At 42.8% G+C, this 121,896-nt stretch overlaps 1 protein-coding gene and 1 long non-coding RNA gene across 11 annotated transcripts; one reads left to right on the forward strand and one right to left on the reverse strand.

The window, feature by feature from the left end:
- Positions 1–33,003: 33,003 nt before the first annotated feature.
- LOC116975860 lies at positions 33,004–44,372 on the reverse strand. The gene is made up of 3 exons (XR_004412797.1): positions 44,213–44,372; positions 34,904–35,034; positions 33,004–33,831 (listed from the first exon to the last, which is right to left on the reverse strand). It is a non-coding gene; the product is annotated as an uncharacterized LOC116975860 (long non-coding RNA).
- On the forward strand, positions 43,251–114,462 carry xpo1 (exportin 1). Of its 10 annotated transcripts, none has more exons than XM_033025140.1 (26): positions 43,251–43,943; positions 46,080–46,211; positions 56,500–56,601; positions 57,580–57,643; positions 58,943–59,015; positions 69,826–69,887; positions 69,975–70,019; positions 76,358–76,539; positions 76,620–76,668; positions 76,760–76,879; positions 76,964–77,092; positions 79,281–79,439; positions 80,344–80,541; positions 81,350–81,488; positions 89,077–89,258; positions 91,364–91,520; positions 92,330–92,493; positions 94,385–94,519; positions 97,410–97,593; positions 99,944–100,050; positions 104,141–104,335; positions 106,828–106,996; positions 107,083–107,217; positions 110,514–110,673; positions 110,753–110,849; positions 113,369–114,455. In XM_033025140.1, exons 7-26 carry the CDS (start codon positions 70,005–70,007, stop codon positions 113,513–113,515), a joined length of 2,823 nt encoding a protein of 940 aa, XP_032881031.1. In that variant the 5' UTR covers positions 43,251–43,943; positions 46,080–46,211; positions 56,500–56,601; positions 57,580–57,643; positions 58,943–59,015; positions 69,826–69,887; positions 69,975–70,004; the 3' UTR covers positions 113,516–114,455. The 10 variants fall into 10 exon arrangements, with proteins under 10 accessions (XP_032881031.1, XP_032881025.1, XP_032881027.1 ...); XM_033025134.1 differs by lacking the exon at positions 57,580–57,643 and adding an exon at positions 45,275–45,383 and having other exon boundaries at positions 43,282–43,943; positions 46,056–46,211; positions 113,369–114,462; XM_033025136.1 differs by lacking the exon at positions 57,580–57,643 and adding an exon at positions 45,275–45,383 and having other exon boundaries at positions 43,282–43,943; positions 113,369–114,462.
- The last annotated feature ends 7,434 nt before the right edge of the window (positions 114,463–121,896 follow it).

A 121,896-nucleotide genomic window follows, 5' to 3' on the forward strand; every position in this document is an offset into this window, starting at 1 on the left:
ATGGGACGGACCTTACCAGGTTCTCATGATGACTCAACTGCTGTTAAGGTAGAAGGAAGGAATGCGTGGGTCCATCTTCACCATTGTAAGAGTATTAGTGGCAGTTAACTTGTTTTCGTCATGGAATTTCTTAGGTATAGGAACATCATACCCATCGAGTGTCAAGAGTACATTAAGCTAACATGATGGACAAAGAGGATTCATGCCCATGCAAACTTGGGAGTTGGAGACTCGTCAGTCAGAAATTGTGAAACTATGCCCATGAAAACTCGGGAAGTTACTTAGAGTTCTGATAAATTAAATCGCCATCATTGTTAAATTGTATAACAGGAACCGTTGTCATCTTACTTTGTGTGTTATCATATATGATAAAAGAGGGGAATGATAATATCAGGCATTTTGGGTGCTTGACAAAATGGAGGATTTCTGCTTCTGTAAAACCTGCTTGTCATCTTTTGCAAAAGCTGCAAAGACCATGAGGATCATGGCTCCAGAGTGTCTGTAGCCTGGTTGAATGGCCTTTAATTGTTAATATGTATGAGATTTTGCAGAAGGAGCTAGGTCCTGATGCAAATGCATGCTTGTGATTTGTTGGGAAATGATGGGTTATAATAATGTTGCAGACTATGTTGCATGGTCTTCGGGCCTTTACTTGTGATTGGTCAAGGAGAGGGGCCTTACCCAAACTGTTTACTTTACCTGGTGTAATGTTTCCTTATTTAGCAGAATTGTTTCCCACAAAGTGCTTTTTATCAAAACTATGTTATGTGATGTTTTGTGATTGGGTTAGGTAACTGTCATTCAATGTATTTTGTAATCCTTATTGATAAGTGGCTTGTAGGGGTCCATAAGCCCCCTCCCCCCCCCCCCTCCCCCATGTATTTTCGCGCCAAGCGTCCGTAAAGGTATAAAAGAGGGCAGAGATCTGGAACAGCGCATTGGAGTGTGCTAATCTTCTGGAGTTGTTCTATTCACATGAGGCTGATGGGCTTGAATGAATAGAGACAAGGAATGGACCCGCGGTATTGGACTAGGTATTGTATTGGTGTTGTATAACAAAGAAAGTTGGATTCCAGTGTTTCGTATTCGGTGTTTGACTGAACCAGACTAGGGGTGTAAGATTAGGACCGGAATTACAGTTTGAATAGTTAAATTACAGTTGGCTATATTGCAATAATTCTGAAAACTAGTTTCTAAATTTGTACAAAATTTGTTGATAGTGATATTGCTTCAAAAGCAAATTACGTTCAGGACTTTTCTATTTTCCTAGTGCAAATCATCCTTCAAATTTGTTTTTGGTTTATTATTGACATGTTTACCAAGATAAAGTTAAAAGCTTTTGTTTACCTGCTATCCAGTCAGAGAAAAGACTACATGATTACAATCATGCCGGCCACAATACACAGATAGAGGATAACGGGTGCAATTAGTGTCTCTTGAAACAATTGAACAACATGCATTAAATATACAATTAAGTTATTCTGTGTTGCATAAAAATGAACAGTACTTCCAAATGGTGCCTGAGAAATAAGAACAAATATTGCCCTCTCATGGTAGAATAAGAACATAAGCAAAAGAAGACATAAAGTGCTGAAGTAACTCATCATGTCAGGCGGCATCTCTGGAGAACATGGATAGGTGACGTTTCGGGTGAGGATCCTTCTCCTGACCCGAAACATCACCTATCAATCAGTCTGAAGAAGAGTCCCGACCTGAAACATCACCTATCCATTTTCTCTGGAGTCACTGCAGCACGTTTTGTCTTTTTTTTGTAAACCAGCATCTGAAGGTCCTTATTTTTACATTAACAAAAGGTTCAGGTATAGGCCATTTGGCTCAGTGCCTTCTTCTTCTTCTCTTCTTGCGAATGAAACATAAATAAACCAAAGGAATAGTTTGCAAAGGAATGCACCATGCACTCAAATCATGGCTGGACTTTTACAGCAGTACCACCTTATTGCAGTAACCCAGTGTCCATTAATTCTCTTGATGTCAAATAATCCATCAATCTCTGTTTTAAATCTACTCAGCAACTATTCCCATGATTCTTTTATGTAATGAAATTCCAAAGATATACTATTCATTGTGTGAAGAAATCTCTTCCCATCTTTGCCCTGAATGGTTAATCCCTGGTTCTTTTTTTTTTTTTTTTTTTTAATATATTTTTTTATTAAAGATAATCAATTACAATGCTTCAAACAACTTTATATCAAATTAATTCAATTTGCATCAAGTAAAACACTAGTAATACTTATCTACTATTTTTTTAGAAATAATGATAGAGAAAGAATAGAACAGTTATAAATCATTAAGAGAGTGATTAAATAATAATTTGATTATATATAAGAAAGAAAAGAGAAACGAAAAAAAAATAAAAAAATTTGAGTAACCACAATATGTATTATTAATAACACTACTACAAGTGATAGTATCAATAAAGACATATATGTTAATTCCAAAAATGAATCCCTGGTTCTTGACATCTCATGCAAGAGTTACAGCAGCAAGTCCTCATCTATCGAACCCCTTAAAAATGTTGCATGTTTGAATGAGATCCATGTGTGCTTAATCTTTCTTCATATAATAAATCCACCATTCCAGGACTTCGTCATGGTATGTGACAAGTGTATCCATTTTTCAGAAGGAAGACCACATGTGTACACTGTGTTTCAAATGAAGTTTCAATAGGATGGTAAATCATTGGCACATGATATCTCTGGGCTTGTGTTCAAGTCTTTTTGCAATAAAGGCCAACAATACTTGTAATGTATTCATACATATTCATGTGTATGTTAATGAGTTGGTGTTCCATCTAAGCAGGGAATGCTGGGTAATAAATCTCTCTCTTGATCCAGGCAAACAGTGTGTAATTCCTGTTCTTCTTTCTGCCGTCCAGAATATAACAAAATTGACGACGAGGACGGGATAGAGTTTGTGAACTCATCTTTTAAATACATGGCAGGACTGTTTTGCAACATGCAACATTTTAACAGCAAATACGGAGTTGTGTCGCAGTTGTTTGTGAGCTGGACACGGTAGGCTGCAGATCCTTCTATGCATGGAACTGTAGTTTAAAACAGCAGCTGTACAAATCGTCGAGAGTTTGTCAGGCTATCTCTATGTTGCGTCTATGTGGCAAGATGGCGTCCTTGGGATTGTATAGGATTTTAGACTTTTTTTGTCGAGTTCCTCAAGCTGTATAGCCTTTGTACAGCTAAGTTTTACGTAAATTGCTACACCAGAACAGATAGGAAATCTGGGCTTTTGAGCGGACTTAAAAAAAAAGAGAACAACACGATGGCGGTGTCCACAGGCTACATCGGAAACCTTGGCACTTTCGACAAGAGTAGAGAGCCGTTCAGCTCCTATATGGAGAGAGCGAACATGTTTTTCACGGCAAACAATATAATGGAGATTAGTGGTGAAGGAGAGGTAGTGACTGAAACAAATAAGGCCGTTTGCGAACGCATGAAAGCGATTCTGCTCACGGAGATCGGTCCTGAAGTGTACGGCACACTCGTGAATCTCCTTGCACCCATAAAGGCAAAAGACATGCCATTCAATGACATTAAGAAGAAGTTGGAGGAGCACTTCAACCCAAAGCCTCTGGAAATTGCAGAAAGCTATAAGTTCTGAACTAGAAGCCAGAAGCAGAATGGGACAATCAATGAGTACATTGTTGCCTTGACAAACGTAATTTTGCACTGTAACTTTCTCGGGCGCGCACTACGCAGCAGATTTGTTTGTGATCTAGTGAATGAACGAATTCAGTCCAAACTCATGAACACTCCCGATCTTACATTCGAGAAAGCATGCAAGATTGCTACCACAATGGGGATGGCATCAAAGAATGCTCGCGAGTTTCATCCACCACAGACTGCAGTGGCCGTTTACAGTCACAAGGCAGTGCCTATGGCCAAACCTAGAGGCGCTAAACCAAAACCACAGTATGGCAGGGAGACAGTTGTTATTGTTGCAACGTAAATCACTCCCAATTTTGTCAGTTCAAAATGGCCAAGTGCTATAACTGCCATAAGAAAGGCCATATCGCCTCAGCATGTCAGGCCAAGCTTAAAACAGGAAACCGACAACCTGTGGAAAACAAGCAACAACGCCAGAAAGGAGTTCATAACTTGGAGATGAACCCAGATGGAAATGAATTTGGGTTGTGCACCATTTATGCAACCAACATCGATAGGCCTACAACCAGCCAAGGCAAGGACTTTCGAACTAAACTATTGATTAATGAACAGTTAATCGATATGTATATTGACACGGCAGCAGATTGTTTGGTCATGAGCAGAGACCTGTACGAAACAAACTTCCCACAGACACCATTGTTTGAGAGTAAGGTCAAGCTGAGAACCTACTCGGGCGAAGTTTTGGAGAAATGCGGACAAATTAACTGTAAAGTTCAGCATAATGGTCAGTCAGTAACACTGCCCATCATAGTGGCCAGCTACAGAAATAAACCAACCCTCCTTGGAAAGGGTTGGCTGAGTAGAATAGAGTTAGACTAGAAGAACATTTTCCGCGTCGATTTGTCAAAATCACGTCTTGAAAACGTCATAAGCAAACATGCAGAAATATTTGCCGACAGTTACACGAGAATAACAGGGTACTCTGCACACATTTGACTTAAGCAAGATGTGAGATCTGTGTATTGTCGACCAAGACCTGTACCATATCCACTAAAGCAACAAGTGGAGGAAGAACTCGACAGGAGTACTCGTGAAGACAGACCAGAGTAACTGGGCCACACCAATTGTGGCCGTACCCAATGCCGACAAAACTGTTCGACTATGTGGTGATTACAAAGTCACAATCATCCTCCACTAGCCCATTCGACACCCCACCCCCCTTTAAACTGAATAAGGGGGGTGGGGTGTCGAATGGGCTAGTGGAGGATGGAGTTAAAGCGAAAGGGTTTCTTAAATGTGTGAGCGTAGAGACAGAGGGGTGTAAAATGAGGGTAGAAGCAATAGGTAGCAAGGTGAAAAGTAAAAGTGGCAGGCCGGAAAATCCAGGGCAAAAATCAAAAAGGGCCACTTTTCAACAAAATTGTATAAGGGGTAAGAGTGTTGTAAAAACAAGCCTGAAGGCTTTGTGTCTCAATGCAAGGAGCATTCGTAATAAGGTGGATGAGTTGAATGTGCAGATAGCTATTAATGACTATGATATAGTTGGGATCACGGAGACATGGCTCCAGGGTGACCAAGGCTGGGAGCTGAACATCCAGGGATATTCAATATTCAGGAGGGATAGAGAGAAAAGAAAAGGAGGTGGGGTAGCGTTGCTGATTAGAGAGGAGATTAACGCAATGGAAAGGAAGGACATTAGTTTGCAGGATGTGGAATCGGTATGGGTAGAGCTGCGAAACACTAAGGGGCAGAAAACGCTGGTGGGTGTTGTGTACAGGCCACCTAACAGTAGTAGTGAAGTTGGAGATGGTATCAAACAGGAAATTAGAAATGCGTGCGACAAAGGCAAAACCGTTATAATGGGTGACTTCAATCTACATATAGATTGGGTGAATCAAATTGGCAGGGGTGCTGAGGAAGAGGATTTTTTGGAATGTATGCGTGATAGTTATCTAAATCAACATGTAGAGGAACCAACGAGAGAGCAGGCTATTTTAGACTGGGTATTGAGTAATGAGGAAGGGTTAGTTAGCAGTCTTGTTGTACGTGCCCCCTTGGGCAAGAGTGACCATAATATGGTTGAGTTCTTCATTAGGATGGAGAGTGACATTGTTAATTCAGAAACAATGGTTCTGAACTTAAAGAAAGGTAACTTTGAGGGTATGAGACGTGAATTGGCCAAGATTGACTGGCAATTAATTCTAAAAGGGTTGACGGTGGATATGCAATGGAAGACATTTAAAGACTGCATGGATGAACTACAAAAATTGTTCATCCCAGTTTGGCAAAAGAATAAATCAGGGAAGGTAGTGCATCCGTGGATAACAAGGGAAATCAGGGATAGTATCAAAGCGAAGGATGATGCGTACAAATTAGCCAGAAAAAGCAGCATACCGGAGGACTGGGAGAAATTCAGAGACCAGCAGAGGAGGACAAAGGGCTTAATTAGGAAAGGAAAAATAGATTATGAAAGAAAACTGGCAGGGAACATGAAAACTGACTGCAAAAGTTTTTATAGATATGTGAAAAGAAAGAGATTAGTTAAAACAAATGTAGGTCCCTTGCAGTCAGAAACAGGTGAGTTGATCATGGGGAACAAGGATATGGCGGACCAATTGAATAACTACTTTGGTTCCGTCTTCACTAAGGAAGACATAAATAATCTGCCGGAAATAGCAGGGGACCGCGGGTCAAAGGAGTTGGAGGAATTGAGTGAAATCCAGGTTAGCCGGGAAGTGGTGTTGGGTAAATTAAATGGATTAAAGGCCGATAAATCCCCAGGGCCAGATAGGCTGCATCCCAGAGTACTTAAGGAAGTAGCTCCAGAAATAGTGGATGCATTAGTAATAATCTTTCAAAACTCTTTAGATTCTGGAGTAGTTCCTGAGGATTGGCGGGTAGCAAACGTAACCCCACTTTTTAAGAAGGGAGGGAGAGAGAAAACGGGGAATTACAGACCAGTTAGTCTAACATCGGTAGTGGGGAAACTGCTAGAGTCAGTTATTAAAGATGGGATAGCAGCACATTTGGAAAGTGGTGAAATCATTGGACAAAGTCAGCATGGATCTATGAAAGGTAAATCATGTCTGACGAATCTTATAGAATTTTTCGAGGATGTAACTAGTAGCGTGGATAGGGGAGAACCAGTGGATGTGGTGTATCTGGACTTCCAGAAGGCTTTCGACAAGGTCCCACATAAGAGATTAGCTTACAAACTTAAAGCACACGGCATTGGGGGTTCAGTATTGATGTGGATAGAGAACTGGCTGGCAAACAGGAAGCAAAGAGTAGGAGTAAACGGGTCCTTTTCACAATGGCAGGCAGTGACTAGTGGGGTACCGCAAGGCTCAGTGCTGGGACCCCAGCTATTTACAATATATATTAATGATCTGGATGAGGGAATTGAAGGCAATATCTCCAAGTTTGCGGATGACACTAAACTGGGGGACAGTGTTAGCTGTGAGGAGGATGCTAGGAGACTGCAAGGTGACTTGGATAGGCTGGGTGAGTGGGCAAATGTTTGGCAGATGCAGTATAATGTGGATAAATGTGAGGTTATCCATTTTGGTGGCAAAAACAGAAAAGCAGACTATTATCTAAATGGTGGCCGACTAGGAAAAGGGGAGATGCAGCGAGACCTGGGTGTCATGGTACACCAGTCATTGAAAGTGGGCATGCAGGTGCAGCAGGCAGTGAAGAAAGCGAATGGTATGTTAGCTTTCATAGCAAAAGGATTTGAGTATAGGAGCAGGGAGGTTCTACTGCAGTTGTACAGGGTCTTGGTGAGACCACATCTGGAGTATTGCGTACAGTTTTGGTCTCCAAATCTGAGGAAGGACATTATTGCCATAGAGGGAGTGCAGAGAAGGTCCACCAGACTGATTCCTGGGATGTCAGGACTGTCTTATGAAGAAAGACTGGATAGACTTGGTTTATACTCTCTAGAATTTAGGAGATTGAGAGGGGATCTTATAGAAACTTACAAAATTCTTAAGGGGTTGGACAGGCTAGATGCAGGAAGATTGCTCCCGATGTTGGGGAAGTCCAGGACAAGGGGTCACAGCTTAAGGATAAGGGGGAAATCCTTTAAAACCGAGATGAGAAGAACTTTTTTCACACAGAGAGTGGTGAATCTCTGGAACTCCCTGCCACAGAGGGTAGTCGAGGCCAGTTCATTGGCTATATTTAAGAGGGAGTTAGATGTGGCCCTTGTGGCTAAGGGGATCAGAGGGTATGGAGAGAAGGCAGGTACGGGATACTGAGTTGGATGATCAGCCATGATCATATTGAATGGCGGTGCAGGCTCGAAGGGCCGAATGGCCTACTCCTGCACCTAATTTCTATGTTTCTATGTTTCTATGTAATCAATCAAGCTGTTGACGACGAACAATATCCGTTACCAACCTCGCAACATCTTAGCGGAGCAAGAGTCTTCACTAAACTGGATTTGTCTCACGCTTACGCCCAACCCAATGTTGACAAGGAAAGTCAGCGGTACTTGACTGTCAACAGACATAAGGGCTTGTATTTATAAACAAAGCTGCCCTATGGTGTGAAATCCTCCCAGAAAATCTTCCAGCCTGTCATGGACAAAATGTTACAAGGCATTCCGCACTGTATGTGCAACCAGGATGACCTACTGATATTCACAGAGGGCACGGTAGAACATCTGGAAATCCTCAAGCAAGTTCTCACACGACTGAACTGCCACAGTCAAACTGCGACAAAGTAAATGTGCATTTGCACAGTCAGAGGTGGTCTACCTTGGACTCAAAGTAGGTGCCAACGGACTTCGCCCTGTGAAGGCGAAAGTGGAAGCAATAGTGAATGCTCCAAAACCCAACAATGTGTCAGAGCTACGATCATTCCTTGGGATGGTGCAGTTCTATGCACGATTCCTTCCAGATTTAGCAACTGTGCTAAAGCCACTACATCATCTGCTACAAAAAGATGTGAAATGGATGTGGGGAAAGGAACAGCAACGTGCATATGACGTCTGCAAGGAAAACTTGACAAGTGACAAAGTCCTTGTTCACTACGACACAATACGCAAGATGAAACTTGCTTGTGATACTTCAAGTTCTGGTGTAGGTGCAGTGATCTCCCATGACGGACAGGAAAAGCCTATTGCTATTGCATCCCGCACCCTATCACCGAGTGAGCGCAATTATGCACATATAGAAAAGGAAGCACTCAGCATTGTGTTCGGAATCAAGAAATTTCATCAGTTTCTTCTCGGCAGACCATTCACCCTAGTGACTGATCACAAGCCACTACTAGTGATACTTGGTCCCAAGTCAGCTATACCTTCCACAGCAGCATCAAGGATGCAGCGCTGGGCAATTCTGCTGTCCCAGTATGACTACAAGGTTGAGTACCTGTAGGGGGCGCTCCTCTGTGTGCAGCCATGTCAGCAGCGCGTCAGTTTTTCCAGATTTTTTTTTTTTTTTAGTATGTTTTAAAGTCTGTATTTAATGTTTCTTCATGTGTTTTGTGTGGGGGGTGGTGTGGGGGGGTAAGGGGGAAACCGCTTTGGTCGCCTCCTCCATGGAGAGGCGACTTTTTCCAGGTCGCCTCCCCCGTGGCCTAACATCAAGGATCGACGCGGCCTTTCCCGGAGACGCGCCCGGGGCTTCAGCGGCGGGCGCAGCGTGGACTCTTGGCGTGGAGCGGGCGACCCTCGCTGGGGCTCGCTGGAGGGGAGCGCTCCGTTTCGCTGGCCCGGGGCAGCCGGCAGCCTGATGTCGCAGCCTGAAGCCGCGGTCTGCAGAGCTCCAGCTGGTGCAGCGTCTACAGCCCGGGATCTCACGTTGGGGACCCGGGGGAAGAAGAAGCCATCACTGCCGGCCCGCGGCCAACTTCTACCGCGGGTGCGGCATGGACTTATCATCACCCCTGGAGGGGAGCTTCGACCGCCGGCCCTGCAGTCTACGGTGCTTCTGGCTGCGGCGGGGACATTAAATCTCGACCGCCGGCCTGCGGCCTACAACAATCTAAAGCCGCGGTCTCCGGTGAGGAAGAGCCGATCCTGGACTGACTGGACTCTGGTCCTGTACACGGGGGGGAAATGGAGGAGGACTGGCCAAATTTTTGTGCCTTCCACCACAGTGATGAATGCTGTGGTGGATGTTTGTGTTAGTTTTATTGTGTGTTCTTTATTATTGTACTGCTGCTGACAACCCAAATTTCCACCAACCCTGGTTGTGTGGCAAATAAATTATATCTATCTATCTATCTACAGAAGCTCCAAGTGTAACGCAGTTGCAGATGCATTGTCCCAGTTGCCCCGTGGCAACTCTGACGTGGGAAGTGAGAACTCAATCTCCACACTGCAAGTTGTAGATGAAGACTTTCCAGTGACTGCAACATTTGAAATCAATAGTGGATTGAACTCAGTTCTGAACTCGGAGCTGAAGCCTTTCCATAATCGATGCCATGAATTATCATGTGAGCAGGGATGCCTTAAGTGGGGTTACGGAGTGGTTGTACCAGAGTCTTTAAGAAACAAAATTATGAATTAACTTCATGCCGAACATCCTGGCATAGTAAGCATGAAGTCAATTGCCAGAAGTTTTATGTATTGGCCTGGTATTGACAGTGTCATCGAGTCACTGGTGAGCAAATGTAGTGTCTGCCAAAATTGCCAGAGTAAACCACCAAAAACACCACTGCAACCCTGGTCATGACCAAGTAGACCTTTTCTGAGAGTTCATGGAGATTTTTGTGAAAAGGGTAATGATCACTTTCTGGTACCAGTAGATAGTCAGAGGAGGAGGAGCCATCTTGGGGAATGGCTGCTAACCAGCAGCCGTCTGTTTAATTCACTTTTTTTTTGTAGTTTTAGTGAGTCCTGTGTTTTGTTTGTGGGAGAGATAGACTTTTTAATGTGGGGGGTAGGGGGTAACAATATTTCTAGGTCCCTACCTGGTCGGTGAGGCAGCTTTTTCTCAGGGCTGCCCCGTTGACCCGTCCTCGTGGACTACCAGCGGGCGTGGAGCGCCGTTTCCTGGCGGTGACCGCCCAGCACCTCGGCTTCGGTGGCGGCACAGCGCTGGAGCGCTATCGCGGAGCGGGCGATGCTTTGCCTGGGTCGCCGCGCTGGATCGACGCTCTGGTGAGCTGTGACCGCCGAGTTCAACACCTCCAGGCTGCGGGTCTGCGGAGCGGAGCGGGCGGCGCCGACTTTAACATCGGGAGCCTGGGAGTTCCAAACCGGCGCGGCCTTGTCGGCTTCGGAAGCTGCGGTCCCCAGTTAGGAAGCGGCCGTTCCAGGTGGCCCAGCCGCTGAAAGGACTCTCCCGACGCTGGGGCAACAGCACCCGGCCAGAACGGCCAGGAACATCGAGCCTCCGTAGAGGCAATAGCGGAGGCCTCAATAGGCCTGACTTTGGGAGAACTGGGGATGGTGACTGGACATTGTGCCTTCCCCCACAGTGGTATCCATTGTGGGGGGATGATTTTTTGTGTGTAAGTGAATATGTTAGTTTGTGTCCAAGATGGCTGTCGGAAGGGAGAGTGTACGCTGGCGCGGTTTAGCTGCCGCTGCTCTCTCTTCACATTGTGTTTTTGATTTTTTGTCTTTGGAGCGAATTCTGTCTTTAATTTGTGTATTGGTGATGTCCTTATTATTTATTTTACTCCGACTATATGTTTTTTCTCTCTTGTTAATTTCTGTAAGGTGTCCTTGAGACTTTGAAAGACGCCCGCAAATAAAATTTATTATTATTATTATTATTATTATTATTATTATAGTCATTCCAAATGGATTGAGGTGAAGCATATGGGGTCAAGCACTACTCTTGAGTGTACCATAGATGAGTTGAGATCAATTTTTGCTTGATATTTCTGAACTTGTTTCTGATAATGGCCCTCAGTTTCATTCAGAACGGCTCAAAGAGTTCATGCAACGGAATGGTGTAAAACACACACTTGTTCCCCCATACCATCCAGCCTCCAACGGGGTGGAAATGTCTGTTAGAGTTGTCAAAGATCCTCTCAAGAAACAGGTTTGCAGGGTAGTTCAAAGCTCAGCATCGTTTGGCTAGTTTCTTGCTGAAGTACAGAACCACACAACACCCAACAACAGGTTACTCACCTGATTCAGTTGATGAAGAATTTAGACTAAGAATACACCTAAGTCTAGTTCAACCCAATTTGGCCTTGAGAGTTGAGCAAAAACGGTTGTCCAAAACACCATTTTGACTCCCACAAAAAGGAGAGGAACTTCAAGCCAGATGAGCAAGTTCGTGTTCTCAGTCCTCCCAATAAGTCCAGTCGAGACAAATGGGATGTTGGGGAAATAGTGGAAGTGTGTGGAACGAAAAGATACTTAGTTGAAGTAGGAGATGGATCAAAAGTGTTCATGTTGATCAAATGATTCCAGCCAAAGATGAACCAAAAACTGAGCATGGAGTCCTAATCCCTGAGTTTTTATTTGAGAGTGAGTTGGAAGAGACCACTGTGATTGAAACACAAAGTTCAGTTAGTACAGACAAAGAAACAGAATCCTCTGGTCAAAGTCATGGTACTGAAACAGAGCCAAACAAACCTACAGTTGGGTCAACACCTAAACCTGTTACTGTTAGACGATCAGGCAGGATCCGTAAACCAGCAGTCAAGTTAGGGTTGTAAGTTAAATAACTCACTGCACAAGTAAAATAAAAATTAGTATTAGTAGTATAGTATAGTAGTATATCTTTATTGTCATTTTCCTGAGTACTCACATACCCAGAGGAAACAAATAAACGTTGCTCAACCAGTGTCCATTTAGTGTGCAGTAAAAAATAATTAGAAATAAAAATACATATATCATGAACAAATTAAACACTCTACTCTCTACTAAACATCAACAGGCGTTCCGATCGGCAGCGGCACGACAGTGGCTCTGCTGCAGTGTGTCCAGGTTGGTGGTTGGTGCGCGATACTTTGGCAGGGGGCAAAGTCCGTTTATCAGTCTTATAGCCTGCGGGAAGAAGCTGAGGAGCATCCTGCTGGTTTTGCAGCTAATGCTCCTGTACCTCTTCCCAGATGGCAGAATGGAGAATATGTGATGCGATGGGTGGTAGGGGTCTTTGATGATGGAGATGGCTCTGCTGATACATCTCTTCCTGTATATGTCCAGCAGGAAAGGGAGTGGAGCACCAATAATCCTGCTGGCGGTCTTCACAATCCTGTCTAGTTGGTGCCATTCGTACGCCTTGCAGCTCCCGAACCAGGAAGTGATGCCGTAGGTTAATGTGCTCTCGATTGTCCCCTATAAAAAGTTCGTAGGTGTGTAGTGGGGAAACCTACTTTCCGTAGTCTTCGGAGAGGGTGTAGTCGCTGCTGGGCTCTCTTGACCAGTGCTGTGGTGTTGGTCGTGGACGTCAGGTCATCTGACAGGTGGAGTCCTAGGAACTTCACGCTTCTGACCCTTTCCACATCAGCTCCATCGATGTGCAGAGATGTATGGTGTTGTTTTCCCGCCCTCCTGAAGTCAACTACCATCTCCTTAGTTTTTCCCACGTTGAGAATGAGGTTGTGGGATTTGCACCATCCTGTGAGCAGCTCCACCTCCATCCTGTACGCCGACTCATCATTGTCACTGATGAGACCCACCACTGTTGTGTTATCAGCGAACTTGTTGATGAAGTTGTTGTTGAGTCTAGCAGTACAGTTGCTAAAATGTGTAGATATGTAAAATAAATATATTATGTTTATCAATTAAGATTTCATAAATACTGGTTTAAATCAAGTATCACAACAACAAAATTGTAACAGTGTACTTAGATTTAATACTTTAAAAAAGAAGAGCACTGTAATGTATTCATACATATTCATGTGTATGTAAATGAGTTTGTGTTCAATATAAGCAGGGAATGCTGGGTAATAAATCTCTCTCTCGTGATCCAGGCAACCAGTGTGTAAGTCTCTTCATTCTGCCGTCCGGAATATAACAATACTGTTTGCCTTTTTAATTGTTTTGACCTTCCGTATGAACTTACCATGGTTTATTTCCCCGAGAAGCCCACGTGCTTATGAAAACAACACCGGTTATTTTAATATATATATTAAAACTCTGCCAACAAATGGAGTCAAACAAAGTTGTCAGAATCAGAAATAAGCCTGATGATTTGAAGCAAAAAGGGATCATGAGATTGCTTAAGAGAGCAAAAATAGACAGTGAAACTTCCATGTAACAGAAAAAAGGACTGTAAAAGTTTCAAGTATGCAAAAAGAAAAAGATTAAGGCAAACAAATATGTCCATTATGGTGTAAAATGTGCATATGTATTACGGGGACCAGAGCAATTAAACACATTTTTTGGTGTGGTTTAGTTTAGAGATACAGCACGGAAACAGGTCCTTCGACACACCAAGTCAGCACCAACCAGTGATCCCCACACATTAACACTACCCTATACAAACACTAGGGACAATTTTACATTTATTCTAAGCTAATTAACCTACAAACCTGTACGTCTTTGGAGTGTGGGAGGAAACCGAAGATCCCAGAGTAAAACCCATGGGAGAACGTACAAACTCCGTACAGATAGCACCTGTCGTCAGGATCGAACCCGGGTCTCTGGCGATGTAAGCGCTGTGAGGCAGCAACTCTACCGCTGCAAAACCATGATTGTCTTCAGAAAAGTTTGTAAAATTTGAGGAAACCAAGTCAAATGAAAAGTAGCAATTTTAGATCATTAATATTAACTTTGAAACAAGTGATCGAGAAATTAATGGGACTGAAAGCTGCGGTCCTCAGGCCTTGAGTTTTTTTTTAAAGTAATGTTCAAGCCTTTTCCAGTGATCTAATACTATCTATTTTTTGCTGATAGCCACAACTGGACCACTTTAAAAAAAGTATTACTTGTAGTCCATGTATTAAGAATTTAAAAGTTAGCCATTGCTGGTTTAATATTATTAAGGTAGCATCCAATCTATGAAAGCAAACTCAAACTTCCTGCTTTATTCAAATTTACGATGGTTTCAGTTTGAAAGTGATTACATAATTGAAATATGGTCACTGTTCCCTAAAGCGTTTGCATCCGCACTTAACTCGTTCTCATTACACAATATTAGATCCAAATTGTGTAGGAATGAACTGCAGATGCTGGATTTTTGAATATGCTTTATCTCAAAAGATGTAGTACCATAGAGTCTACCTTTATGGTGCTCTGCCTTTCTGTGGATGAAGAAGGGTCTGAAGATGGGTCTCGACCCAAAACGTCACCCATTCGTTCTCACCAGAGATGCTGCCTGTCCTGCTAAGTTACTCCAGCATTTTGTGTCTATATTAGATCCAAATTGGTTCTTTTCCTCGTTGATTCTTTAACATACTGATTTTAGAATGAATTAATTCTCCACATAATTGTTGCTAATTTAGTTTGCTAATGTAATTTTTACATGTAGACTAAAGTCCCACATAATAATCGTATGCCTCTTGTTTTATATATATATGCTTTTAATTTCATGATTTATGCTATATCTCACATTACCATCATGGCTTGGTGCCCATATAAAACTTACAATTTCTTTGAACCTTGTTATTTCTTAGCTCCACCCAAATAATTGTAGTTCTTGTTTTTTTCTGAGCTGTCTTCCGATAGGTTTTATTTTGTATTTATAAAGTAATGCTTATGCGCATCAGCATTTAATTTTTTTTAATGTAGGCTAATCAATACACTGCATTTTTACTTCACTTAGCCTGCCCTCAAAGGTGAGTTATCATAACATAAGGATGTAGTGCAGCTGGTAGAACCGCTACATCACAGTTCCAGCAACCTGTATTTAATCCTTACCTCGGGTCCTAACGATATAGTTGCATGATCTTTATACGTCCACGTGGATTTCCTCTGGGGATTTGGGTTACCTCCCACATCCAAAAGATGTGCAAACTGGTAGTTAACTGGCCAATCTAAATTGCACCTGGCTTGTAGTAAAGTGGTAGAATTTGGTGAAAGTAGAGGAGAGTGTGGGGAGATTAATGTAAATGGGGGCTTGATTGTCACTGTGTACTCAGTGGGGGAAAGGGCGGTTTCCATGCTGAATGACTCATCTAAAAGTGAGATTTTCAACTTTATTCTGTTTTGCCAGTTCAGATAAATACTGGTTACACTGTAGCTCGAGCCTAATTACATGACTGCTCCATTTTCCTAGATACTCATATCTGTCAAAATTATTTTGGTGATGAAAGCTTCAATGGCCTTAGTAAATATCCCTCTATACTTCATTCCTTTAGCAAGAATTAAAACTCTTTGGTTCCAAGTTCAAAAAATGGTCATCTGGAATAATCCGGTTACTTGAGACAAAAATTCAAAAATAGGTCATTTTGAAGTTACTCAAAGTCAGAATTTCAATTTCTGTTCCAAATTAAAAGAACTGGAATGTTCCACCTCTTATTTGCATTTCCTGGAAATCTACAATCTAATATATCGTACTGCTCATTACACAACTTGTCACATGATGGTTATCAGCCACAAACTGAAACTAAGGTGCAGAGTCCATGCATTGAGGGCTAGGCCTGTTGCAACCTGGGATCAGTTCTAGTCGATTAATGAACAATTCTTTAAACATAATAATGAAATTCTAAAATTTGAGAACATAAAAACATACATTGCTAATTTGTATTTCGATTAAAATGCAATACTTACTGTGCCCAGTCATTGTGTAATAGTTGCTGAAGGCCTCCTTGAATAAATACAACATCCTCACCAACTCCTGGGAAAATGTGGCAGAATTAATATTTTATAAGGTTGTACCATAACTCCCTGCTCTTATATTGTACACCCTGACAAATAAAGGTATCAGGTATCCCACATGCCTTCTTCACCCCCTTATCTACCTGTGCTGCTATATTTCTGGGATTATCGGATTTGTACATTAAGAACCCCACCAATTACTGTGCATGTCCTATCCTTATTAGTTCTCACAAAATGTATCACGTGGCGGGGAAATTATTTGGAAAATTCTTAGGGTTTGGATTTATTCATATTTGGAAAAGCTTGGACATATTCTGAATTGTCAGCTTTGTGCAGGAGAAGTCATGTTTAATGAACCTGACTGGGGTTTTTGAGAAGGAGGTGGAAGGAGATTAATAGCAAAATATCCAATAAGGTCCTTCATGGTAGGCTGGTACAGAAGATGAAGGTACATGGGATCCTGATGACTTGATATACTGGATTCAAAAGTGGCTTGGCCATTGAACCACTCAGGTAGAGGTGGAGGTGAATGATTCTGTCTAGAGGTTTGTGTTCAGCGGTGTTCAACAGCGATCAATACAGGGACCTCTGCTGTTTGTGATACATACAAAATTATATGGCTGAAAATGTCAGTAGGCTATTGAGAAAGTTTGCGGACAACAAAAATATTGGCAAAGTTGTGATTGGTGAAAAGGTGTCAAAGGAGGCACCAAGATATGTGCTAGTTGGAAATACAGGCAGAGAAATGGCAGTGAAGATTGAACCAGAAAACGTAAAGCATTGCACTTTAGGAGATCAAATATAAGAGGAAAGTATAAATGGTAGCACCCTTTGGAACATCTGTGGAAGAAGTTTGAACAGAGGAAGTTTGGGGTGGAAGTGCATTGCTCCCTGTAAATGGAAACCCAAGTGGTTAGGATGCTAAGGAAGGCATAAGGCCTTCATCAATCGGGATCTTGAGTCTAAAAGTAAGGAGGTTGTGTTACAACTATATGAAACTTTCATTATGCCACATTTGGTGTATTGCATGCATTTCTGGTCACTGTATCACAGGAAGGATGTGCAGTATTTTTAAAGTCCAGAAGTGGTTTACCAATATGTTTTCTGGGTTGGAGACGAAGAGCTGTGAAGAGAGGTGGGACAAAGTTAGGTTTATCTCAATTTCAACAGAAGCTAAGGTGCAACCGGATAGAAGTATGAGAGGCATAGATCGGGAATATGGTTAGCCTTTTTCATCAGATTTGAAATGTCAAATACCAGAGGGTATAGCAGAGGTGAGAGGGAGAAAGTTCATAGTAGATTTATGTTTTTTCATACATGAATGGAAGATCTTGCCAGGGGAGGTGGTGGAAGCAGATACAATAGCAATCCTTAAGAGGTATTTAGACAGTCACATTGACATGCAAGGAATGGAGGCATATAAATCATGTGCACGTAGATGGGATTGGTTTATTTTGGTATCATAGGCCGAGGGGCCTCTTCTTGTGCTGTGCTCCACCATGTCTTTGTTTGAATCAATACAATTTAATTGATGCATACCAAGTGATGCATCTTTGCTCTGCACCCATTTGATTAATTTGCAGATTTATTGTGAAAAGAGAACAAGAGTGAATTATAAGTATTTTTTTAATTAAGATCTTGTCAAATTGTGTTATCTACAGTCTAGAATTATACTATTTAGCCCAAATGGTTAATGCTATGTTCCTTCCAAATGTCTAGTACAAATAACATTATTAACACATTATTTTATTCTTTTCATCTTCATCTTCTTATCAAGTTTTCCTTAAATTTATTGTGATTTCCAATACTTTGATAACGCATCTAAACGTTTCCCTAAAGTAGAACAAAGTACAAATGAACCAGTGTGACTTCCAAAATTGGACTATTTGTTTTTTTCTCTCTCAGGAGAACCTCTGTTCCACAAAAATAAAGTAATATGATTTTTATGGCATTCCAGATTAAGGGCTTACTCTTTAACTGGTTAGCACATGCCCACATGTCCCTCACTTACGCAATCAGGATCTTAACATTGTTGTTATAACACTGATTTGCAAGGGTTTCAGATCTGCAACTTGTTTCATACAGGTACTTCTGCTGACCCTGCATAAAACCTTTTTACAATGTTAACAACTAATGTCAGTGTTAGTAGTGCAGAAAATTTAGAGTCATAGTCACAGAGTGGGGAAACAGCCCCTTCAGCCCAACTTGCCCATACCAACCAACATGCCCATCTACACTAATCCCATCTGCCTGTGTTTGGCCACATCCTCCTAAACCCATCCTATTCAATAGACAATAGGTGCAGGAGTAGGCCATTCGGCCCTTCGAGCCTGCACCGCATTTAATGAGATCATGGCTGATCTTCCACAATCAGTATCCCGTTCCTGCCTTCTCCCCATATCCCCTGAGCCCTATCTAGCTCTCTCTTGAAAGTATCCAGAGAACCGGCCTTCACCGCCCTCTGAGGCAGAGAATTCCACAGACTCACAACTCTCTGTGAGAAAAAGTGTTTCCTCGTCTCCGTTCTAAATAGCTTACCCATTACTCTGAAACTGTGGCCCCTGGTTCTGGACTCCCCCAATAATGGGAACATGTTTCCTGCCTCTAGCGTGTCCAAACCCTTAATAATCTTATATGTTTCAATAAGATAGAAACATAGAAAATAGGTCCAGGAGTAGGCCATTCGGCCCTTCGAGCCTGCACCGCCATTCAATATGATCATGGCTGATCATCCAACTCAGTATCCTGTACCTGCCTTCTCTCCATACCCCCTGATCCCTTTAGCCACAAGGGCCACATCTAACTCCCTCTTAAATATAGCCAATGAACTGGCCTCAACTACCTTCTGCGGCAGGGAATTCCAGAGATTCACCACTCTCTGTGTGAAAAAAGCTTTCCTCATCTCGGTCCTAAAAGATTTCCCCCTTATCCTTAAACTGTGATCCCTTGTTCTGGACTTCCCCAACATCGGGAACAATCTTCCTACATCTAGCCTGTCCAACCCCTTAAGAATTTTGTACGTTTCTATAAGATCCCCCCTCAATCTTCTAAATTCTAGCGAGTACAAACCGAGTCTATCCAGTCTTTCTTCATATGAAAGTCCTGACATCCCAGGAATCAGTCTGGTGAACCTTCTCTGTACTACCTCTATGGCAAGAATGTCTTTCCTCAGATTAGGAGACCAAAACTGTACGCAATACTCCAGGTGTGGTCTCACCAAGACCCTGTACAACTGCAGTAGAACCTCCCTGCTCCTATACTCAAATCCTTTTGCTATGAATGCTAACATACCATTCGCCTTCTTCACTGCCTGCCGCACCTGCATGCCTACTTTTAATGACTGGTGTACCATGACACCCAGGTCTCGTTGCATCTCCCCCTTTCCTAATCGGCCACCATTCAGATAATAATCTACTTTCCTGTTTTTGCCACCAAAGTGGATAACCTCACATTTATCCACATTATACTGCATCTGCCATGCATTTGCCCACTCACCCAGCCTATCCAAGTCACCTTGCAGCCTCCTAGCATCCTCCTCACAGCTAACACTGCCCCCCAGCTTCGTGTCATCCGCAAACTTGGAGATGTTGCATTCAATTCCCTCGTCCAAATCATTAATATATATCGTAAATAGCTGGGGTCCCAGAACTGAGCCTTGCGGTACCCCACTAGTCACTGCCTGCCATTGTGAAAAGGACCCGTTTACTCCTACTCTTTGCTTCCTGTCTGCCAGCCAGTTCTCTATCCACATCAATACTGAACCCCCAATACCGTGTGCTTTAAGTTTGTATACTAATCTCTTATGTGGGACCTTGTCGAAAGCCTTCTGAAAGTCCAGATATAACACATCCACTGGTTCTCCCTTATCCACTCTACTAGTTACATCCTCGAAAAATTCTATGAGATTCGTCAGACATGATTTACCTTTCACAAATCCATGCTGACTTTGTCCAATGATTTCACCACTTTCCAAATGTGCTGCTATCCCATCTTTAATTACTGATTCTAGCAGTTTCCCCACTACCGACGTTAGACTAACTGGTCTGTAATTCCCCGTTTTCTCTCTCCCTCCCTTTTTAAAAAGTGGTGTTACATTAGCTACCCTCCAATCCTCAGGAACTACTCCAGAATCTAAAGAGTTTTGAAAAATTATCACTAATGCATCCGCAATTTCTGGGGCTACTTCCTTAAGTACTCTGGGATGCAGCCTATCTGGCCCTGGGGATTTATCGGCCTTTAATCCATTCAATTTACCTAACACCACTTCCCGGCTAACCTGGATTTCACTCAGTTCCTCCATCGCATTTGACCCCCGGTCCCCTGCTATTTCCAGCAGATTATTTATGTCTTCCTTAGTGAAGACAGAACCAAAGTAGTTATTCAATTGGTCTGCTATGTCTTTGTTCCCCATGATCAATTCACCCGTTTCTGACTGCAAGGGACCTACATTTGTTTTAACTAATCTTTTTCTCTTCACATATCTATAAAAGCTTTTGCAGTCAGTTTTTATGTTCCCTGCCAGTTTTCTTTCATAATCTATTTTCCCTTTCCTAATTAAGCCCTTTGTCCTCCTCTGCTGGTCTCTGAATTTCTCCCAGTCCTCTGGTAGGCTGCTTTTTCTTGCTAATTTGTACGCTTCATCTTTTGTTTTGATACTATCCCTGATTTCCCTTGTTATCCACGGATGCACTACCTTCCCTGATTTATTTTTTTGCCAAACTGGGATGAACAATTGTTGTAGTTCATCCATGCAGTCTTTAAATGCCTTCCATTGCATATCCACCGTCAACCCATTAAGAATCAATCGCCAGTCTATCTTGGCCAATTCACGTCTCATACCCTCAAAGTTACCTTTCTTTAAGTTCAGGACCCTTGTTTCTGAATTAACGATGTCACTCTCCATCCTAATGAAGAACTCAACCATATTATGGTCACTCTTGCCCAAGGGGCCACGCACAACAAGACTGCTAACTAACCCTTCCTCATTACTCGATACCCAGTCTCTCGTTGGTTCCTCTACATGTTGGTTTAGAAAACTATCCCGCATACATTCCAAGAAATCCTCTTCCTCAGCACCCTTGCCAATTTGATTCACCCAATCTATATGTAGATTGAAGTCACCCATTATAACTGTTTTACCTTTGTTGCACGCATTTCTAATTTCCTGTTTGATGCCACCCCCAACTCCACTACTACTGTTAGGTGGCCTGTACACAACTCCCACTAGCGTTTTCTGCCCCTTAGTGTTTCGCAGCTCTACCCATATCGATTCCACATCCTCAAAGCTAATGTCCTTCCTTTCTATTGCGTTAATCTGCTCTCTAACCAGCAACGCTACCACACCTCCTTTCCCTTTCTGTCTATCCCTCCTGAATATTGAATATCCCTGGATGTTCAGCTCCCAGCCTTGGTCACCCTAGTAATAAATACTTTATTGATCCCCTCAGGGAAATTCACCCTGGAGCCATGTCTCCGTGATCCCAACTATATCATAGTCATTAATAGCTATCTGCACATTCAACTCATCCACCTTATTACGAATGCTCCTTGCATTGAGACACAAAGCCTTCAGGCTTGTTTTTACAACACTCTTACCCCTTATACTATTATGCTGAAAGATAGCCTCTCATCCTTCTAAACTCCAGAGTATACAAGCCCAGCCGCTCCATTCTCTCAGCATATGACAGCCCCGCCATCCCGGGAATTAACCTTGTAAACCTACACTGCATTCTCTCAATAGCAAGAATGTCCTTCATAAAATTAGGGGACCAAAACTGCACACAATACTCCAGGTGTGGTCTCACCAGGGCCCTATACAACTGCAGAGGACCTCCTTGCTCCTATATTCAACTCTTGTTATAAAGGCCAACATGCCATTCTTCACCGCCTGCTGTACCTGCATGCTTACTTCCATTGACTGATGAAAAAGGACCCCCAGATCCCGTTGTATTTCCCCCTTTCCCAACTTGACACCATTTAGATAGTAATCTGCCTTCCTGTTTTTGCTACCAAAGTGGATAACCTCACATTTATCCACATTAAACTGCATCTGCCATGCATCTGCCCACTCACCCAACCTGTCCAAGTCACCCTGCATTCTCATAGCATCCTCCACACAGTTCACACTGCCACCCAGCTTTGTGTCATCTGCAAATTTGCTAATGTTACTTTGAATCCCTTCATCTAAATTATTGATGTATATTGTAAAGAGCTGCAGTCCTAGCACCGAGCCTTGCGGGTACCCCACTAGTAACTGCCTGCCATTCTGAAAGGGACCAGTTAATCCCTACTCTTTGTTTCCTGTCTGCCAACCCATTTTCTATCCATGTCAGCACTCTACCCCCAATACCATGTGCCCTAATTTTGCCCACTAATCTCCTATGTGGGACCTTATCAAATGCTTTCTGAAAGTCCAGGTGCACTACATCCACTGGCTCTCCCTTGTCCATTTTCCTAGTTACATCCTCAAAAAATTCCAGAAGATTAGTCAAGCATGATTTTCCCTTCGTAAATCCATGCTGACTTGCAATGTGCCGCTATTTCATCAAAATGTGCGGCTATTTCATCTTTTATAATTGACTCCAGCATCTTCCCCACCACTGATGTCAGGCTAACTGATCTATAACTCCGTTTTCTCTCTCCCGCCTTTCTTAAAAAGTGGGATAACATTAGCTATCCTCCAATCCACAGGAACTGATCCTGAATCTATAAATCATTGGAAAATTATCACCAATGCATCCACGATTTCTAGAGCCACTTCCTTAAGTACCCTGGGATGCAGACCATCAGGCCTTGGGAATTTATCAGCCTTCAGTCCCATCAGTCTACCCAACACCATTTCCTGCCTAATGTGGCTGTCCTTCAGTTCCTCCGTCACCCCAGATCCTTTGGCCACGAGTATATCAGGAAGATTGTTTGTGTCCTCCTTAGTGAAGACGGATCCAAAGTACCTGTTCAACTCATCTGCCATTTCCTTGTTCCCCATAATAAATTCACCTTTTTCAGTCTTCAAAGGTCCAACTTTGGTCTTAACTAATTTTTTCCTCTTCACATACCTAATGAAGCTTTTACTACCCTGTTTTATATTCTTGGCTAACTTACTTTCGTACCTCATCTTTTCTCTCCGTATTGCCTTTTTAGTTCTCTTCTGTTGCTCTTTAAACATTACCCAATCCTCTCGCTTCCCGCTCATCTTTGCTACGTTGTACTTCTCTCTTATTTTTATACTGTCCCTGACATCTCTTGTCAGCCACGGTCGCCCCTTACTCCCCTTGGAATCTTTCTTCCTCTTTGGAATGAACTGATCCTGCACCTTCTGTATTATTCCCAGAAATACCTGCCATTGTTGTTCCACTGTCATCCCTGCTAAGGTATTTGTCCAGTTAACTTTGGCCAGCTCCTCCCTCATGGCTCCATAGTCCCCTTTATTCAACTGTAACACCGACACCTCCGATTTACCCTTCTCCCTCTCCAGTTGTAGATTAAACTTGACCATATTATGATCACTACCTCCTAATGGCTCCTTAACCTCAAGTTCCTTTATCAAATCCAGTTCATTACATAACACTAATACCAGAACTGCCTTCTCCCTGATAGGCTCCAATACAAGCTGCTCTAAGAATCCATCACGGAGGCACTCCACAAACGCCCTTTATTGGGATCCTGTCCCAACCTGATTTTCCCAGTAGACCTGCATGTTGAAATCTCCCATAACAACCGTTCATGTATTCATGTACCTGTCCAAATCTTTTTTAAACATTGAGATAGTATCTGCTTCAACAACCTCCTCTCGCAGCTCGTTTCAACACCAACCACCATTTGTGTAAAAAAAAAAGTTCCCCCTTAGGTTCCTATTAAATCTTCCCCCCCCCCCCCCCCACCCACCTCACCGAAACCTGTATCCTGTTTTTTGTTTCCCCCTACGCTGGGTAAAAGACTTAGTGCATTTGCCCTATCTATTCCTCTCATGATCTTATACACTTCTACATGATCACCCCTCATCCTCCTGTGCTCAAAGGTATAAAGTCCTAGCCTGCTCATCTCTCCCTATAGCTCAGGTCCTCGTGTCTTGACAACATCTTCATGAATCTTCTCTGCACCCTTTCCAGTTTAGCACATCGTTCCTATAACATAGTGACCAAAACTGAACACAATACTCCAAATGTGGCCTCACTAGTGTCTTGTACAATTGTAACACAATTGTAATCCCAACTTCCATACTCAATACTCTGACCGATGAAGACTAATGCACCGAAAGCCTTCTTGACTACCCTATCTATATGTGACGCCACTTTCAAGGAACTATGTAACATAGAAACATAGAAACATAGAAACATAGAAAGTAGGTGCGAGAGTAGACCACCAGGTCCGTCGAGCCCGCACCGCCATTCGCTCATGGCTGAACACTAAACAGACACACTTACCCACAAACAGTAGACACAAGACACAGAACACAAGACACTACCCTCCCCTTTATACCGCTATCACCCCTCTCCACCCCAAAAACCTCGTGATCTCCTGGGAGAGGCAAAAAACCGGATAAAAACCCAGGTCCAATTCGGGAAAAAAATCCGGGAAATTCCTCTCCGACCCCAATCCAGGCGATCGACACTTGTCCAGGAGATCACTCAGGTCTTACTATACTAACCATACCTAGGTCCATATCCCTGCCCTCTCCCCATAGCCCCTTATCCCCTTGGCAGCTAAAAAACCATCTATTTTAGTCTTAAATATATTTAAAGTTTCTGCTTCCACTGCTCCCTGGGGCAGTGAATTCCATAAATTAACCACCCTCTGGGTGAAGAAGTTCTTCCTCATCTCCGTTTTAAAAGAGCCCCCCCTTATTCTGCAACTATGTCCCCTAGTTCTAGTTTCCCCGATCATTGGGAACATCCTCGGTGCATCCACCCGATCAAGGCCCCTCACGATCTTATATGTTTCAATGAGATCGCCTCTCATTCTTCTAAACTCCAAAGAGTAGAGTTCCAGCCTACTTAACCTTTCCTCATATGTCAATCCCCTCATTGCAGGAATTAATCTTGTAAACCTTCGCTGCACTGCCTCCAGGGCTAGTACATCCTTTCTTAAGTATGGACCCCAGAACTGTACACAGTATTCCAAATGTGGTCTCACTAATACTGTGTACAGCTGCAGCAAGACCTCCGTGTTTTTATACTCAATCCCCCTAGCAATAAAGGCCAAAACTCCATTGGCCTTCCTGATTGCTTGCTGCACCTGCATACTAACTTTTAGTGATTCATGTACTAATACCCCTAGATCCCTTTGCGTTGCATTACAACGCAGCTCCTCCTCATTTAGAAAATAACTTGCCCTATCATTTTTTTTCCCAAAGTGAATGACTTCACATTTATTAGTATTAAACTTCATCTGCCAAGTTGTTGCCCACTCACCTAGCTTATCTATATCCTTTTGCAGACTCTTCCTATCCTCCTCATCCCCTACTTTTCCTCCCATTTTTGTATCGTCCGCAAATTTTGATATATTACACTTGGTTCCCTCCTCCAAATCATTTATATAAATTGTGAACAACTGGGGTCCCAGCACCGACCCTTGCGGAACCCCGCTAGTTACCGGTTGCCATCCCGAGTATGAACCATTTATCCCCACTCTCTGCTTCCTATTTGTTAGCCAATCCTCTACCCATGCTAATATATTACCCCCAATCCCATAATTTTTTATTTTTAGCAATAGTCTCTTATGTGGCACCTTGTCAAAAGCCTTTTGGAAGTCCAAGTATACCACATCCACCGGTTCCCCTTTATCCACCCGGGTTGTTACTTCCTCAAAGAATTCGAGCAGATTCGTTAAACAGGACTTCCCCTTCACAAAACCATGCTGGTTCTGTCCGATGAAGTCATGTTTATCCAAGTGCCCCGTTAGTGTTTCTTTAATAATTGTCTCTAACATTTTACCCACCACCGATGTTAGACTAACCGGTCTATAGTTACCCGCCTTCTGTTTACTTCCTTTTTTAAATATAGGTGTTACATTGGCCATTTTCCAATCCACTGGGACCGTTCCTGCCTCCAGGGAGTTTTGGAAAATTATCACCAATGCATCCACAATCCCCACCGCTATCTCCCTCAAGACCCTTGGATGTAATCCATCAGGCCCAGGGGATTTATCCTCCTTCAGTCTCATTAATTTCCCTAATACCACCTCCTTGGTGATCTTAATAGTATTTAGCTCCTCCATTCCTACCGCCCCCTGTTTATCCAGCGTTGGAATATTTTTTGTGTCTTCTATAGTGAAGACTGATACAAAATACTCGTTTAATGCCTTTGCCATTTCCATGTTCCCCACCAACAACTCTCCAGTCTCACCCTCCAATGGACCAACGTTCACCTTAGCCACCCTTTTTCTTTTTATATAGCTATAAAAACTCTTACTATTAGTTTTTATGTTGTTTGCTAATTTCCTTTCATAGTCTATTTTCCCCGTCTTAATTAATCTCTTAGTTATTTTTTGCTGACCTTTAAATGCTTCCCAATCCTCTACCCTCCCACTATCTCTGGCTACCTTATATGCCCTTGCCTTCAGCCGAATACTATCCTTTATAGTTTTACTGAGCCATGGCTGACTGTTCTTACCCTTACCCCTTTTTTTCTTCATAGGAATAAATTTTTCTTGAAGGTTATACAATAGACCCTTAAACGTACACCACTGCTCATGTACCGTCTTATTCTTGAGTCTGCTATCCCAGTCAACTTTGATCAGCTCATTCCTCATACCTTCATAATCCCCCTTATTTAGACTAAGCACCCTAGCCTGAGTTTCAACCTGCTCCCCTTCTATTTGAATATGGAATTCGACCATATTGTGGTCACTTGTTCCCAACGAGTCCCTAACTATGACATTTTTAATTAATCCTGCTTCATTACACAGGACCAGATCCAAGATTGCCTCCCCCCTTGTCGGTTCTGTGACATGCTGTTCTAGGAACCCGTCTCTAATACATTCTATAAACTCTTCCTCTAGTCTACCCTGCCCAGTTTGGTTTGCCCAATTAATATGAAAATTGAAGTCCCCCATGATTACAGCAGTTCCCTTTTTACATGCGTCAACTATTTGCCGATTTATGTTCTGACTAACAGCGTCACAGCTATTTGGAGGTCTATAAATTACACCCACTAGTGTTTTTTTTTCCCTTGTTATTCTCTATCTGTACCCAAGCTGTTTCACTATCCTGATCCTTCAACGCAATATCCTTCCTCTCTATTGCCGTTATTCCCTCCCTTATTAAAAGGGCCACCCCTCCTCCCTTTCTTTCCTGTCTATCTTTCCTAATTGTCGAGTACCCCTCTATATTTAACTCCCAGTCCTGATCCCCTTGCAGCCATGTCTCCGTAATGGCCACAATATCATAACTATATATACTTAATTGCACCGTTAATTCATTTATCTTATTACGAATACTCCGTGCATTTAGATAAAGCACTTTCAGATGATTTTTACTACCCTTCCTTTCCGTTTTTGCCCCTTTTACATCTAGAGCTTTATCTTCACACATTCTGTCTCCTGTCACTTTTTGACTTTCCGCTTCCCCACTGATACCCTGCTCTATTTCCTCTACCCCTGCCGTTATTACCCCCCTTGATACCTCCCCCCCGCTACTTAGTTTAAAGACCTCTCTACTGCCCTAGTTATATGATTTGCCAGGACCCCAGTCCCAGCACCGTTCAGGTGAAGTCCGTCCTTACAGAACAGATCCCCCCTGTCCCAGTACTGGTGCCAGTGGCCCAAGAAACCAAACCCATTATTCCCACACCAGTCTTTGAGCCACGCATTCAGCTTTTTAATTTTACGTACCCTCGCCGATTTGGCCCGTGGCTCAGGTAGCAATCCGGAGATCAGTACCCTCGAGGTTCTGCTTTTTAATTTATTCCCTAACTGCTCAAACTCCTTCAGCAGATCCTCCTTCCTCGTCCTTCCTATGTCATTGGTCCCCACATGGACCACGACCACTGGATCCTCCCCCTCCCACTGCAAATTTCTCTCCAGCATCGCAGAGATATCCTTAACCCTAGCACCGGGTAGGCAACACAGCCTTCGGGACATGTTCTGCTGGCCGCAGAGAACCCTATCTACCCCCCTAATAATACTATCCCCTATCACTACGGCATTTCTTCTAACTCCCCCCTCTTGAATGGCCTCCTGATCCACGGTGCTGCAGCCAGGTTGCTCATCCCTCCCACAGCCCCTGATCCCGTCCTTACATTGAGTAAGAGCCTCGGTCATGCTTGTCAGGGACAAGGGCTGTGGCTCCTGCCACATCTCCTCTTGGTTCCCCCTACCTGCCTCGCTTATGGCCACACCTTCCTTTCCTTGCTCACTGCCTACTGAATTAGTTAAACTGGTCGGTGTGACCATCCCCTGGCACAAAACATCCAGGTAATACTCCCCCTCCCTGATGTACCGCAGCGTATGAAGTTGGGTCTCCAGCTCATCAATGCGGAGCTGGAGTTCCTCTAGCCTCAAACACTTACTGCAGCTGTAGGGATCTTCTACTTCAATGGTGTCGACAAATTCCCACATCTCGCAGTATTGGCACATCTCCTGACCGCCCATCTTATATAAGTAATTAACTGGTCCTATTTAAGAATCCCCTACTGTATTGATACACCCTTTATTTATATAATCCTACCTCCTATAAATGGGAAAGTACTCACCCCAGCCGTAAATTACCTACTGGTTTGGCTGTCTAGTGGTAATTCCGTCCGCTCTTCCTGTCTGGTCCACTGCTCCCTTGCAGTGCGTGGCAAACCTCTTTGCCTCTGTTAGTCTCTCGAGCCGCGGCTCGTCCGTCCTCCCTCGGCGACAGCACCTGTGGCACCGCGGTCGTGACTCCCTTCCGTTCCTGCAGAGCCTTCCTGTCCTGGGCGGAGTCTGCAGCTAACTGTGTGCTCACGTCCGGTAGGTCAGCCTCGTGTACGTGCACTCCTATATCCCTCTGCTCTACAACACTCCCCAGAGCCCTGCCATTTATCGTGAAGGTCCTGCCCTGGTTAGACTTCCCATAATGCAACACCACGTGCTTTTCTGTATTAAACTCCAGTAACCATTTCTCAGCCCACCTTCCCAACCAATCAAGATTCTGTTGCAATTTTTGTCAGCCATCTTCATTATCTGCAATACCACCCTCAAATCATGGATATAGATGACAAACACCAATGGGCCCAGCACTGAACCCTGAGGCATAACACTCGTCACAGGTCTCCAATCCATGAAACAACCTTCCATCACCACCCTCTACTTCCCTCCATGAAGCCAATTTTCTATCCACTCAGCTAGTTCCTTGGATCCTAGGCAATCTAACCTTCTAAAGCAGCCTACCATATGGAACCATGTCAAATGCCTTGCTAAAATACATACATACAATGTCTACAGTCTGCCTTATCAATCTTTTTGCTTACATCTTCCAAAAACTCAGTTAGGTTTGTGAGACACGATCACCCACGGACAAAACCTTGCTGACTGTCCCTAATCAGAACTTGTCTACAAAAATGCATGTACCTTTCAGAATTCTCTCCTGTAACTTTCCAACCACTGATGTTGGACTCAAGTTCCCAGGCTATTCCCTCCAGCTCTTCTTAAATAGAGGCACAACATTTTTGCCACCCTCCAGTCTTCTGGCACCTTGCCCGTATATAATGAATCTCAGCCAGGGCACCTGCAATTAATTTCTTCACTAGTTTCCCACAATGTCTTTGGATATATCTGATCAGGCCCGGGAGATTTGTCTACCTTCATACATGTTAGGACGTTCAACACCACCTCGACCGTAATATTGACTCTGCCCTCAAGACATTTCCATTCATTGCCCCAATTTCCCGTCTACATGTCTTTCTCCTTGGTAAAATCAGATGAGAAATCCTCATTGAGGATCTTTCCCACCTGTGGCTCAACACAGAGCTGATTACTGAGGGGTCTTCTTTTGAGTATCCTTAATATTATTGCCAAAGCCATCTCCTGCCCCCTTTTTTGCCCTCCTGATTTCCTAATGTAGCATGCGCCCCAGTTCCCGGAATTCCTCCAGGAAAACATTTGATCACAACTTCCTCTTCCTGCCCCATGCTTCCTTTTTATCCTTGAGTTTTATTCTCAATTTCTCTCATCATCCAAGCTTCCTTCACTCTAATAGGAACATGTATGTTAAACTCTTGTCAGCGCACTTTTAAAAACATCCCATTTTCCGGACATTCCTTTTCCTTCAAACAACCTGCTCCAATCAATTTGAGCGAGTTACTATATATATAATACCTTCAAAGTTGCCATTGCCCCAGTTTAGAATTTTAACTCATGGGCCTGCCCCGTCTTTATCCATAACTCTCTTAAACCTAATAGAACAGTGGTCGCTGGTCCCAAAAGGCTCATCCACGAACACTTCACCCACTTGCCCCTCCCAATTTCCTATGACTAGATTAAGCGTTTCCCTCTCCAGTGTAGGACTCTCTCCATATTGCCAGAGGACACCTTTCTGAACATATTTGATCAATTCTGCCTCATCTAAACTTGTTGCACCATGACAGTCCCAGTCAATAATGGGAAACATAAAATTCTATACCACAACCTTATTCGTCATTCAGCTGCCTGCAATCTCCTGACATATTTGCTCTTCTAATCCTGATGCCTATTGTAGTACACCCCCAACAAGGTGATCATCCTGTTCTTATTTCTCAGCTCCGCACATATAGCCTCACTGCACAAACCATCAGTAATGTCATCTCTGACCACTGCCATATTCTTAGGCCCCCTTCAGTCATGGCTGACCATGGGTGTCTCCAGGGTGCTAACGTGGGGAGACTGGTGCACAGACAGCGATCCCATGGTCCTTGACGGATCTGGGTCAGGATCTAGTGGCCTGGAGTCCAAGACGACCAGAGACCCTTTTCTGCTGCAGCCTTCATCCGCCTTCCCAGCTGTTGTGACGCTCCACAAAGGTCAGCCATCATCCTCCGCCTGTTCCACCGTTGAGGTCTTGGTTAGATTGCTCTTTGTCAGAGACCTCCCCCTCAACCTTACCACCATGGGTGGCCCTACCAGGAGTATAACTTCAGACGGCATCGCTCTCAGGATCTCAGGTCCACACAAGCTTCTCCACCACGACAAGGTGACAATCCACGGAGAAGCCACTGCCATAACATCAATAAAGCACCACCCCTTCTCTTTTACCCCGTCTCTCCTGTAGCATCCGTACCCTGGAAAATTAAGCTGCCAATCCTGTCCCTCGCTTAACCAGGTTTCCGTAATGGCTGCAATGTCCCAAGCACCCATATCTATCCATGCGAGTTAATCTGCCTTATCAATCCAGTCTCTCGCATTAAAATAAGTGCAATTCAAACCTACAGTCCTTTCTCGTTCTCTGTCATGCTCGCGCCGATTCTGTCCCACTGAATTTTCTTTCATCACCAATAAATAACGATTTCCAACCTCTCATCTGCCTCGGTCTTGCATGAGATCCCACTCCCCTGCCAATGTAATTTAAAACGTGTAGCACTAGCAGACCTGCCTGCCAGGATATGGAGCCCCTCTAGTTCAGAAGCAAACCATCCCACTTGTACAGGTCGCTTCTGCCACAGAGAGATCCCAATGGTTCAAAAATCTGAACCCCTGTCCCATGTACCAATTCCTCAGCTCCACATTCATCTGCCCTATCTTCCTGTTACTATCCTCACTAGCATGTGGGACTGGAAATAAACCAGAGATCACTACCCTGGAGGTCCTGCTTTTTAGCCTTTTACCTAACTCCTTATGCTAATTTTGCCATACCTCATTCATTCTCCTGCCAGTGTAATTTATGCCAACATGCACAACAACTTCTGGTTCCCCCCCCCCCCCCCCCCCTTGAGAATGTCATGCAGCTTTTCTTAGACATCCTGGAACCTGGCACCAGGATGGCAACACACTATCCTGGAGCATCAACTGCCGCCACAGAATCTCCTATCTGTGCCCCTAACTAAAGAGTCACCTACCAACCACCAGGGCTCTGCCTGACATTACCCTTCCCTGCTGTGCCTCAGAGCCAGGATCGGTGCCATGGTCCTGCCTGGTACTGCTGCTCAATCCTGATGTGTCAAATCCCTCCCCCCCCCCCCTCCCCCCCCCTCCCCCCCCCAGACAGCATCCAAAAGGGTGCACCTGTTTGAAAGGGGATGACCACAAGGGGGTTAAACTGCACTCCCTGTCTATTTCCCTTCCTCGTCGTCACCCACCTTCTCTCTTCCAGGACCTTGGGGATCCCTACCTCCCTATAAATCTTATCCAAGGAGCTCTTATTCTCCCAGATGGTCCTGACGTCTTCCGGCTGCAGCTCCAGTTCCTTAACACTGTCTTTACGGAGCCGCACCTGGACACAATGTGTAGTACAGGTGTAGTCATCAGAGACACCAGCAGTTTCCCTGACTTCCCACATTCTGCTGGAGGAGCATTGTACCAATTTACCTGCCATCATCACTGCGTCTGAACCAAGAGGAAAAAAATCACAGTTCGCACACAAGAGCAGGCTCTACCATATCCTCCCATCCGCCTCTGTATTGGCCTCCTTGCCTCAGCCTTCTCGCCAAAGACTCCTGATCCAAAGGCACACACTTGCCCTCCACACAGCAATTTACCTCAACGGGGCCTCTCTCCGAACAGGGCCGCTCCCAATTTTGAATGGTGCACAGTAAGCATATTGGCAAATATAAAGTGTTAGATTTATAAATCAAGGATTAACAAGTAAGTACACTCATGAACTTTGATATTTTTTTGATTTCACAAGATTTTGGGGGCAGAATTGATAGCAATAAAGGAAATGAAACATTTAATCTATTTACTATAACTGATAGGAGAAAAAAAAATCAAATCTCAAATCCTCTGAAAGATGGCATACTTTTTCCTCATAGTAAATCATACTGAATCACTTAGCAATCATATAGAACCATTTGAAGCAAAGTTAACATTTTTGAGTCAAAATAACTAATTGGGATCAAATAAATTAATCATAAGTAACTTTTTATTCTGAGCTATGAAAATCCTATGTTTTGGTCTTTTGGTCTAATGTAAAATCAAATCCAACATCATTTTTTTTCAATTGATTTTTAAGAAGGGTTGGAAAACGTAGTGAATGGGGGGAGGGTGGCGTAAGAATGAGAAAGGGGAAATCAAAATAGGAGAAAGAAGCGTCAGAGTGAGAGAAGGGAGAAGTGAGTGAGAGAAAATGAGGGAAGATGAGAGGTTGGAACAGAGATAAGGGAAGGGAACATATGAACATAAAACAGAAACTATGGTGGTCCATTCAGCCCCTCATGCTTGCACTGCAATTCAATAAAATCACAGCACAATCCCCAAACTACTTGACTTCTTTTACATCAAAGAATATATTTCTTAATGACTGAGCCTCTTCAGCCTTACGTTTAGAATATTCCAAAGATTTGCCAGCCTCTGGGTGAAGACATTTCTTCTCATCTCTGTTGTAAGTGTCCAAATGATTGTAACCCTTGTTCAAGACACCTGTGGCAGTAAGTGTAAGGGATGGGTAACAGAGGAAAATGGGAAATTGGGTGAGAAAATAGAGAGACTGAAGCATTATTGGGCTGGATTTGGAAGGAGAAAAAAGGAAGGGATCTTCAAAAAGCAGGTTTACCAAACATTCAGTAATTATCTATGTAAATCAGAAACAATTGACACCTGTACAGAAATTAAAGAAATTGTAAATTAATGTTTCCTTATTTGTATTTATATGAATTATTCCATTGATCCTTCACTTCTTATAATCTGTCACATTTTACTTCTCAGTGTAATGGACATTATCTTGTTTGCCCCAGAACTTTATAGATTGAATCAATGAAATATAATATTCCAATAACAGGTGATGTGGTTTTATGAACTAGGTTTTCCTCTTCTTTTCCCATAACCTATGTCTCAGATGAAATGCTAGAGCTGGAAACTGACCAAAATATGAAGTACAAAGTCAAGCTCTCTAACCGGCAATCTAATGCTTTTCTTTTGTTGTGTTCTTTCTCGATTAAACAGTTGAATTCAGTTACAAAGCAACTATGTGACTTTTACTATTTAATTTAAAAGGAACATAAAAAAAATTATGAAATGAACTTTGTAAAATGTTTAACCCACGAGCTTACATTCTGAAGAAGCATCGTGGGGAAAAAAGGCTAACCTTAAAGGTCATGATAGGAAAGGCAATAACTAGATTTAGGAAGTGTTTAGATTGTAAGGTACAGCGAGCTGGCGAATAAAGGTAAACATAAGATGTTGTAAACCAGGCTGAGGACAATAAAACTGATCATGGTATAAAATAAATCACTTTTTGCACCCATTTGTCAGAAAAATTGGAGAGTGGTTTTCTAAATAACAGGGAATAGGTTATAGTACCTGTAGGGAAAAGAAAACAAGGATGAAAGACTACAAGGAAATGCTGGTCACTAAAATCCGCGTGTAACCGTTGTGTCACAGAGTATATAAAGGTTGTAAGTGCTGTGGGTCAGTGAAGCACTTTGGGTTCTCTCAGAGTGTTTCCCAATATATATTGTTGGGCCTTGAATAAACTGACGTTTGAAAAACTCACCATTGCTCTCAGAAATGTTCTTTGTGTGATGGCCCGATCTGAGCTGTAATTAAGAGAGCGACTGGGTCTCACGTGAAAGCCAGATGCAGTCAACAAGTTGTTGTCAGGTGATCAAGTTGTAAGTTGCAGTACTATAAGAACAAATTGGAGGCAAAATAAAGTGTAGTGACATTTGTGTGTAGGAAGAAACTGCAGATGCTGGTTTACACTGAAGATAGACACAAAATGCTGGAGTAACTCAGCGGGTCAGTCAACATCTCTGGAGAGAAGGAATAGATGATGTTTCAGGTCGAAACCCTTCAGCCTGTGTGTCAGTCGGAGACTAGGGATATGGAAGGGTAAGATATGAGAATTACAGATAAAGCAGACAATGATAAGGACAAGTAGAATGGATCATTGTTTGCTGAGGGGAAGGTGACAAGAATGCATACAATCAGAATAACATAGAACTAATGAGAATAGGTGATTGATGGTCAAAGGGTCTGATTTCAGGCTGTACCTATAAAATCACTACCTTTCATCTTTTCCAATGAATGCCTTTGTCCAATCATATGGCAATCAATTCCCCCCCCCCCCCCCCCCCCCCCTCACATGTAACCACCTATCATTTGCAAGACTTTGTCCCGGATCCACTTCTCTTCTAGCTTTCACCCAACTACAATCAACCTGAAGAAGGATTCCGACCTGAAATGTCTCCATGCTCACGAGAGATGCTGCCTGACCCTCTGAGTTACTCCAGCACCGTGTGCATTTTTTTGAAAACTTTTATCTGCAGTTCCATATTTCCATTTAAGTTATTAACTGGTAGGTTGCGATACTGTTTTTAAAGCAAGATAAATGTTCTTAAATAAATCAACCTACAGATATATAAACAGTTAAGTTTGGCATTACAATAACGTTATCTGGAACATATTTGTCTATTTTGCTCCCAGACGTACACATTTTGTTATATTCTTTAAAATAAACAAAGTGCACTTGTTAAGGAAAAATAAATGTAAACTTTTGTGTGTAAACTTTTCCCTATTTATTGCAATATTTCACTAATTTGTTATGTTCAAACCTCTGGCCATTTAATTAATATGGCATATACAGTGCCCTCCATAATGTTTGGGACAAAGACCCATCATTTATTTATTTGCCTCTGTACTCCACAATTTGAAATTTGTAATAGAAAAAATCACATGTGGTTAAAGTGCACATTGTCAGATTTTATTAAAGGCCATTTTTATACATTTTGGTTTCACCATGTAGAAATTACAGCTGTGTTTATACATAGTCCCCCCCATTTCAGGGCACCATAATGTTTGGGACAAATGGCTTCACAGGTGTTTGTAATTGCTCAGGTGTGTTTAATTGCCTCCTTAATGCAGGTATAAGAGAGCTCTCAGCACCTAGTCTTTCCTCCAGTCTTTCCATCACCTTTGGAAACTTTTATTGCTGTTTATCAACATGAGGACCAACACGAGTTGTGCCAATGAAAGTCAAAGACACCATTATGAGACTGAGAAACAAGAATAAAACTGTTAAGCGATATCAGCCTAACCTTAGGTTTACCAAAATCAACTGTTTGTAACATCATTAAGAAGAAAGAGAGCACTGGTGCGCATACTAATCGCAAAGGGACTGGCAGGCCAAGGAAGACCTCAACAGATGATGACAGAATTCTCTCTATAATAAAGAAAAATCCCCAAACACCTGTCCGACAGTTCAGAAACACTCTTCAGGTGTGGATTTGTCAATGACCATTGTCCGCAGAAGACTTCATGAACAGAAATAAAGAGGCTCCACTGCAAGATGCAAACCACTGGTTTGCCGCCAAAATTGGATGGCCAGGTTACAGTTTGCCAAGAAGTACTTAAAAGAGCATCCACAGTTCTGGAAAAATGTCTTGTGGACAAATGAGATGAAGATTAACTTATATCAGAGTGATGGCAAGAGCAAATAATGGAGGAAGGAAGGAAGTGCATAAAAAATCCAAAGCATACCACCTCATCTGTGAAACACGGTGGTGGGGGTATTATGGCCTGGGCATGTATGGCTGCTGAAGGTACTGTCTCACTTATCTTCATTGATGATATAACTGTTGATGGTAGTAGCATAATGAATCCTGAAATGTATAGACACATCCTAGCTGCTCAAGTTCAAACAAATGCCTCAAAACTTATTGGCCGACGGTTCATTCTACAAGACAATGATCCCAAACATACTGCTAAAGCAACAAAGACGTTTTTCAAAGCTAAAAAATGGTCAATTCTTGAGTGGCCAAGTTCAATCACCCGATCTGAACCCAGTTGAGCAGGAGTCAAGAGTGTTTTATTGTCATGTGTCACAGATAGAACAATGAAATTCTTACTTGCTGCAGCACAACAGAATATGTAATCATAATAAATAAAGTAATGAAAACTCAGTGAAAAAAAGAACATACAATAACAGTGCAATAATAATAATAATGTCTATTGTACTTCAGAGCTTATGTGGTTGTAGTGTTTAATAGGCTGATGGCTGTAGGGAAGAAGCTGTTCCTGAACCTGGACGTTACTTTTCTCAGGCTCCTGTACCTTCTTCCCAATGGCAGTGGTGAGATGAGTGTGTGGCCAGGATGGTGTGGGTCTTTGATGATGTTGCTGGCGTTTTGAGGCAGCGACTACGATAAATCCCTTCGAAGGTGGGGAGGTCAGAGCCGGTGATTGCCTGGGCAGTGTTTACAATTTTTTGCAATCTTTTCCGCTCCTCGACGTTCAAGTTGCCGAACCAGGCCACGATGCAACCAGTCAGTATGCTCTCTTCTGTGTACCTATAGAAGTTCAAGAGAATCTTCTTTGACATGCCAAATCTCCATAATCTTCTCAGGAAGTAGAGGCGTTGATGTGCTTTATTTATAATTGCATCAGTGTGCTGGGTCCAGGAAAGATCATCGGAAATATACACACCTAAGGAATTTGAAGTTTTTGACTCTCTCCACCATCGTCCCACTGATATAAACAGGATTGTGTGTCCTCAGCCTTCCTCTTCCAAAGTCCATAATCAGTTCTTTGGTTTTGCTGATATTGAGAGCCAGGTTGTTGTGCTGGCAACATTTGGTCAGTCGGTCGATCTCACTTCTATTCTCTGACTCATCACCCTCTGTAAGCTGAAGAGAAAACTGAAGGGGACTTGCCCCCAAAACAAGCATAAGCTAAAGATGGCTGCAATACATACTGGGAAGAGCATCACCAGAGCAGACACCCAGCCACTGGCGATGTCCATGAATCGCAGACTTCAAGCAGTCATTGTATGCAAAGGATATGCAACAAAATACTAAACGTGACTACTTTCATTTACATGACATTGCTGTGCCCCTAACATTATGGAGCCCTGAAATGGGGGAACTATGTATAGGTATGTTACAAAACTTACCTTCTGCGGCACTGCAGTTCTGTCACTGGCCGTGTGCTCGACTTTGGCACCTTTGAGGGGAGGGGGGGGGGGGGGGGGCGGGATTAAAATGCTGTTTTCTCCTGCCTGTCCGAGATATATTTTCTCAGGCTGCTACCTAATGCTGAAAATTTGTTCCGACTGCCGTTCTCGGAATTTTTTTTTTAAACCGCGGGACAATTTCAGCACAGGAGTAAAATAAAAAGCGACTTCTAACGCCGTCAACGGAACGGATCTCACGTACGGGACAAAGCAAGGTAAGTCGTTTATTTTACACATAAACTTGCTTCTTGGGATGACTATAATCAAAATTTCACGTTCCGAAAATGTGATTTGGGCCCCATACGAACCGGCAGTGTTTTCCTGCCGACATGGGGTTTCCCATATGCGAGATGCGATCTCACTGGCCCTCCACTCCACTCTGGACCACTTGGACAACAAAAACTCATATGTCAGGCTGTTATTCATCGATTACAGCTCGGCATTTAACACAATCATCCCCTCCAAGCTGGTTACCAAACTCGCAGAACTGGGTCTCTGCGCATCCCTCTGCAATTGGATCCTCGACTTCCTCATTCACAGACCACAGTCTGTTCGTATTGGTGGAAATGTGTCAGCCTCAATAACAATCAGCACGGGAGCACCTCAAGGCTGCGTTCTCAGCCCCCTGCTGTACTCACTCTATACTCATGACTGCGTAGCCAGTCACAGTGCGAACTCCATCATCAAGTTCGCTGACGACACCACTGTTGTGGGACGTATCATTGATGGGGATGAGTCAGAGTATAGAAGAGAGATCGAGCAACTGTCCATATGGTGCCAGCGCAATAACCTGGCCCTCAACACCAGCAAAACCAAGGAACTGATTGTGGACTTTGGAAGGAGTAGGAGGGGGACCCACAGCCCCATTTATATCAACGGGTCGATGGTTGAAAGGGTCAAGAGCTTCAAATTCCTGGGCATGCACATCTCTGAAGATCTTTCCTGGTCCGAGAACACTAATGCAATTATCAAGAAAGCTCATCAGCGCCTCTTCTTCCTGAGAAGATTACGGAGAGTCGGTTTGTCAAGGAAGATTCTCTAACTTCTACAGATGCACAGTAGAGAGCATGCTGACCGGTTGCATCGTGGCTTGGTTCGGCAATTTGAGCGCCCTGGAGAGGAAAAGACTACAAAAAGTAGTAAACACTGCCCAGTCCATCATCGGCTCTGACCTTCATTCCATCGAGGGGATTTATCGCAGTCGCTGCCTCAAAAAGGCTGGCAGTATCGTCAAAGACCCACACCATCCTGGCCACACACTCATCTCCCTGCTACCTTCAGGTAGAAGGTACAGGAGCCTGAAGACTGCAACAACCAGGTTCAGGAATAGCTACTTCCCCACAGCCATCAGGCTATTAAACCTGGCTCGGACAAAACTCTGATCATTAATAACCCATTATCTGTTATTTGCACTTTATCAGTCTATTTATTCATATGTGTATATATTGATACAATGGTATATGGACACACTGATACAATACAATACAATACAATTCAATTTATTGTCATTTGGACCCCTTGAGGTCCAAACGAAATGCCGTTTCTGCAACCATACATTACAAACAAATAGACCCAAGACACAACATAATTTACATAAACATCCATCACATTGCTGTGATGGAAGGCCAAAAAAACTTTTCTCTCCACTGCACTCCCCCCCCCCCCCCCCCCCCCCCCCCCCCCCCGATGTCAGAGTCAAAGTCAAAGCCCCCGGCGGGCGATGGCGAATTGTCCCGTGGCCATTAAAGCCACGCCGGGTGATGCAAGGTCGCGCACCGGGTCTTGTTGTTAGAGCCCCCGGCGCGCGCTCGCAGAGACCCGCAGCCATTCCAAGCCGCGCGGGGCGGTGCTGTAAGGCCCCGCTCCAGGAGCTCTTCAACCCCGCAACTCGGGCGGGAGAAGTCGCCGTTGCGTGAGCCCTGAAAAGCGGACTCCCTCCAGGGACCCGCGGGCTCCCGGTGCCGCCCGCCAAACCCGCAGTTACAGACACCGAATCTCCGGGGGTCGGGTCGCAGCAGCGTCCACCACAGCTCCACCCGCTCTGGACTCGGCCAGCTCCGCGACGGTGAGGTGAATAGTCGGCACCACAGCCCCCGGTCTTCCTGTTGGAGGCCGCTCCTCGTTGCAGCCCCAACGACAACGGAGACCCGACAAAGAAAAGGTCGGGTCTCCCGTGCAGGGAGAGATTTAGAAGTTACCCCCTCCCCCCCACACCACCCCACACACATACCCCAACAAAAAATAACAAAAACTACATAAAAACATAGACATAAAATAATAAAAACGCAGACGGACTGCAGAGGCCGCTGCTGACGAGAGTCGCGCTGCAAAACATCTGTTTTGTAGTAAATGCCTACTATGTTCTGTGTGCTGAAGCAAAGCAAGAATTTCATTGTCCTATACAGGGACGCGTGACAATAAACTCACTTGAACTTGAACTTGAACTAAATTCACCGCAAACCGCAACGTTCCAATCGATCGTGTTCCACAAAAACCCACTCGCAAGATGATTAAAATGACCATTAATTTACGGGAATTAAACACTAAATTCCTTCTATTTGGCCTATAAATTCATGACAATTAGATTTAAAAATCATGTTATATTGTGAATTCTTGTGTGAATGTTATTTGGACACTTGGGCTCTTTAAAAATGTTAATCTTTCTTAAGAAATGGATAGATGTTTAGATCTAGTAATTGAATTTTGTAATTAGCTACAATTAGGTAACTAACTAATTATATGCTTTAATTTCAGGTCATCCAAGTAAGATTGTTTCATATTTGTTTCAGGATGCTTCAATCTATAATAACTGAAAATGTATTTCAATTCTCTTAATTTTTAAGAAAGTTATGGGCTTTTGACTGTCCTCGATCACAGCTTTTGAGTTGTCAATGGAAAAGCAATAGGGAACAAGATGCTAATTTCCGAGTATGAAAATGGCCATAACTTTGTTAATACTGAAGATATGAAAGTGAATTAGGTGTCAAATTAAACTTCTTTTTATGCTTTATCTGATGGGATAAATTGCAGACTTGATTTTTTTAATCTCAAAATGTTGTAACATGTATAAACATTGCTGTAATTTCTACATGGTGAAACCAAAATGTATAAAAATGGCCTTTAATAAAATCTGACAATGTGCAGTTTAACCCCATGTAATTTTTTTCTATTACAAATCTCAAATTGTGGAGTACAGGTGCAAATAAATAAATGATGGGTCTTTGTCCCAAATATTATGGAGGGCACTGTATGTTGACATCTCTATTTAGTACAGAAAATGAGTTGTACTTTGCCCAGGGAGGGGGGTAGAGAGAGAGGAGGGATGAGGCGCTCTGCCCATTCAATCTGCACATGGGTGGGGGCAAGAAGGATGTTGGGGGAGGATGGAGGTGGGGTGTTAGGAATGAAGGTGGGGTTAGGGGGGAGAATGGGTGGAGAGAAGGATGGAGGTGGGGGGAGAAGGGGTGGTGAGAAGGATGGAGGTGGGGGGAGAAGGGGTGGTGAGAAGGATGGAGGTGAGGGGAGAAGGGGTGGTGAGAAGGATGGAGGTGGGGGAGAGAAGGGGGTGGTGAGAAGGATGGATGTGGGGAGAGAAGAGGTGGGGGAGAGAAGGGGGTGGTGAGAAGGATGGAGGTGGGGAGAGAAGAGGTGGGGGAGAGAAGGGGGTGGTGAGAAGGATGGAGGTGGTGAGAAGGATGGTGGTGGGGGAGAGAAGGGGTGGTGAGAAGGATGGTGGTGGGGGAGAAGGGGTGGTGAGAAGGATGGAGGTGGGGGAGAGAAGGGGATGGTGAGAAGGATGGAGATGAGGGGGAGAAGGATGGAGGTGGGGGGGAGAAGGATGGAGGTGGGGGAGAGAAGAGGGTGGTGAGAAGGATGGAGGTGGGGGAGAGAAGGGGATGGTGAGAAGGATGGAGGGAGATGGAGGAGGTGGGGGAGAAGGTGGTGAGAGGATGGAGGTGGGGGGATGGAGGTGGGGGAGAGAAGAGGGTGGTGATAAGGATGGAGGTGGGGGAGAGAAGGGGATGGTGAGAAGGATGGAGATGGGGGAGAAGGATGGAGGTGGGGTAGAGAAGAGGGTGGTGAGAAGGATGGAGGTGGGGGAGAGATGGGGTGGTGAGAAGGATGGAGGTGGGGGAAAAAAAGAGGGTGGTGAGAAGGATGGAGGTGGGGGAGAGAAGGGGGTGGTGAGAAGGATGGAGGTGGGGGAGAGAAGGGGGTGGTGAGAAGGATGGAGGTGGGGGAGAGAAGAGGTGGTGAGAAAGATGGAGGTGGGGGAAGAAGGGGTGGTGAGAAGGATGGAGGTGGGGGGGGAGAAGGGTGGAGATGGGGGGAAGGATGGAGGTGGGGGAAGAGAAGGATGGAGGTGGGGAGAGAAGAGGGTGGTGAGAAGGATGGAGGTGGGGGAGAGAAGGGGGTGGAGGTGGGGGAGAGAAGGGGGTGGAGGTGGGGGAGAGAAGGGGGTGGAGGTGGGGGAGAGAAGAGGTGGTGAGAAGGATGGAGGTGGGGGAGAGAAGAGGGTGGTGAGAAGGATGGAGGTGGGGGGGGGGAGGATGGAGGTGGGGGGAGAGAAGAGGGTGGTGAGAAGGATGGAGGTGGGTAGGGGGAGAAGGATGGAGATGGGGGAAGGATGGAGGTGGGGGAGAGAAGGGGGTGGTGAGAAGGATGGAGGTGGGAGGGAGAAGAGTAAAGAGGGTTGGAGAAAGGTGGAAGAAGGAGGGGACAGAGGAGGAGGTAGGGTGTGGGCAACCTGGCGCAGCCAGTCTGGATGGGACACGACGTGAGGACAGACACAAAATGCTGGAGTGACTCAATGGGCAATGTTTCGAGTCGAGACCCTTCTTCAGACTGAACGTAACGTGGGTCAACGTGCCCGACGTAACGTGACGTGAGGTGACGCGGGGGGGCGGCGGCGGCGGCGGGCGGGCGGGCCGGGCCTGCGAGGCTGACGCCCTATCGGCAGAAAACTAAACCGAGATGGAATCTCCCAGTCTGAACCGGTCACAACCGGTTACTAGCTGTGCCGGAGAAGGTTTGGAGGTTGTTAGTCCAACACAGCCCGCTACCGAAACGGCCGCGGAGAATGAATCGGAGGAGATAAAAAAAAATCCTTCTGAGGAAAATAAATACCAGCAAATGTCACTGCGGTTGATGCCAGCGTTTGCCAGCTGGTTGTAACTATTAACGCGCGCAGTTTATAACACAGTTTGCAGCGGCGGCGGCAGAGGAGAGTGAGTGTTCTAAATCGCGACCGACTGAGAGCAAGTACTGTCTTTGTTGTTTTTAAACTGGAGTCTGGACTAAATCGAAGGCGAGGAAGGGAAGAGTCGACCTTGCGTGCGTGTATTTTTTTAAATTCCCGCCATTTGCTTCCCTCCCCCCCTTCCCCCCCCCTCTCCCCATCGCCACCACCACCACCCCTCTTGCCCCCCTCCCCATCCCCACCACCATCGGTCCACCAAACTCCTGCGCGCAAGTGGTAAGATCCAGTGAGAGGGAGGCATCGCTCGGCCGGGTGCGTGGTGGAGCTCGTTCATTTACAAGTGGAGGAGGCCTGCGGTGTGTTTAACCGAAATACCGTTTTGGGGTGAGTGTCCATAAGTTGTCGGATATATGTCTATATATGCGCGACGGGTGCAGCGGCGCCGAGGCCTGGCTGAGGCCAGGCGCTGCTTTGAGCGGGAGGGAGGGAGGGAGGGAAGACTGACTGCCGGGGAGGGAGGGAGGGGCGGTCGGACGGACGGTCTGCACGGCCCTCGTCCGCCGCACGGAGCCGCTGTGTGTGTATGTGAGGGGGGCGGACAGGAGGAGCAACAAGAACAACAACAACAAGATCGGGGCGGGCGGCCGACCTACCGCTTCTCCCCTCCCGAGCCCTCGCTCGTGTGGATATTTAAATCCCGTGCCGCCTCGCCGTGTCTGCCCCGCCTGGCGTGGAACATTCCAGAAACAACGGCCGGGGCTGACGGCGACATCGCTCCACCGAGACTCGTGATGACCTGCCCTGACTTGTCTTGGTCCCGTCCCCCCCACACACCCAAGTCAATGGATGGCACTCGTGCTTCACAAACAACCCCCAGCCAATATTATTTTTGTGTGTGTCAACTTTTTAATAAATTGCAAACATTACGCATAGTTAACTTTCTAATTGGCTCTGCTCGAAGGATGGCACACCGTTGAGTTTTGTTGTCAGGGTAAAAGCAAGACCAGTAGAGAACTTGGTGAATGGATATGTGGAAACTTTTATTAGTAGGTCTGTGAGGTTTTTTTTTTAATGTCAATGTTAATATTTTTAACAATAGCCACGCAGTGAAACTGGCGGGACTGCAGCACGTGTGCAGGCATTTTTAAACTGATATTTGTTACTCACAGCGGTAACTTGCATTTCAGTTCTGCAAATGTTGCAGTTGACATACCAGGAAACAATTTGGTTCCGAGTTGATACACAAACAAGCTATAGGAAGGATTGAAATGTTGCGACAACAAAAAAACTAAATGCAGGAAATCTGGAATAAAAACAGTCTTGAAACGCGACTATTCAGGCAGCATGGATGGAATGAGAAATTATCAATGTTTTGGGTCTGTGACCCTTTGCCGCTTCTCTCGCCACAAATATTGACACTGATTTTGTTTTTTTACCAACACTTTGTTGAAATATAACAATTGTACTGAGTAATCCCCAGCTTTCTAATGTATTGATTGGTATGTTCACATTTTGTGGATGCAAGTGATGGTTTGGTATCTCAGATTGTTTAATCTGCAACAATAAAGGAATTTCATTGTAAATTTCCCCCTTCCCATTCTGAGTGCAGATCATTTTACAGCCCATTTAGTTGCTATAAATTGTAATATTTTTGTATTGACTCAATTTTGTGCATTACAATTTAAATTGTGTACATTTGCCAACGTGTTTTCCAGTTTACTACTTCCCTGAAGATGTTGACTCGTACTGGGGGTACTGTTCCATATCGTTGGGCATCCTCTGGTATCTTGCCTAAGTGGTTGCTGTTCAGTACCAACCTAGACAGTGAGTGTTGGCAGGCGATTTCACTGTGGTGTATCACATCTGAGCCCAGTCCTGTCATTGTCTGACATCCAGAGTGTTTTTTGTAGTAAGAGTTGCAGCATAGTGACAGGAGTCGGTATCTTGTTCCTCCATATTTTTGTCAATATACTGAAGATTCAGCTTAGCGTAAAGTCAGGGTATCATGTCAGATGTAGCTGGAACCATCAGATGGTCTTTCATGGATTTCATAACTTGGCAATTTCCAGATTTTAAATAGTTTTTCTAGTTTGATCACAAGTGAATTCTAATTTACTCATTAAAAAGATAAGCAGATATTCTAAAATACCTAAGCAGGGAGGAGGCAAATTGTGACTTGAGCTTTGTTGCATGTTACATCTAATCTCCTGTGTTCTGAAGTACTCCGAAAGAAAATTATTTTGCTCATCTCATAACAGTGCAATTATCTGTCCTATCAGATTTGCATCTAAAATAGCGGTAAATTTAAACACGAATTTTGTATGTTAATGCAGAGTGAGTCTGCAGTGATGCAACTGACAAGGCAATGATGACAGGTACTACTTTGATTTGGAGGTTGATAATGTTGTCAACTTGACTACTTGGATTTATGCAATGACTGGCTCCCGTGTACTTAACTGAAAGTTCTAACTTTATCTTTCTTTTTAATTTATTTAGGAATTACATCGTTTTTTCTTGCAGTGATCTATGCCAGCCATAATGACTATTTTAGCGGACCACGCAGCTCGCCAGCTGCTGGACTTCACTCAGAAGCTTGATATAAACCTTTTGGACAATGTGGTAAATTGTCTGTATCATGGAGAAGGGGCACAGGTAACAATCAAATTTAAATACAGAATAATACAATATCACTTTAAATGGATTGCACTTGTTCATAGTGAGTTGCGCAAGTGTGTGTGGATTGCTGAATTATGAGAATATTTACGAGAAAGCAATGGTTTTTCTCTTAAAACGGAGACGTTTGAAACTGCACAAATAATTATTGGTTAATATCAGCATTGGAATGATATTGGAAATTTATGGTAGAGAGAGAGAGCCCATTTGACGATCATGTACTAATTAGCATATCCATACCTCTTGTTTATCCTCGTGTCTTTTTCTCTTTGCATTGTCTAGGTTCTTGTAATCCTATGTATCTCACTTACATTACCTATGAGTTTCCATTGTTTCTAAAATAAAAATCAAGCCTAATGCCTTGTTCCTAAATTACATTCTTTCTTTGGTAACACCATTGTCAATACGAAATTCATCATTGAGAACATAATTCAGTCTGTTTACAGATGGTTATGGATAATATTGATTCTTGGGTGAAAATGCAAAATGGGGGAAGGCTGTTTGAAAAAGTATTAGGCAGGAACTGGCGAAAGCAAATTTAAATTTAAATTTCACTTGAGAACCCTTTAAAAGATTATACACTCAATTTGATGAATTAGAGTACAGGTCCAAAGGGTTCCTGTGATGGTGAATTATACGGGTGGCAAAGGTCGGGTATCTTGGACGACAAAATATCGTAGGTTTAGTCAAAAACAAAGTTCCCAAAGCAACAGAATCACTTCCCATCTAGTCCCATGGCTGTCTGATTTAGTTCTTAGTTTCCCAGTGTTTACTAAATGCACAATGGTGTATTTAGTTCTCAAAATTATATCCCCATTCATCACAACTGGCTAACTCTCCTTCTAAGCTTCATTTGCTGAGAGAATGACTGTCATATGCTGAGAGAATGGAGTGGCTAGGCTTATACACTCTGGAGTTTAGAAGGATGAGAGGAGATCTTATTGAAACATATAAGATTGTTAAGGGTTTGGACACGCTAGAAGCAGGAAACATGTTCCCGATGTTGGGGGAGTCCTGAATTGGGCTACAGTTTAAGAATAAGGGGTAAGCCATTTAGAACGGAGACAAGGAAACACTTTTTCTCTCAGAGAGTTGTGAGTCTGTGGAATTCTCTGCCTCAGGCACGTTCTCTGGATGCTTTCAAGAGAGCTAGATATGGCTCTTAAAGATGCAGGAACGGGCTACTGATTGGGGATGATCTGCCATGATCACATTGAATGCTCGAAGGGCCGGATGGCCTACTCCTGCACCTATTGTCTATTAAGCCCATGAGCTGCAATCAATGACAGCCACAAAACTGCATTGCTACTGTCATTGGGTTGCTTTTACTTGAATGATGATATACCTCTGGTCTCTAGTCGTCCTCCTTATTTATGCATTAGAACTTTCAGCATCTACAACATTATATATCTGAAAGGACTTCTGCTTATTTGGCAAGCCCAATGCTGGTGTGCTAATTATGGCTTTCATTAAATCGTTGTAAGCTTTGTCTTGTCCTGGACCCCATTCCATTGGTTCAAGATCTGCACTCTCAATTCGCACTAGCTTCTGAATTGGCTCAACCATCTCAGAATAGAAAAACACAGTGCTGGAGTAACTCAGTGGGTCAGGCAGCATCTGTAGAAGACGTGTATAGGAGATGTTTCCCATCCGGACCACTCTTCTGATTAATTATAAAAGGGAGCAAAAATGATTGGGATGGGACAAGCCAGAAGAAAGTATATGGGTTGGGTGGGAAAAATTGTGCAACTCTTTCCCCCCCCACTCTGACGTGGGGTAGACTGACTCTCCTCTCTCCCCCCTCCCCAATCTTTGCACATCCCCAATCCTTTCCACTCATCACTTTAATTTAATTTGTTTTGTGACTTGGCAGATTAATTTCTCTCCTGGGATAAATAAAGTTGTATCATAGAAAATAGGTGCAGGAGAAGGCCATTCGGCCCTTCGAGCCAGCACTGCCATTCAATATGATCATGGCTGATCATCCAAAATCAGTATCTGCGTTCTCCCCGTATCCCTTGATTCTGTTAGCCCGAAGAGCTATATCTGACTCTTGAATATATCCAATGAATTGGCCTCCACTGCCTTCTGTGGCAGATAATTCCACAGATTCACAACTCCCTGGGTGAAAACGTTTTTCTTCATCTCAGTCCTAAATGGCTTGCCCTTTATTCTTAAACTGAACCCTGGTTCCCAACACTGGGAGCATTTTTCCTGCATCTAGCCTGTCCAATTCCCTAAGAATTTTATGTGTAAGCATTCCCCTCGTCCTTCTCAATTCCAGTGAATATAAGCTCAGTCGATTCATTCTTTCATCATATGTCAATCCTGCCATCCCGGGAATTAGCCTGATGAACCTATACTGCACTCCTTCAATGGCAAGAACGTCCTTCCTCAAATAAGGAGACCAAAACTGCACACAATACTCCAGGTGTGGTCTCACCAGGGCCCTGTGCAACTGCAGTAGGGCCTCCTTGCTCCTTTACTCAAATCCTGTTGATATGAAGGTCAACATGCCATTTGTTTTCTTCATTTATCCACATACCCAACCTATCCAAGTCACCCTGCAGCCTTCTAGCATACTCGCAGCTCACACTGCCACCCAGCTTTGTGTCATCTGCAAACTTGGAGATGTTATATTTAATTCCTATGTCTAAATCGTTAATATATATTGTAAATAACTGGGATCCCAGCACTGATCCTTGCGGCACCCCTTTAGTCACTGCCTGCCATTCTCAAAAGGACCCGTTAATTCTTTCTCTTTGCTTCCTGTTTGCCAACCAGTTCTCTATCCTTGTAAATACCCTGCCCCCAATACCATGTGCTCTAATTTTGCACACTAATCTTTTGTGTGGAACATTGTCAAATCATATCATAAATGTGTATACATCCAGGTGGAGCACAAGGAAGGGGAGGTGGGGGATGGAATGTTAACTAAAATTGGAGCATTCGGTGTCCATGCTGTTGAATTTTAAGCTATCCAAGTAGAATATGAGGTGCTGTTCCACCAATGCCTGTATTTCCCCAGAAGAATAAAATAGTTTGTCAGTTCTCACAATAACTCTTACCAACTTATACATCAAATGCATCCTATTGACTGTCCAAGAATTTGTCTGTCCAAGACAGCAAGCCATTACACAAAGTCCTTCCACACTTCACGCTTCAGGAAAGCAGCCAACATATTCATGGACCATTTTATAGCCCTATCGGGCAGACGGTACAAATGCTTGAAAGCACCTACCAGATTCAGGAACAGCTGCTTTTGCATTATCAGGCTACAGCGTGGTCTTTTTATAAGCTAAGGGTGTGCTCCCAATCTTCCAACCTACCTCATTGCTGCCGTTGCACTTAAAAAAAACTGCACTACAACTTTAATGCTATAAAGCTGTAACATATTCTTCACTCTAGTGTTTCTCTCTCAGTACTACGTGTTGTATTTGTGTGTGGCCTGATTGTACTTGAGTACCATGTGATTTGACTGGATAACAAGCAAAGTTTTGGCGTATCGATACACATTACAATAATATACCAATACCAGCACCAAAGGTGCAGATGTTTTGTGGAGGGTTGAAGAGGTTCACCTGGATATTGTCTAGATTTCACTGAGGGTGATGGGTGTATGTAGCGAGCTGCCAGAGGTAGTTGAGGCAGGTTCTATAAACAGCATTTTAAAACTCGCATGAATAGGAAAGGTTTGGAGGTGTAAGAGCCAAACACAGGCAGATGGAATTAGCTTTAGATGGGGGTATCTTGGTTGGCATGGCTGAGTTGGGCCAAAAAGCCTGTTTCCGTGCTCTTTGACAATAATTGGATAGCATTAGCTATGAGAGGATGCACTAATTATATTGTTTTCGCTGGAGAGTAGGGTGCTGAGGGTGAGCTGTAGAATGTTTTGTGACAGAACATAATAATCGGTAATTTCTTAGGATGTAAATGTCAAATACTAGAGGGCAGAGGTGAAAGGGAGAATATTTAAAGAAGATGTGTGAGGCAATTTTTTGCTGGGGTTCTTGGATGTCTTGCACACAAGGCTAGGGTAGCTGTGATGGCAAAGTTTAAATGTTCAGATGTGAACAGGCAAGAACTCGGGACCCACCATGTGAGATTGGGTAAATTTGCATCATGGCTCAAGCAAACATAGTAGGCTGAAGGGACTGTTCCTGTGATTTAATCAGTCCATTGGTGCCTCTTTCCTGTCTGAAATTGTCTTCCCTGCAATGAATTGGACTGCTGTTTTGGTATCACCTCTAAATTTATTTAATCTATTCACTATATTACAGTGGTAGTTTTTAACTTCAGTAGGAGATTGTTTACCAGTTTAACAATAATAATAATAAATTTTATTTATGGGCGCCTTTCAAGAGTCTCAAGGACACCTTACAAAAATTTGAGCAGGTAGAGGAAAAACATGTAAGGGGAATGAAATAAATAGTAGAGACATGACTAGTACACAAAGTAAAGACAATTCAATACAAAACACAGTAAGAGGCAATTAATGCACAGATGAAAAGGGGCGGGGACGTGGGGCTAAGGATAGGCAGAGGTGAACAGATGGGTCTTGAGGCGGGACTGGAAGATGGTGAGGGACACGGAATTGCGGATCAGTTGGGGGAGGGAGTTCCAGAGCCTGGGAGCTGCCCTGGAGAAGGCTCTGTCCCCAAAACTGCGGAGGTTGGACTTGTGGATGGAGAGGAGACCGGCTGATGTGGACCTGAGGGACCGTGAGGGTTGGTAGGGGGAGAGGGGGGTCAATGAGATATGGGGGGGCCAGATGGTGGAGGGCTTTGTAGGTGAGGATCAGGATTTTGTAGGTGATCCGGTGGGAGATGGGAAGCCAGTGAAGTTGTTTGAGGACTGTAGTGATGTGATGTCAGGATTTGGTATGGGTGATGAGTCGGGCGGCTGCGTTCTGGACCAATTGGAGTCGGTTGATGTAGGTGGAGCTGATGCCAAGGAGAAGTGAGTTGCAGTAGTCCAGTCAGGAGGAGATGAAGGCATGGATGAGTCTTTCAGCAGCGGGCGGTGTGAGAGAGGGTCTGAGTTTGGCGATGTTGCGGAGATGAAAGAAGGAGGTTTTAATGACATGGCGGATGTGAGGCTCAAGGGAGAGGGTGGAATCAAAGATCACGCCAAGGTTGCGGGCCTGGGGAGATGGGGAGACAGTGGTGCCGTCGATGGTGAGAGTGGGGTTATTGATTTTGCTGAGTGTGGCTTTGGAGCCTATGAGGAGGAATTCTGTCTTATCGCTGTTGAGTTTGAGGAAATTATGTTGCATCCAGGTTTTTATAGCTGACAAACAGGAGTTGATATGGGAGAGGGGGGGGGGGGGGGGGGGTTGTGGGGGGATTTGGTGCCAGGGTAGATCTGGGTGTCATCAGCGTAACAGTGGAAGTCCAGATTGAAGTGGCGGAGTATCTGACCAAGGGGGAGGATGTAGATGATGAAGAGGAGGGGGCCGAGTACGGAGCCTTGGGGAACGCCTTGAGTGACTGTGGCTGTAGCAGAGGTGTGGTTGTGGAGAGAGATGAAGTGGGATCTGTTGGAAAGGTAGGAATGGAGCCAGCTGAGTGCAGAGCCTTCAATGCCGAGGACTTTGAGTCTGGTGAGCAGGATGTTATGGTTCACTGTATCGAAGGCTGCGCTCAGGTCGAGGAGGATGAGGATGTTGAGGGAACCAGTGTCAACAGAGGTGAGGAGGTCGTTGAGGAATTTGAGGAGAGCAGTTTCTGTGCTATGGAGGGGGCGAAAGCCAGATTGGAGGGGTTCAAGTAGGTTATACGCAAGGAGGTGGGAATGAAGTTGTGACGCAACGATACGCTCCAGGGATTTTGAAAGAAAGGGGAGGTTTGAGATTGGGCGGTAGTTAATGAGAGAGGAGGGATCAAGACCAGGTTACTTTAAGATTGGTGTAACGGCAGCAGTTTTGAAAGCGGAGGGGACAATTCCTTGGGACAATGAGGAGTTGAAGAGATTAGTGAGGTAGGGGCAGAGAACGGGGAGGCAGGACTTCAACAGGGGAGTGGGGAGAGGGTCGAGGGAGCAGGTAGTGGGTTTGGAAGAGCTGATGAGTTTGGAGATTTCAGTAGGGGTGACCAGGTCAAACTGGGAGAGGAAGCGGTGTGGATGAGGGGTAAGGAGGTCAGTGGAGATGTTGAAAGGAGGGGCCTTGGTAGGTGGTGGAGTAGATGCTGGGGAGTCGGGTACAGGGGATTGAGATTGATAGATGGTGCTGATTTTATCAGCGAAAAAGTGGAGGAATGAGTTGCAGAGACCCGGAGTAGAGGTAGGGAGAGTGTTGGCTCGAGGCTTGAGGAGGTTGCCCACTGTGGAGAAGAGGGTTCTGTGGTTTAGGCAGGGATCGGTGAATATGGAGGAGAGGTAGGCAGATTTTGCAGCAATGAGAGCATCTTTGTAGTCAGTGAGGTGGAGCTTGTAAGCTTCAAGGTGGACTGTGAGAGATGATTTCTTTGTAAGTCGTTCGAGTTGGCGACCAGTCTGTTTCAGTTTACGAAGTGCAGGTGTGTATCAGGGTGAAGATGTGTTGAAAGTTACGGTTCTTGTTTTGAGGGGGGCCAGAGTGTTGAGGGAGGTAGACAAGGTGGAGTTGAGATGGTTTGTGAGATCATCAGGTGAGATGGGGGTTGAGTCCAGGGGGAGAGTGGTGGAGAGCAGGTCAGAGAGATGGTGGGGATCAATGGATTTTAGATTACGGAAGGTGATTTCTCGGAGGAAGCGGGGGCGAGGTGTCGGAGAAGGGATGGTGAACCGTATAAGCTTATGATCAGCGAGGGGGAAGAGGCAAGGATGGAGGTCGAGTACCGGTTGATTTGTGGAGCAGACCAGGTCAAGGATGTGACCTTTGTCATGGGTGGGAAAGGTGACGTGCTGAGTGAGAGAGAAGTTGTCCAGTAAAAAGGCGAATTCAGATGCAAGCTTGCAGGTGGGGGAGTCCATGTGAATATTTAAGTCACCAAGTAGCAGCAGACGTGGGGAGAGGGATGAGGCAAGTGTGAGGAGTTCAGTGAAGTCACCCACGTCTATCTTTCTTGGCTAACAATCTAACCTTCGGCCACCAAGACGCAGATACATTTTCAGGCCTTATTTTAGGGTAAAAAAATTGCGTCTTCATTGCCGGGAAATACGGTAGTTAACAGTATTGATGTAGAGAGTGCTCTTGGGGTCCAGGTCAATGGCTCCCTAAAAGTGGCAACACAAGTAGACAGAGTGGAAAGAAGACGTTTGATATATTTACCTTCGTCAGCCGGGGCTCTAAGCACATGGAAGTAATGTTGCAATGTTATAGTACTTTCGTCAGTCTGCATTTGTAGTATTGTGTGCAGTTCTGGTTGCCTCTTTTTTGGAACGATATGGTGGCGCTTTGCAGAGGGTGCAGAAGTGGTTTACCAGAATGCTGCCTCGATTTGAGGATATTGGTTATATGGAGAAGTTGGTCAAACTTGGATTATTTTCTCTGAGGTGTCGTTGGCTTATATACGTATATAAAATTGAGACATAGATAGACATAGACAGAACCTTTTCCCGAACTTAATGTCAAACACTTGAGTGTGTGACTAAAATTAGTGGGGGGGGGGGTAATGTGTAAAGGAGTTGGGTATGTGGTGCAAATTATTTTTACACAGTGGTTGCTTAGAATCTGCTCTGATAAGTGGTGTTGGAAGCAGCTGAGGATATGGATATGCAGGATATAAAGGGATAAAGATCACGTGCAGGCAGAGGAGATTATGTTTTATGAATATATTTATATATAAAAATATAACTATCTCCAGCTTTACTTGGAAAATAATTTTGTAATATTCCTGGCAATAAATGTAAAATTTACATTTTGATGTATTTTTGCTTCAAGAAAGCTGCACACAAGCCAAACAGTCCCATTTGTTTTTTGAAAGGCGATATCGGTAATATGATGGTTATAGTATCAGCCTCAACTATCTCTTCTTGCTGCTTGTTCCAAATACCCTCCACCCTCTGAAAAATTGCCCATCGGGTTCCTATTAAAAAAAAAATCCCTCTGTGTCCTCTTGTTCTTGATTCCCCTCTTCTGGGTAAAAGGGTCTATTCACCTCATGATCTTTTGTACACCCCTCATCCTCCTGCGTGCCAAGAAATAACATACGAGCCTGCCGAGCTTCACCATATAGCTCAGGTCCTCGAGTTCAGGCAACATCCTCGTACATCTTCTCTGCACCCTTTCCAGCTTAACAACACCTTCCTATAGCAGGGTGACCAAAATTAACACAATACTCCAACTAGTAGTATCCTGAATGATGAAGGCCAATGTGCCCAAAATCTCCTCTCTGTGAAGCCACTTTTAAGGAACTAGTACCAGCACTCCCAGATCTTTCTGCTCTACAATGCTCCCCAGAGTCCTGCCATTCATCGTGTATGTCCTGGCCTGCTTTGATATGCCAAAATGCAGCACTTCATAAGTGCATTCAACTCCTCAGTCCATTTGTCCAACTACTGACCAACATTTGTCAAGATCCTGCTGTAATATTTGATAATCTTTGCTACTATACCATCCACTTTAATGTCATCTGTAAATTTACTAATCATGCTTTCTACATTCTCTTGATCCTCTCACTTGATATTGCCACCCTGGGGAAAAAGATTCTGACCTATCTATGCATTTCATAATTTTGTGTACTTCTATCGGGTCTCCCTTCAAAAACAACGGTGGTCCCAGCACAAATCGCTGCAGAACTCCACTGCTCACATACCTCTAGCCAGAATAACACTTTTCCACCACAGCCCGCTGTCTTTTATGAATTTAGACAACCAGGTCACTGTGGATCCCATGCAACTTAATCTTCTAGATCAGCCCAACATATGGGACTTTACCAAATCTGAATAAAATTCATGTAGACAACATCTCCTGTCCTACCCTCATTGATCGTTAGCTCTTCAAAAAAAAACTCAGTCAAATGCATAAGACATGGCCTGCCAAAGATACAAACATGCAGATTGTCCTAGTTGTTCCCTTGCAGGTCCAGAGACCTGGGTTCGGTCCTGACCGGGTGCCATCTGTATGGAGTTTGCATGTTCTCGGTGACCATGCAAGTTTTCTCCAGATGCTCTAGTTTCCTCCCACATTACAAAGGTCTGCAGGTTTGTAGGTTAATTGGCTTCTGAAAATTGCCCCTAGTGTGCGGATGCGAAACTGGGATAACATAGAACTAATGTGTGGGATGTCATTGCGAATGTGGGCTAAAGGGCCTGTTTCCACGTTGTATTACTAAACTAAGCTAAACTTAGTGATTTAATAATAGGTAACTTTGGAGCACTTAGAAATAGCACTGCAATGTTTTGAAAATATCTAAGTTTGGAATGTTATGCATGTCATTACTGTAAGCAAGGAGTAATGTCCCTAGATCTTTTGATTGGAGTTTACATATTTTGCACATAAAGATCTGGTGACGGTACAGAATCAATTCTTGAATTACATATGTTACCAATAATCAAACTGCTCAATACTTTTCCATTATTTGGAAATTTTCTTAAAGATGTTGTCATCTAGCCTAAGTAGAAGCAGGGTGTTAGCTGCCCAAGGGAAATATGAGGTTCACCCTATCGGTATGAACATTAACTTCAAGTCGCCCTTGCTTTTCCCCTTCCCAGTTCTCCGACCACTCTTACTGTCTCCGACTGCATTTTTCTCTCTTTACTTTGTTGTTAACTTCTCCCAACTAACTATTCTATATTTTCCTTGAACTCCCTTCCCTTTGCCCTGTTTTCACACCTTACCCTTCCTTATCTGTACACTTCCTTATCTGAAGAAGGGTCTCGACCCGAAACGTCACCCATTCCTACTCTCCAGAGATGCTTCCTGTCCCGCTGAGTTAGTCCAGCATTTTGTGTCTGTCTATGATTTAAACCAGCATCTGCAGTTCCTTCCTAAACAGAAAAAGTTGTCTTACATTTGATGTAACCTCCCCAAGGTGATCAGAACATTGCCTCAAAAACACTTTAACCATGGGTAGTCATTGAAATTGACAACCAGTTACTTATTTTGACACTGGTGCAACGATACTGTCAAAATTATAATATAGCCAATATCTTTAGCTTGCAGTAATAAAAATAAACATTGCTATTGAAAAGATATGTCAATTTTGTTTTAATTTATTTTGCTTAGATTATCTTTAGATTGCTATACAGTAACTACCAATGATTTAATACTCTGCTGTTTATGTATGTTTTTTTTGGAGTGGTGCTTGATTCCAAATAATCGTGAAATTACTTTTCCTGATAGCAAAGAATGGCTCAAGAGGTTTTAACTCATTTAAAGGAGCATCCTGATGCATGGACAAGAGTTGACACTATTCTGGAGTTTTCACAAAATATGAATACTAAAGTAAGTGAAATGTTCATGAGAAGAAGTCTTCGAAATCTGAATCTTGAATTAAACCTTTGACAAGACAAACTTATACTGTTTCACGACTGGGTTTGGAGGTGTTTTGGGATGTTTACATGGCAATTAGGCAACTCTTGGTGTGATTTGAAACACGAGGGAGGTGTGGAAACATTTGTACTTTAGAGCCATCTTTATCATTTTAATTTCTAAGCAGAGCAAATTGATCATACTGATATGAAATCATGAGCAGTTTGCTTACATATTATTAAGGTTTAGGGGTAGTGGGTATTACATTTTAAATATCTTCCGTTTTGATCAAACATCCTGCTAATTGGCCCAGTGCAGTTAAACGTGGAATTATTTTTGACCTTTGGTTCCTGAACGCTTCCTTTTTGAAGCACCGGTACCAATTTTCAGTAAGTTGCAAGGTAAACCTTGAGTGAATTAGTCTATTTAGGCACTCTTTGCAAGCATGTTTATAATGCCTACTTGTAAATATCCAGCACAAGTATTTCTAACTCTTTAAATTTACTGGTGTTATTTTACTAATTTTACTCTGGAATCTGTAGTAATTGCTGTGATTAGATTTTGAGAACTTGTTATTGAGATGGAATATCATCTGCACAGTACTTCCTCAAATTTCTGACCTAATCTTAGTGAAGGTGTTTGTCTTGTTTTCTTGCCTGTTGCATTGTTTTGTTACTGACAGTTATTACTAATTTTTAAGCTGATTTGTCAACAGTATTTGTAAAACTCAAAATTGTATCTTGTGACAAATGAGATGATTAGAGGAACAGAGAAAACTGAAGGTAAAGAATCTCTTGCATACCTAAATTTAAAATCATTGGTGCTAAATTTTATGCGCTGACATTTGGCTTTACAACAGTTTTATGCAATCACTATTTTAGTATTTTTTTATTCAAACTGTTAATGTTATTTGACATTAATCATAATGTTCCATTATGTTGATTGTAATAGGAAGAAAAGGGGTGTCTTCCTGTGCAACTGACACAGCTAGGCTTTGGCGGCAGGCCTCCACAAGGTCTACCCTTTTGATTCCCTTTAACTGAATTCTGTTCATCTATGACTTTGTTATAAGGGGATGGGTTAAGAGTATAATAAACAGGCTGAGGGAAAAAAGAAAATGTAATGTGAATTATTTCTCCTGTAGGGATCAGTATTGTTTTCTATTGCTCTTATTATTTTGCACACAAATAGATTGTTTCTGAGTTATGCAACTTTGACACTCATGGATTTCCTTTTCCGAAACATCCAAAGCTTAATAGCTGCTGTCCATGCTACTATAGATTTGGTTGGTTGCTCTTTAGCAGCTTTATGACAAATTTGAAGATTTTCCTCACATGTCACATCATCACAATCTCGAATGTACAAATTTTATATCTATATTTATTTGCCAATATTCACTGCAAAATTGCTGTGCTAGCTTTTTCTTAAAATAATAATTATTAAATTTCCCCCATATCATTGGTGGTTCTGGATATCTGGCTATCCTGCTGTAGAAACTGCATGAAACCTATATTCCTCTTGACCATTTGGCTTGTGTATTAATGGTGTGGAGGAATAAAAGTGTAAAAATTACTGTGTTCCCATAGTTATGCATGTTGATGAACTGCTATATTGTCAATCTTTTAATCTTTTTATTCCTAATTTCTTTCTTGGCTTTGTAGATGTATGCAGTAATTTACTTACAGAATATTATTAATTTGGAATCTAAGAAAGGCGTGTTCTTGTGATGCTCAAGTCTAAAACATTATTGTTTTACTTGCAGTGTGCTATTTCTTGTTTTTTTGTTTTTTTACTAAACACCTGATCCCTATAGTTGAAATAGGGTGTAACTTTTAATTATTACAAACATTAATGGATCCTAAATTGATGAGGGTGACTGGGAAATTGGAAACTACACTGCAAATGAGTCTGTGGGCTGTCTTGCTGTTCCTGAAGAGCAACACCAGGTAGATACAAGAAAACATGTTCACTAACTGTTGAAAAAGCCATACTGTAGGTCTCACACTGTTGAGCTAGACTTGATGCATTATTAACTGGTGCAAGCCCTGATCAACAGCAGGACTGCTTGACAGTTCAATTATGTAACAATTTGTAGTTTTGTGCAAGTGAAAACAGCAATTGCATGAAATCTTAATTCTCACTTGTAAAGTACTGTGGTAGATTAGATTTTGTGCCTTGGTTTTTAATAACTTAAAAGAGCAGATTTTGCTTGCACGAGAAGTAGGAGGCAAGCATTTTATGAGAATGTCTTATAGTCTTGAATATTAACATGATCATTTTCTGATTCTCATGTTGCCATGTCATCTCATTACAGTATTACGCACTGCAGATCTTGGAAAATGTAATAAAAACTAGATGGAAGATTCTCCCAAGAAATCAATGTGAAGGTGAGTGATCAGAATTAATGTCTCCCAAGCTTGATGCATACCATTTTGAAATTTAAGGATGTCTACCCTTTCCCTGCATCCGACACAAACAAGTACTTGGGAAGAGGAATACACTCTGATCCCTGGCGTTCATGAGTGATGTGAAACTCTATTTCATTTACACTCCGATTAAAGGGTATTTTTGAACAAGGAAATTTTATGAGAGCAAGAAGGAGGTGCTGGTCTTCACACAGCAAAGGTTCAGTGCAAAGAAAAAATGTTCAATTTAAAAGGAATGAGTGATGTAGGACAGCTGAAGACCGTCCTGTGGGAGCATCATAAAGGTTTATCTACCCGTTTGAACGAGGTTGGGATTTTCAAGCTCAAATTCAGTGTAGAGTTGCACAGGAGTATGAGAAGCTGAGTTTTTCCTGCATCATAGCTTCCACAATGTGGCCATCCCACAGTCAGCTTCAAAATCCAACGTCCCTTTCGCATTTCAAAACAAGTGGGCTTGAGGAAGCGGCTGATTGGTGGAAGCGGACAAGAGGGAGCAGCTGATTGGAAGTCAGATCCCTGCTGATTTCTTCCAGCAATTTGTATTGTATTGTATCCTAGGTAAGGGGGGGAGAATGAGGGCCAGGGCAGTTTACCGTTCTGGATGTCAGATGTGGGAGGTCAAGGAATCTGATAACCTTCCAGACGTCCACATCTGCGCCAGGTGCGTCGAGATGGGGCTCCTAAGGGACCGTATTAGGAACCTGGAGCAGCAGCTCGATGACCTCCGTCTGGTCAGGGAGAGCGAAGAAGTCATAGAGAGGAGTTACAGAGAGGTGGTCACTCCAAGACCACAGGAGGCAGGCAAGTGGGTCACGGTTAGGGGCAAGGGGCAGAGGCAGGGACTAGAGAGTACCCCGGTGGCTGTACACCTTGACAATAAGTACTCCTGTTTGAGTACTGTTGGGGGGGGGACAGCCTACCTGGGGGTAGCAACAGCGGCCGGGCCTCCGGTCCTGTTGCTCAGAAGGGTAAGGAAAAGAAGAGGAGGGCATTAGTAATAGGGGACTCTATGTTCCATCAACGCAATGGAAAGGAAGGACATTAGCTTGGAGGATGTGGAATCGATATGGGTAGAGCTGCGAAACACTAAGGGGCAGAAAACGCTAGTGGGTGTTGTGTACAGGCCACCTAACAGTAGTAGTGGAGTTGGGGATGGCATCAAACAGGAAATTAGAAATGCGTGCAACAAAGGTAAAACAGTTATAATGGGTGACTTCAATCTACATATAGATTGGGTGAATCAAATTGGCAGGGGTGCTGAGGAAGAGGATTTCATGGAATGTATGCAGGATAGTTTTCTAAACCAACATGTAGAGGAACCAACGAGAGAGCAGGCTATTCTAGACTGGGTATTGAGTAATGAGGAAGGGTTAGTTTTTTGCTAGCCCTTGCTGTCTCCTCCCCTTCCTTAACCCTCTAGCTGTCTCCTCCCATCCGCCCGCCCTCGGGCTCCACCTCCTCATCCCCTTTTCCTTCCTTATTCCCCCCCCCCCCCCCCCCCCATCAGTCTGAAGAAGGGTTTCGGCCCGAAACGTCGCCTATTTCCTTCGCTCCATAGATGCTGCTGCACCCGCTGAGTTTCTCCAGCAATTTTGTGTACCTAGGGTTAGTTAGCAGTCTTGTTGTGCGTGGCCCCTTGGGCAAGAATGACCATAATATGGTTGAGTTCTTCATTAGGATGGAGAGTGACATTGTTAATTCAGAAACAAGGGTCCTGAACTTAAAGAAAGGTAACTTTGAGGGTATGAGACGTGAATTGGCCAAGATTGACTGGCAATTGATTCTTAAAGGGTTGATGGTGGATATGCAATGGAAGGCATTTAAAGACTGCATGGATGAACTACAACAATTCTTCGTCCCAGTTTGGCAAAAGAATAAATCAGGGAAGGTAGTGCATCCGTGGATAACAAGGGAAATCAGGGATAGTATCAAAACAAAAGATGAAGCGTACAAATTAGCCAGAAAAAGCAGCCTACCAGAGGACTGGGTGAAATTCAGAGTCCAGCAGAGGTGGACAAAGGGCTTAATTAGGAAAGGGAAAATAGATTATGAAAGAAAACTGGCAGGGAACATAAAAACTGACTGCAAAGGTTTTTATAGATATGTGAAGAGAAAATGATTAGTCAAAACAAATGTAGGTCCCTTGTTGTCAGAAACAGGTGAATTGATCATGGGGAACAAGGACATGGCTAACCAATTGAATAACTACTTTGGTTCCGTCTTCACTAAGGAAGACATAAATAATCTGCCGGAAATAGCAGGGGATCGCGGGTCAAATGAGATGGAGGAACTGAGTGAAATCCAGGATGGTCGGGAAGTGGTGTTAGGTAAATTGAATGGATTAATGGCCGATAAATCCCCAGGGCCAGATAGGCTGCATCCCAGAGTACTTAAGGAAGTAGCCCCAGAAATAGTGGATGCATTAGTGATAATTTTTCAAAATTCTTAAATCCTGGAGTAGTTCCTGAGGATTGGAGGGTAGCTAAAGTAACCCCACTTTTTAAAACGGGAGGGAGAGAGGAAACGGGGAATTACAGACCAGTTAGTCTAACATCGGTAGTGGGGAAACTGCTTGAGTCAGTTATTAAGGATGGGATAGCAACACATTTGGAAAATGGTGAAATCATTGGACAAAGTCAGCATGGATTTACGAACGGTAAATCATGTCTGACGAATCTTATAGAATTTTTCGAGGTTGTAACGTAGAGTAGATAAGGGAGAACCAGTGGATGTGATATATCTGGACTTCCAGAAGGCTTTCGGCAAGGTCCCACATAAGAGATTAGTATACAAACTTAAAACATACGGTATTGGGGGTTCAGTATTGATGTGGATAGAGAACTGGCTGGCAAACAGGAAGCAAAGAGTAGGAGTAAACGGGTCCTTTTCAGAATGGCAGGCAGTGACTAGTGGGGTACCGCAAGGCTCAGTGCTGGGACCCCAGCTATTTACAATATATATTAATGATTTGGACGAGGAATTGAATGCAACATCTCCAAGTTTGCGGATGACACGAAGCTGGGGGGCAGTGTTAGCTGTGAGGAGGCTGCAAGGTGACTTGGATAGGCTGGGTGAGTGGGCAAATGCATGGCAGATGCAGTATAATGTGGATAAATGTGAGGTTATCCACTTTGGTGGCAAAAGCAGGAGGTAGACTATTATCTAAATGGTGGCCGATTAGGAAAAGGGAAATTATGCAACGAGACCTGGGTGTCATGGTACACCAGTCATTGAAAGTAGGCATGCAGGTGCAGCAGGCAGTGAATAAAGCGAATGGTATGTTAGCATTCAAAGCAAAAGGATTTGAGTATAGGAGCAGGGAGGTTCTACTGCAGTTGTACAGGGTCTTGGTGAGACCACACCTGGAGTATTGCGTACAGTTCTGGTCTCCAAATCTGAGGAAAGACATTCTTACCATAGAGGGAGTACAAAGAAGGTTCACCAGACTGATTCCTGGGATGTCAAGACTTTCATATGAAGAAAGACTGGATAGACTCGGCTTGTACTCGCTAGAATTTAGGAGATTGAGGGGAGATCTTATAGAAACTTACAAAATTCTTAAGGGGTTGGACAGGCTAGATGCAGGAAGATTGTTCCCGATGTTGGGGAAGTCCAGGACAAGGGGTCACAGTTTGAGGATAGAGGGGAAATCCTTTAGGACCGAGATGAGAAAAACATTCAGTGGTGAATCTCTGGAACTCTCTGCCACAGAAGGTAGTTGAGGCCGGTTCATTGGCTATATTTAAGAGGGAGTTAGATGTGGCCCTTGTGGCTAAAGGGGTCAGGGGGTATGCAGAGAAGGCAGGTACAGGATACTGAGTTGATCATATTGAATGGCGGTGCAGGCTCGAATGGCCTACTCAGCACCTATTTTCTATGTTTCTAAAATGGTAAGTAGGCTATATGAATGGGCAGGATGTGCAGAAGACCTTGGAGATGCACATATCTCTGTATAGCGACTGATACAATTGGCAACACCTTTGTAGTACATTCCTAGACATGCCACCAAGGGACAGTGAAATGCATGGGTGGGGACAAAATGTTAATGATGGAAGTCATAGTGGAAGGCATAATTGTGGTTTCTGTTGGAATCGCTGACTGCGAGAAAGGGTCATGGTCCTTGGGGCAGTGTCATGAGCTTGGGAGGAATGGGAGAAGTAATTCAGTGATCACATATTCTTCCAGTTCTGCGTGTTAATGAGAATGTAAATGGGAAGATTGGCCAGATTCATGTAAAGCGTAAAGATATGGTGCAGGAAGAGAGTAATAGATTCTTGAGCATTAGGAGCAGTTTGAGAATAGACAAATTGCAACTGGCATTAGATACGAGTAGGGAGGCTGCAGATGGGGAAATTTTGACATCAACAAATGACACCAGCTTATGGAAATAGAAATAGGATTATGGTGCACAAACGAATGAGAATGCATTGGATAGTAATAGTGAAGGAAGAGGTAGATCCTGACAGACACAGAAATAAAGAAAGTAGTTCATAATGCATCTATATAAACAATATGTGGTGATTAACGTTGGAGACGGATGCAAATTCTGTGTGATATGACGCTCAATGTAATGAAGCAGCTCAAAGAAAGAACAGGAATTGGCATTTAAGATTGGGATGGAAATTGGGTGGCAGAGCTATTAAAGGCGGTTTTATTGGAATGCGGCAAGGATCTTTCTGAGGAGCTTCATAAAAGGATCTTAACCATCAGAGTTAAGAAGGAAGGTACACAAAAATGCTGGAGAAACTCAGCGGGTGCAGCAGCATCTATGGAGCGAAGGAGATAGGCAACGTTTCGGCCCGAAACGTTGCCTATCTCCTTCGCTCCATAGATGCTGCTGCACCCGCTGAGTTTCTCCAGCATTTTTGTGTACTTTCGATTTTCCAGCATCTGCAGTTCCTTCTTAAACAAGTTAAGAAGGAAATTTGTACTAAGTGGGAGTTCCTTTATAGGTCACCAAATAATGAAAGGATGATACAGGAGCAAATCTGCAGGGGATTATAAAGATATATAAAGTGCTAGTCATGACGCTCGAAGACTTTGTTGTTGGTAATAGGCCCAGTATTTGGAAAAGGAGGAGATGAATGTTCCTCCTGAAATGTTCAGAAGATCTGACTTCTGGCCTAACAAGGAAGGAGGCAATGATCGATCTTTTAGAGAATGAGGTGAGCTATTTGGGTGCAATGATTGAATTTATGAGATCTAGGCATTCAAGTAGAATTTATAATTTGGGAGAATGTGTAACTTCAATGAGATGTGATGGAATCTTGCCAAGATGAAATGGAACCCAGTTTTTTTTAATTATTTTTTTTTATTATTTTTTTTTTATTTTATTTTATTTTTGGGCGCCTTTCAGAAATCTCAAGGACACCTTACAGAGATTAACAGGAATAAAAAACATATAATCAGAATAAAATAAATAATAAAGACATCACAGAAACACAAATTAAAAACAGAATTCAGTCCAAAAACAAAAAATCAAAAACACAATGTGAAAAAAGAGAGCAGCGGCAGTTAAAGCGCGCCAGCGTCCACTCTCCCTTCCGACAGCCATCTTGGACAAAGACTTAACAGGATTACTTACAGACAAAAAAAATCATCCCCTCACAATGGATACCACTGTGGTGGAAGGCACAATGTTCAGTCCCCAACCCCAAGTTCACCCAAAGTCAGGCCTATTGAGGCCACCGCAATTGCCTCTACGGAGGCCCGATGTTCCTGGCCGTTCTCACCGGGTGATCTTGCCCCGGCGTCGGGAGAGTCCTCTCAGCGGCTGGGCCACCTGGTACGGCCGCTTCCTAGCTGGAGACCGCGGCTTCCGAAGCCGACAAGGTCGCGCCGGCCTGGAGCTCCCAGGCTCCCGATGTTGAAATCGGCACTGCCTGCTCCGCAGACCCGCAGCCCGGAGGTGTCGAACACGGCGGACACAGCTCACCGGAGCTCCAGCGCGGCGACCCAGGCAAGGCATCGCCCGCTCCGCGACAGAGCCCCAGCGCTGCGCCGCCACCAAGGCCCAGGTGCTGGGTGGTCCCCGCCAGGAAATGGCGCTCCAAGCCCGCTGGTAGGCCACGAGGACGGGTCAACGGGCAGCCCGGAGAAAAAGCTGCCTCACCGACCAGGTAGGGACCTAGAAGTAAAATTGCCCCCTACCCCCCACATTAAAAAGTCCATTTCTCCAACGGACGAAACACAGGACTTACTAAAAACTTTTTTTAAAAGCGAAGTAAACGGACGGCTGCTGGTTAGCAGCCGCTCCCCTAGATGGCCCAGTTAGACAAATAAAATAAAATAATGAATGGCATTTAAAGAGCATATGTTTCTGGTACTGGCTAATTATTTTTCATACAAAGGGGAAAGATACGGAGCAAAAGACAAAGCTCCCTGGATGTCTAAGGTAGATGATAAAGAAAAAAAGTGGATATATAATACATATCAGGTTAACTCCAGTGAATAGCTAGACTGAATATTAATGTAATGAACAAAGTGAAATTGCAAAATAATAAAAAACGAAGGTTTGAGAATGGCAGTTTTACATATAAGGAACACAAATGTATTTTCCAGATATGTAAGTAGGTAGTTAAAATCAGCAATGGGGCTGATTAAGAATAAAAGACTACCTTTGTGAATAGAATACAAAATGAATACTTTATATCAGTCTTTGCCTGTGAAGAAGGTGCTGACACAATATCAGTAGAAGGGGAGGTAGAAGTAAATGAATAGGGTGTGAATTAAATTACTAGGAAGACTGGCTAAGCATGAGCATCTGCTTTGGGTGGGTTGCATTGTTGTTTACCCAGGGAGGTAGGATGGAGATACAGTGTCATCCCTAATGTTTGGGACAAAGACCCATCATTTATTTATTTGCCTCTGTACTCCACAATTTGAGATTTGTAATAGAAAAAATCACATGTGGTTAAAGTGCACATTGTCAGATTTTAATAAAGGCCATTGTTATACATTTTGATTTCGCCATGTGGAAATTACAGCAATGTTTATACATAGCCCCCCCATTTCAGGGCACCATAATGTTTGGGACACAGCAATGTCATGTAAATGAAAGTAGTCATGTTTAGTATTTTGTTGCATATCCTTTGCATACAATGACTGCTTGAAGTCTGCGATTCATGGACATCACCATCACCATGGACATCACCTTCTCTGGCGATGCTCTGCCAGGCCTATATTGCAGCCATCTTTAGCTTATGTTTGTTTTGGGGGCTAGTCCACTTCAGGTTTCTCTTCAGCATATAAAAGGCATGCTCAATTGTGTTCAGATCGGGTGATTGACTTTACCACTCAAGAATTTAGCATTTTTTAGCTTTGAAAAACTCCTTTGTTGCTTTAGCAGTGTGATTGGGATCATTGGTAGACGAAAAATGCTGGACATCACCAGTCTTCTCTGGCGATGCTCTGCCAGGCCTATATTGCAGCCATCTTTAGCTTATGCTTGTTTTGGGGGCTAGTCCACTTCAGGTTTCTCTTCAGCATATAAAAGGCATGCTCAATTGTGTTCAGATCGGGTGATTGACTTTACCACTCAAGAATTTAGCATTTTTTAGCTTTGAAAAACTCCTTTGTTGCTTTAGCAGTGTGATTGGGATCATTGGTAGACGAAAAATGCTGGAGAAACTCAGCGGATGAGGCAGCATCTATGGAGAGATGGAATAGGCGAGACCCTTCTTCAAAATTGGGATCATTGTCTTGCTGAAGAATGAACCGCCGGCCAATGAGTTTTGAGGCATTTGTTTGAACTTGAGCAGATAGGATGTGTCTATAGCCTTCAAAATTCATTATGCTACTACCATCAGCAGTTGTATCATCAATGAGGATAAGTGAGCCAGTACCTTCAGCAACTATACATCCCCATGCCATAACAACCCCACCACTGTTTCACAGATGAGGTGGTATGATTTGGATCTTAGGCAGTTCCTTCTCTCCTCCATACTTTGCTCTTGCCATCAGTCTGATATAAGTTAATCTTCGTCTCATCTGTCCACAAGTCCTTTTTCCAGAACCGGTTGCTCTAAGTACTTCTTGGCAAACTAACCTGGCCATCCTATTTTGGCAGCTAACCAGTGGTTTGCATCTTGCAGTGTAGCCGCTGTATTTCTGTTCATGAAGTCTTCTGTGGACAGTGGTCATTGACAAATCCACACCTGACTCCTGAAGAGTGTTTCTGAGCTGTCGGACAGGTGTTTGGGGATTTTTCTTTATTCTAGAGAGAATTCTTCTGTCATCAGCTGTGGAGGTCTTCCGTGACCTGCCAGTCCTTTTGCGATTAGTAAGCTCACCAGTGCTCTCTTTCTTAATGATGTTCCAAACAGTTGATTTTGGTAAGCCTACGGTTTGGCTGATGCCTCAAACAGTTTTATTCTTGCTTCTCAGTCTCATAATGGCTGTTTTGACTTTCATTGGCGCAACTTTGGTCTTCATGTTGATAAACAGCAATAAAAGTTTCCAAAGGTGATGGAAGGACTGGAGGACAGACTAGGTGCTGAGAGCTCTCTTATACCTGCATTAAGGAGGTAATTAAACACACGTGAGCAATTACAAAGTCCTGTGAAGCCATGTGTCCCAAACATTATGGTTCCCTGTAATGGGGGGGACTGTGTATAAACACAGCTGTAATTTCTACATAGTGAAACCCAAATGTATAAACATGGCCTTTAATGAAATCTGACAATGTGCACTTTAACCACATGTGATATTTTTTTCTATTACAAATGTCAAATTATGGAGTACAAAGGCAAATAAATGAATGATGTGTCTTTGGCCCAAACATTATGGAGGCCACTGTATGTGGATAAATGTGAGGTTATCCATTTTGATGGCAATAACAGGGAGGCAGATAATTATCTGAATGCTGTCAGATTAGAAGGGGGGGTGCAATGGGACCTGGGTATGCTTGTACATCAGTCACTGAAAGTAAGCATGCAGGTACAGCAGGCAGTGAAGAAAGCCAATGGTGGGACTAATGTTGGCCTTCATTGCGAGAGGATTTGAGTTTAGGAGTAAGGAGGTCCTATTGCAGTTATACAGGGCCCTGGTGAGACCAGGGGTATTGCTTGCAATTTTGGCGTAGGTTCACCAGGTTAATTCCCAGGATGGCAGGACTGATGTATGATGAAAGAATGGGTCGACTGGGCTTGTATTTACTGGAATTTAGATTGAGAGGGGATCTTATAGAAACATCTAAAATTCTTAGAGGAGTGGACAGGGTAGATGCAGGAAAAAATGTCACGATTTTGGGGGAGTCCAGAACCAGGGGTCACAGTTTAAGAATAAGGGGTAGGCCGTTTAGGGCTGAGATGAGGAAAAACATTTTCACACAGAGTTGCGAAGCTGTGGAATTCTCTGCCACAGAAGGCAGCAGAGGGCATTTCACTGGATGTTTTCAAGAGAGAGTTAGATTTAGCTCTTAGGGCTGTGGGGAAAAAGCAGGAACGGGGTACTGATTTTGTATGATCAGCCATAATCATATTGAATGGCGGTGCTGGCTTGAAGAGCCGAATGGCCTATTCCTGCATGTGTTTTCTGTGTTTCTATTCCAGAAAGATTAACCATAAACTTTCAGTGTCTAGATGTTGGGCTGCTGTGAGAGAGTGAGAAAATAGCAACTTTTCTTCAAAAAGGGGTGCAAGAGCACACGGAACAACTACAAGCTAGTCAATTTAATCTTGTGGGAAAGCTTTTAATACAAAAATAGGGGTGAAATTAAATGATGTTTGGGAAGGTTTCAGTAAAGAAACATCCGCATGAGTTTGCTAAAAAAATATTTTATAGGTAATCAAGTAGAAGCCAACCTAAAAGACTGGGTTGTGGTAGAGATCAGTTGTTGACTCGCTGAGTTGCTGGAGTATTTTTGCTCAAGATTCCAGCATTTGCAATGTCAATGTCTCCATATGGTTATGTGTATGCTTCAGCTGCTGTTTTTAGTGGTCCACTGTTCTCCTGGTTGCTTAGTTTTATGCTGCCAGAGGTGTTCTGAGTTTAATGCATTTAACATGCTTGTAATCAAGTATAGAAATATAGTATTGAGAATAGAATTTGGGAGGTCATGTTGCAGTTATAAATGGCCACAGTTAGAGTATTGTCTTCAGTTTTGGTCTCCATATTGTAGGAATGAGGTGTACAAAATCATGAGAGGAATCGACTGGCTAAACGCACAGTCTTTTGCCCGGAGTTGGGGAATTGAGAACCAGTGAGGGGGAAAGATTTAATACGGACCAGAGGAGTAACCTTTACACAAAGGGTGGTGTGTATGGAACGAGCTGCCAGTGGGGAGATAGTTGAGGCAGGTACTATCGCAACGTTTAAGAAGCATAGGTTTAGATGGATATGGGCCAAACACAAACAGGTGGGACTAGTGTAGGTCAGGATGGGCAAGTTGGACTGAAGGGCCTGTTTACAAGCTGTACGGTGCTGCCTCTAAAAGACTAAAAAACACATTTGGAAACCAAACCAAATTTTGTGCTATAAGTATATTATGAACTTGATGTGAAGGTTCATAATATAATCTGTCATGCTAACTTGGACTGAGAATATTTAGCTGTGAATTGGCCAAGCTCGAGTATCCCCTTTTGGTTGGCAATCAACCTTCACCCAGTACAGCTGGCATGGCTGCTTTATTTGCACTCTTCTGTGAGAGTTAATAAAAACAATATTTTGGATGAAGATATTTTTAAGTCAATGTAATATCTGAACAACCATATGCACTGCTCATTCATTTTATTGTTAAATAATTTTTGTTTTTATTTTCTGTTGTGCATAGGAATTAAAAAGTATGTTGTTGGATTGATTATTAAGACTTCATCTGATCCTGTAAACATTGAGGTACGTTTTCATATCAAGCTGAACAATGTATGGTGTCTCAAAATTCTGCATTCAATTTATTTACTGAATTACTGCTTTTTGTTTTAGAAGGAGAAAGTTTACATTGGGAAGCTGAATATGATTCTGGTTCAGGTAAGATCTTGGATCATAATCATACTTTATTATCCAAGTATGTTTCAGTATTCAGTATTTACTTTAATGTCATTTTAACTGAGTACTTACATACACAGATGAAACGAAAAAATTGTTTCTCAATCAATTCCCATCAGTGCGGTTAATAAAAACAGAATAAATACATATAGCTTTAAAAATTAAAATTACCGTATCTGAAATAGGCATAAAAATTGAAATAAAAACAGACATTCAGACCAAACAGTGGCTTTGCTTTGACAGGTGCCTAGCTGTCAAAGTATGGGCGAGGTTAGATGTGTTGGTGTATGATATATGGGGAGGGGACACAGTCCGTTAACCAGTCTTATTGCCTGTGGAAAGAAGCTGTGTAGCATCCTGCTGGTTTTGCAGCTGATGCTCCTGTATCTCTCCCCAGATGGCAGAATGGAGAAGATGTGGTGTGATGGATGATAGGGGTCCTTAATAATGGAGATGGCTCTGCTGATGCTCCGCTTCTGATAGATCTCCAACAGGAAAGGGAGTGGGGCACCAATGATCCTGCTGGCTGTCTTCACTATCCTGTTAAGTTGGTTTTGCTCATAAGCCTTGCAGCTCCCAAACCAGGAAGTGATGCCGTAGGTCAATATACTCTCGATGGTGCCCCTGTAGAAGGTCCTTAGATGAACAGTAGGGAGACCTGCTTTTCTTAGTCTCCGGAGGGGGTGGAGCCGCTGCTGAGCTCTTTTGATCACTGCTGTGGTATTGGTCGTAGAGGTCAGGTCATCCGCCAGGTGAAGTCCCAAGAACTTCACACTGCTGACCCTCTCCACAGCAGCTCCATCAATATGCAGTGGAGTGTGATGGTGTTTTCCAGCCCTCCTGAAATCGATCTTAGTCTTTTCCACATTGAGGGTGAGATTGTGAGATCTGCACCACTCCGTAAGCAGCTCCACCTCCATCCTGTACGCCAACTCATTGTTGTCACTGATAAGACCCACCACTGTTGTGTCATCAGCGAACTTATTGATATAATTATTGCTGAGTGGCAGTACAGTCATGAATAAGCAGACTGGACAGCAGGGGGCTTAGGACACATCCTTGGGGTGAGCCAGTGCTCACAGCAATGGTTCTTGATGTCCGACTGCCCACCCTGACTGTGCTGCCATTGTGTCAAAAAGTTAAGGACCCAGTTGCAAGTGCCAGTGTCCACCTTCAACAGCTTCAGCTTCTCCACCAGCTGCTGTGGGATGATTGTGTTAAAAGCGGAGCTGAAATCTATGAAGAGGATCCTGGCATAGGTATTCTTCCGGTCGAGATGTGATGGTGCGAGGTTGAGTGTTGTAGAGACTGCGTCCTAAGAGCTGCAGTGAGTCCAGGTCCATGTTTAGCACCATATACGAGGGATTTGATTTGCCATACAGTCATACCAATAAAAAGCATCAAAACACAAAATACATTTTAACATAAACATAAAAATCCACCACAGTGACTCCCCTACATTTGTCACTGTAATGGCAGGCGAAAAAAAAAGTAAAATCTCTTCCCTTCTTTGCTCTCGGCCTTCCGTTGACGGGACGATCTTGGCTCCCATAGCTGGTGGTCGGGCCCTCCGCGTCTGGGCGATCAAGCTCCCGCATCAGGGGGATCTCAGCTCCCCCGCGCTGGGCGATCAGACCCCGTGTTGGGGCTGGTCGAACCTCTTGCGACTTTGGAACATCTCGACATCAGTCTCTACCTGAGACTGCGAGCTCCTCGATGGTGAAACTTGCAGTCCACAGTTGGAACGTCGTTCCCAGGCAAGGGATCACCGGCTCCAATGGTAGGTCCATGTGAGGCTCAAAGTCAGTCTCGAGCAACGCCCCCACGCCTTGATGTTAGGCCGCAGAGCGACCGGAGATATGATCCGGGGAAAAAAACGCATCTCCGGCAAAGTGAGATTGGATGATTTGAGAGTAGGTTGGACAATTATTTAAGTGTGTAATAATGATTTCTAAAATTGTCTTGTGGGTTCTATCACAGCTGACAGGGTTTGAAGTCTTTAGTGAACATTGTCTATTTGTGCTGTATACATTTGTGAACATTGTCTATTTGTGCTGTATTTATTTCCTATTGAATCTTTTCATAGTTAGTTTCAAAATAGTTTGGTACTTCTTGTTCAAAAGGGAACTGCAGATGCTGGAATATCGAAGGTACACAAAATTGCTGGAGGAACTCAGCGGGTGCAGCAGCATCTATGGAGCGAAGGAAATAGGCGACGTTTCGGGCCGAAACCCTTCTTCAGACTGATGGGGGGTGGGGAAAGAAAGAAGGAAAAAGGGGGGGGGGGGGGCCCGAGGGCGGGCGGAGGGGGGGGGGGGAGGAGACAGCTAGAGGGTGAAGGAAGGGGAGGGGACAGCACAGGCTAACCAAATTGGGGGAATTCAATGTTGATGCCATAAGGGCGCAAGGACCCCAGACGGAATATGAGGTGCTGTTCCTCCAATTTCCGCTGTTGCTCACTCTGGCAATGGAGGAGACCCAGGACAGAGAGGTCGGATTGGGAATGGGAGGGGGAGTTGAAGTGCTGAGCCACCGGGCGGTCAGGTAGGTTAAGGCGGACTGAGCGGAGGTGTTCGGCGAAACGGTCGCCCAACCTACGCTTGGTCTCACCGATGTAAATTAGCTGACATCTAGAGCAGCGGATGCAGTAGATGAGGTTGGAGGAGATACAGGTGAACCTTTGTCGCACCTGGAACGACTGCTTGGGACCTTGAATGGAGTCGAGGGGGGAGGTGAAGGGACAGGTGTTGCATTTCTTGCGGTTGCAACGGAAAGTGCCCGGGGAGGGGGTGGTGCGGGAGGGAAGGGAAGAATTGACGAGGGAGTTGCGGAGGGAGCGGTCTTTGCGGAAGGCAGACATGGGGGGAGATGGGAAGATGTGGCGAGTGGTGGGGTCACGTTGGAGGTGGCGGAAATGGCGGAGGATTATGTGTTGTATTTGCCGGCTGGTGGGGTGAAAGGTGAGGACCAGAGGGACTCTGCCCTTGTTGCGTGTGCGGGGATGGGGAGAGAGAGCAGTGTTGCGGGGTATGGATGAGACCCTGGTGTGAGCCTCATCTATGGTGGCGGAGGGGAATCCCCGTTCCCAGCTACGCCTGCCTCTTTGTCGGGTACGTTGAACAATCCTTGTTCGATGCGTACCAGGGCCCCATCCCCGACCTCTACCTCCGCTACATTGACGACTGCTTTGGTGCCACCTCCTGCACCCACACACAACTGACTGACTTCATCCAATTCACCACCAACTTCCATCCGGCACTCCAATACACCTGGACGATTTCCGACACTTCCCTACCATTCCTTGACCTCACCATCTCCATCGCAGGGGACAGACTCCTGACCGACATACATTATAAACCCACTGACTCACATGGCTATCTGGACTACACGTCTTCCCACCCTGCCCCCTGTAAAGACTCCATCCCCTACTCCCAATTCCTCCGCCTACGCCGCATCTGTTCCCAGGATGAGACATTTCATACCAGGGCATCGGAAATGTCCTCGTTCTTCAGGGAACGGGGATTCCCCTCCGCCACCATAGATGAGGCTCACACCAGGGTCTCATCCATACCCCGCAACACTGCTCTCTCTCCCCATCCCCGCACACGCAACAAGGGCAGAGTCCCTCTGGTCCTCACCTTTCACCCCACCAGCCGGCAAATACAACACATAATCCTCCGCCATTTCCGCCACCTCCAACGTGACCCCACCACTCGCCACATCTTCCCATCTCCCCCCATGTCTGCCTTCCGCAAAGACCGCTCCCTCCGCAACTCCCTCGTCAATTCTTCCCTTCCCTCCCGCACCACCCCCTCCCCGGGCACTTTCCGTTGCAACCGCAAGAAATGCAACACCTGTCCCTTCACCTCCCCCCTCGACTCCATTCAAGGTCCCAAGCAGTCGTTCCAGGTGCGACAAAGGTTCACCTGTATCTCCTCCAACCTCATCTACTGCATCCGCTGCTCTAGATGTCAGCTAATTTACATCGGTGAGACCAAGCGTAGGTTGGGCGACCGTTTCGCCGAACACCTCCGCTCAGTCCGCCTTAACCTACCTGACCTCCCGGTGGCTCAGCACTTCAACTCCCCCTCCCATTCCCAATCCGACCTCTCTGTCCTGGGTCTCCTCCATTGCCAGAGTGAGCAACAGCGGAAATTGGAGGAACAGCACCTCATATTCCGTCTGGGGTCCTTGCGCCCTTATGGCATCAACATTGAATTCCCCCAATTTGGTTAGCCTGTGCTGTCCCCTCCCCTTCCTTCACCCTCTAGCTGTCTCCTCCCACCCTCCCATCCGCCCGCCCTCGGGCCCCTCCTCCTCCCCTTTTTCCTTCTTTCTTTCCCCACCCCCCATCAGTCTGAAGAAGGGTTTCGGCCCGAAACGTCGCCTATTTCCTTCGCTCCATAGATGCTGCTGCACCCGCTGAGTTCCTCCAGCAATTTTGTGTACCTTTGGTACTTCTTGCTTCAGTTTGAAATTAGTTCAGAAATGGGAAGAATTGGATCAAAAGTACAGGCGGCATCTTTGATGTTTGGAGACTTGGTAACCCTAATTTGTCTTCACAAGTCGTCAGCTCAAATCTAACTGAACAATGGACTTAAACAGTGAAACAATTTATTTATTAAATAACACTTGGTACTTTGCAACTGATTGTGAATACACCTTTCTGCCTTTATTTGCATGATAATTATTGTGTCAAAAGGCCAACGAGTAAATTAATGCTGACCAATGTGATACCTTTTTTGGTAGAACAGAGAGCAGTTATTAACGGGTGCTGAATACTTTAGTTGAATCTCTAAATTAATTGCGAACATCTAAGGTGGATTGGAGGTGAAAAACATCCCAGCAGAAGTGAACCGTTTACAGTTAATCTAAATTTTGCATTTTGGTTAAGTATTTGAACTTTTAGCTAATCAGCACCTTGATGAGAGTTATTAATGTGTAGGGGTTGAGGTGAATCTTATGAATGCTCATCCTGGCCACTGGTCTCAAAATACTCATTACTGCCTTAGATGTTGGCAAATGTAAATATGATTTTGGACAATATTTGTCTGGCTCCGTTCCTACCTTTCCAACAGATCCCACTTCATCTCTCTCCACAACCACACCTCTGCTACAGCCGCAGTCACTCAAGGCGTTCCCCAAGGCTCCGTACTCGGCCCCCTCCTCTTCATCATCTACATCCTCCCCCTTGGTCAGATACTCCGCCACTTCAATCTGGACTTCCACTGTTACGCTGATGACACCCAGATTTACCTTGGCACCAAATCCCCCCACAACCCCCCCCCCCCCCCTCTCCCATATCAACTCCTGTTTGTCAGCTATAAAAACCTGGATGCAACATAATTTCCTCAAACTCAACAGCGATAAGACAGAATTCCTCCTCATAGGCTCCAAAGCCACACTCAGCAAAATCAATAACCCCACTCTCACCATCGACGGCACCACTGTCTCCCCATCTCCCCAGGCCCGCAACCTTCGCGTGATCTTTGATTCCACCCTCTCCCTTGAGCCTCACATCCGCCATGTCATTAAAACCTCCTTCTTTCATCTCCGCAACATCGCCAAACACAGACCCTCTCTCACACCGCCTGCTGCTGAAAGACTCATCCATGCCTTCATCTCCTCCCGACTGGACTATTGCAACTCACTTCTCCTTGGCATCAGCTCCACCTACATCAACCGACTCCAACTGGTCCAGAACGCAGCCGCCCGACTCATCACCCACACCAAATCCTGGCATCACATCACTCCAGTCCTCAAAAAACTTCACTGGCTTCCCATCTCCCACCGGATCACCTACAAAATCCTGGTCCTCACCTACAAAGCCCTCCACCATCTGGCCCCCCCATATCTCACTGACCTCCTCTCCCCCTACCAACCCTCACGGTCCCTCAGATCCACATCAGCCGGTCTCCTCTCCATCCACAAGTCCAACCTCCGCAGTTTTGGGGACAGAGCCTTCTCCAGGGCAGCTCCCAGGCTCTGGAACTCCCTCCCCCAACTGATCCGCAATTCCGTGTCCCTCACCATCTTCCAGTCCCACCTCAAGACCCATCTATTCACCTCTGCCTATCCTTAGCCCCACGTCCCCGTCCCTTTTCATCTGTGCATTAATTGCCTCATACTGTGTTTTGTATTGAATTCTGTCTTTACTTTGTGTACTAGTCATGTCTCTACTATTTATTTCATTCCCCTTACATGTTTTTCCTCTACATGCTCAATTTTTGTAAGGTGTCCTTGAGACTCTTGAAAGGCACCCATAAATAAAATTTATTATTATTATTATTATTAATATTTGTTATTTGTGATATTTACAGATACTCAAACAGGAATGGCCAAAACACTGGCCTACATTCATCAGTGACATCGTAGGAGCAAGCAGAACCAGCGAGAGCCTATGTCAGAACAACATGATTATTCTCAAATTATTGAGTGAGGAAGTGTTTGATTTCTCCAGTGGGCAAATGACCCAAGTTAAAGCAAAACATCTAAAGGACAGGTATATCTCGGAAATTACATTTTATTCAATTAAAAAAATTATTCCAGGTGCTTGATCAGTGATTTCTTGTTTCTTTATAGCATGTGCAATGAATTCTCTCAGATATTCCAGCTGTGCCAATTTGTCATGGTAAATAATATTTTTAACTTTTTGTTATTAACCATGCCCATTTTCATTTTAATTAATTCAGATTTCATAACTTTTTTTTGTTTGCTTGCAGGAAAACTCTCAAAATGCACCTCTTGTTCAAGCAACCTTAGAAACATTGCTGAGGTTCTTAAACTGGATTCCGCTTGGATATATCTTTGAAACTAAACTAATTAGCACGCTAGTATATAAAGTATGTACATCTTCACGGAATCAGGATACGCAGAATTTTTCAGATGAGAAATTGGCCATAGCTAATATATTTCTCTCTTTTTAGTTTCTCAATGTACCCATGTTCAGAAATGTTACTCTGAAGTGCCTGACAGAGATAGCTGGAGTAAGCGTTAGCCAGTATGAAGAACAGTTTGTTACTCTCTTCACCCTAACAATGATACAGCTGAAGCAGGTATTTTAAATTTGATCCTTTGTGAAAGTAGTTAATCTAATGCTACATTCTCTATAAATCTCTGAAGGTCACTTGTATAATGCATCATTTTGCATGTACAGGCCCCCCCGGGTTATGGGTGACCTGACTGCAAACGCTCCCAGTAATTTTTAAAGTATTTTTCAAGACAGGAAAGTTAGTTACAGAAATGCAAACATGAGGAATAATTGAATTGGGATAGCGACTGGTTAATTCAAAAGCCATGTTTTTGAATAACAAGTAATCTTGCAGCAATCAAACAGATACATTGCCTTTACGAACACTCCCTGTACACAGTGGTACTAAAGAAATTTGCTTTGGAAACTTGACAAGGCAAATCTATATCAAACTTTATAACATTCATCGACGCTTTTAAAGCCATCAAAATTTGTCTTTGGATATGGGACATTCTGATTCTGCACCATTGTACATTCCACAGGGGAAGACAATGTTTATGTGAATTGAACCTCATTGAAATAATTTGCATCTTGGTGCAAATATTCAGTTTACAGGCATTTCTCAGGATCAGGACCCATGTGCAACCCATGATTATCTGATATTACATTTGGCACTTCATCCATCACTGCTTCTGACAGCTCCAACAGGATCTCAGTCACATATTCTCTTCCAACCCACCTCTACCATGACCATTTCTGCTTTGCATAGGAACCACTCCATTACTCCTTAGTCTGCTCATCCCATGCCAGCCAACCACCCTCCCATCCCCTTGTACTTTCCCTGGCAGCCGTGGGTAGATTTCTACACGTCTAGTCTAGATCCCTTGGGAAATTGAACAAAAAGTAAACTGTTGGAAGAGCTTTGCAGGTCGGGCAGCATTTGTGGTGGGGTGGGGGGTGAAATTGTTGAGATTTCTGGTCACGACTCCATCAGAACTGAAGAGTGGGAGGGAAGAAGGCCAGTATAAAGGGATGATTGAGATAAGCCAGGAAGCAGTATCTTCCTTTGGGATCATGTTTGTTTTAATTTTCCTCTGTCACTGTCATCGGAGATCTAAACTCTTTCAGGTCGTGCAAAAATCACAATGCATCTTCAACCTTATCTACTACACTTGTTGCTCTCCATGTGGTTTCCTGTACATGGGAAAGACCAAGAATAGACGGCGATCGTTTAGCAAAACATTTGCACTCTGTCCACAATGGCTAACTTGAGCTGCCAGTTGTATGCTGCTTTAACTGGTCATCTCTTCCTATTCCCGCACCAACCCGAGTGTCTTCGGCTTTCTCCACTGTCAGGTTGAAGTCAAACGCAAGCTAGAAGTACAACACCTCATATTTTGTCTGCTTAGACTACAACCCAATGGTATGAATGTTGATTTTTTTCCTGTTTTGAGTATCATTGTACACTCTGTGGTTCTTTCTCTCCTAATGATCCATCGAGGTTCTCCCACTACCCCTTCCCAATTATTCAATTTTGTTCCTCTCGTGATTCCATCTGCCTGTCAGCCATGCACTTTGTTTGCTATTCCCTCCATCAACTGGTTCCATCTGCGCATCATGCCTCCCTTATCTGATTTCACTTCTCACCATCTGTACTGCAGCGTCTTATGCCTCCACATATTACGTTACACTCTCTGTCTCTACCCCCTCTTCTGACTTTGCCCATCACCCCCATGCCATGTGCTCCCTTTGTCACTCTCCTTATTGGTCTCTACCTATCATTCATCAACCATTGTCTCCCATTTGGCTCTATCTTTTGTTTGCCACCTCACCTACACCTATCACCTGCCAGCCCATGTCGTTCTCCTACCTCTCTCCTTTTTATACTGGCCACCTCCCCTCTACGGTATCAGTTCTGATGCAGGGACGCTACTCAAACCTCAGCTGTCTCACTTTCCTTGAGTTTGTTTTTGGCTCCATATTACTACAACTGCAGTCTCTTGTGCTAGTGAGTAGTATAGAGTAGTATATTGTGCCAGTGTAGAAATTCCTCAGTTACTTTATGTCTTACTGCCTTTTTTTATACATATACATGTTTTGCCATCTTTGGTAAGATTACATTACTTTATTCCAGTATGAAAACCAATTTGAGTGTTTAATTTTCCAATTTTATACACTGAATATAACTAATGAATTTTGAGTTTTTGATGTAGCTATTGTATAGAATAAATTATGACCAGAGGTGGTAGACATGTCTACTTTTACTATTATAGATGCTTCCCTTAAATACCAATATACGAATGGCATATGCAAACGGCAAGGATGATGAGCAGAACTTCATCCAGAACTTGAGTCTCTTTCTTTGTACTTTCTTAAAAGAACATGGACAGCTCGTTGAAAAAAGATTGAATTTAAGAGAAACTCTTATGGAGGTAAGAATGTTAATTTGTTTTGAAATCTACATTTAAAGATTCACCAGTGAGGCCGTCATTTATGTCCTGTATCCAGAATATGGTGGTAAACTTTTGCCTTGAACCACTGCATTATCCCTTTCAGTGGTGGAAGTTCCAATGAGTTTGTGTGCACCTCTCATCTATTGCCAGAGTGAGGCCACATGCAAACTGGAGGAATAGAACCTCATATTCCACTTGAGGAGCTTATAACCCAACGGTATGAGCGTTGAATTATTCATTTTTGGGTAACTTCTACAAATGCTGTCTTCCCCCCTCTCCACCTACATTCCTTCCTCCAGCTTCACAATTCCCAACTCTTTATCCTTTTGGGCTCACACCTGTTTTTTTTAATCTGGCCTTTGTCCAACAATCCGTCTAAAAAAAAAAACCCTCGTCTATGTTTTTTTATCGGCCATGTTTTGACCTGCTTGCGTCCTCTTTTCTTTCTGTCCCCCAACACAATCAGCCTGACCCAAAACGTCGCCTATTTGTTTTCTCTAGAGATTCTACCTGACCTGAAACATGCTGGTTACTCCTGCATTTTGTCTGTCTTTGGCTAACCAGCATCTGTAGTTCATTGTTACTACAAATATTTAGGATATTGAATATCATTTGGGCTCTTTTTTCATGGTGAATATTGATTTAGGTTACTGGAAGACATTTGTGCTTTTATAGGAACATAATATCGTGACCTTATTAGCAATGCATTTGTACAGGCAAGTGAAGGATATACTATTGCATGACACTGCCTTTGATGTCTACATTTTGGAAAAGATTTGAAGCATATGTGTGTTAATGAACTCAAAATATTAATGTTATTTTACCATTGTACATGTGCTAAGCCGAGAAAAGAATGACTTGGGATAAATCTATGAATTTGCAGGCTCTTCATTACATGCTGCTGGTCTCTGAAGTGGAAGAAACTGAGATTTTCAAAATTTGTTTGGAGTATTGGAATCATTTGTCTTCTGAGCTCTATAGGGAAAGTCCCTTCTCAACACCTGCAGCACCTGTGCTTTCTGGAAGTCAGCATTTTGATGTGCCTCCAAGAAGACAACTTTATTTGCCAGTATTATCCAAGGTGGGCATTAAATAGTTTTTTCGCTGATTTTGGGCTGCTTTTAAGATGTTAAGACGAGCAGAAAAATAAACGTGCTTAGGTGGTTTTCTGTGAAGAGATGTTTAGAATATTTTTTATGTATCTATAATTCCTTTGGTTCAGGTTACATTGTTTCCCTAGCTTTTTAACGCATGGACAACACTCACAGTTGATCTACTTCCTATGGATAAGGTCTGTGGTGGCGCAGCAGTAGAGTTGCTGCCTTGCCCTGGTAGTCAAGATGGGAAGAAATACCAGACCCATGATGTACCAGAAATCGAACACCCTCACTGTGAATACAGGATCACCCCAGGGTTGTATCCTCAGCCCCATACTGTACTCCCTGTACACACATGACTGTGTGGCCAGGTTCAGCTCCAACTCTATAATCAAGTTTGCTGATGACACTGTGGTGGTGGGCCTGATCTCCGATAACAATGAGAAGGCCTACCGGGAGGAGGTGGCTGATCTGGCACTCTGGTGTCCGGACAACAGCCTCCTCTTGGATGTCATAAAAACTAAGGAGCTGATTGTGAACTTTAAAAGGGCACAACGTCCGAGGACATATACGCCACTGGAGATAATGAGACCTTGTGGCACGTATGCCACAAGGTGGTGGTATGGAAAACCTGACATGGATTATGGATCAGGTCATCAGCAGCAAAACCAGACACTGATCAAATCAGCAATACTGTTTGATCTACAGATTGTTCTATGTGATTGATGAGCATAGTGGTTACTTTAATTTCAATATTGAGCACTTGTAAGTATTGACATTTCTTTCTCAAAGGTTCGTCTTCTAATGGTCAGTCGTATGGCCAAGCCGGAAGAGGTATTAGTGGTGGAAAATGACCAAGGAGAGGTTGTGCGAGAGTTTATGAAAGATACAGATTCCATCAACTTGTATAAAAATATGAGGGAAACGCTTGGTAAGATTTTTTTCTTTCCTTCTCCACCAGGCATGATATTCTTCCGATTTAAATCGGAATTCTGTTTTTTTTGTTTCCCTATTATTCAATTTTCTGTGCCCGATTATTTGGCGACCAATCAACCGTTGTCTCTAAGGGGGTTGCATTCAATCACCGACCAGCTTCCCTTAAAATTCCAGTCCAATCAACAAATCCATCTCATGCCGTCCAATCAGCCGCTGCTCCAAGGGCATTGTGTCCAATCACATAATGCGCCGGGCACTCGGTGACCAATCAGACACAGTCTCCGAGGGGCGTTGCGGCCAATCACCGACCAGCTTCCCCTTCTGAAACTTTCAGTATTGCTGATTTGATCAGTGTCTGGTTTTGCTGCTGATGACCTGATCCATAATCCCTTTCTGAAACAGAAGATGGCTGCAGCCAAAATCACTATTTCTGTGCTGTTTGCACACAGTGCTAGGCAAAGAGTCATTTCAGGTAACATTTTTTTGTTACGATTTTTTTTTTTTAGCAGTATGAAGTCATTTATTTCATGAAATATATATCTTTTGGGGGTTATTTTACTAGTTATGTGTTAGAAAAATTCTAAGCTTCTGTTATGTAAACTACCAGCAGAAAGCTTGGGAATCACTTTCAATTTATGGAAAATGCAGGAGCCCCCTGAACTCCCACTGGGGAGGCCTGACTGGCCTCCTGGACCCATGGCCAATACTTTTTTTCTGGAGGTGATTATCATGCCTGCTCCACGTAGGATAAGATATAAATCTGTTTAGAAGTGAGCATGTTAGTGAGTTTGCTCAATTTTCAATAATATATAAATAGATCCTTTAAATATATGGTCTCTTGCAAGCACCAGATGAATTAAATGGTGAAATATGCGACAGGTGTGATTTTTTTTGCGAGTAATGTATTTTTTAAAGCTTATTTGGGAAAATTGTTCCTTGGGTTACTTACTTTGATACTGAAGTTGGAAATAGAATAATTACATGATTTGTCTAACAATTATTGTCATGCAAAGAATACATTTATTATGACTGATTTATTTGAATACCTTGATTCAGTTACCGCATCCTGCGGATCAAATTTTTTTTATTGAGGAGACATTTTAAAACCGTAGCTCTGGTAATATCTTATAATATAAAAGCAGGGAATACTCAGCTAGTCTGGGGTTAGTGGAATAGATTTAACATTTCATGTTGATGACCAGTTATGAATTTTGGATATTTTAAATTGCACAGTAAGAAGGTTGGGCAGAGAACCAAATTGGAGGTTGGTGATGAGGAGACTGAGAAAGTGAGGTGATATTGGTGATGATAGTTGAAAGATGGTAGTGACAGTGAGTGAGTGGAGGTAGAAATTTGAGGAGACAAAATTTGAGCAGCCAAAAGAGAAATGGAATCAAATCTTAACTGCAGGAAGTGTGAAGTGCAACCCTAAAATATCCAGTTAGCTGTAATTATTAAATGCAATCATACCTGAAGGCTGTAAGGTGCCATTCTTTATTTTTTATTATTTGTATTTAATTTTTTATTTCGAACATAATAAAAGAATAAAAAGCAAGTGTGAAACAGCATACAAAAACAAAACAAAAATATTTATAAAGTGTCATAAAGAAATATAAATAAATGAAATCATATGTGTCCGAAAAGGAGCAGGAAGAAGCCAAAGCTTATTAATTCCCACCCCTTTTTCAACTGCTTATAATTTTCTTATACAAATTTAGCAGCTATATGTACACCAGCAGCTATATGTCCACCAAATTATTTCCATGTATACACTAATCAAATATTTACAAAGCCATACAAAAAAGAGAGAAAAAGAAACTCTCATGTACTATACAGTATCTCCTAGTCATATATACAACCCATCACCCTATAATCACCCTTCCCAATACAATCAGTATAACAAATATCCCACTCACAATCACCTATATCATCCCAATATCATTTAAAAATGTTTTTGTACATCTTTTTAAACTGAATTACGTTTGTGCTAAGTTTTATCTCCTGTTCCAGAACATTGCACAAATTCACCCCACGGATTGCTATGCACATACTTTTAAGAGTTGTTCTGACTGAGTTTTTTAAAATTATGTTCCTCTCTCAAATTATACCCACCCTGTCTTTCCATAAACTGTTTTTGTACATTTCTTGTACATGATTTGTGCAGCTTAAATTTAACCAGATTGGTGAACTTCAGTGTATGTGACTTTAAGAATAATAAATTGATATGTTCAAGATATCCAACGTTATTGAAAATTCTTATTGCTCTTTTTTGTAATGTGCATAACGGCTGTAGGTTGGTTTTGTAGGTGTTACCCCATATCTCCACACAGTAACTCAGATATGGCAATATGAATGAATATGTGGTCCAGAATGTGTCTTGATTTTCCCAATATTGCTATAGACTTTGCCAGTTTTGCTTTGACGTGGTTTATATGTGGTTTCCAGCAGATTTTGTGGTCTAAGATCACACCAAGAAATGTATTTTCATATACTCTTTCTGTACTTATGTTACCTATTTTCAATTGTGCTTGAGGGTTTGTTTTATTTTTTCCAAATAGCATAATCTTTGTTTTGCTTAAATTTAGAGACAATTTGTTGACATCAAACCACTGTTTTAATTTATTCATTTCTGATGTGATGAGCTCCAAAAGCTGATGATGTTGATGATGTTCGAAAGGGCTAATTAAATTTTGAATTAAAAAGTGCTCTCAAAATTTCCCGTTCTGTTTCTCACTCCTCTTTCCATTATAAACAATAGGCTGTTATCCTTTCCTTCTACCTCTCAGCCTTCCCATTCAAAGCATTAATGTAATTTCTAATGCCAAACTACATCAGAAAACTCCCTCTCCCCTGCAAGCATTCCAAGGGACAATTTTCCGCAATTGAAGGAGTGGCATCATTTTTGCACACTGAATGGAAATTCTGCAATGGGCTCATCAATCTGCCCATTTTAATTTCCCCATTGTTGAGGCCACACTGAGACAAAACATAGTATCCTCAATATCAATAAAGAGAACATTCATTTTTTCACCTGCAATGAGGGAAGAGGTAAACAGATGTCGCACTCTCAATTGTATGGGCTGGTACATGGGATCCTTGTGTTGATAGAGATGGATTAAGTCCTGTGCAGGAAAGTGTCCTGTTTGAATGCTTACAGGGAAGAGTGAGGTGTCTGGTGTAGTGTGGTGTTGGAAATAACATTAATGCTTTAAATGGGAAAGCTGAGGAGTAGAAGGAAAGGACAAGAGGCGCCTATTATTTAGGGTGGGAAAATTCACTTTTTCCCCCATATTATACTTGTCCTGTTTACAAGTTTACATTGGTTGGTACCATTGGAAATGGTTCTGTCAGCACACGTGACCGAAACAGAAACTGAGTGAATGCAATGGGATCCTGGCAAGAAGCAGAATGGGAGACAATACTGTATAGCTAGGATGTTTAAGAAAGAGCTGCAGAGGCTGACAATCGAAGGTAGACAAAAATGCTGGAGAAACTCAGCAGGTGAGGCAGAACCAATGGAGAAACAGAATAGACAACGTTTCGGGTCGAGACTCTTCTTCAGACTGATGTCGGGGGGAGGGGGGGGGGGAGAAAGGAAGTAGGCGGAGACAGAAGTCCATATATATATATCCCCCCCCCCCCCCCCTCGACTCCTTCCAAGGACCCAAATCAGTCTTTCCAGGTGAGGCAGATGTTTACCTGCACCTCCTCCAACCTCATCTACTGCATCCGCTGTTCTAATTGTCAACTTCCTTACATCGGCGAGACCAAGCGCAAGCTCAGCGATCGCTTCGTGTCAGTCCGTGTCAACCAACCTGATCGCCCGTTTGCGCAGCAATTCAACTCCTCCACCCCCCCCCCCCCCCACATTCCCAATCTGACCTTTCTGTCCTGGGCCGCCTTCATTGCCAGAGGGAGGCACAGTGCAAATTGGAGGAACAGCACCTCATATTTTGCTTGGGTAGTTTACGCCCCAGCGGTATGAACATTGATTTCTCTAATTTTAGATGGACCTGAAACATCGCCTATTCCTTCTCTCCATAGATACTGCCTCAGCCGCTGAGTTTCTCCGGCATTTTTTGTCTACCTTTTGTATAGCCAGGGTGTTTGGAGTTCATGGGCCTTTGCTGGAAACTTATTCCTGGCTTATCTGCTGAAATTGAGATAAAATTGGGAAAAGAGACAGAGCCAGATAATTGCAAGCTTTTCATTAACTGCAGTCTTATCCAGTGCACAATGGCCTTGAAGAAGTCAGTTTTTCTTCAGATGCCTTTTCCATTATATTTTCTCTGACAGAAGTTGGAATGTTTTCTTTTGACAGTTCATTATTCAACATTGTTTGTAGTTTGTTTGTAGTTTATTGTTATATACAATAAGACCTGAGCAATATTTGGGCATAGTGTTCAATACTAAGAAGCTCTTTGTACTGCTAAAGTGCTGGACTGATGGCATCTCCATCATGAGATGATATTGCAGTTCAGTTCAGCGGCATTGCCTTTTCTCTCTCATATTGCACTGATATTCTTGAGATGGAGGCACCATTGACCAGAACATAACTGGACCAATCATAAGAGTGGGTTGAAGGATGTAAATCCTACTATATTGGTTCTCAAAACCTTTTGACTGTCTACAAAACAGGAGTGGGATGTGAGATTTCCACCTGATATTGCATCCTAAACATGTCATTTCACTTCCACTATTGCTTAGAAGCCATAGTAACCATGTATAGCAACTAAGAATCATCTACAAAATTTACTGCAGCAACTCTTCAGCACTCCATAGAAATATATATGGCTGGCTACCATGTGGAAAAAAATCCATGTGTATATGACACTTTACCCCAGTGGTTCTTAACCTTTTTGGCCCCACGGCCCTATCAGACATTCTTGATCAGTACCGTGACCCCCGAAACAAAAATTGAAAAAAAAAAATCCTGATTTAATAAAACATGCCTGCCAATACTCAGTCAATGGGATGGCTGAAATTGCTTCGCAGCCATCAGGCAATCAAAACGAGGACGAATGCTCGACAGGCAGCACCTCATTATCAGCGTCGATCACAAGCCTATTGCACGCCTTCGTTTTCAGAGTTACCATGGTTGAGAATTCAGCCTCACAGCGATAGGTTGAGGGGGACTGGACCAATAGGGTCAGGGCCCTCTTCGAAAGAACAGGACAGTCCTTCACTTTCAGCCAAAACATGGCGAGCTCTTGTTCCATTAAGTCACTTTTGAGCTGTGCATCTACACGAATTCGGTAAGATTCAACCTTCGCAGCCACGTCAGTATCGCTGATGGCACCGTCTTCAACAGAAAAGGGTCGGACTATCCACTCATCACGAGAGCGGTCGTCCAGTCCGGGGAAGTAACGTTCGATGGCTTCACTAATTGCCAGAAGGTGGGTTGAGATCTCCTCGTGGAAGTGGCATTCATCTGGCGTAGCATCCAGGAGAGTCGTCATCTCAGGGAAGATAGTCGTGTCACTGTCCTGGACTCTTCTTTGGTAAAGGTTCCTCCTGAACGGTTCCTCCACTTTGTCACAAGCCGTGTGTAGCATTGGGAGGTTTCCTTAAAGTGACAGGTTCAAGGAATTCACCTCGGCGAAGAAGTCAACCAAGTAAGCAACCTTCATCACGAACAGTTCATCCTGCGTCTGTTCATGAAGCTGATTCTCCTCCTTGGTACACCCTCTCTCCAAGAACAGCGCTATTTCCTCTAAGTTGAATCACACGATTGAGAACTTTACCACGCGAAAGCCAGCGCACCTCTGTGTGGAATATCAGAACAGTGAAATTGGCATCCATTTCTTCACACATCCCTTTGAAGATTCTTGCATTTGTTGCGCTCCCTCGGATATGGTTCATAATCTTCACCACATCTGAAAGCACTTCTCGAAGACCAGGAGAGAAAATCCTGATGCATCATGCGGTGGGTGAAAGCGACATGGGGAGCGACATCGTTCACAAAGGTTTTGAAGCTGGATCTGCATCCAACCATGGAAGATGCCCCATCTGTAAACACCCCGACAAGGCATTCCCAGCCAAGCTCATGTTTGATGAGGAAGGCTTCCACCATTCTGAACACATCTTCTCCCTGAGTGGTAGTGGACAATGGCTCTGAGAACAGATACTCCTTCATGGCTTCTCTGTCGAGGTACCAAACGTAGACTAGCAGTTGGGAACATGAGGCAACATCTGTTGACTCGTCCAGTTGCAGCGAATACATTGGACTGCGTTTCACAACGCTCACTACTTGCAGCAGAATATCATTACTCATATCCGAGATTCGACTTTTGGCTGTCATCCGAAAGGGAAATCTGCCTGAACTTGTTAGACTGCTGTTCCCCCAGTACCAACTTCGCTGCTTCGACCATTGTTTGATACTCTTTTCACCGATGGTGTGAGGTTTCTTAGTGTTCGATAAGCAATCTGCTATGAAGCCTCCAGCGCTGCTTCATTTTGACGAGCGCAGTGACCCGTCGAATCGATGCAGGAACCCTTGAGTGCGGCTTCTTTTCGTTTGAAATAGTCCACGCCCTTCCCCGCCAGGTCCCTGTGACAAGACTCCAAATGGAACTTCAGTTTGCTGGGCTTCATGCTCTCGTGACTCAAAACATTGGCACAGATAACACATTGCGGCTTGACCACGGATTTTTGAACAATGCTTGTGAAGCCGAACTTGAGAAATGTTTCACTAGACGTGCGCTTCTTGGCAGACATGGTTTACAACACACACAGTTCGTGTGCGTATACATACATACGCAAGCAAAATACTGTGTGTGTTATGTACCCTTGTTAGGTTCCTAAACATGGGCTCAACAAATTGATATGTTATTTATGACCACTTCATGACCCCCGGAAAAAACCCAAACGACCCCCAGGTTAAGAACCGCTTCTTTACCCAGACGTGGAAATGTATCATGGTTGTTTCATTGGCAGTGATTTAAAATACTGAAATAATATGTCGCAATCCAACATCATGGGAGTACCTTTACTACATTAATTGTTCACCATCAGTTCTTTAAAGCCAAACAGACGATAGGCAGTAAATGCCTTAATTACCGTATTACCATTGTGTTACCACTTTCAGGGAGTTCTGGACCTGGCCCCCAAGATCCCTCTGCGCATCCATGTTGTTAAGGGTCATGGCATTAATTGTAAATTCTCCCCTTGCATTCGACCTCCCAAACAGCACCTCGAAATTGTTTGGATCAAACTCTCTATCTGTCATTTATCTGGCCATTTCATGTATAGAAGACTGCTAGAAAGTTGGTCTTCATATCTGGGGGAGCATAATATAAGTGAGTAAAGTATATGACATATGGCAGTGGAAACCTCTGGATAGAATAGTACTGAGCACAGAGGTGATTTCTACCATTGGAAGGATGTTACCTTTTTGGACAGAGTGCTTTCAGGTTTATTCTTATTCTTGGTTCTTATTCTTATTAAAACCCCTAAAGGGGCTGGGTGAACTATTGTTCCTGTAAATTATTATTAAAATATTAGATGTGGAAATGGAGAATTCAAAGTTAAATGATATCAATATATAATTAAATTGGTATGTTCTTGATTTTTTTTTCTTTTAGTGTACCTTACTCATTTGGATTATGCTGATACTGAGCGCATTATGACAGACAAGCTTCACAACCAGGTGAATGGTACTGAGTGGTCATGGAAAAATCTGAACACTCTCTGTTGGGCTATTGGTTCCATTAGTGGTGCTATGCACGAGGAAGATGAGAAGAGATTTCTGGTAACGGTTATCAAAGTAAGTGAATTGACAATTGCTGATATGACTTCATAACTGATATTCCTAATAACTTTTACACTTCATAAAGTCATACAGCATGAAAACTGGCCTTTTAATCGAACTTGTCTATGCCGATTAAGATACCCTGACCAAGCTATTCCCATTTGCCTGCACTTGCCCTGTATCCCTCTAAACTTTTCTTATCCAGGTATCTTATTCATCTATCCAGGTTTATTATTTTCCCTCCTCGCCTTAATCCAATCCCGCCTCGTTCCTGATTCTCCTACCATGGGGAAATAGATGCATGTTCACTCCATCTGCTCCCCTCATGATTTTATACACCTGCTTTGCCTCTGTATACCTGAGCATACAGCTGTTCACCTCCCTATACCTCAAGCCTCGAGTCCTGGCAATATTCTTGTTAACTTTCTCTGCACTCTTCAACTTGACAACATCTTTCCAATAGCTGGGTGACCAAAATTGAACACAATTCTCCGTAATGTCCCAACTTCTGTACTTAATTCCCAGACTGATACGAAAACCTTTTTTACCATCCTTTCTATGCGTAACGCCATTTTCAAGGAACTGTATGTAGTCCGAGATGCGTCTACACTATACTAAACACTACCCAGGGATCACAAAATGCAAATGCTTATCTCAATTAAACTCCGTCAGCTATTACCTTGCTGATCAACATCCCACTAATTCTTGATATCCATCTTCACGGTCTACAATACCACTGGTTAGTGTAATCTACAAATTTACTAATCATAACTTATACGTTATCATCCAACTTGTCGATATAGGTGACAAACAGCACTGGACCAAGTCTGAATTCATGAGGCATACCACTGGTTGTAGGCCTCCAGTCAAAAAAAAACCTTGTCCACTTAACCATGCTGACAATCCCTAATCAACCCCTGTCCTTCTAAATGCATGTACGTCCTGTCCATCCAGTAACATTCCGACCACTGATGTTAGGCTTAGCGGTGTTTAATTCCCAGGTTTTATTTGTAGCGCTTCTTAAATAGAACACAACATTAGCCGCCCTGCAGTCTTCAGGTATCTCACCCATGTCTGTCAATGGTTCGTACACCTCAACCATGGACCTTGCAATTTCTTCTCCAGCTTCTCAGTCTTTTGATGTGCCCAATCAGGCCAGGGAGCTTTATCCACCTTCATACATCTTGGGACATCCAGCACTTCTTCACCTGTAATACAGACTGTTCTTGAGGGGGAACATAATTGCAATTAAAAATGAGAACGGATTTGAGAAAGATCCATCCTAATGAGGGTGGGGTTTCAAATTTTATATCTGAAGCTATGGTAGACTGAGACATTGCCTTTAAAAAGTACTTAATGTGCTGTGACCTCTCCAGCTTTAGACTGAGAGCTGGAATTAACCCTGATGGCTTTCTTGAATGCAGTAACCCAAGTGCTAGTCTCCTGTGAAATATGTCGTGATTTAATATCGTTCAGACAATTAAAAGCAATTTGAAATACAAAATAAACTTTCAATTTCTTACCAGTGCTTATCTTCAGTGAACCACTTCTAAGCTAACTATTTTCAAGATAATTTTTGAATACTTTGAATACATTTAAAAAAAACACACTTGGTGATTAGTGAGAAGTAAAGACAAATTAAAATGTGATTGGCATGATCACATCAGACTTTTACAAATGAAAAATATTATATGCTGCATATTTAGAGATAGAGCGAAAACAGGCCCTTCAGCCGTCCAAATTTTGTGCCGACCAGCAATGCCTGTACATTAGCGCTATCCCACACACTAGGGACAATTTACAATTTTACTGGGGCCAAGTAATCTACAAACCTGTACGCCTTTGGAGTGTGGGAGGAAACCGGAGCACTCGGAGAAAACCCACGCGGTCACGGGGAGGATGTACCCGTAATCAGGATTGAGCCTGGGTCTCTGGCACTGTAAGGCAGCAGCACTACTGCTGCCCACCGTGCCGCCCAAAGCTACACCACCGGTATTTGAAATAAAACAAAAATAAGGCATGTTTAACAATTGTCACTATTTCAGGGTGCTTACCATTCACAACCTTTTCTGAAATTCCTGATCAAGTTTGAATTGTAATGTATGTATTGTTTTAACTAGGATCTTTTGGGACTGTGTGAACAGAAGAGGGGGAAAGACAACAAAGCCATTATTGCATCAAATATCATGTATATTGTGGGACAGTACCCACGTTTCTTGAGAGCTCACTGGAAGTTTTTAAAAACAGTGGTTAACAAACTGTTTGAATTTATGCATGGTAAGTTTGTATTTCAAAGGGGAGACGTGCATATTTTTAATTAAAATTAGAGTTAGGGGTTTGATTTTTAATTGGAGGTCAAAAGCACAACTGATTTATTCAGCCTGTTAAACTTCTTTTTACCTACTGTTTAATAATATATAAGATCCTATATAAAAATTCAAAATATCCTATTGTCCATTTGACCATTCTTGGTGTGCTGCAACATCATGCTTTTCAGTTACAGGTTTGGAAATGATTATTGTGAAAATCCCACAAGAAATTGTGATTGATAATGTTGTTTCATTATTTTTATTTATAAAAATAAGTTATTTACTAATATCTTACTAATATTGAGATCTATTTTCACAATATTTAAAATTATTGCTGATTTAAAATGTGTGGTTTATGATTAATCTTATATTCAGACAATAATAAAAATTCATTTGAAATAAAGCCACTTACAGGTAAATATGTAATTTTAAACGGCAACAGTAAGAATGTGACAATAGACATTCACTTGGACTGCAGGAATAAACTATTTCCCAACAGAAGAAAAATCCATTGTGGCACTTCCATGCATGTATTAGCATGAGCCTATGTAATGTTTTATTTCACCTAAGAGTAGAACTTGAAACTCGACTACCCATGCCCCTCAAAATACTTGTAGCACCGTTTTTCCTACATTTATGCCAAATGAGTACGATAGTTAATCTCTGAAATGTAATTGGCTTTCTTGGCCCCTTTCTGACATTTCTGTAGCGTTGAGCAAACGTAACATTACATTTGTTAACTGTATAATTATTACAAATGTTATTATTTGACCATAGAAACTCATGATGGAGTTCAAGATATGGCATGTGATACTTTCATTAAAATTGCTCAAAAATGTCGTCGACACTTTGTTCAGGTGCAAGTTGGAGAAGTAATGCCATTCATCGATGAGATTCTGAATAATATAAATACAATAATTTGTGATCTTCAACCACAACAGGTAAGAACTCTGCGAGTTTCCCCTGTAAGCACATAAAATGTGGAACTGTACTGCAGAACTACTACAGACCTAAGATGTCTGGCTTGACCATTATGTCAATCAAATCTAATTCAATCTACCTGCACAAACTCAATTTTCCCCTCTTCTGACTGTTCAGGTCTGTCTAAATGTGAATAACAGAGCTATTGTATCTGTTTCCACCACCTTCCCTGGAAATCCATTTTGGGCACTTGCTACCCTCTGGTGTAAAACAAAAACTTGTAAATTTTCTTTGAACTTCTCTCGTCTCATCCTCTAGTATTTGACATTTCCATCCTGGGGTGTGGGGAGGTGGGCAGACTGATTGACTATTTAAAAAAAAAAAGCTTATATGCAACCTCATAAAAAGACGTCATCATTTTACATTCTATCAAATTGTCCGTTGGTTTCCTTTGTAAAAATACTCAATCCAAGTGTCCAATCTCTCCTTGTACCTAATCTACAATTCACATAAAGTGCTGGTGAATCACTTCACCCTCTACAAAGCACAGCTGCAATATGAGTTGCTATTGTTTATAATCAATGCCCTGCCGATGAAGGCAAGTGTGATATACAGCCGAAATACGAGTTCCTGACTTTCATGCCCAGCACCCTGACTCTGCATTCCCGACTTCATACTCAGCACCCTAAAGGCTAGTATATTATACACCAGTTCTGCCTCCCTATCCATTTGCATTACCTCTTTCAGGGAGCAATGGACTTGTATCCGAAGAACCCTCTGTACATGCTCCTGTTGATCTTGCCATTTCTTGTACTTTTTGTATTTGACCACTTAAAGTGCAACACCTCACATTTGCTCGGATTAAACTCCATCCGCCATTTGTTTTCCCAAAATTTTAACTGATCTCCATTTGCTATATCGTTTGACAACCTTCCTATCTGCAATTCTACCATTTTTTGTGTCTACTGCTAACTTGTTAATTGGACCACCTATGTTTTTGTCCAAAATCACAAATGAGATTGCAGCACTGATTTTTGCAGAGCACCGCTGGTCAGAGACCTCTGTCAGACCCTTCCTCACTGTCATCACAGAGAGGGGGCAGTTAGAGAGGAGGTTGTGAAACTGGAAAACAGCTGCTGCACCCGCTGAGTTTCTCCAGCATTTTTGTGTACCTTCCTCACTGTCATCTGTGACCAAGCCGGTTTTGAATGCAGCTTGCCAACTCAGTGGATTCCATGTGACTTGATCCTCTCTATCAGCTTACCATGAAGTACCTTGAAGTCGTAATATTCTGCTGCAGTGATAATGAAGGAACAATGCTACTTTTTCCAAGTTGATATGAGGAGTGATTATGAAGCTTACTTGTTGATGTTGTAGGTACACAAAAATGCTGGAGAAACTCAGCGGGTGCAGCAGCATCTATGGAGCGAAGGAAATAGGCAACGTTTCGGGCCGAAACCCTTCTTCAGACTGTGGGGGGGTGGCGGGGAGAAAAAAGGAGGAGGAGGAGGCTGAGGGATGGGAGGAGACAGCCCGGGCTAACAAAATTGGGAGAATTCAATGTTCATGCCCGCAGGATGCAGACTCCTCAAGGTGCTGTATCTGTTTGATGCTTTTGTTCGTTTAGATGATAGAGGTTGCAGGTTTGGAAGGTGTTAAATGAGCTTTGATGGGTTCCTGCAGTGCATTTTGTTGGATTGTTCAAGCAGCAGTCTTCGTGTATCTTTGGAGTGTATGTACAAAACTGTTTATAATCTGCCAGTGTGTTACTTTATTCTGGATGGTGAGCGCAGTAGTTTAAGCTGCATTCATTGTATGAGTGAAGATGTAATTCTTTATTACTCCTTTTATTTCTTGTTCCACCACCTTTGCAGAATTTGCTTAAAGTAAATGTATTTCTATTACCAATAGGTTCACACTTTTTATGAAGCTGTTGGTTATATGATTGGTGCTCAGACAGATCAGACAGTGCAAGAACATTTAATAGAAAAATACATGATGCTACCGAATCAGGTCTGGGACAGTATTATACAACAAGCAACTAAAGTAAGTAGAGGTATTTAGTTATGGTTTACAGGTGTATATAATGTTACATTAAAAAATCTTATGTTTTTAATATATTCAAGCCATTGCAATTGGACTAATGTATGGTAAATTAGTTCTTATAGCATTTTATACAGCATAATTGGTGGCATAGCTGGTAAAGCTGTTGCTTCACAGCTCTAGCAATCTTTGTTCAATTCTAACTTCCAGTGTTATCTGTGTGTGGAGTTTGCACATTCAATCTTTGACTACATGGGCTTCCTCTGGGTATTCCAGTTTCCCCTCTCATCCCACAGATGTGTGTTGGTAGGCCAGTTGATTGCTATAATTTACTCGTGTACCAGTTAGTGGTTGATTATAGGGGGAATTGAAGGGAAAATTAGTTTAGGGGGCGGGGACAATGGGGTTGCTCTTGCATGCGTTTGATTGGCCAAATGGTCTTGTCCTATTAAAAAATATCGTTGACTGGATTTCTGTTGATCCTTTTGCATTAAACACTATTTTCAGCTCCTGCCCAGCAGCACAATATTTTACCATGTATTGTGCTTATTAGAAAACATAAAAATGGAAGGGGAGGAATTAATTGAATTTTCTCATTTCATATTGTACCAAAATCACCCTGTTAAATGGAAAATGTCATGATTTTTGATTTTTTTTACAGCATTTTAATCCTTGGTAAGATAGAATATTCAAATATATTTGCCACTATGATGATGTGTTGCTATGCTCGAGGGATGTAGTGAATAAATTAGATAAATGGGAACTGGTCAGCATGATGTTAGCAACAGCAAACAAACTTTTCTATGTTTGTTGTCATGAGTCTAGTTCAAAAAAATCACTGGAGCTGCCTTCATATCTAATCGAATTCTATTGTTTCTATGATATGATTATTAATATGTGTGCCTGGTCTATTGATGTTAGTACTGTCGGGTGAGCAATTCCGTTTGTACCTTGCATTTCAGAAATTTCAGTTTTCCATGCAGACTTTGAAATGAGTAATGCATATAGATTAACCTTGATTATTAGTAAATTGTTAAGGAAGATAAATCGTAGAAGCAAAGTTTTATCCAAACAATCAAAAATCCTTCATAGCTAAGATGTCAATTGATCCTTCAAAAAGATTTCCCTTGTCCACCATTGTACGCAAGGATCTATGAAAGACAATCTGGACCTAAAGCTTTGTTGCTCTTAAACCACAAACTAATGTAAGATTATTCATAAATAAACAAATTATGTAATGCAGTTGATATCTTGCTGCATTTATTCAAATCTTCTAATGTTGCCAACATATAATACCTCGATTGTCCGATACTTGTTGCCCTTTTAAAAAAAAAACCCAAAGTGGCAGAGAATCTTGATCTTAAATCACCAGCATGATTGGGGATAGTACGTAATATTGTGTATGCTATGTTAGCCGCCTGAAAACATCATTGCAATTAGCATACTTTGACAGTTTGAACAGATTATATAGTTGTCTGCGTTTCAAGCTTGGGTTTCTAAATTGAGTATTTGTATTTGGTAGCACTTGGCTAATGTTTCCTCGATAAAAGCAGCAAAAGTCTATATCTCTATTATACTAAAACTCTTCCCTTTGTTATAAACATACTAAATGTCTGTGTGAGCCAGGGTTGTGTCGGCTTTCTTTTAATCTCCTTAATTTGTATCTTCTTCCAAACCTAGGCCACAGCCTTCCCATTTTCACACATTCTACTAATTTTTTCCCTCGAACGGGATAGACATCTTCCCTCGACGGGATTGTCCTCCCCCTCCCCCTCCACCCCCCCCCCCTCCCCCCTCTCGTGCCCCAGCCCCCCCCTCTCCGCCCACCCTCCCTCTCTAGCCGCGCCTGCTCAGTTGGGGGCTATGCGTGAGTGGATAGGTCGGGGGATGTGGGAAAAGGAGCGAATTAATAATATTAATATAATATCAGGGGGGGGGGGGTTAGTGTGCGTATGTGACACCGCAGTCCGCCCCCCCAACCACAACCGTGCGTTGAGGGGTCGGGACCCGACGGGTACCACTTGGTCTAGTAGTCAATAAAAATTGGAGTCCTCATCACAGAATTATAGCAATTGAAGCATAATGTAGTATGGAATACATTGTCTTATTGAAACATATGATTATTAAGGGTTTGGTCATGCTAGAGGCAAGAAACATGTTCCAGATATTGGGGGAGTCCAGAACCAGGGGCCACAGTTTAAGAATAAGGGGTACGCCATTTAGAACGGAGATGAGGAAACACTTTTTCACACAGAGTTGTGAGTCTGGAATTCTCTGCCTCAGAAAGCGGTGGAGGCCGGTTCTCTGAATACTTTCAAGAGCGAGCTAGATAGGGCTCTTAAAGATAGCAGAGTCAGGGGATATGGGGAGAAGGCAGGAATGGGGTACTGATTGAGGATGATCAGCCATGATCGCAGTGAATGGCAGTGCTGGCTTGAAGGTCCAAATGGCCTACTCCTGCACCTATTGTCTATTTTGCCAACATTAACAAGCGGTAGAGTTGCTGCTCTGCAGCGCCAGAGAGTCAGGTTTGATCCTGACCATGGGTGCTGTCTGCACAGAGTTTGAACGTTCTCCCCGTGACCTGTGTGGGTTTTCTCCGAGTGCTCTGGTTTCCTGCCATATTGCAAATATATACAGGTTTGTAGGCTCATTGGCTTGGTAAATTTGTACATTGTCCCTAGTGTGTGCAGGGTACTGTTAGTGTGCATGGATCATTGATCGTCGTGGACTCGGTGAGCCCAAGGGCCTGTTTCCGCACTGTTTAAACTTAAAACCAAACGTTTAAGAATTGGAGCGTGAAGATTAGATCTCATTTAAATTGAAGAAAATCTTCATGCTGCATACATACACATTTGTCTTCTGTTAATTCATTTTTTTCCTTTTACTATAGAATGTTGACATTCTTAAGGACCCTGAGACTGTAAAACAGCTTGGCAGTATTCTGAAAACAAATGTTCGGGCCTGTAAAGCTGTTGGTCATCCATTTGTCATCCAGCTTGGTCGAATCTATCTGGATATGTTGAACGTGTACAAGTGCCTCAGTGAAAATATTTCAGCAGCAATTCAAGCAAATGGTTCGTCTAATATTTTCTACCAAAAAATGTTCTGTGTTTTTGAGGAAAAGCAGTTGATTTGCAATGCAAGTAGCATGTATGAAGCTTAAAGTTGCTTATTTTGTTCCAATGCTTTTTGAAATGCTGATCAGAGCATTTGAATTTATTCTGTGAAAAAGGAAAAAACTGTTGGATACACCAACGACTATTCTATGGAAGTCGTCTGGGAAAGATACATTGCTGTCCAAGTTGTTTTACATTCCAGAATTTAATTTTTTTTGATAGTTGCGTAATCTGATCTGCTTTTATTGTACCAACAAACACCAGTTATTTCTGAAAAGAATATGGTCAGATTCGTAATATCTGGTCGTCTTATAGAAACAAAGGGTGCAGGTGGAAACTACTTTGTCCCTTTAGTTTGTCCTACCATTTAGTGGTATTGGTTAGATTGTGTGTTCTATTAGATTCCATAAAGATTTTTGGTCTATATATTCCTTTAACTTTTACCAATGGTTAATATTTGTCAAATACAATTGTAGAGAGGCAATTGTTTAGCACCCTTTGCGTACAGAACTAATTTAACCTAATAAAAGGCCTGGCTCCCAAGTGGCAGATTTGTTCTAGATTTTCCACCCGCCTGAAGTGGCCTTTTTATAGATGCTCTTTTATATCTTAATGCTTTAAATCCTCAAATGAGCTATGACTTGAGCTTCTAGATTTCAGACATTTATAACATGAGTTGATATAGTCTCTTTGGTGTTCATGTACATTCTGTATTACATGCATATTAAAACAAGGTGTAATAGAAAGATCTGGTGTGCTAAACCAGTATTTTCTATCTTAGAAGTGTACATTTTGAACATTTACTGCAGTATAAGGCGAACATTTTCCTTTCGATTTTATGCAATTCTGATTGAAGAACATTTGAGGGAAATGTTTAGTATAAAATGTTTTTTATAACAAAATGTATGTTTCTGATTTGCTAAACACATTTGTATCTCGATGTTGGGGGAGTCCAGAACCAGGGGCCAGAGTTTAAGAATAAGGAGTAAGCCATTTAGAACCGAGACGAAGAAACACTTTTTCTCAGAGAGTGATGAGTGTGTGGAATTCTCTGCCTCAGAGGGCGGTGGAGGCAGGTTCTCTGGATGCTTTCAAGAGAGAGCTAGATAGGGCTCTTAAAAATAGAGGAGTCGGGGGATATGTGGAGAAGGCAGGAACGGGGTGCTGATTGGGGATGATCAGCCATGATCACATTGAATGGTGCTGGCTCGAAGGGCCGAATGGCCTACTCCTGCACCTATTGTCTATTGTATCCATTTTCTAAAGTGCTATGAGAATTTGGATAGCAAGAGAAGCTATTATTTTATGTTTCTTCATGTGAATTTCAGGAGATAAACATTATTTAATGTATATCACTTTCTTTAAGAAAACAGCATACACAAAGGTAGATAGACTCAAGTTCATGTTTGTTGTCACATGCATGAGTACAGTGAAATGCAAATATGATGAAAATTCTTGCTTGCAGCAACATCACAGGCACATCAATTTGGATGAATAGACAAACAAATTATACATGCATTTCATGACTCCATAACAGAAAGGACTGCAAATACATAATTAGAAAGAAAGTGCAAGAGGTGGGTTCTAGTTTTCTGTTATCAAGATAGTTCAAAAACCTGATAGTTGTTATACTGTTACTGTTCTTGAACCAGATGGCGTAGTACATCAAGGTTCTGTGCTTCCTGCCCAATGGTAGCAGTGAGAAGAGGTATGACCTGGATGGGGGGGGCTCCTTGATGGTATTGCCTTCATGAGGCAGGGCTTCCAATGGAGAGGAGGGTTAGAATTTTCAGTAACATGCGATTAATGTAGACCAAATAGTTTTTAAATCAGTCTATCTAAAATAAGTGAATCTCAATAACATGACCCGTACCAAGATTTGTTATAGATGATGAGATAGGTGATGAATTATATTTGCAGTGTGTGGGAGTTGATGCAGACCAGGATGATCTTTGGCAGCCACATGTAGCAAGTGTTGAGTGGGAGTCCAGGCTCAGCATATGGTAGGGAAGTTACCTGGGCATTTTGATCCAGGAAAAGGGTTGTCTCTCTTGTATAGTTATTATTTAGGATTTAACAATGTTTAAGGGTAGACGAATATGGCTGCAAGTCATGCAGGTTTGGAATAAGAGGGTGTTTAGAATTTTCTATTTCAGTGGTCTGTTATTTTCAAGCATGAGACTTTTTTTGCAAACAAAAGCTTCTGGGATTAAGCAGCAAAGTGGACAAGACATTGATCAGCCATGTACAAGGCAAAGCAGACTCTAGGGTCTGCAAGGACTACTGTTTTAATATTCTTGTACCGTAGGTGATATGGTTACAAAACAGCCCTTAATCAGAAGTATGCGGACAGTAAAAAGGGAGACTCTGAAGCTTATTTCCGGTTGGGTGAGCAGATCCAATGATCCACAGATGGTAAGTGAGGAATAAATGGCAGCATTTTAAGATCATAAAGTCTGCACTGGAAAATCTTAAAATGAAGACTTTTTTTTCAAATGCTGCATACATTAAGTGTATAACTAAGATGTAGAGACCCCTTTTGTTCTGTCCTTTCATGTTCACCATTCCTGCCTGAAAATGACCTCTAACTTGGAAATGGCAGTTTGCTATTGCTTCTAAAGTTTACCACTTTGGATTTTAGATTGGGTTTAGGTTTAAGGTGGTTATTGACACGTACTGAGCTACAGTGAAAAGCTTTGTTTAATATGCCATCCAAACAGGTTGGACATAACTTGGTCCATTTAATTTCAAATGTTTATACTATAGAGAAAATGTGTTTGCTCCAAACAATGCATTTATTAATATTTGTTGGCATTAGCCCTCAAATCTGTTCTGATATAACCAGTTTGTAGTTGTTCTACCTCAATTCCACTTACCTGCCCTTTTCCCATATTACTAAATTCAGGGAATATCTAGAAGCATATGAATCTCTGATTTAAAATGTAATCAATGACAGGGCATCAAAAGAGATTTCCTAAGATTCACCATTCTTTGAAGATTTTATTCTGTTCTGCTCTAACAGTTTCCTCCTTTGCAATAATGGCCCCTTATTTCTAGACTCTTTAGTGAGGGAAAACATCCTCTTTACATCTTCCCAGTCAAACTATCTTAATGTTATAATTTTCAGTTTTATTGGAGGCCTACCCTGCCCCTTCCCTCGTGAGATTTCCTATTGCAGGAAACAGTCTAGTGAATCTTTGTGGCTTTCTTTGTAGCAAGTATATCTCAATTTGGGCAAGAAGAAAACAAAACTGCATAGTAGTCCAGATTCTCAGCTAGATCCTATGTAATTGTAGTCTATGATGCATTGATGCATCTTTACATCAAATCCTCTTGCAGTAAAAAGCCAATACCCACTATCTCTTTGTAATTGCCTACAGCGCTCTGTTATCTTTCAGTGATCATTTTTTCCTCTTGCCATTTAAAAAAAACACTAAGCACTTGATTTCTGTCAAAGTAGATACTTTTTTCTGCACTGCGTTTGCTCACTCGTTCAGCATGTCTATGTCCCTTCTGCATCCTCTTCATCACACAATCTTACTTAGTTTCCTGTCGTTGGGTCCAAATCATTGACATTGATTTGGGGATCTTGCCCCCAATTCCAACAAATTGCAGTGGTCATTGACCTGTTTATTCCTATTTTGTTTTTCAATGCCACGTGCTCTAACCCAATTCATCAGCCTTTTGATAGGACCTCATCCAACACCTATTGAAATCCAGTTTCTTCACACTCCCTGCCCCCCCCCCCCCCCATCGACTGTACTATATACATCCTTGATAAACTGCAAAAGGTTGGTCAATATAATTTCCCTCAAATTCATTATTTATTTTGTTTTTCAGATGTCTATATTGCATCATTCAGTCAGATTCCTTTACTTTCCCTGTGACTGATATTTGGCAAACAGATTGGTGATTCTATTTTTTTTTCCTTCCTTCCTTTCATAAATAGTGGTCACATTTTGTTACATATAAATTTGCGACAATTCCAGAATCTAAGTTTGGAAGATGATAAACCCAGAACTCATTACCCCCATAGCATCTACTTTCAAGACCTTGGAATGTAGAACACCAGGTGCTTTATCAGTTTTAGGCTCATTAACTATTTCTTTTTCTTCCTGATTGGACTCTCTGTTATCCAACTTTTTTGAGTGTTTTGTATCTTCTGTGAAGACAGACCCAAAGCATTTGTTTTCTTTGTCTGCCATTACCTTTTTCCAGCTATAAATTCAGCCTTGCCTGTAAGGAACCCACATTTGCACTTCATTAAAGGATACCATAATATTTTGCTAATTAGCTTTAACCTAATGCCCTCTGATAATTTGCCCATTCTTAATTGGCCTGAAGTACTTGTTTGTTCTTTGTTCCAAAAAGGATCACTTCTGCTGACCAATCCATCAGTGTTTTCCTGGAGACTAACCAGCTTTGAAAGATTAGAGATAGAAAATAGAAGCAGGAGTAGGTTCTGCAGGCCTGCTCCACCATTCAGCACATTCATGGCTAATCGGCCACTTCGGTGCCTGATCCTGTCATCTTTACAGCCTTTGATCACCTTGGTAATTAATTATCTACTCCCTTTCTGCATACATTAATGGCCTCCACTGTCTTATGTAGTATAAAATGTCATAGAATCGCCATCCGGGTGAGGAGTTTGTTCTTGATCTCCATTCAAAACAATACCCATATCCTGAGGCTGGACCCTCCCCCAGATTCTGGACTGCAGTGCCCCCCCCCCCCAAATATTTTTGACAAAGACCCATCATTTATTTAATTGCCTATGTATCCCACAATTTGAAATTTGTAATATAAAAAATTACATTTGGTTAAAGTGCACATTGTCAGGTTTTAATAAAGGCCATTTTTGTACATTTTGGTTTCACCATGTAGAAATGACAGCAGCGTTTATACATAGTCTCCCCATTTCAGGGCACCGTGATGTTTGAGACACAGCAATGTCATGTAAATGAAAGTAGTCATGTTTAGTATTTTGTTGCATATCCTTTGCATGCAATAACTGCTTGAAGTCTGAGATTCATGGACATCACCAGTTGCTGGGTGTCTTCTCTGGTGATGCTCTGCCAGGCCTGTATTGCAGCCATCTTTAGCTTATGTTTTGGGGGCTAGTCCCCTTCAGTTTTCCCTTCAGCATATAAAAGGCATGCTCAATTGGGTTCAGATTGGGTGATTGACGTGGCCACTCAAGAATTGACAATTTTTTAGCTTTGAAAAATTCCTTTGTTGCTTTAGCAGTATGTTTGGGATCATTGTCTTGCTGTAGAATGACCTGCCGGCCAATGAGTTTTGAGTCATTTGTTTGAACTTGAACAGATAGGATGTGTCTTTACACAGTCCCTTTGCGATTAGTAAGCTCACCAGTGCTCTCCTTGTTCCAAACAGTTGATTGTGGTAAGCCTAAGGTTTGGTCAGTTTTATTCTTGTTTCTCAGTCTTCATAATGGCTTCATTGGCACAACTTTGGTCCTCATGTTGATAAACAGCAATAAAAGTTTCCAAAGGTGATGGAAAGACTGGAGGAAAGACTAGATGCTGAGAGCTCTCTTATACCTGCATTAAGGAGACATAATGTGTCCCAAACATTATGGTGCCCTGAAATGGGGGGGCTGTATAAACACGCTTGTAATTTCTACATGGTGAAACCAAAATGTATAAAAATACCCTTTAATAAAATCTGACAATGAGCGTTTTAACCATGTGATTTTTTTCTATTACAAATCTCAAATTGTGGAGTACAGGCAATTAAATAAATGATGGGTCTTTGACCCAAACATTACGGAGGACACTGTACCTATTAGTAGCATCCTCCCTGGATTGAGTCTATTGAGAAATTTACACTTCTGTGAAATCCCTATATTCTTCTATGTTCCAGTGAATAAGCCTAATACTCAGGCTCTTGTAATCACTTAAATCTGGGCAAAGAAGTGGGTGAATCCTGAAATTTTGAATTAAGAGCAAAATGCTGAAGTAGCAGGAAACGTGCCAATTTAAGTATTTTGTTTTAATCAGTTGTCTGCAGTACCACCTGCTGGCCAAGCCAAGTCATTGTATCATGTAACCCAGTTTTAAATTGCAGTGCCATCTGCTGTCAACTATATTGGCACAATGTACACAATATTACATGCTTTTATATCAGTTCATAACTCTGAGATTAATGCAATAATATTAAGATTAGTTTCTTCATGCTCAATGAGTCTGCTTTGTTTAAAAAAAAAAATTCCCAGCCACACTCATGAAAGCTGAGTACTGTTTGTAGAATATAATGTAATGGGAAATACTACTTTGACTGTTTGTCTCTCCATTGTATATATCTGCAATTCATGTCTTTCTCGCAACAGTATCTGTCACCGTGATTTTGGCTTGTTTTTCTGCTCGCCCTTCTGTGCCGCTTTCCTTTCCCCTGTTTCTCTTCCTCCCCCAACCCTGTCAATTCATTCATGCTCCAGATTTTAACATTGGAATGTCAAAATGAAATCTTCAGCTTTCTTTTCTAGGTGGGTGAAAATTTTGTTCCTCCTTTGCTGGATGCAGTGCTTATTGACTATCAAAGAAATGTACCAGCTGCGAGAGAACCAGAAGTGCTTAGCACCATGGCAACCATCGTGAACAAATTGAGCGGACATATTACATCAGAAATTCCTCAGATATTTGATGCTGTCTTCGAATGCACTTTAAATATGATTAATAAGGTAAGATTAATGGATCATTAAGTTTGTATTCCGGAATTCAGTCTTAATCCAGAATCTTTAGTAGATGTGTAGAGCTCAGGTTTTGGGAAACAGTTTGCTGTGGAATTTTACAATTAAAATACGGGGTAGGGGGGGAAATTAAGTTTTGTGTATTTTATGTACCGTTCAAGTTTTTATAATCGACGTGAATGGCAAATCCTGTCTTATTGGTCTTCTGTAGTTGCTCTTTAAAGTTGATAGTGAACACTTTTCTGGTTGCTGTGATATGTGCTGTGGTGCCTCATCCAATTGACAACAATGTTTGATTTGGAAAAAGAACAGAAGTGGCAGATGCTGTGGTAACATAGAAAATTACAATGCAAGAACAAACCCTTCGGCCCACAACGTCTGCTGACATGATGCTAAGTAAAATCTTGACTGCTGTGGTGCCTCATCCAATTGACAACAATGTTTGATTTGGAAAAAGAACAGAAGTGGCAGATGCTGTGGTAACATAGAAAATTACAATGCAAGAACAAACCCTTCGGCCCACAACGTCTGCTGACATGATGCTAAGTAAAATCTTGACTGCCCGCACAGGACCCATTCCCTGCATATCCCTGTGGCTAACTAAAAGTCACTTGAACACCATTATTGTATGCCTCCAATGCCACACCTGGCAGTCTGTTCCAGGCAACCCATCATCCTCTGTTTTTAAAAATCGTCCTGCACATGTTTAAATTTTGCTCCTTTCAGCTTAAACCTGTACCTTCCAGTCTTTGACCTTTCCACCCTGGGTAAAAGGGTTTGACTGTCTGCCCTATCTATGCCTCTCATAATTTTATGTACTTCTACTAGGTCTTTCCTCAACCTCTGTCATTTCACAAAAAACTATCCCAAGTCAGTCCAACCTCTCTGGATAACTAATATCCTCTTTTGCATGGCATACCTTTTCTGCACGTTTGCCAAAAACTCCACAACCTTCCTTCCTGTTATGAGGTGACCAGAAATGCACACAATACATCAAATGCAGCCTAACCAAAGTTGTGTGACTTCCTGACTCAGTCTCAATACCTTAACCAATAAAGGCAAGTATACATACAAACGCCTTCCCTACCATGCTATCTATTTGTGTTGTCACTATCAGGGAGCTATGGACTTGATTCCAAAATCTCCCTGGACATCAATGCTTTGAAAGTTTTTGCTGTTAACTGTATTATTTTCCCTTGCATTTGACTTGCCAAAGTGCAATTCCGCACATTTGCATGGATTAAACTCCAGCTGCCATTTCTGTAGCTAATAAAACAAGGTAGCTGTAGCTACACCCCCTTGTATATTTTGACAACTTTTCTCATAGCTATCCTGGTGTTGTCGACTAACTGAGTGACTAGCCCATCTACATTTATTTAAAGTCAATTATAAAGGGGCCATAAGGTTAGTGGTGCTGACAAAACAAGTTTCTTGTGTTACGTGGTATATGTTGCACCTACCAATGTGCTGGAGATAAAGGGCTGATTTTGATTATGTTATTAACATCAACCACTTCATTCCTTTGTTACTTAATGTGTGGAATGTTCATTTCTGGTGAGTAACAAGATTGAAGTGACATGACAGGATGAATAGTTGGTGAATTTAGAAAGGATAAACTGTTTGTGTGTGCGTTGAAAATATACGTTAGTTTTAAGTTTTAGGTTTAAAAGCATTGATCAATTGATACAGGTTCATTATGTATAAATTTATGAGAAGATTAATGTGTTGACAATTGGGACATACTATCTAACAATTTATTAATTTGTTTAAAACTGTTTATTAATTTAAAATACGATGCAGTGGTGAACCCTTTAATCTCTTCTGGAGAGTGGGTTTGTGGTAAAGTTGGTGTCTGATATGTTTGGCGGATTAGGTAAAAAACAGGTGGTTTTGTTTTTATCAAATCAATTTACCTTTTGGTCAATTATGAGTGGGTGATTATGATGGAGCATTGCAGTTGAATAGAAAGAAACCTCGTCTTTGTAAAGTGAAGCACAACACAAAAGATATGGTAATTGGTTTCAATCATCTAACAAATGCATTTATATCAAGTTACCATGATTACCCAACAAACAATATGCTCAAATGTCTTTAAATGCTTAGAGGCTGTTGATCAAGATGCAGGGGACAGATTGCTTTTCTTTTGGAATAATTTTAGCATTTTGGGACTGCAGTTAAAGTAGCACATTTATCCTCGGCCAGTGATAATATAAGAGATGAAAGGTTAAAAAAAACTGGTTAAACATGGTCATTTTAAAAGTTGTGCATCCTAGGAAACATCTTTTTATTCGTATTTATTATAATTTGAGTACTGACCATTCTTCATCCCGCTTTGCTGTATTAAAACCCATCGTCGGGATGTGCAGACCTGTCATGAATTATTGTGGGTAGAATCACTGCTGTGCAGTTAGTAAATTAGTTGTTGTTCCTCTCTTCAGCTGTTTTAAAAAAAATAAAATTTAAAAAAATTCTTTCTCTTTCAGGACTTCGAAGAATATCCAGAACATAGAACAAATTTCTTCCTGCTTTTACAAGCTGTTAATTCTCATTGTTTCCCAGCATTCCTAGCCATTCCTCCAGCACAATTTAAGCTAGTTTTAGATTCCATTATATGGGCTTTTAAACACACCATGAGAAATGTTGCTGATACAGGTTTGTTTAAAATTACTTACTTTATACCTAGTAAATTTGTTAAAATGTTTGGTAACGACCAGCAACCGGAATATTTTCTATCACAGGTCTACAGATTCTCTACACACTTCTGCAAAATGTTGCGCAGGAAGAAGCAGCAGCGCAAAGTTTCTATCAGACATATTTTTGTGATGTCCTCCAACACATCTTTTCCGTTGTCACAGATACATCTCACACTGCTGGTAAGGGTCTTTCATATCAAATACCCAGAATTGTTGCAATCTATTAAGTTTAAGTACTAATAATATTGTTTAAACTAAAACTTTTGTTTTGAGAAATGTTGACTTTATGTGCAAGTAACGAATAAAACTTGACTTGATAATCCAGTCGAGAGTTATATTAAATTAATTTGTTTAATCCTATTAAAATATTTTTAATTATTTTGAATGTTGTGTTGCATGGCTCACCCTTGCATCAGTAACACCAAATGCAGTTGATAGGGTTAGAGGAGGTGCACGTGAACCTCACGCTGGGGTTCCTGGATGGATGTGGGGGAGGTGATATACTGATAGGGGTTAAATCTCCTGCAGTGGCAGCAGAAATACCTGGGAAGGTGGTGGTTTGGGTGGGAAGGGTGAGTGAACCAAGAGTTGCAGAGGGAGCGATCTCTGGAAGGCAGTAAGGGGTGGTGATGAGAAAATGTGACTGGTGGAGAGATCAAGTTGAAGGTGGTTAAAATGTCAGAGAATGATGTATTGGATGCAGAAGCTGGTGAGGTGAAAGGTGAGGACCACCACCTCTGTCGCCTGTATTCACTTATCACTTATCATTGTATTCACTTATCACTTGCCAGGCTTTGTATTGTCCCTTCGCTCTTCCAGCTTTCTCTGCTACATCCTGCTCTCCCACCATAATCAGTCCGAAGAAGCGTCCCGGTCGCAAACGTCACTTATCCATGTTCTCCAGAGATGCGACCTGACCTGCTGAGTTACTTCAGCATTTATTTTGTAAACCAGCATCTGCATTTCCTGTTTAAGAAGGAACTGCAGATGCTGGAAAATCGAAGGTAGACAAAAGTGCTGGAGAAACTCAGTGGGTGAGGCAGCATCTATGGAGTGAAGGAAATAGGCAATGTTTCGGGCTGAAACCCTTCTTCAGACTGATGTAGTGGTGGGGGGTGGGGGGGAAGAAGAAAGGAAGAGGAGGAGCCAGAGGGCTGAGGGAGAGCTGAGAAGGGGAGGAGACGGTGAGGGCTACCTGAAATTAGAGAAGTCAATGTTCATGCCGCTGGGCTATAAACCACCCAAGCGAAATATAGAGGTGCTGCTCCTCCAATTTCCGGTGGTCCTCACTCTGGCCATGGAGGAGGCCCAGGACAGAAAGGTCAGATTCGGAATGGGAGGGGTAGTTGAAGTGCTGAGCCACCGGGAGATCAGGTTGGTTATTGCGAACCGAGCGGAGGTGTTCGGCGGAGCGATCGCCAAGCCTACACTTGATCTCTCCGATGTAGACAAGCTGACATCTGGAGCAGCGGATGCAATAGATGAGGTTGGAGGAGGTGCAGGTGAACCTCTGTCGCACCTGGAACGACTGCTTGGGTCCTTGAATGGAGTCAAGGGGGAAAGTAAAGCGACAAGTGTAGCATTTCTTGCGGTTGCAAGGGAAAGTGCCCGGGGGGGAGGGGTAGGGTGGTGGTACGGGTGGGAAGGGGCGAATTGACCAGGGAGTTACGGAGGGAGCGGTCTTTGCGGAAAGCAGACGGGAGGAGATGGGAAGATGTGGCTAGTGGTGGAATCCCGTTGGAGGTGGCGAAAATGTTTCTCTTCCAGTGACAACTTAACTCATGATTCCACTGTGACATTGTGAAAGAGATAGTCAACTGAGTTAGTCAACTGTTTATTTTGTAGTCATAGAAAGGAACTTTAAAAAAATTGTATCACTGTTGGTGTTTAATTTGTTTAAAAGCCTATTCTCCTGCACGCAAAAATAACTTTGTTAGTACGAGTTCCATTAGAACCAGCAGTTCTGCCAATACTTTGCCAAAATGCTACCAAAGTTCTCTCTCCCCTACTCCCAATTGCTCCGTCTACGCCGCATCTGCGCCCAAGGCAAGAACATCCGAGATGTCCTCATTCCTTAGGGAATGGGGGTTCTCATCTCCCATTATAAATGAGGCCCTCACTCGTGTCTTCTTGGTACCCCGCAATTCCGCCTTGCTCCCCCCCCCCCCCCAATCGCAACAGAGACAGTCCCCCTAGTCCTTACCTTCCACCCATCAGCCGTTGCATACAATACACAATACTCTGAAATTTCCGCTACCTCCAACGGGATCGCACCACTAGCCACATTTTCCCATCTCCAGCCCTTTCTGCCTTCCACAGAGACCGTTCCCTCCGCAACTCCCTGGTTAACTCATCCCTTCCCACCCAAACCACCCCCTCCCCAAGTACCTTCCTCTGCAACCGCAGAAGATGCAACACCTGTCGCTATACCTCCTCCCTCGACTCTGTCCAGGGACCCCGATAGTCCTTTCAGGTTAGGCAGAAGTTTACTTGCACCTCCTCCAACCTCATCTACTGTATCCATTGTTCAATATGTGGACTCTTGTACATCGGCGAGACCAAACGCAGACTGGACGATCGTTTCGCGGAACACCTTCCCTCGGCCCGCCTGAACCAACCTGATCTCATGGTTGCTGGACACTTTAATTCTCCTTCCCATTGCTACACAGACCTTTCTGCCCTGGGCCTCCTCTATTGTCAGAGTGAGGCCCAGCGCAAATTGGAGGAACAGCATCTCATATGTCGCTTGGCTACTTACACCCAGCAGTACGAACATTGACTTCTCTAACTTCAAATAGCCCTTGCTTTCCATCTCTCTCTATCCCCTCTCCCTTCCCAGTTCTCCCACCAGTCTTGCTGTCACCAACTACATTCCATCTCTGTCCCTCCCACTCCCCTGACATCACTCTGCAGAAGGGTGTCGAGCCGCTGCCTGGGAGTTACTCCAGCATTTTGTGTATACCAACTATTGTTTTTAATTGTTGACTGCTTAAAATTTATAACATTTAAGTCTTGTAATTTAATAGATCTATCAATTTTACCACAAATTGCTTATTGGCCATTGTGAATAAGTGAAATCTGTTTGAAAGTGCTAATATTTCTAAAGATCAATGAAGAAATATTAGTTTCAAGACTAACTGGGTTCCAGATTAATTGTCTTTGTTTTTTAACCTTGCAATATATGAAAATACACCATACAATAGACAATAGCAGTGTTTCTTTAAAATATGGTAATTTTTTCAAATGCTGTTTATTTTTATGATAACATTTGTTTGTTTGGTTGTAATAGGTTGTGATGTTTGGTGTAATAGTTAATTCCATTTCACTGCGTACTTGACATTGATGTCATGTTTGGATTATTCATAATGTATGTTACAATTTAAACAAATCATCAAGTGTGCTAAATTGAAGATTGAAGAATTTTAATGCTTTTGAAGGTCTGGATAGTTATTTTTAACTCTTTAATGCTTTTTTAGGTTTGACAATGCATGCATCAATACTTGCATACATGTTTAATCTGGTGGAGGAAGGAAAAATATCAGTGCCCCTTAACCCAACAAATCCTATCACCAATCATGTATTCATTCAGGATTATGTGGCTAATCTATTGAAATCTGCTTTTCCACATCTACAAGAGTAAGTTGGTTTTAATTGTTCTAAGGAAATCTCTTTGAATCATTTACTTTGCTGCTTAAGTTTCCATTTCTTGTTACAGGGCACAAGTAAAGTTATTTGTAACTGGGCTTTTCAGTTTGAATCAAGACATTGCAGCTTTTAAAGAACATCTGAGAGATTTCCTTGTCCAAATCAAGGTAACACAGTTCTAGTTTTTGTCAGATTTCAAATGTCTCAAGACCTCAGTTCTTATTGTTCTAGTGAAGCCAGTCTTCACTTACCAACAATTATAAAAGCAAGATAAATCAAATATTGCCATGTAAACTGATGTTATTGAGGTGATTATTTTGCAGTTAATGGTCTTGTTGTCCATAATCAGCTAAACGGCCTCATTTCAGTCACAACTCGTTAGCAAGATATTTATCAGTCTAATGGAAACTACACTTATTTAATCACATTCTTATATGTATGACTGACAGTTATATTGACTTGGATAGAATTGAGTGTGACTTTAGATTGTGTAGGAAGGAAATGCAGATACTGATTTACACTGAAGATAGATACAAAATGCTGGAGTAACTCAAAGCATCTCTGGGCAGAAGGAATGGGTGACGTTTCGGGTCGAGACCCTTGAGACACTTTAGATTGCTCTGTTATAGAAATCATTCTGTTTAACAGAACCAACCATTCAACCCACAATTTGCAAAATTGTCTGATTATGAAATTGGGGCTTAGCACTGATTTTAGTTTTAGGTTTGTCATAAAAATCATTCATTTTACTCTTTAAAAAAAAAAAAAAGAAAGTCGGTCAGTGAGTCCAGAAAGCCGTGTCTGTCAGTCAGTGAGTCTAGAAAGCCGTGAGTAACTCAGTGAGTCAGTGAGTGAGTCCTGAAAGCCGTGAGTGAGTGTCCAGAAAGCCGTGAGTGAGTGTCCAGAAAGCTGTGAGAGTGAGTGTCCAGAAAGCCGTGAGTGAGTGTCCAGAAAGCCGTGAGTCAGTGAGTGAGTGTCCAGAAAGCCGTGAATCAGTGAGTGAGTGTCCAGAAAGCCGTGAATCAGTGAGTGAGTGTCCAGAAAGCCGTGAATCAGTGAGTGAGTGTCCAGAAAGCTGTGAGAGTGAGTGTCCAGAAAGCCGTGAGTGAGTGTCCAGAAAGCTGTGAGAGTGAGTGTCCAGAAAGCCGTGAGTGAGTGTCCAGAAAGCCGTGAGTCAGTGAGAGTGTCCAGAAAGCCGTGAATCAGTGAGTGAGTGTCCAGAAAGCCGTGAATCAGTGAGTGAGTGTCCAGAAAGCCGTGAGTGAGTGTCCAGAAAGCTGTGAGAGTGAGTGTCCAGAAAGCCGTGAGTCAGTGAGTGAGTGTCCAGAAAGCCGTGAATCAGTGAGTGAGTGTCCAGAAAGCCGTGAGTGAGTGTCCAGAAAGCTGTGAGAGTGAGTGTCCAGAAAGCCGTGAGTCAGTGAGTGAGTGTCCAGAAAGCCGTGAATCAGTGAGTGTGTCCAGAAAGCCGTGAATGAGTGTCCAGAAAGCCGTGAGTCAGTGAGTGAGTCCAGAAAGCCGTGAATCAGTGAGTGTGTCCAGAAAGCCGTGAATCAGTGAGTGAGTGTCCAGAAAGCCGTGAATCAGTGAGTGAGTGTCCAGAAAGCCGTGAATCAGTGAGTGAGTGTCCAGAAAGCTGTGAGAGTGAGTGTCCAGAAAGCCGTGAGTGAGTGTCCAGAAAGCCGTGAGTCAGTGAGTGAGTGTCCAGAAAGCCGTGAATCAGTGAGTGAGTGTCCAGAAAGCCGTGAATCAGTGAGTGAGTGTCCAGAAAGCCGTGAATCAGTGAGTGAGTGTCCAGAAAGCCGTGAGTGAGTGTCCAGAAAGCTGTGAGAGTGAGTGTCCAGAAAGCCATGAGTCAGTGAGTCCAGAAAGCCGTGAGTGAGTGTCCAGAAAGCCATGAATCAGTGAGTGAGTGTCCAGAAAGCCGTGAATCAGTGAGTGTGTCCAGAAAGCCGTGAATGAGTGTCCAGAAAGCCGTGAATCAGTGAGTGAGTGTCCAGAAAGCTGTGAGTGAGTGTCCAGAAAGCTGTGAGTGAGTGTCCAGAAAGCCGTGAGTCCTGAAAGCCGTGAGTCAGTGAGTGAGTGTCCAGAAAGCAGTGAGTGGTTGCATTGGGGGAACCAGGCAGGGACCCAACGGGTCCCACTTGGTCTAGTCCTCGATAAAGGTTTGCTAATTTGAATTAAAATCAGTATTTAATACCTGCATTTAATTGCTATGGATCTAAACCATTCCTCAACTCTTAATATCAAATTGTCAGGGTGCAGCATGGATGTTGGGGAAAAAAGAATGATAGGTAGAATGGAGGGAAAGCAGAGTTCATGTTGTGGTAAAGGCTAGTGACTTGTCACTATCTTTTTTCTGTGAAGGCATCGCAATTCTTGTGCCAAAATATCCGCTCTTTTGTGGATTTCCCACTTGTTCATCATGGGAAACGGTGGAAATATGCAAAAGCTGAGATTCACTTGGTGTCTGAGAACTGGCAGTACATTGTACAATGTGGTGTCCTGAAGCGATAATGCTTTGAGGCCTAGATGAATGAAATAAGGTAGTAATTTGGTGTTATTGCAAGTAAGGGCAAAAGGGTGTTTATGACTGTCCAATATGGCAGTGTGAAAATGTCCCAGTTAAATGTGGAAGGCAATTTAATCAAAACGTGGTTATTTTAAACACATTTTTTTTTCCTTGCAGGAGTTTGCTGGAGAAGATAGTGCTGATTTGTTCTTAGAAGAAAGAGAAGCTGCTTTACGCCAGGCACAAGAAGAAAAACATAAACTTCAAATGTCTGTTCCTGGTATTCTTAATCCACATGAAATCCCTGAGGAAATGTATGATTGAGATAAGGAGTAAACCAAGTTGTGCTGTTTCTTCTGTTCAGCCTTCATTAATGTAGCTTTGCAGAAGATAATGCACAAGTGTCTTGACCAAAAATGATGCCAATATATGTATATTAAATCCTTTGTCACCTGATAGCTCTTTTTACTTAGTATGCGATTTGTATGGAAGTTTTTTCTTGTGTAATATCTTTCCATTGTTATAAATTCAAAGTTTTGTCATCTTTGTTTAGATTTGCATGCAGTTGTATGAATCAAATCACTTTTGAAAGATCAGTTGTGTCCCATTTTATGGTTTGGGAGTGGAGGAAAGAGCTGAGGGCATTGCTGTGCCTCTGCTTGCAAAGTGTACAGGAGAGATAGGAATTATTTTCAGTAATTGATGACCATTCTCTTAAATTGGGTGTGTGTTACTTTGTTGTAGCATAGCCTTTATGCAACCTAGGAATGAAAGTGATTGGGTGGGGTGGGGGTGGGGATATTCAAAACATAGTGTCAGGCATGTCCAAGTGCTGCTTTTCAATTGTATCTATGGGTAGTTGGAAGAAATGGTAATGCTTGACTGAATTAATGCAATTCTAGCCTGATAGGTTTGCGGCAAGATCATGTGCACATCATCCCAGTGTAAAGCATCTTGAATGACTTGGGAACACAGTACACTTGGTTATTTTTTATGAATTTTTTTTGTCTATGTATGTGCTGTCGCTTTGTCGACAACAGCTTTTTGTTTTCCTCAATGAGGAGTGTTGCTCATTTGTTGAGCCTTCATTAATTCTAAGTGAAAGTAGTTAAATATTTATCGAGTTGGCATAGGCTGCATCTTTATAAACAGCTCATGAAAATACTGATGGCTTTTGAGATGACTTGTACTAATTTACGTTGTTTACCATGCTGTAGTGCTTCAAGAACACTACTTAAGAGCAAAATAAATTTGGTTTACATTTAAATCTGTCTTTTGCTAGTGATTCTTTCTTCGTTTTTGTTCTTAAATTTGAATTTTAAAAAAATTATGTAGGTGACTGGACAGTTTTGAAAAAGTCATGCGATTCGAAGGTTTTACCAGTATTTAATCACTGAACATTTAGCCACATTTGTTGCCTGTTTAATGCATATTTTCTCTGGATAAAATTGTAACTTGAATTTATTGGATATTTTATTACTGCTGTAATATCTCAATGCATTCTAAAATAAATTGGTTCATTCACATCCAGGCTATGCTGCTGATCGGTTGGGGACGCTGCGAGTCGGCTGCCCTGCCAGCAGCGTATTCGTTATTTCGATTTTTTTGGTTTGTGTAACTGTTTTGTTTTGGGTGTTTCTCTGTGTGTCTTGTGTGGGGGGAGGGGGAAACCTTTCCTCAGTCACCCTCGACGGAGAGACGACTTTTTCCATGTCGCTTCTCCTCCCCTCTCGCAGTCTAACAGCATGGATTGGAGCGGCCTTTCCCAGAGTCTGGCCCAGAGCTTCAGCAACAGGCGCAGCGTGGACTTTTCCATTGCGGTGTGGGGGCGAACCCTTGCCGGGGGTCGCCAGAAAGGAGTGCTCCGATCACTGATCTGGTGACTTTGGCATCATGGGGCTGTGGTTTGCAGAGCTTCTGGCTGCAGGCTTACCATCGATCCCTTGCCAGAGAAGAGCTCCGACCGCCGGCCTGAGGTCTACAACATCCTGGAGCCGCGGTCTCCGGTAGGAAAGTGCCGATTCGGTCGCTCCAAGCCGTGGTGTGTGTGTTTGATCTTCCTGACGTCGGAGTTTGGATCATCCCGACGAGAGGGCCTGTGCATCCGGCCGGCCGTAGCGGTAACGACGGAGGGTTTACGGCCCCAACCACGGATGAACAGTGAAGAATGCTGAATGATGTTTGTCTTAAATTCTATTTTATGTATTGTGTTTTTTTAAAGTGTATCGCTGCTGGCAAATTCATTTCATTGCACCTTCGGGAGCATGTGACGAATACATTTTACTATGACTTTGACTTTGATCATGCTCCTCAATAGCTTTCTCGCATCTTCGAACTTGTTATTAGCCCATTCTAGTTTGTTGTGCCTCATTATTGAGCTCATGCTTAAGTGCAAATAAAGTGTTCACTTGCATTTCTACTTTCTGAATATTAAATACCCTCTGAGAAAAGTTTCATAATGTATGAAGATTTATTAACTTTTATAGCCCCTATTTTTAAACACCCCACCACAAATCTGTCTATCATATTTCTTAATAACATAATCCTTGCTAAATCATATTTTATAGTGTAAGAAACCATAGTTTGTGCTATCTTTGCTTATAGTTGTATCTTGGTTCTTGTACATTCCCTGGAAAACCGTTTGAGCTTTGTTCTACGTTTCCATAATCACTATTCTAATTAACAACACCAAAGATCTTACTAAGTTTTTATCCGCATTTAAAATGACTTTACTTTTTGGTTCTGTTCTTCCCCCACCCTCCGAAATAACCTCCCAGTGTTTTACTCCCTTTACCTTTTCTTACCCATTTAAATTGGTCATTGGAACACAGGAAAATTACAAGCAGCAGGCGTGGGAGCAGATTGCTGGAGCTGCAGGTTGGAGATCAGTTATGTGTTTTTAATTTTCCAAAATTCCCCTGGATTCAGGGAAGGTTCCATTAGGTTTTAAAATGGCAAATGTAGCTCCTTTGTTCAAAATGGAGGGAATATGGGAAGAGAAAGCAGGAAATTATCGACCTGCTGGGAAGTATTAGAAATTACAAAATACCGTTTCCTTAACTATACAATGAAGCTTGAAGATCAGCGCCTTCCATCTGGAATTCCAAAACTTCAGGTAACTCACTTTTTCTATTTGTATAAGAACTGACCATTTTTACTGTAAGTCATCCATTTGTGATACTGGCTCAGATTTTCTCTCTCCACGAACACTACCTGACTTGTGGAACGTGTGCAAAAAGCACATAATTTGCAGCATTTAGCGCTCCATTATTTATATTGTCACTCCTTCATTGCCCTGCGTTGACTGATCAATTTCAATTTGTTCCCCATAGCAACCATGGTCTTGCTCTTTCAGATAATCTATTTTGTCCCATCCATTCTCCTCCAGCCACACCTCTGCAATTTAAAATTGATTTGTTTTTCTCTTTTCCAGTTGTAATAAAGGATCTTCAACCTGAAACATTAACCCTTTTCCTCCATACAGATGCAGACTAACATAAATGTTCATACTTTTACAGCGTGGAAACCAAAGATCCTATAGCAAGCAAGATAGGTCACTCGACGAAAAACACGTAGTACGGTCATGGGCAGATTCATGGGTAATTTTTGGCCCCATTTCCGTCTCCGCACCAAAGATCCCATAGCGGAGCAAAGATACAAGTGCGGAGACGGAAGCCGGTTACGGAAACATCCTCGTAAAAATAAAAGTGGTAAAAATCTTCTAATTTTCAGAATTATAATTTATTAACACAAACTATTCCCCCGCAACATTGATTACACTGAGTCAGGTCGAGTTACTGAAATGGATGGAAAAAAGGCCCACGTTACGCTCCGTGCGTACTACACATCAGCCCATTGCATTTAGCAGGAGTGGTCTATCTTGGTGGAAACAGTCAACAAGTTCCATCTACACCAGTCCCACCTGCCTGCATTTGGCCCTCTAAACCTGTCCTATCCATGTACCTGTAAATGTTTCTTAAATGTTGTAATAGTACCTGCCTCAACTCCCTCCTCCAGCAACTTGTTCCATACACCTACCATCCTTTTCATGAAATGTTATACCCTCGGGTTCCTATTAAAATCTTTTCCCTCTCAGCTGCTAGAGGAGGTAGTTAAGGAAGGTACTATTGCAACGTTTCAGAAACATTTAGACAAGTATGTGTCTTGGAGGGATGTGGGCCAAATGCAGGCAGGTGGGAGTCATGTAGATGGGACATGATGGCACGTTGGGCTGAAGGTCCTCTTTCCACACTAAGACTGCTCAACTTTGTTTTCTGAAGTCGTTTGTATGCTTTGCTGTAGCTTGAATGTGATGCAGATTAAATTCCCTACTCATGTATTTTTTTGTATTCATAATAAGATAGGCTCTATATAATTTTTTTTAATGGAAAAATGTCTAATAATATTGTGTCCATTTTTCTAAAAAAATACCAGTCAATGGCTTTTTTGATAATACTTAAAATAAAGAAACATTGTTGCTCATCCCCATTTTGCTACTATTCCTTTAAGAAGGGAAGTAGAGATAATCCAAGAATGTGTACTATTAACCTTGTGTTAATAGTAGAAGCTGTTGGAGAAGATTCTTCCAGATATGGGTTACTTGCATTTGGAAGAGAGTTGACGCATTAGGACAATGTGCATGGCTTTGTCAATAGCAGGTCATGTTTTCTGAACTTAATTGACATTTTTTAGGAGACATTGAGTATAATGATCAAGAAGTCATGCTGCAGCTTCATATGACTGGTTAGGCCATGTTTGGAGTATTTTGTGCAGAACTGGATACTGCATTACAAATGGGATGTGGAGGTTTTGAATTGGGTGGAAAAGAGTGGAATGCTATCTGGATTTGTACAAGGCCCTAGTGAGACCACACCTGGAGTATTGTGTGCAGTTTTGGTCTCCAAATTTGAGGAAGGACATAGAGACATAGAAAATAGGTGCAGGACTAGGCCATTCGGCCCTTCGAGCCTGCACTGCCATTCAATATGATCATGGCTGATCATCCAACTGAGTATCCCGTACCTGCTTTCTCTCCATACCCCCTGATCCCCTTAGCCTCAAGGGCCACATCTAACTCCCTCTTCAATATAGCCAATGAACTGGCCTCAACTACCTTCTGTGACACCCTGGTCTCGTTGCATCTCCCCTTTTCCTAATCGGCCACCATTCAGATAATAGTCTACTTTCCTGTTTTTGCCACCAAAGTGGATAACCACACATTTATCCACATCATATTGCATCTGCCATGCATTTGCCCACTCACCCAACCTATCCAAGTCACCTTGCAGCCTCCTAGCATCCTCCTCACAGGTAACACTGCCCCCCAGCTTCGTGTCATCGGCAAACTTGGAGATGCTGCATTCAATTCCCTCGTCCAAATCATTAATATATATTGTAAATAGCTGGGGTCCCAGCACCGAGCCTTGCGGTACCCCACTAGTCATTGCCTGCCATTCTGAAAAGGACCCGTTTACTCCTACTCTTTGCTTCCTGTCTGCCAGCCAGTTCTCTATCCACATCAATACTGAATCCCCAATACCGTGTGCTTTAAGTTTGCATACTAATCTCTTATGTGGGACCTTGTCGAAAGCCTTCTGAAAGTCCAGATATAACAGATCCACTGGTTCTCCCTTATCCACTCTACTCGTTACATCCTCGGAAAATTCTATAAGATTCGACAGACATGATTTACCTTTCATAAATCCATGCTGACTTTGTCCAATGATTTCACCACTTTCCAAATGTGCTGCTATCCCATCTTTAATAACTGACTCAAGCAGTTTCCCCACTACTGATGTTAGACTAACGGGTCTGTAATTCCCCATTTTCTCTCTCCCTCCCTTTTTAAAAAGTGGGATTACATTAGCTACCCTCCAATCCTCAGGAACTACTCCAGAATCTAAAGAGTTTTGAAAGATTATCACTAATGCATCCACTATTTCTGGGGCTACTTCCTTAAGTACTCTGGGATGCAGCCTATCTGGCCCTGGGGATTTATTGGCCTTTAATCCATTCAATTTACCTAACACCACTTCCCGGCTAACCTGGATTTCACTCAGTTCCTCCATCGCATTTGACCCCCAGTCCCCTGCTATTTCCGGCAGATTATTTATGTCTTTCCTAGTGAAGACAGAACCAAAGTAGTTAGTCAATTGGTCTGCCATGTCCTTGTTCCCCATGATCAATTCACCTGTTTCTGAATGCAAGGGACCTACATTTGTTTTGACTAATCATTTTCTCTTGACATATCTATAAAAACTTTTGCAGTTCTTATGTTCTTTATGTTCCCTGCCAGTTTTCTTTCATAATCTATTCATTAATCTAGTTCATCCATGCAGTCTTTAAATGCCTTCCATTGCCTTTCGTCAACCCTTTAAGAATCAATTGCCGGTCTATCTTGGCCAATTCACGTCTCATACCCTCAAAGTTACCTTTCTTTAAGTTCAGAACCCTTGTTTCTGAATTAATTATGCCACTCTCCATCCTAATGAAGAACTCAACCATATCATGGTCACTCTTGCCCAAGGGTCCACGCACAACAGGACTGCTAACTAACCCTTCATCATTACTCAATACCCAGTCTAGAATAGCCTGCTCTCTCGTTGGTTCCTCTACATGTTGGTTTACATGTATACATTCTTGCTTTTGGGGGAGTGCAGCGTAGGTTCACAAGGTTAATTTCCGGGATGGCGGGACTGGGCTTGTATACTCTGGAGTTTAGAAGGATGAGAGGAGATCTTATTGAAACATAAGATTATTAAGGGTTTGGACACGCTTGAGGCAGGAAACATGTTCCCGATGTTTGGGGAGTCCAGAACCAGGGACCACAGTATAAGAATATAGAACGAAGATGAGGAAAGACTTTTTCACAGAGAGTTGTGAGTCTGTGGAATTCTCTGCCTCAGAGGGCGGTGGAGGCCGGTTCTCTGGATACTTTGAAGAGAGAGCTAGATAGGGCTCTTAAAGATAGCGGAGTCAGGGGATATGGGGAGAAGGCAGGAACGGGGTACTGATTGTGGATGATCAGCCATGATCACTTTGAATGGCGGTGCTGGCTCAAATGGCCTACCCATGCACCTATTGTCTATTGGATTATAGGGCATTATCTACATGGAGGTTGGCCAAACATTGATTGTTTTGTCTGGTGTTGGAGGCCGAGGGAAGATCTAATAGAAGTGTATAAAAATATGAGACGCCTAACAAGGTAAACGGTGACATTTCTACCTTAAGAAAAAAAGTTCTAAGACTAGTGAGCATAGCTTTAATGTGAGAGGGGCTACGTTTAAAGGAGATGAGCAAAGAAAGTTGTGGATATCTTGGAAAATGTTGCTGAGGTGATGAAGGCAGATACAACAGTGGCATTTAAGGTAGGTAGGCAAATTAATATGCAGTGATGGAGGGTTGGTTGTTGGTCACATGTTGGCAGAGGAAATTAGTTTAACTTGGCAGCATGTTTTAGCATGGACATTCTGGCCTTAAGGGCGTATTTTCTGTGTGGTACTGTTTTATGTTCTTCATTCAAAATTACAAACAAGAGCAAAATGTCCCTAGTTATGTAATGGAATTTCAGTAGTAAGTACAAGATGAGCCTCATCCAAATTGAGACTAAATCCAGTGTTCAAGATAGTTTATTAATCCTAAATTTTACATTTGTGGGCTAATTAAGTAGTTGCTGTAAAATGTTACATTGTGCATGGAACCTTGGTGCATTCCGATGTTTTTAAATAATGGGAATAATTAAAAAATAACGCGTTTGTTTTTAATGAAATCTGGTCATGTATTGTAATCGACCTGCCTCCTACAGTAAGTATTTTAAACGTGACCTATTCTGTCAGGCACAATGTGTTGAGATGAACTGCAGATTCTGGTTTACACCGAAGATAGACACAAAAATGCTGGAGTAACTCAGCGGGACCGGCTGCCTTTGGAGAGAAGGAATGGGTGATGTTTTGGGCCGAGGCCCTTCTTCAGACTGACAGTCAGGGGAGAGGGACTAGCGATATGGAAGGGAAAGGTGTGAAAACGAATAGTGTGTCAAAGCAGATAATGTTCAAGGATATAATGTAGAATGGTTCATTGTCAGGAAATAGGCCGTTCCTTCCGACACATTCGCTTTAAATTTCCTGGAAGCAAAGAGAAAGATGAACCGCCGTCAGTCAAATGGAGGATAGACACAAAATGCTGGATTAACTCAGCAAGACTGGCAGCATCTCTGGAGAAAATGAATGGGTAACGTTTTTGGTCCAGACCCCCCTTCAGTCTTGAACTCTCCAGTCAGATGGAAGATGCGAGCTTGATGCCTTTTTTTCCCTCCCCCGCTCAGCACACAGAATGAAAAGGAATGGGTGACGTTTCGGGTCGAGACCCTCACTGCAGCACTCGGCGTGCTTTGCAGAGCAGCAAGGCTGCAGCGTGTAGCAACACGCGGGCGGGTGCATTCATCGGGTTGTAACCATTGTCAAAGGCGGGGTCGGGGCCAAGCGTCCGTCGCTGTGGTAACAGCACGCCAGGTCCGCGCGCGCGCGCCACCTGACAATCTTGCGGGCTGCGTGCGGTGCGCGGAGGAGGAGGCGAAGGAGAAGGAGCCGAACGCAGACGGAAACAGCCGAAGCCCGTCCGGACGATTTCTCCAAATCAAAATGGCGCGGAGGCTCGAGGTAGACGTTGTGGTTCTGATCGGTTAATTTGCATTGAGATTTTTTTCC

Source organism: Amblyraja radiata, chromosome 8, assembly GCF_010909765.2.
Source record: "Amblyraja radiata isolate CabotCenter1 chromosome 8, sAmbRad1.1.pri, whole genome shotgun sequence".
Taxonomy (NCBI): Eukaryota; Metazoa; Chordata; class Chondrichthyes; order Rajiformes; family Rajidae; genus Amblyraja; species Amblyraja radiata.

What these genes read in the sequence shown, in the direction of transcription:
- xpo1 (XM_033025134.1), top strand. Translation starts at nt 46,086, where the DNA reads ATGCCAGCCATAATGACTATTTTAGCGGACCACGCAGCTCGCCAGCTG. An exon ending in TGAATATGATTCTGGTTCAG is followed by an intron (nt 70,020 to 76,357) that starts GTAAGATCTTGG and finishes TGATATTTACAG; the next exon opens with ATACTCAAACAGGAATGGCC. An exon ending in AGCTGTGCCAATTTGTCATG is followed by an intron (nt 76,669 to 76,759) that starts GTAAATAATATT and finishes GTTTGCTTGCAG; the next exon opens with GAAAACTCTCAAAATGCACC.